This window comes from Astyanax mexicanus, chromosome 1 (genome assembly GCF_023375975.1).
Source record: "Astyanax mexicanus isolate ESR-SI-001 chromosome 1, AstMex3_surface, whole genome shotgun sequence".
NCBI classification, from domain to species: domain Eukaryota; kingdom Metazoa; phylum Chordata; class Actinopteri; order Characiformes; family Acestrorhamphidae; genus Astyanax; species Astyanax mexicanus.
Window position 1 is genome coordinate 69,607,684 of NC_064408.1, and position 132,317 is coordinate 69,740,000.

General features: G+C 38.9%; 3 protein-coding genes across 8 annotated transcripts; 1 reads left to right on the top strand and 2 right to left on the bottom strand.

Moving 5' to 3' along the window:
* Positions 1-46,478: 46,478 nt before the first annotated feature.
* Positions 46,479-51,276, top strand: ckbb (creatine kinase, brain b). The gene is made up of 8 exons (XM_007230924.4): positions 46,479-46,586; positions 48,613-48,818; positions 49,184-49,338; positions 49,457-49,589; positions 49,708-49,879; positions 50,010-50,133; positions 50,221-50,410; positions 50,885-51,276. The coding sequence occupies exons 2-8, from the start codon at positions 48,626-48,628 to the stop codon at positions 51,061-51,063; spliced, it is 1,146 nt and encodes a 381-aa protein (XP_007230986.2). The 5' UTR covers positions 46,479-46,586; positions 48,613-48,625; the 3' UTR covers positions 51,064-51,276.
* A 2,978-nt stretch (positions 51,277-54,254) lies between these two features.
* On the bottom strand, positions 54,255-118,249 carry ppp1r13bb (protein phosphatase 1, regulatory subunit 13Bb). Of its 6 annotated transcripts, none has more exons than XM_049482200.1 (19): positions 117,884-118,249; positions 117,018-117,129; positions 98,917-99,064; positions 94,757-94,876; positions 90,851-90,921; positions 73,101-73,202; positions 68,839-69,013; positions 67,184-67,380; positions 66,745-66,885; positions 64,928-65,120; positions 64,153-64,299; positions 61,539-61,663; positions 60,503-61,007; positions 59,412-60,160; positions 58,010-58,147; positions 57,424-57,557; positions 57,147-57,313; positions 56,474-56,673; positions 54,255-55,782 (listed from the first exon to the last, which is right to left on the bottom strand). In XM_049482200.1, the coding sequence occupies exons 2-19, from the start codon at positions 117,024-117,026 to the stop codon at positions 55,741-55,743; spliced, it is 3,363 nt and encodes a 1,120-aa protein (XP_049338157.1). In that variant the 5' UTR covers positions 117,027-117,129; positions 117,884-118,249; the 3' UTR covers positions 54,255-55,740. The 6 variants fall into 6 exon arrangements, with proteins under 6 accessions (XP_049338157.1, XP_007230982.3, XP_049338159.1 ...); XM_007230920.4 differs by having other exon boundaries at positions 66,721-66,885; positions 117,884-118,248; XM_049482202.1 differs by lacking the exon at positions 64,153-64,299 and having other exon boundaries at positions 66,721-66,885; positions 117,884-118,246.
* A 4,622-nt stretch (positions 118,250-122,871) lies between these two features.
* atp5mj (ATP synthase membrane subunit j) lies at positions 122,872-127,536 on the bottom strand. Its single transcript, XM_022663952.2, has 4 exons — positions 127,389-127,536; positions 125,645-125,768; positions 125,473-125,493; positions 122,872-123,014 (listed from the first exon to the last, which is right to left on the bottom strand). Exons 2-4 carry the CDS (start codon positions 125,766-125,768, stop codon positions 123,001-123,003), a joined length of 159 nt encoding a protein of 52 aa, XP_022519673.2. The 5' UTR covers positions 127,389-127,536; the 3' UTR covers positions 122,872-123,000.
* Positions 127,537-132,317: the final 4,781 nt, after the last annotated feature.

Consider the following 132,317-nt stretch of genomic DNA (forward strand, 5'->3'; position numbering starts at 1 on the left):
TGAAGGGAAAATTTAATGCCACAGCATATAACACCATTGTAGAAACATAAAGCTTTAGAAAAAGTTCTACCAGGAGACTCTCATGCTGTACTACAATTCTTGACCAAACACCAGCTTCCATCAGTCATTAAAATAATGTGACTTACATACTACCTTTGCAGCTTGCAGGTGCTTTTAATTTCTATCCTCTTCATTGCATTGTACGTTGTAGTCTCGCCTAGTTGACCAGGAAGTTGGCTCCCCCCTTCCATTTACAGCAGTATCTGTAAGATGGTAGAATCACTGTTCTAACTTCACACATTAAGTGTGGAAGAACGTGATCTCTACTCCCTCCAACGTGTCTGGGATGAACTGGAATGCCGACTCCAAGCCAGGCCTTATGGAAGTGAATCATTTCAGAATGGTTTCCAAAATCTCATGAAAATCCTTCTCGGAGGAGTGGAGGGTGTAACAGGAACAAAAAAAAGAAAAACAGAAAATAATTTGTTTAAAATAAATGTATATGTAGTAAAGGTGGATCTACTCTAAAAGATGACCCAGTTGATTGTGATTTCTGAAAATCTCAACATAGAAGACCAATAAAGGTCACATCGTCATGAAAAAAAAAATAACAACATAATTTAATACATAATTTAAACAGAAAAACTGAAAACTGTGCCAAAATTTCTTGATGAACTGACCAATAGAAATACTTTAAAATTACCTGAAATATGCTCTTTTTACATTGACTTTGGATGGTTTTATCTCTCTCCTGTAAAGTTGCTGTTTTGGAGATACTTGTTTTTTATTGGACAGCGACGCTATCTGAGTTCATTCTGTCTTCAGTATCCTCTTGTGATTAGTTATAAGTAATAACATGGCAAAATAAGGCTCCCTCCCACCGACAGTCCATCTGCCCACAGTGAAAATCATGCCATCTCTAACATTAACACATTCACTGAGCACCAGCTCAACATGGCCTCCACACCTTCTGCCAGGGTGTGAGACCACCAGCTCAGCTCAGCCAGCCACTCTCGGAGTGCACAATCTGCTTGCATATGGAGATGTAGAAGTTTGGCTTGACTTTAGCAGTGGTGATAGAATTACTATCTCTATCTCAATCTAAGTGCTAACAGCCAACATTACAGTATCTTACAGTCTGTGTGGCTGATGGCTATTTAGGTCGGAAATCCTACAGCAGTATGGCTTTATAATGCAGCCTGTCTCTGAGCTGTTTCTAGGAATTGTGTTGAATACTTTTTAGTAAGAGACAGATAGGATAGAGATGTGTTTCCAACATCTCCATTTTCTAATAATGATCCTTTATCTATCACATAAAGTTATTTGAGCCATCACATAGATAGATTACATTATACAGACTTCCTCTTTGGTCTTTGTGTCTGTATCTATAGACTTGAAGTCTTGATTTTGGCCGTCATTAGATCTTATGATGATAGATCCAATATCTAACCAACCCTCCCAGACCTCATAGTCTCTCACTTATAGCTTTGAGCCAAAACATTGTGATCGATTACTAACTTGATTATGCAGAATACAATGTTGCAGAATCTAGGGCTGCACAATGTTTATTTCCTGTAAAATATAGTAGGTATATAGACGAATATTGGTGTAAAATGAATGATGTAAGTTGATACAATCTGCGTCTTGTAAATAAGTGTGCATTTGTCTTGTGCATCAAGCCTCAAAAAGGTTGTACCATTTAATTTAATTACTTGACATTATAGAGAGTGTGATAGAGTGCTATGACAGTGTCAGGAAAAGCAGCTCTTCATGAGACCTATAACTGTCAGTTAGACATTATGGCTCATCATTGAATTAGTCATCCTCTAGCTCTTCATTAGGCCACTGCTGGCTGGATATTTTTGGTTGGCAGACTATTCTTAACTCTGCGCTGACACTGAGGGGAAGAGAGTGGCTGAGAAATTGTGCTTAGAATTGTACTGCTCTAGTCCACACCGCTCTCACATATATATATTTTTTTTTATCATTCACACAGCTTACATTATATATACAGAAGTAACTAAATACTGCTTTTAATGAGTGAGTTTATCTACTTATTACATTATTATATGTGCATGTGCACATGTTACTGCAATATTACTTTGATTACCATTGAAAAGCACTGCCAATGTACTTGCCCAATCCCATCTAGTAGATGGAGGGGTATAAATCCTGAGCCCTGGGCTGGTCAATAACTTGGAATTGAGTCGATTGGATTTTTTCTTTTTTTACGACCAGTACCAATCAAAAGTTTGTACACTCCTTAAATTCAACGGTTTATCAATATTTGTAAATCTTGTAGATTAATACTAAAGCCATTCAAACTAGAAAGCAAAACATCTGGAATTGAATTATTTAGAAAACAAAGTAGCACCTCTTGTTTTGCACATCTTGGCTGGATTTTCTCAGTCAGCTTTATGAGGTAGAGTCACCTGGATTGATTTTGGGTTTACAGCTGTGCTGAACTCATCAAAAGAGTTGATATACAGTGATTAGAGCTATTTAAGTTATGTTCTAATCCATATTATGACAAGAACTTCTAAACTAAGTAATGAAAAAAACATAAATTTTTAAAAATAATTTAAAAAAAAGGATCCTCAAGTGCAGTTCAAGTGCAAAGATAATCAAAAATGTTATGATGAAACTGGCACTCATCAGGACTGTCCCAGGAAAGGAAATCCAAGAGTTACCAGCCTCAGAAACCACAAGTTAACAGCACCCCAAGTAAGACTATTTTGAATTGTTTAACAATTTTAAGGTACTAAATGATTTAAGTTGCTATATGTGTTATTCATATTCTGAAGGACAGTATTCGTTTACAATGTAGTGAAAAAAAAAACATTGAATGAGAAGCTGTGTCCAAACCTTTGACTGGTACTGTGTATATAAATAATTATTTACACACAAATGCTTTTACAAATTCTGTCACTGTCCAGTTACAGTATGTTCACTGTGTGCTTCGTGTTCTCTGTTTTGTCACATGGTGTTTGTGACTGGTAGTGAGGATTTAGCTCAGGGTGGGGCTGTTAGCATGTAAGTGTGAGCTCTTAAGCAGAAGGGTCAAAGTACTAACCCGGATCTTGTTAAATTCACAGCCAAGGAGAGAGAAAGACAGAGAGGAACATAGAGAGGAACAGAGAGTGAAAGAGAGACAGATAGGATGTGAAGAGCTACACTGTCAATGTCAGTGACGTCAGTGATTCTCTCAGAGACTTAGACAAATATTTTGAGTGCAGTGTCACCCGTGTTGCGTGCTCAATGGCACTGAGATTAGTGAGGCACCCTGGTCTCTCCTCCCCACCCTTCCCAAATCAGATTAGGGATTACAGTCTGTCATGTGACCAGCACCCTTATTTATAAGACAAAACAATAGGTGTCGCAAAAATCGCGAGCTGTACACACAGTGCTATCGTTCATCCAGTATCTTCAGCTAGATTTCATTCAGCACACACTTCACTGCACAACAAATAGCTCCTATCTATCATACCATTGCTCTGCAGTCCAGTGTGTGTGTAAGGTAGAGAGAGAGAGAGAGAGAGAGAGAGAGAGAGAGAGAGAGAGAGAGAGAGAGAGAGAGAGAGAGAGAGAGAGTTACTGCACTGCAGAGGTTAGAGCGGTGCTTTATATAAGCAGATAAGGCCTAGAGAGAGAGCAGTAAAATCGATTAAGCACCGTGTTTACTTGCTGGCTGTTAATTCACACACCTCTAGGCACTTTACACTTTGTTATGATCTTATGTATAAAAGTATGTGTATGTGTATAAGTATTTTATACCATTAACACTCATCATCATCAAAAAAATAATAACAATAACAACAGTTGCACCGCAAAGAATGTGTCATATTGCAATGCTACCTGGTGTGGAGTTGTAGAGGTTCCCAATGGTGTCCATCCAATATTCAAGCTGCATGGAATGGATTATCCCAATACACCATAAGGAACTTCCACAACTCCTTGCCTAGACATCTGGCATGTTGAGTTACAAATGCGATTACACATTACATCATTTATTGTTCCTGGTAACATTTATGCTCCTCCTGACACTTCCATCTGTGTGCAACTATTTTTATTTGATTATGAGTTTGTATGTACATATACTGCTCCTGAAAAAAAATAAGAGACCACTTTAAAATGATCAGTTTCTCTGATTTTACTATGTATAGCAATATGTTTATGTTTGAGTAAGGTTAACATTGCTGTTTTATTCTATAAACTACTGAAAATATTTCTTCCAAAATCCAATTATAAATATTGTTTTTAGAGTATTTATATCTATAGGAACAACAAAAGATGCAGTGCTTTCAGACCATAAATAATGCAAAGAAAACAAGTTCACTTAAATTAAGATATAACAGTACTAATGTGTGTAATACTCAGGAAGAGTCCAGGAAAAAAACACCAAACTGTGGATTTTACCAGTCTTTTACGCTGCTTTTGGGTGATCCCTTAATTGGATGGTCTCTTATTTCCAATATATTGGATACAGCTCCGGAAAAAATAAAAAATGGACTTAGTCAGGGTATGTATACAAACAGGTTACTGGTGTCACAGGTAAATTTAATCAGTACTCAGGGGAAGCTGAGTCTGAAAACAGTTCATAATTGGCAACTGTGTAGGGGGAATCATTGATAAAACTTAGGAAAACATTTACATGTTAAATTAATAAAATAAATAACTTAAATTAAAGAGCAAGCACCTGGAATTAAATAAAATGTGGTCATAATGTTGTATCACAAAGCATAAGAGATTAATGATTTAAAGTAGCATCTTAATAGTCTCTAAATGAATCCCAAAGCGAGACATTAGGTTAGCTTGGGTTAACTTGGTTTTACAAATAAACTTCATCCTGCAACCTCTACCTTACCTCAATGGAATCATGCAATTAGGATTTCTGCAACAGCAGTGATGTGGGAGTGCTTTAATTAGACAGACCGGCTTCCTGATGCTCACTTTGTGAAGGCCGTCGAGAGGATTGCCAGTAAGATCTGTGGAGGAGGCTGTTCATGTCATCAGCACAAGAAACCAGTATTTCCTAACAGCAGAAATCCACAGCTTTTAGGATGAACGCATTGATCACGCAACACCCAGTCTGGCAGCTTTAGCAGATCCTCTGAGACAGGAAGGGGATGTGCAGTAGAGAGGGAAGTGAGAGAGGGGAGAGGTCAGTCAGTGAGAGCTAACAGTGGGCCGAAGGGCTCGGCAGTTACAGAGACAGGGGAGACGTAACCCATTCACTCGCAATCTTATTACCACACTGACAGATCAACTGCCAGCTCCAGTGGGACAGTGATGAGATGACCTTGCTTTGTCTGTCTGCACTGGACTCAAGGGTAGTGCAGCAAACAGATCAGCTGTGAAATGCACACGTGGTCACTCTCGACATGTTCAAACTATTAAATCAAAAGTATTAAACAGAATCGGTTTCTCTCATTTGCAGCAACAACAGCCGGTTTTCTCAGGTTCTGGAACATTGCTGTTAGAACTTGATTGCATTTAGCCATAAGACTATTTGTGATAACATTTGTGAGGTCAGGTGGTGATGTTAGATGAATAGTTCTGCCAGTTTTACCTATCATAAAGGTGTTAAATAAATCAATATCATTCCAGAGAACAGTTCCACCACTCCACAGTTTAGTGAGAGTAGTTTTACAGTACCATATTTTACAGACTATAAGGCACACCATATTATAAGGTGCACTATTAATGAACGTCTATTTTCTGGTTTATTTTCATACATAAGGTGCACAGTATTATAATAAGGTGCACTCTTAATGAACATGTATTTTCTGGTCTTTTTTTCATACATAAGGCGCACCGGATTATAAGAAAAACATTTTCATTCAAAGTCAAAAGAATGCTGGATGTTAATCTACACAGATGATGTAGATTTAGGTGAGTAAAGCTATTTTGTTTATTTACAGTAAGCTAAGATTCCTAATATTTTTAACAGCGCGGTTAAAATGTGCTTCTTTTGTTGGTCTATCACTTCTATCTAAATATATCTAAATATAATACATTTAAGTTTATGGTTGTAAGGTGACAAAATGTTAAAAAGTTTAAGGGGTATGAAAACGTTTAGTGTAGTATTACAATCAAAATAATGTCATAGCATATATTATTATAATAATGGATACTGTGTATAAAAGGTAAACAATAGACGAATAGAGGTTAAACCTGTTTTTAATTCAAGTTCATTTCACTCTGTTTTTACAGTATACTAAACAGAAAAAGGACTTTCATTTTCTGCTTATTTCTTATCTGCCTTTGTCTGGATGATTCATAAATGAAAAAAAACGTGTTTCTGATGTAATCCATGGCTGACTGACTACAGAGACACTGGTTTAGACTGTTATCAAACTATTAAGATAAGCAAGTAGCAAAACATCAAAAATGCACTTGTTGTTATGATGTTCGTCGTACAAATCCTTCAAATGAATGAAGTGAAAGAAGTGGATCCAGGGCCGACAACACTCACATCCAAGGAAATCAGATCATGCATGGTAGTCAACATGCTCTTAAACAATCAATAAATCATCTACAGCTCTTTTCTTTCTTTACAGGAGCTCTGAAATATATTTATAAGCACATACTTGAATTAAACTGTCAGCCTTGAAGAGAGAACACATGACCTTCACCAGTTTAATGAGAACAGCATTGTTAAGGCTTTCCTCAGTAATGCTGCTGCACGACTGCTTTTGTTATAACGGTCCCATCTGTCCGTTTGAGCTTCAGTAGACGTTGGATTTCTGCTCAGCAGAAGGGCTGTTGCTGCAGCCGCAGTGAATGTGTTATGTGGCCTTTAATCAGCTCCCACAGTAAAGAGCAGGAGGGACAGGCTGGCCGGGTGAGTGATGCGGGGCAGGGGCAGTAAGGCGGTAGGGTCAGCAGCAGGAGGGAGGCCGGTGATATTTAATCTGTCCCCTGACTGCCTGTTACCTCATGTGCACCCCAGAACCTCACAAAGACTTTCCTATGTCTCACTACAACCGCTGTGAAATATTCATAACTCATGGAAAAAATCTAAATCATGAACAAACCACAATGAAAAAGGTGCTTCATATAAAGTTATCTGGACACAGGATTTTATGTACTATTTTCTGCTTTATTCAGTGTGAGTTTATATACTTCACAAGCTGTACATGTTTTCCTGTGAAAATCACCTTGAAATTACTATAATAAATGTGTTGATTATTCAAAAAATGTCTATGTAACACATGAATTATCTATTTTTCAATAGCTTTCAGCTTCCATCATTAAAGGGGCACTGAACCCCCTGATTTTTGCTGACTCCAAAAATTGGGAGGGGTAATTTGGGAGGGGCACTGGGTGATGTATGGGTTTAGAGGCAGGAAAAGGAAGGAGAGATGATTGGCTGAGCTGCAGCAGCAGTGTGACTCTGATATGTTCAGAGAGGCTGCCACCCACAACAACTCCACAGACATTCAGGAGTACACAGAAACTGTCTCTGCCTACATCACCAAGTGCACTGATGATGTAACCGACCTCAAGACCGTCACTGTTCGAGCGAATCAGAAACCATGGCTGACAGGAGAGGTCCACAAGCTCCTGAAGGCTAGAAATGCAGCCTTCAGAACAGGTGACCAGGCAGGCCTGAGGTCAGCCAGGGCCAACCTGTCCCGCGGGATCAGGAAAGCTAAGAGGCTGTACTCAAAGAAGATTTCCCAACACTTCAGTGACAGCAGAGACACACAGAACCTGTGGCAGGGTATCCAGTCTATCACAGGCTATAAACCACATCCACAGACCTGCGACAGTGACATATCTCTGCTGAATGACCTGAATGGGTTCTTCGCAAGGTTCGAGCCACTCAACAACACACCCGCCCAGAAATCCATCCTTCCTCCTGGTGACCAGGTGCTGACGCTGTCCCCAGACAGTGTGAGGAGAGCATTCAGCAGGATCAATGCTTGGAAAGCTCCTGGGCCTGACAACATTCCTGGCCGTGTGCTGAGAGACTGTGCCTGGGAACTCGCAGAGGTTTATACTGACATTTATAACACCTCTCTGAGTCAGGCGGTGGTTCCCACATGCTTCAAAGCCACCACCATCATCCCTGTCCCAAAGAAGGCATCGCCATCCTGTTTCAATGACTATCGTCCAGTTGCACTCACCCCCATCCTCATGAAGTGCTTCGAACGACTAGTCATGCATCACATCAAGTCTTTGCTCCCCCCCTCCCTGGACCCCTACCAGTTTGCTTATCGGTCAAATCGCTCGACCGATGATGCCATCTCCACTGTTCTCCACTCAGCCCTCACACACCTAGACAAGAAGAACACCTACGTCAGAATGCTGTTTGTTGACTTCAGCTCAGCATTCAACACAATCGTCCCCCAACAGCTCATACACAAACTGGACAGTCTGGGGCTGAGCACTTCACTGTGCAACTGGCTGTTAGACTTCCTGACTGGAAGACCACAGGCAGTGCGGGTTGGCAGCAGCACATCCAGCATCACCACACTGAACACAGGGGCTCCACAAGGATGTGTGCTGAGCCCCCTTCTGTTCACTCTGCTGACCCACGATTGCACACCAACACACACCTCCAACCTCTTTGTCAAGTTTGCGGATGACACGACGGTGGTGGGTCTCATCAGCAACAACGATGAGTCACACTACAGGAGTGAGGTGAGCCGCCTGGCCTCCTGGTGCAAACACAACAATCTCTCTCTGAACACAGAGAAGACCAAGGAGATTGTTGTGGACTTCAGGAGAACTCACACACTGCACACCCCTCTGTTCATCAACGGAACTGCTGTGGAGAGGGTGAGCAGCACCAAGTTCCTGGGTGTGCACGTCACAGAGGACCTCTCCTGGAGCACCAACTCAGCGTCACTGGCCAGGAAGGCAAATCAGCGTCTCTACTTTCTCCGCAAGCTGAGAAGAGCTGGAGCCCCCACCCCCATCATGACCACCTTCTACAGAGGGGCCATCGAGAGCATTCTGACCAGCTGTTTCACCGTGTGGTACGGGGCCTGCACAGCATCCTGCCGCAGGACCCTCCAGCGCATCGTGAGAGCAGCTGAGAAGATTGCTGGCACCTCTCTCCCCTCCCTTCAGGACTTGTACAGCTCCCGCCTCACACGGAAAGCCCTCCGTCTGGCAGGAGATCCCTCTCACCCACTACACAGCTTCTTCATCCTGCTGCCATCAGGGAGGAGACTGCGGAGTCTCGGGGCGAGGACCAGCAGACTGCGAGACAGCCCCATCCATCAGGCTGTGAGGATGCTGAACTCTCTTCCTGCTCTACCCCCCATCCCAATCCTGCCCCAAGCACACACTCACTCAGCATCCTGACCCCCCACTAATACAGTACTGAAACTCTGCACTACAATGCACAAAGTACTGGTCCCTTCCAAACGGACTTGCACTACACAACACCTGCACTACTGATATACTTGCACTGTCAATACGCACTTTGATTCCACTTAATTAAACTGTGAACTTTAAGGACTTACGCACCCATTCACTTTACCAGCCTTAAGCTATATACCATATACCGTATTTGCACTACTGTTATTTACTATTTTTACTGTCATTCCATCTCAATCACCATCAATATTGCACTATTGTCTTACGTATGTTTATTGTGTCTTGCTGTATTGAACATATAGTGTCTCCCACTCTTTTATATTATAATTATATATCTATTTTTACTTATTTACTTATATTTATATATCTATTCCTCCCCCACACCACTGCACCTTGTTTTTGTCTCATGTATGTCTATTTGTGTCCCTGCTGTATTGTACACATAGTGTCTCCCATTCTCCTTTATTATATCTATTATCTGTACTTGCTGTAAAATTGGGAAGGAGAGTAACGTAATTTCAATTCTCTGTATGTCCTGTACATATGCAGTATTGACAATAAAACTACTTGACTTGATAGCAGTGAGATACAGATAGTTGGATGTCTGCAGGGGGGGGCAGCATTATTGATTGACTGATTTGCATATGGTGATGTGTTTGCAAATGAAACGTCATCCTCACCTATAGCACAGGTGAACCTGAGAGGGCGCTGCATTTGACCGTACTACAAGTTTTTTTTTACAGTTATTAATTTTCACAGTGTATAATTGCATTTGTTTTGAAAAAAAATGCATTACTTACAAAAATATATTAAAAAGTTATAGTGCCCTATAATGCCTAATCAATCATTTAAAACTAACATGTTATGTGTTTAGTAATAAGAGTAAAAAATGTATGACACAAAAACTGCACTATAGAATCCAGTAAACAAGTTCACAACCCAAAGGTGCAGGAAGTACTTTTCTAGTCTCAGCACACTGGACTGTGGGTGTACGTGCAGTGGAACCGATGCGAGATGTGGTTCCGGTGTTTTCTGAAGCCACGGGGTCCTGAATGGCGGTGATGGAGGTGCAGGCCTTGTTTCCGCAGTAACAGAGAAAGCATTGAAAAAGGAGACTGACAGCTTGTTGAATGCGGGCATGGCCATAGGCGGCAGGTCGCCTGGCAACAAGGCTTTGGAAGAGAGAGGGGCCGCAGCAGGACCCCGGGCGCATAACCCGCTCAGCCAGCAGAGAGAAAATCTTCATCATCACAAAAGAGTGGAAAAAAAACTTCCTCGCCAGACACTGAACTAGGAGTACAGTGTCCTCTCACCAAGGCCATGAAGAAAATGAGAAACATTATGAGTAAATGAGAAATGTCCTGATAGTAATAGGGCTCTGGGTAGATAGATTAAGAAAAATGAAAGTTTTCCATGAGAGAAAAACAAAGACGCTTTAAGGTTAAGCCAGTAAGGAAAGTCAAATAGGGGCCCAAGCATAAACACTAAGCACTGGAAACCAAAAGTGGCAAAGTACACAAGTCCCATACTAAAGTAAAAGTACAATTATTCTGTTTTATATTATTATTACATATTACTTGACACATTGCTACAAAACTTGGCATGGAGCTTAGTCTAAGGCAGATGTGTAAATTATAATTATTGTGTGTTCTGATGTGGCACTGGGTTTTGCCACAAGGGGGCGTACAAGTGCTTCCTCCACTGACCTTTAAAAAAGCTCTTACAGGCTACACCCGGGTAGTGTACCTCCTGGTGAGAGATCAGGGAATGCTACACATGCCTATACAACTAACTAAAACCTTTTTTAAATTCACATATAAACAAGTGTGATGTCCTATAGAATGGTGAAATGATAACGTAACTTTATAGTCACAATGAGCACAGTGGGTTTACCTTGGCAACTGTTAGGACAGTGATGGATAAATCTGGCTTTGGGATTGTGCAGCAGCCAGCGGCATGGAAAACAAGGTCAAAGATTCTAAACCCATCTCAATCCAATGTAAAAGGTGCTAACTTGGGTCCTTGCCATGATCCTTTCATCCATGGAAATAAAAAAAGAATATAATATACTGTAAACAAAGATTTTCTTATACTTAATAGGACTTCCTAGTAAAACAAAGGATAGAAATAAAAGGTATTGCTTAAAATATGTCATTTTCAATGATATGACCATATGTAGTTATAAACTGTATATCCACACTGTCCAATGAAACAGCAACTTTAAAGGAGAGAGAAACTTTCAATGGAAGTCAGTGTAAAAAGAGTTTATTTCAGGTCATTTTGAAGTATTTCTATTGGTCTGTTCAATAATATCAATACATTTTAGCACAGTATAAGGAAAATTGTCTGTATAAAAAAATATATTGTATAAAAAAAATTGTCTGTTCAAATTATGTATCAATTGATTTTCTTATCTTTTACATTTTGCCTGATGGTTTAAAACTAAATAAATAAAAAATAGATTACTTAATTTCATAAACTCTATTAAGGAGGCTTATAATTGTTTAATGATACTCAAATAAAGTACATTAAAAATTCTCTTAAGTGCTCTAAAGAGTCCCTTTAATTCAGCTATTTTCTATTGAAATTACTTCTCTCCTACTTTATCTCTCTGCCAATAAGCTGTCATCTCTCCGCATTGGGATTCTGCAGTTAGTACAGCTTGCATGACAGCAAGGGCAAGACAGCACCCGCTGCATAACCGTACATCACGCAGACAGGAGCTGCACACGGAGAAACCTCTTGTCATCCCTGTATATTATGCAGGAGATTCTGACATTAAATAACCAATCAACAACAGATAAGAATCAGTGTAGCTCTCTCAGGACTGTGTAAATATATATTTTCCTATCTGGCTGTAGCTAAATGTATTTAGTAACAGGGAGCTGAAGAAGACTGCAGTATAGGCTGATCTGTCAGTCTCTTTTATTCATGAAGCCCAGTAGAGCTCAGCAGCAGACTGGATGAGGATGGACAGAACAGTGGAGGAGGGGAAAGCCTCTCAGAAATCTCACAGCCTCACAGATGAATAAAACTAAATGAAAGTGTTTTTTTCCGCACTATAAGGTGCACTATCAATAAACATCTTTTTCTGCAGCAGCATTAGCATTAGCGGCTAACTGCTGGCGCTAGCTGCAGTTAGCGCTATTAAATGTTGCCCCACAGCACTACACTGAGGAACCCTGAGTGTTCCTGGAAGCCAGGGTGATATTAGCTAGCGGTTCATCCCATGTAGCTTGTTTTAACACAGTAAATGTGCAGTCTACACGAAAGAACTAGCACTTGCTCATACTGCTCCAGCAGTGCTACAGCTATCGCAGTTAGCGACTTATGCTAATACTGCTCCAGCCTTGGTGCTGGAGAACTAAACTGAAACTCCTATATAACACTGTACTGCAGCGGAGTGGCTTTACTGCTCCTTACAACCTGACTGATAGAATTTATACATAAGGCACAGCGGATTATAAGGCGCACTGCCAAACTTTGGAAAAAATTAAGTATATATTAAGTATATAGTATAAGTTAAATGTATATATTTGATTGTATTTTATGCTGTACATATTTGTGTTCTTTATGCATACTAAGTGGGCTCAGGCACCCAAGATGTAAACCTAGACTTGTGATCTGACAATAAACCTGATTCAATTTGATTTGATTAGATCTAGTGTGAAATGAATTAATCAATGTGAGGATCCAGAGCACAACTGTGATGGAGAGCTACTGTAGGCTGTAGGTCAGGCAACAGAAGGTCAGTAGGAACAGGGCATCTTAACACGTTGGAAAGAAAGAAAGGAAAAGGTGTTTGGACAAATTTGGCAAATATTGGTGCGTATACAGATTGAGAGTGCCCAAGGCCGAGGATATAAGAATGGGAGCAGCAGCTTTTAAACAGACAGCCAAGGGCAACTGAGGACGTGGAGGAGTAAAAGAAGCTAAAGGGAGATGGGGGTGAGGAATATAGCAAGCCTGGTGTAATGACCAAAACATGTACCAGATAAGCACAGAACAGTGGTAACATGAAAACAGGCTACAAAAGCAAAGAACAGTGAAGGGTTAATTGAAAGTTTGTCGGAAGAGAAATGTTTTCAGTGTAGATTTGATAACTAAGAGTGCTCTGAACAGTAACAGGAAGGTTGTTGTTCCAGAGTTGTTGAGCTTTATGAGATAAAGCTCTTCCCACTGCATTGTTTCTTTAAAATATGAGGAACTGACAGCAGGGCAGCCTCTTCCCCAAGATACTGCAGAACAAAACCATTAAGAAAGTTGTATGTCAGAGGGAGAATGTTATAATCAAAGTAGAATTTAACTGGTAAACTCTGTAGGTGAACTACTGAGATAAAAATGTCTAGCTTAGATCAAACCGTATCGGCTACATTCTGAACTAGTTGAGACCTATTTAGCAAATTACAGTCCGAAGAGCAAAACTAAATATTTAGATGTAGTATTTTAATACAATTAAAGCAGTTGGTTAGAAAAGGCAGCAGTTGGTAAGAGTGACCACAGCAGCTGTCAATTTAACACCCAGTAATGGCAGCACTTGTATTTACCGTACTTTTCACACCATAAAGCACACTGGATTATAAAACCCACTATCAATAAATGCTTATTTTCTGGTATATTTTAATAGACAAGGTGCACTGGATAATAAGGCACACTACACAACACTAGTAAGGAACAGGTGTGTTGCCATGTTTTCCCCCTAATTCAGTAGACCTTGCAGCTGGGTGGTGGTGGGGGAGGTAAACAAATTAAGTAAACCTAGATTAAGTAAACAAAACTGTTATTCTTTAAAAAAAAGTCATATGAGCATTGAAGGTTAATCTACACAGAAACTGCATAAAGTAAAGCGCTTCTGTTTATTTACAGTAATCATAGATTTCCATATTTTTTTACTAAAGCTAACCACGATTAGCGACTAATATCGCTCGCCAGCTCTACACTGAGGAACCCTGAGTGTTCTGGTAGCCAGGGCGATATTAGCTAGCAGTTTGTCCCAGCTTGTTTTAACATGGTAAACACATAAGCTACAGTCCGATAATACTCACCTCTGAGCGGCTAAAGAGTTAGCGGTTAGCGCAGTTAGCATGTAATGCTAATACTGCTCCGGCAGTGCTAGCCAGGGTTAGCAGCAGGCTACAGGCCAATACTACTCACCTTTGAACTGTAAAAAAGGTAGCCATTAGCGCGGTTAGCGGCTAATACTAATACTGCTCCGGTCTTGGTGCTGGAGAAACTTCACTAAAACTCCTGTATAAGGCTGCACTGATAAAATTCACATATAAAGCACACCGGATTATAAGGTGCACTGGTGATTTTTGGGAAAATTATAGGATTTTAAGTGCACCTTAGAGTGCGAAAAATCCAGTATGTTAATTTTCGACTGTATTGGCAGCAGTTTTTCTGCACAAATGAACAGGCTGTGTGGAAGAGATGACCACAGCCAGTGGGTGCAGAGGTTGTGGGCAGAGGTGAGTAGGTGGCTGTGCCACTTTCTTTCTCTTTCACAGCTCCATTAAACTTTAATGTAATTAGAGAAGTGAAGGTGGAGCAGATTGTGCAGAGGCCAGGGTGTGCACCACAGGGGTCAGAGGAGGCTGAATGAAGGGGAGAGGGGAGGAGCAGGAATAAAACTTGCCCTTTCGCTCTTATTGCATCTCTGATTAATATTCTGCTCCATTTTCAAAAGTCACAGTGCACATTTACTTTCTGTCTGTACTGTCTTCTGTTTGTGTATATCATAACAATCGTCTGCCTCGGATCTTTGTAGGGGTCACCGTCAAAACACTGTGTTTTTACTCATCAGCATAAGATTTAAACTGCACAGAAATAATTTTTTTCCCACTGTAAACACTGTATATTTTTACTATATATTTCCTGTCTCATATGCTTTCACAATGTTATGGAAAGCCACACAACAGGGTTGTGGATTTTCAGAATTATATTATCGTGATCTGTTCTGTTTAAAACACACATTTTGATTTACTAAAAATATTTAAATTAGCTTGACAGACTTTAAGTTTTACCTCAGATAAGTGTGAAACCAATATAACAAATATCAAGTGAAAATTATATTATTTGGTTCTTTAAAAATAAAACAGTATTGATGTTGTAAGGGAATTTGTTTAAATGAAAAATAAGTAAATGAATAATTGAAATGCCTGAATTATTTACAAAAATATTTTAACAACTAAAGACATTTGACCTTTGTCAAATCATTTAACTTAACAAGGCCACACCATGTACATGGCACAAAAACTCACATCATAAAACATAAAAAATACAAATATTTGCATGATTAGCATTCTTCCATATTAATGGGCTCTGCGGAGTCGTCTTAATGTGAAAGCTGCGCTTTTGCAAACATTTCTGCCTGTGTACTGGGTGGTGTTGGTTAGCTAGCTGGCAGGCTAGCTGTGCCTGCAGGACTGTGGTTAGGTTAGCATAGCTTGCTTTAGCTTAGCCTAGCTTAGCCTAACCGCCTGGCCGGTTACCATTCCGGCTATCAGACTGTGGCTGAGGTAACTGATGGATTTTCTTTTTCTTTTTTTCCAGAAAAGACATGCTAGTGCTGTGGGCTGCGGGCGAGCGTGCCTTGGCAGGGCGCTAGCCTGTGCTAAGCTAATGCTGCTGCTAGAGGTGATGATACAAAATGTCTTGTGTGTACGTGCCATTACTCTGCAATGCAGCTGGGGAGTGATACAGATTTTTTGTGAGAATGCCGTGCTGTTATCACAAATATCAGCACGGTTAGCACACTTCTTAACCAATCAGATTATGAGATCGGAACTAACTGTTTAATAATCAAGATTAAACAACTATGCTGTGGACACAGAAGGCGCATTATATTGATTTTGACTCATAGTTAGTAACAGAGCCGGTAATGTAGCTGCCACAGCATATGTGCGGTGGACAGGACAGCTGGGCAGAGGAAAGTGGAGGAGGACAGAGGACAGAGAGGGGGAGGAGATGTCAGAGAGAGAAAGAACTAAGCATGCTCCCTCATAGACCTGCAAAGGTGCACCATTGGAGACTGCAGCACTGCAGCAGTGACTGCAGTAGCTCCTCCTTTTTCATTGCCCAGTGCACACAAACACACACACACACTCACATACGCACTTCCATTTTGAATAGCTTTCTATATTTCTGTATTTATGATGGAGATTGTATGGTGACGGACCTGTGTATGTAAATGGAGTGGGCCGGTGACGCGCTGTTGAAGCCAGCCGCCCCTCTCCTGCAGCAGGCAGTCTGTAAAAGCTAAATCATTCATGACTCAGGGCAGACAGCATGAGGCTGCACTGTGCTGCAGCCCTTAATCTGCTCACATAGGATGAAAAGCCATCTGTGTCCTCTAGCTCACTCGCACAACACAACCTAGCCCAGGCAGCAGTGCAGAATAAGCACTTACAACATAAAGAGCTTAAAATCAGCCCGAGCAATGGCTCATAATGAGGAGATGGCAGAAAGGGCATAAACAAAGGTGTAAACAGGGGCTTCAGTATTGATCATACCAAGAATGAGTAATCTTTTTACCTATTAAACAAGAAAAGAACATAATGGTGCAAACCAATGCATAAAAATTTGTCTCACACTCTGAGAGAGACCAGTGGGACACTTTAAAATATGCATTATCATCATGCAAATTGCTCGCAAGTAGCAGATTCATCACTAAAGCACATTTAAAATTGATTCCTCTTACAAACAACTTTAATCATTAAAGTAAACACAGGATATCGATTGGAACTGGAGAGGAACAGGAGGGGTGTTCTGCAAGAGAGCACACAACTATTTCTCTAGCCTTTAAGCAGCTGTAGTAAGGACAGCTTGGAAACACCCAAACCTGTATAAGTTGTGAGGTTTTATCTTGTGAGTGAGGCTGAACACCGGCTAGCTTGTTCATGGCAAGGTGACATGAATTATCAGTGTTTAAAGGAGGCTAGTGTTGTTTAGTGCTGTCCATTTGTGGTAAAGGTGCTTAAAGATAAGGAAGAAGATGCTGCAGTCACTGCCTTAGGTGTAATACAATTGTTTATTAGAAAAACTATTCCAATTTCTTTAAGGCAGTCCTAGTCCAGTCCTGATGAGAGATGTTGCCCAATTGGATGTTCCTGCTCACACTGTCATAAGCTGATCATTACAGCTGAGTTTGTTTAATATATTAGCTGATCATAAAAGTTTGTTTAATACATTATTCAGTTTATGCATGTGATGTGTCACTAGTATAAAACAATGTTTGGTATCCTGCATCTGAACTGCAGAGGTTTCAAGTAATAAAGTACAAATAATTTGTCATGGTACTTAAGTAGAAATGTTGGTTATCTATACATTACTGAAGTAATTCTTTTTTCAGAAGACTTTTTACTTCTACTCTTTACATTTCCACAGAATTATCTGAACTTTCTACTCCTTACATCATAAAAATAGCTCATTACTCTGTTCATTTCAGCTTGTTTTTATTCCGGCTTCTCATCATTCAATAAAATGCCTATTTAGGTAAATCTCTTCATCCAGATGGGATATATGCAGCTGAAACATGCCAAATTTATCAACATTAACATTTTAATATAACATTATAGTCATTATGGCTTTTAGAAAAATGTGTTTTGGGGAGCACATTTTTCTTCCTTAATGGTATTGTATCCCCTTACATTAGTTTAACTTTTGTACCTTAAGTAGTTTTGAAACCAGAACTTTTAAACTTTTATTCAACACTTTTTTTTGACACTACAGAAGTATCTTAAACCGTATTATTCAATACTTCTACCTAAGTTATAAATATCTGATGTGTAACCAAAGATTCTATGTGTGCTTCTGCCCTGGTCTGGAGCAATAAGTTGGGATATTTCATTGCAGTGTTTCAACAGCTCAAATGTCCACACATTGGCTAGGAAAGAGCTCTAGTTCTACACAACTGAACCTGTTGTTCTCTCCTCTCCTGCAGGATCCCGAGGCAGCAGAAGACTGAAGCCCTGCTGTACCACACAAACCAGCATTTTTCAACAGCAAACCAATGGCAATCGGCAACAAGCCAGTGGCTGAATGCCACCCAGTTCAGCTGAGAAGTGCTACACATCTTCATGAGGCTACAGGAAGATATTATAATATCAGCCTTTGTGTCACTACCCATCGGCAGCTCTTTGAAGTCCTCAACACTTCCCATTGCTTTGTGGCAGACACAGGTGGCAGATGAGAGAGAGACTGACCGGCTTCTTGCTTTGAAGGACAAACTGAATGCCATTGAAAGGGGTGCTGACACACTTGCTTGGCATAGAGACGTGAATGCCAGGGCAGCATGATTCTGTGTGAAGCTATCTTGCCACTAGAGCCCGAGGAGGTCCAGCAGGAGGAGTGCAACGGAAGACTGCTGTGACTGGACAAAAATGAATACAAGGTAAACACTGAACAACTGAAAAAGTAGCCTTCTCATTCAATATTTTCATTTATCTAATTTACATATGGACACATATGGAATTAAAAAAGTGTTTTTCCTCCACAATCCCCTGACATAAACCCAACTGAGATGGTTGATTTGAGATGATTTGGGTTGAGTTGGAGCACAGCATGAAGTAAAACAGCAGCAAATATTGTTCAACAAGGATTCCAGATGACTCCAGTAATCTCATGAAGACACTGAAAAAATACAGTGGGCCCTATTATTCACCCTGTGCAAAGTGCGTCACAATGCTCATTGCTATTTTACACCCTATTTTCACACCTTGCACCTGCATTGTTGATATAGCAAAGATTCTTACGCAAATATTTATGCTGATGGGCGAAGTGAACTGGAAGTTAGGTGTGTTCAGGTAAATTTCTAAGTAAATATCTTGGCAACGGAAAACACAGGTGCACCACTGACTGAACAAAGCCTAGACAACAAAGTCATCAGTTTGATGTTCACTGCTATCTTGACAACACAAGCTCGCCAAGCACTCAACACATGTATACCCCTGCTCATTACACACACACAAGAACACAAAGCAGAACACAGACCCAACTTTTACATCAACATTAAACAGAATACTAAATGACATTGCTGTTCCTGTAAATGAGCTGCTCACACATCTTCACAGCGTAAACGTGCAGGTCAGTTTTTTTTTTATGTTTTTTTAATTCACATTATATAAGTGTGTTTCATTAATAATACTACCAGTGATTAGTTGGCAAAAGCATTGTCTGGAGCTGAAGATTAGGAGACTGAGCTCTTAGCTTGAGAGCCTGGCAATGCTCCACACTGGCCAGTACTTACCCACAAGGAATCAGTCCAGGGGCTTTCCAAGCATTTCTTGTAGTTTTACTAGGTGACATTCACTGCTCCTCTTTTTTGTGTGTTATCTTGGCACAATGTCCCTTTTCCTTTTATCTCCCCTGAATGTGATTCCCTATTTATCATTTTCATTTTACCAATCCAGCTTTAAAGGCCTTAAATGCTAAGCTGATAAGGACAGAGGATCCGCTGGATCAGTGGTACAGATGGAAATATACTTATATGCTGTATGTGTGGCTTTCACTATATATTTCTGTCTTCCTGATGTATCACACCTGACCTAGCTCAAAAAGGGCTTAATAATGAGCTAATGAACCATAATGAGCTTATACCTTCTCCTCTCTGTCCCTTGTGTCTGCGGCATTCAAACATAAATTATGGTATTATTATTATTACTTAATTATCCAGCATACTTTGGGCATGCTTTTCAGATCCAGGGACACTTTGAAACCCTTTCTTACTCTTTGTTTTACTACTTGTTTGTACATTTCTGTCACAACTCCTTCCTGGAAGCTTTGCTAGAAACTAAATAAAATAAATACTTAAAAACATGGGAAGATACAATTTTGTCGCTTGTGCAGAAAAAAACAGTTGAAACACTACACACATGCTATCCACATCATCTGCTACACTGCAACTGTAATCATCCTTCACTACTGGGTAACTCTGTGTGGTATACAGTATGTGTGCATGTTTTATTTTGTGCCGTATCATGGTATGTGATGTCTGCCTGTGATAGACGATTGTGATGTGAATGGGAAGCAGGTGTGTTCGACAGTGCTTTATCACAGCAGCTGTCATCACACTCCCCACCATCTCCCACTAATCCTCACTGCGTTCCCCATAGCAACCGCACCCGCCTCTGGCAATCCAGCAGTGATGGGTCATTCGCTAATGCTCTGCTCTTTCTGAATGGTGCTTTACAGTCAATGGAGGGATCTGGTTTATCTCATTACAAGGAGCTTCTTCCATTCACTTATTATGCCTTATTATGATGACAATAATGTTTTCAGAAGGCACAGTTTTATTGGAACTGTATTGTGCTTTAAATGCGTAGTAAAATTAGCTTAGTTCACAGGATAGCATTACTCCTAAAGCATGAGGCTGACTAAATACATACCATATTTTCTGCACCATAAAGCCCTATCTGAACGAGATTTGGCATTCTGTGAAAAATATTTCACACTTCTACTCAGTGATAAAACTTCTGCATCCGGACTGCAATTGAAAAAACAGGAGGACCAGTGAGTTTTTAGGCTTTCTCGGTCACATGACATCGCGTTCAGTAGCTCCTCCATTTTCACGCGCTGTTGTGTTTACCTGGATCTCCGTGGAATCTCATGGCCAAAGTGTAATTACGGTGCGTGTCAGTGGACAAATAGCTAATATATTAAACATGAGGAGATGGAACTTAGAGATGTGCGTCCAGACGGGATAAAAATTACTGGAGGACCACAGAGTTCAGTAAAAAGCATTAAGTTGGGTAATTCAGACTGTAATTTTCTCTGAGGATGTCTGAGAAAAACACGTGCATGAATAGGGCTTATGGCACATTTAAAATCCTTTCATTTTTACAAAAATCATCAGTGAGTGAACTTATAAAAACAGAGTTTATTTTGTTGAGACAATATATTTGCAATTTGGGCATGTTCTTCAGTTTTTGACACTCACCATCAGTGTCATTCCCCTTAGGTAAATTTGTAGATCATATATTATGCTTAACTGTCTGACCGCTAAATTCACCTTTTTCAGGCTTACAGTGTGAATATTTATAAAATAAATAGTTCAGTAAAATGGAATTCAGAAGAGAAGTAAGAAGAATTCAACATATTTAACATATTTATTTATTTAAATACAGGATACTAAGTAGAATTCCTGGGCAAATTAATTGATATAAAAAAAGTACAAAAGTTAAATCAATTTCCACTTTAGCCTGACAGCACTGAGGTGCTAAATAGCACAACTACTTTCTCTGGAATGATGGACCTCTGTTTTTGTCACTGAATACAATGATTTGCAATGCAAATCTCTAATTAAAAGTCTAATAGAAGGCATTCCCTGAACAGTAGGTACAGTTACGTCAACAAAAGCATGATAGACTCTTTAATACAATCATTTGGGAATGAAAAAATAAATTTGTCCTAATACTTTTGCAGTATATGCTTTAACAGTATATTCATCACTGCCTCCTGTAGGGAACATCAAACTAAAGCTCTTTCTCTGCTTAGTGGTTTTCTCATATTTCTAGCTGACGAGGCTTTTGCCGGATGGATTAAAGTATTTATTGTGATTCACCTGCCTCAGGACATCCCTGATTTGATGACTATGATGATTTAACCAATCACACTGTTCGTGCAGATTTTGGGCCAATGTGGGAGGGGCATTGTCTCAAATAGACAGAAAGGATGCTGCTGTGATCTTGCCTTTGCGGCATTGTAGCAGCTGGTTCAGCACCGGGCTGGAGGACAGAATTGCACCAGAATCTGTCACAGTGTGGGTATTTTAATTAGAAGCAGTCAAGGAGAAGAGAAAGACGGTATCAGAGGATGGAGGAGCTCTCTTAGCCTCAAGAGTGCTTTTGTCGAGCTGTGTGGGATAATGTTGTGCAACCAAAGGGAAGAAAAAAACACTAAACAGCGAAGATCAAGTAGTGCACAGCACAATGTAGCTCTTGAGGGGTAGTGTGAAAACTGTATAACTCTGGAAGAATGCCAGAACACACGAAACAGAACGCCACTGCTGGTGCACTCCACGGCCCAACAAACCGACTTCATCCTGTTCTTGGCTGGTTCGACCTGGTGCTGGCTGGTTGCTTTGCCTCCATTCTAGGTGCACTGCCGAACAGGAAACAGTAGACGGCCTTTAATATTTAACCAGTCGAATTAATTCGGGTCAGCGTCGCCTTTTATAAGGACCCAATTATCTTGAATAGTAAATCCTGCCTCTTGTCCTCCCCTGGCAAGAAAGAGGGACCTTTAGTGAGAACACTGGACAACAGTGTGTTGGGGCTCAGCGTTATTTGCTCTGTTTTTTCAGTGGTGTAGACCTGCTAGATATGTATTTAGTCATGCTTCTTGTTATTAAATACTGTATATATTACATATTATCTTACATCACCCTATACTGTGTTCATCTCTCTACTGAGAATCTAAAGCTAAAAGTTTTGCAGGTAAAACTAGCATATGATGAAAGCAGCTCACTGTTTCTGATTGCCGTAGTCACCAAGCAGCTTACAATTCCAGCAGTGTAAGATCAGCAATAAGGTTTTCAAGGGTTTTAGCAATTTCACAATCAAAGATTTTAGTGTAAAGTGCTTGGATTGCACATGTGTTTAGATTTCAGGAGGGGCTTTACACCCTTTTGCTCAGTTTTGCCCATGTATCCTGTTTTTTCTACTGTAAAACAAAGGAGATCAAATTAAAATCATGCAAAGAAGCCCAGGCCATTATTATACCTGCACTAAACTGTCACTGTACATCTGACTGGCAGCATTCATATGGTATTTAATAAACCAAGAGTGTTAATTTAGTATACATTAACATTACAAGCATCAATTAATTTGATCTGCCTGTTCACATTCATGTCACATATCCACAAATCCAATCTATATCTAATCTAGATTGACATATACATGTGATCACATTTTACATGTCCACAAATGGAATTGGACAGTTCGTAAGGTGTGATTCATAAGGTTTCAAAGTTTAGTGATACTTTGCCACACTTTAGCTATTTCACAGTGCAATCTTGAGCACAGGCTGCTCTGCAATGGAAATTTAAACCATGAAACTCCTGATGCACAGTTCTTGAGCTGGTACCAAGGACAGACTATTTTTATGCACTTCAGCACCCAGTGGTCCTGAGCTGCTCTGATGCTGAGATGTTTCACAGTAGCAGCAATTGACAGCTCTAGCAGCAATTGACCATTTTAATGGAGCAGAAGTTTAAAAGCTTGAGATGTTGGAAAAGTGGCTTCCTATCACTGTGATTTTTTAATATTTATTTCTAAATCTCTTTTTTTTTCCCCCAATTTACAAGGCCAATTGCCCATCCCACTCATTAGGACTCCCCCTATCATTAGTGATGCCCCAACACCAGGAGGGTGAAAAGTAGCACATGCCTCCTCTGATACATGTGAAGTCAGACTCCGCCTCTTTCAAACAGGTGCTGATACAGCATTACTGAGTAGCATCACAGTGCGCTGGGAGAAAAGCACAGCGACTCGGTTCCGTTACATCTGCTCACAGACCCATTGTGCTGAGTGACATCACCCTTAAGAGGGATGTGGTGAGAGAGCAACCTCTATCCACCCAGAAAGAGCAAGGCCAGTTGTGCTCTCTCTGGACTCCAGCAGCTGATGGCAAGCTGCATGAATAAGATTCGATATAGTACCAGCGTTTTGTCCACTGGACCACTCAGAGCCCCCACTGTGACTTTTTTAAAAGCCACTAAGCTCTTCTCTATGACTCATGTATGTTTGATTAAAGGTTAGCATTTTAGTGCCCTGGGGGGTGGTACGTTTACCTTTCGACACTGGGGTCTTGGGTTTAAACCAATAGCTGGGTTTAGTTTCCAAGCTCTCCCTGTGTCAGCATGGATTTCCTCAGAGGTCTTCAAATTCCTTCCTAAATGCAAAAACAGGAAGATCATGTGAACTCGTTTCTCTAAATTGCCCTGATGTGTATGTGTGTAAATGTGTGTGTGCCTAGATACAAACACTCTTAGAGTTTAAAGCAGTCATACTAGTGGACAGTTGTTTCTGGTTGAGAGTATGCTGTGCCTGATTGGCTGCTGCATTTTATTGGTGTGAGTTGTTAAGTGTAAAGGATTGTGTTGATATTGTTGAATGTAAAATGTTCTTGGGTTTCCTGAAAGACATTATGTGAGAGGTACTTTATTCATTCATTTATTCATGTCAAGAGTTTTTTTTCCCGTGGTATCATTTTGGTAGCACTGTTTCTTTGTCTTTTTTCCACCAACAAAGTGCTGCGAACCGTTTAAGGACCGGCCCGTGTTTCCACTGCTTTAAGGAGTCAATCACTACGTATGTGAATGTGGGCGTCAACAGAGGGGGGTGGGGGGTGGTGGGGGCGATTTGAAAACAACACGGCCGAACCCGAGCTCCTTTTAAAACTTGTGCTGTTATCCTCAGTGGACCACTGTTGATTCATTTTCATTCATTTAGCTTCTTCTGCTGCTCTTAGCTGTGAATGGAGGTGAGGTTTGTAAACAACTTTGCCCCGGAGACGTTTCAGCGCCCCGCCCTTTGGCCGCTCGCGTCACAGGTTCGCTGGTTCCAGACCAGCAAGATTGTGGGGCCAGAACAAAACAAAACAAACAAAACAAAACCGGCTTTTCTGGCCGAGAACCTGTGATTTTGCGGTGGAAATGCCGGTGGAAAAGCGCCTTGTGATACTAGGCTTAGTATTGATATCAGTCCTAATTTTCAAAAGAATTTCTCTAGATGTTACAGAGAGAAAGAGAGTAATGTTGGGAAAAATACAGAGGGATATATATTTGTGTTTTTCCATATGTACTGCACATTGAATGAATAGGTCTTAAGCAGCATAAGCCTTTGTTGGTGTGCTGCTAGTCAGTACGATGTGGGTGGGAATCCACTTTTCATTGCAGTGCCCTTAGCAGGTGATCTCAGTGTGGCACTAATGACAGCCTTGCATTATGCACTGTATCATACCTCTCCCACCCACAGCAGCCATGTCACGGATCCTCCTTAAGAAGTCTTCAGACAGGCTGAAGAGCTTTTCAGCTGGCCTGAAGCACATTCAAGTAGCTCTATGACTAAACCTCTTTCCTTATTCTGCTAGAGATGGCTTATAGCTCAGTTATATACCCTTAATCCTCTCAGTGCAGCTTTAGGACAGTATGAGTACAACTGCAAGATTCAGAAGTCATTTGTTATGGAGAAGAAGAGTAATTTGGTGCTTTTAATTTGGTCACACTTACATTTAATATCTGGTAGTCCCATATTGATTACCCACGTATGCTCCATTATAAGAAGGGTCATCTTTAGGTTTTGAGGTGAAACTAAGGTTAGGAATAGGTTTCAGTTTAGATTGGCCAAATCCTAACTGCCACTAATGATACTGCAATTATCTGCTACCAGAGATTACAGGAAAGGGGGCTAAGCCTTTACTTTGGTCTGGGACAGGCTTTCTTCAGGATAATAACAAAACCCTTAAGTGTCTGCTCATCAAGATTGCTTAAAGAAATAGACACATTTTAGCCAATGGTGCTAAAGTTAAGCAATTCTCGATATTTTTTTTAATATAACAAAAAATCCTTTATTGAGCACTTTGTTTTAATTCAACAGAATTCGAGGCACAGAGTGGACCAGCAGTCTAAAGCATTGCCACTATGATCAGGAGATCACTGGTTCGAATCCTGGTCATGCAGCTTGCCATTAACCTGCTGGAGCCCTAAGAGAGCACAACTGACCTTGCTTTCTGGGTGGGTAGATAGTACTCTTTCTCCTCATCATTCCTAGTGTTCCTTGTGTTGATCAGCACAAGACATCTGCTAAAGCTAAATTGGGAGAAAATGGAAACATTCTCTAATCAAATTGCTCTAAATCAGTTTCATTTAACTGATGAACTCTTCTTTCCTGTCTGGACTGTATCCTTCTCTCTTAAATTAATGCTGTGACCACATCTACAGAGGTTACTACTAACATTGTTTCTTACATTAATTTAATAAACAACTAGTGAAAATACAAACATTTTGGAAGAGTTTATGTTCCACCTTCTTAATAAAATCTGCAGTAGTTAAACAGTTCATGCTACACTTAAACTATATGTTAAACTTCTTCTGGTTTGGGGCCACTAATGCTTTAATCACATGACCAAGCTAAAGTGTTTTTTTTTACCTTAAGGTGGAAAAAGAAGTGTTCCTATATCAATTTCTTAGGCATGCAACATAAATGTGAACAGTCAGTAAGGTTTTAAAATGCAGAAGTGACAAATAAACAAATGTAACAATATGTGAAATTTTGCTGTTTCAAGGGCAGATTTGGTAACACTATAGATAGATACAGATACATGACACATATATGAATGTGAACCATCAACAACATAGCTAAACCAGATTAATAAGGCTTGTAATGTGAACAAAGCCTTAAGCACAAATGAGTTAAAATCATTTAAAGCTAGTTCTGTATCTACCTTAAAACGAGTACACATTATATATGAAATATTATTATTTTTAGGAAATTATAGCCATCCATAGCCAGGACTTAATGAGAACAGAACAATAATTATCCTGAATTGCTGTGCAGGATGTAGGACGGCTCTCAGTCTCTCTCCATCACACGTGAAGCGTGATGCTAACTAATACAGCTGCCGTGTGTTGTCTGATGTAACAGAATTGACGTTTAGCGTCATTGCATGTATAATATATGAGATGTCAGGGTATTTCAGACACTGGGATGTCCTGAAGGTGTTAACCTAAAAGTGCATCTTTATTAGGACTGCCTTAAAATACTGAAGTGTGTACATCGCTGACTCACAGCAAAACACAGCTCTCTCTCTCAGCTGCAAGCATGAAAGAGCACGTGGCGCTCTTGCGGTGTTACATAACACTCTCACTTATGCTCTCTTCTTTGCGCTCTCTCTCTCTGTCTCTCTCTCTCACACACACACACACACACTGCTCTGTGATGGAGCTGCAGTGGGGATGGGCAGTGCAGTGGTGAGGATGTTTAATAGTGCTGTATCCTCTTTTTGGATACATGTGCATCTGATTAAGCTACATTAAAAGGAATACAACCTCCTTTTAATGTGCCACATAGGTAGCAAACATTCATTTGCTGCATGTTGTACAGTACAAATGTCTTGTACAGTACTGTACAGTATTAAAGGAAGGTCAGAAGCTCTGTCAACTTTAAATGCACTTAGAATTGAAGCATATAGGGCAATTGTTGAAGCAGTTTTTCTTCAATAAAGGCTTTTATAATGTACAATACACTGTATTATACTGCACATTCTGTAAGGTCTCATAGTAATGTCAAATATGAAACTCAGATTTAAACTGAATTGATCAATTTGAAACAAAGTGTTTCGATATACTGCTTTGAAGTCCGTATCAAAATGTAAAAGCCACATGACTTTCCCAAAACAGGTTTCATTACATCCCATAGTTTTGAAACGTTTCAAATCTTCTAGCGCATTTTGGTGCAAGCAGCTGATCTGAGATCAGAATCTTTTGTCCCAAAATGTTTCTAAAAGAGAATGCAACATTGCCACATTAAAAAAAATATGTGCAGCATTGTAACTGTTTCTTATACAATAATTTGTAGCAAAGATTATTTTGTATTGCTTACAATTTTTTTATTTATGCATTACTCAAAATCCGTCAACCATCAGCATCTATGAAATGGATATAAATCAAAAAAGACCTAAGTCTGCTGATTGGGACAAACAGGTTTAGTGCCTGATTCTAATTCCCTACCAGATGTCCCTTTAGTGGCCGATGATTTAAATGTCTCAGGATCAGATCTTTTTCCGAATCAATTGGTTCATCTGATTCGATCTCCCAAAAACCCCAATTTTGCCATCACTACTAGAAAACAAAAACAAAAGACTAGCAAGACATAGAACATACTTTAGAGAGAAAACAATAAACAGAATAACAATAACAAACTGTACCAGCTACACAGAGGGTCAAACAAAGCAGGAAAAGCTGAGGAAACGAGAAACACCTGGGGAAGATAACGAAAGGGATGGGTAACAAACTAGACACAGGTGTGAACACCAATAACAGGGTGGGGCTTGGACAGAGACAAGACAAAAAGAAAAACAAAGCCATGTGCTAAAGAGCACATGGGAGGAAAAACAACCAGGCTAGGGAGGACATAGAAAGACAAGCACAAACAAAATAAGACAAAAACAGAAATAAACAAGTAAAGGAAAGAAAACAGACGATGGCTAAAGTGGTACATATTCTGCCTTTTTACAGTATAGGGAAATATAGTGTCACATGTTATTGTATACAGTAATCAGTTATTGTATACAGTAATCAGACATACACACAGGAATTCATAAAGGAATATTCTACAATTCTAATGTATCCCAGTCTCTATTCATACACCACACACATTAAGTGCATTCACATCATCAGTAGAAGATTTGGAGGCTATTCTTCGGCTGGAAGGAATAGAAGAAATAAGGAATCTGACCTGTAATAATACTCACTTCTATCTGTACAATCTTCATCTCTCTCTCTTTCTCTCTATTGGCGTCAGTTCTGATCACGTGTTCAGACACACGCATAGTGCTCTATTATGGAAAGCCAAGTCACTGCTGTGACTGGAAGTGCTGCCTTTTAAACTGCTTCATAAAATCCAGTGTCCCCGAGGTCATTCTCACCCGCTCTACACACACACATACTTCTGTCACAGTCCTATTTTTACTTTTACTGTTTACTCCCGCGTCACACATTTTACTTCTTTCCCTGTTCTAACCTCGTGCTCCCACTACGCAATAAATTGCCATAGTCCATGATCTGCCCACAAATGCTGGGATTTCCGTTGCCCACAGTGTCCTAATATGGATCAGTTCAGTTGTTAACCACACTTATAATATGATTAAAGCCCAAAACGAACTTTAACAAAACTGTAGACTGTCCTTTATATGAAGCAACATTCTACACAGATTGGCCGACCAATCACTGTGATTCAGTGTGATTCTGAACACAGCAGAGAGAATTATAGCTGCTGTTTTTGCTCTTTCCTGTTTTATATGAGGAATTTTTGCACAAATACAGAAGCGATTCAGAAAAAAAAGTAGTGAAAAAAAGTAGTGAATAGCTCAATAGGTAGCTTGCTAGCAAGCTAACTGGCCACGCCTATATCTACCCACTCGCAACAGCCCAAACATCCTTTAACACATCTACAAAAGACAAGCATGGGGCGACACAAGAGACTTGTTGCCTGCCAGTTCGAACGCAGGGTTAAGCTGCATCTGGAATTGCCCTCTGTTACAGTGTTCTCTTTGTTAATGTCTATTAGGTTTTAGATTTTTTTTTTTTTAGATTTTTATCTTGAAGTTATCAATGATTTATTGGAGTCCAGTACCAGAAATGTGTTATAGAAGGCATTACCACCCACACTGGACAGCACAATGGGTGCAAATGATCAGAAATCACATCCAAATTCAATGCATACATATCCCACAGGTCAGTTTAGCATTTTTAGCACATATTTTCCAAAATAAGTAATATTAGGGTAATATATTATTCAACTATTCATATGACAGTCATTTTTTGGTTGCCCATAGTCAGTTCACTATGTAGCCAGTGCTATATAACAAATAAGATAAAATGAGATTAGATAAGATAAAATATCCCTTTTTTAGTCCTACAATATTGCAGCAGCAAAGAGACAGCAAGACACATAAAAGTAAAAAGAGGTAACAAACTAAGTATAGGAGTATAAACATTATAAAGGAATGATACAGTATTAAAACATCTCAATATTTATGTAAAATTGGACATGTAAAAAAACATATTGCACTCTGTTATGGTACATTTAAATATTAAATTTAGCATCTTTAGCAAGTTTATAGTGTATGTGTGTCCTGTGTGGACCTACCGAGAGCAATGCTCGCTGGTTACTGATGGCAGTTATTGGGAGTTAGTTAGTTAGAATGCTGAGATACCAGGTACCAGGTACCACTGCACTGGAGTGACTAGATAGACCCTGATAAATACTTGGGCTTCAAACCTCCACCACAGTAGCTGAGTCATATAACTGTATTTTTGTCAGCCGTTGCTGTTCTTCTTTTCTCTGGCACATCTTCAGACTATGTCTCCTCCTGCAGAGAGGACGTCCTGATGAATCTCAGTCCAGTTCCAGCTTCCATCTCAGCACAGGAGGGTGTGTGTATTTTTGCAGACCTGCTGACTCCAGACCCTCATTCACTCCTCCTCTCTGTAGCTCCACCTCCAGCTGCTGGGGTTTGTCTGTAGGCAGTTTTCCTCTCATCTCATCTCTTGTCATCAACTCAGTGCTATCTTCGCTGTTCGGCTGGGGAAGTGTAGCCTGATTATAGTGCACTTTTGGCATGTAAGCAGCATGGCAGCACTTGAGTTAGTCCTCACTGCTTATGTGTTTTGTTTCCAGTGTTTGTAAGTCTGAGATATGAGATATGTAAAAAATAAAACTGGCAAAATCCATATAGTTTATTTGAAAATGACCTAATTAAAATCCTAGCCGGAAACATTCATGCAATGGCATGATGTAACACACATAAATGTGTTGTACAAATCCTGAGCTCTGTAAATATATACAAGCAGACTTACAGCTCTGCTTGTAAGAATGGAGAATATTGAGAAACCATTACATCGACATGCCACATGTCATAGAACAGGGCCAAATATCATGGACCCTATTGTATTGATCTATAGGCGAGCCGTCAACCAGGCTCTGTGCAGCTTGATTTTGGGAACCAGTGTGTCTTTGCTATCGTAACAATGAGAAAAGTATGCCTTAAAATACTATGTACTAATTCTCTTAATTAGTCATGGGTTTGTTTTGCACATAACGTTTGAGATGTAACCCTTTAAAAGCCAGGTGTACTCTGACTGGTGGATTGCTATTTCAGGGGTGCAGCTATCTGAACATATTCAAAGCCTCCCAGCAGAGGAAACTGACCTGCTCTTTCATGCCTGTTCATTCTGTTTATTGTTAAACTAAAACTTTGCATAGCTGCCAACGGGCATGCACTTTCAGTTTGTGCACTACTGTGAAAAATGCAATGAACATTTTACTGTTGACTGTTGTCTAGGATCAGTTCAGTCAGTGGTGTGCCAGTGTTTACCGTTGCCAAGATAGCAATATACCAGAAATTTACCTGAACACGTTAGTTCCAGACCACCACCCATCAGAGTAGATATATTCACAAATGCCTTAGCTTTTTAAGCGACACAAGTGCAAGGCGTCAAAATATACATTTGGCAAGGTGTAAGACAGCAATGAGCATTTCGACAGGGTATAAGATAAGGCCCGATGTCCCATGGAAGCTATAAAACACTGTACTGATCTGCTGTATATGCGTTTGGAGCCTCCTGCACTAAATGCTGATGTGATTTCTGCCAGAGTCACTTGTCTGTTTGCATGGACAATTTCAGTCAGAAGCTGCCGGTCACAATTATTACATGAGCATGCTGGCCAGTGGTCAACCTCACTCACAAGAAAACACCTTACAACCTGTACGTGTTGACATTCACAATCAATTTACGTAATGATATTTCATGACTTGAGGGGTCTAGCGTGTGTATAGACATCCATTGTCCAGCTAATGGGACTGACCTCTGCCTGTCTCTTTCTCTCTTTCTCTCTCTCTCTCTCTCTCTGAGTCACTTTTAACTTTCTGCCACCTACTTCCATTTATCTTGCTGCTGTATGGGCCTGTGGAGACTCTAGAGCTATTTCACACTCTGCATCTCTCTCTCTCTCTCTCTCTCTCTCTCTCTGTCCTGCAGTTTAATTGAGTTCTGTTCTGAGAGCTGAAAATGGAGCTGCTGCCTACAGTCTGCATATTAGCACGGTCTCCTGTGGAGTGAATGAGCTCAGAGACTCGCTCCCATCCTCTTTTCTCTGGCCTCTCCCCGCCCGCTCTGCTCCATTCATGGACGCCCTGTTTTGCATATGAACGGCAGAGCGTCCATATTAATGTAACATTGGTCCCATTGTTGCAGGCTGTACAAAGGAGCCTATGATGTCATACGTTTCCTCCGTAGCCCTCTGCCTCTCACGTCTCCTAGCTGAGTAGAAGCAGCAGGTCTAAGTGGATCATTAGGAGGAGAAGCACAGCCTGAATGCCCTTACACGCTCAGCATCACATGTATAATACATAGGTTCCCTAAAAGTGGAAACTATTGTTGTTTAATGTAGAGCTACTGATGAAGCTTGCTCTATATAATTGTCATTATGGCTTTTATACAATGCCCCCGTCTTTGCTTTCTTTTGGGTTTTGTTTGTATTTGAGAATGCCAGCTGTCCTTTATATTGGAAGAGAGCTTTATTACAAATTGAAAGACAAATGTGGCCTAAAATGACCTGGAATAAAATTGTCTAATATAATCTGGCCATCTTCGATCAGTAATACAATAAGGTATGAATGTGGGACAAAATAATAAGCTTAAAAATGAACAAAAGGGAAGATGCAGATGCAGATGAACTACATAATATAGTGACTGTCACTATTCAGTATCTCATCATGGTCTATGGCATAAATAAAACTGCTGAGCAAGCCTGAGTTGACCTTAAATTTGGATCAAGAGGAAAAGATCTATGTGACTAATATTGCTAATAGTATTTGATTTTCACGTTATGATAACCACATTATCACAGAAATACCACAGTACCACACTATTCCACAATTACCCTAAAGCAATAACAGACTAATTATAACAAAGAGAAATATAAATATGATGGATTTTAGCTGTTTATATAACTGAATTATTATCCAACAGGCAGAGGTTCGGCTAGATATAGTAAGTCTTCTTTTTTGCTATAATATGTATATCATGTCTTTAGGTGATCATGGGTAAAGCATGATGCTAACAGCCGGGTTCAGAGGGGTTTAAGCCGAAATGCTAACGAACATCAGTCAGTCTCTGCAGTGTTTTTTTTTTAAATCACAGTTTTCATGCATCTTGGCATGTTCTCCTCCACCAGTCTTACACACTGCTTTTGGATAACTTTATGCCACTCCTGGTGCAAAAATTCCAGCAGTTCAGCTTTGTTTGATGGCTTGTGATCATCCAACTTGCTCTTGACCAGAGGTCTTCAATTATGGTAAGATCAAAGAAACTCATAATTTTTCCAAAGCAGTATATAGACAGTGAAACATTTTTGTTTCTGACTACACCCTCATTAGATTCGAAATGAATAAATCAATTAAATGTAGACTTTCAGCTTTAATTCAAGGAGACTTTTGAAACTGGCTTCGTAATAAGATTCCTGTTTCAGAGATGTTCTTACTCCAGTGATGTTATGCATACAGAGCAGTGCTTCTGCATGATGACTGGTAATCAGCTTTGACAGCAGGGTTGTGAGCTACTTGCTGGGTGTGTAGCCCTGTAGTGCATGCTTGCCTTGCTGAGATGTGCAGGGAGGAGGTGCAAAGGAGCTGAACCAACTGATTAGCCTGAAGAACACACACACACACACACACACACACATTCACACACACCATACACAGCAGCTGACGGTCATGTGGTAATAAGTGGTGCTCTTTGCTGCACAGACAAAAGCACTAGGTGTTTCTTGCTGTTGCCCATAGCAGACATCTCATCCAATATGAAGCAAAATAAGTTGGTTTTAATAGACTTATTTTGTATCTCTGTGCTGTGTATGTTGGAGGATTAGGATCGACCATCTAGGTATAGCATTTTAAGGCAACATCAAATATATTATCGAATATAATTTGAACATACATTTAACAATTTACAGTGTAATCTCATAAGCTGCTAGTACACATATCAGAGTGTCCATGCTAGCCAGCTTACAATGGGGTGGGCATTAGAATATGAGCATTAGAACCAGACCTTAATTGGAGAATGTTGCCTGGTCTGATACAGTATTTACTATTTACATTTACATGGAATGTATTGCCAGATTTGTATGAGCTAGGGAAATGATTGCACAAGGATGCTCTCTGTAAAGAAGACGATTGACAACCCTTGCATCCCTGAGATGATTAATGAGGATGTGAAATTGATGTGTGATCTACCTAAGCATTGTTGAGGATCAGTGGAATCCCTTGGTATTGGCAATCATATTCCCTAATGGCAGCGGCTTCTTTCAGCAGGATTATGCACCTTGCTGTACTGCACATCCATAGATCTGAAAACAATTTAGCATCTATGGAATGTGCTGGAACAATACGTTTGTTTAGTTTAGCTGTTCACCTTGCATCTTAAGCCCTATTTGGAAGGAATTCATTTCTCAGGGGGACATCTGTGAAAAATATTTTACACTTCCACTCAGTGATAAAACTCTTGCATCCAGAATGCAATTGAAAAAAGGAGGACCACTGAGTTTTTTTTGGCTTTCTCAGTCACATGACATCACATTGTCACATGATATCAAGTTTTTCACACAGAGCATGATGTTGTGTTTACGCAGATCTCTGTGAAAATGCACGCCCAAAGTCTAATCAACTATTTTATTAAACGCAAGGTGATGACCAGGGAGTTCAGCGAAAAACAGTAAGTAATTTAGCCTGTAATTTTCTTAAAAGATGAAAAACACGTACATGGTCGTTTCAGACGAGAATAAAATCACAGAGGACCCCCATAAAAGAGAAAATTACCCCAGGACCCCCTGAGAAACTAATCCCGTCCATATAGGGCTTTAATATAGGGCTGTATCCATTTCAGGGTCAGTGATGGGACCAGGAGGGGTTAAACACAGGCCCCATCTGAGTTACACTCAAGACATGGGGACCTTGACTTGATCCCCAATGTAGTGTGTGGTTTTATTGTGTTCTATAATGATGGTGCACATTAGGAATCCCCATTGAGTCTAAATAAAAATCACATTTAAACGCACTTAGAGCCCATGTTCCATCAATGTGAGTCCCACAGGCGCAGGCTAGCTGGGTGGAGGGGTTGTTGAGTTCATTCATCAGCAGGTCATAGCTGTTTCGGCTGCATGCAAATATCTAGCTCCATGTTAGTCAAGTTACTGAAAAAAAAAACATAAGGATTTAAGAAACAAATGGTTTTAATGCCATTACATAATCTTGCTTTAAGCAAACCTCTCCTGTTTTGTGCTCTTAGGGCTCAGACTCTCGTGTTTCTTGCCGAGCCAGAGTAATATTAGAGCAAAGAAACAGCTGATTCTGTTTCAGCTGATCAGGTGAATAGTGTTCATACACTGCAGCAGACAGGATGTTCTCTGAGTGTCTCCGTCGGGAAGAGCAGCAGCATTTCACTGCAAAGCACGTCTCATTCTAGCACAGGCTGTTTAAAGCTCACCTCACTCTCTATCCACTGCCCTTGTGTTGCATTCCTCTCCTCTAGTCAGTCTAGTTGCTGTCTCCTTTACCACTACCGCTGCAAGGTTTTATTATCCGTTATTCATCACTGTCAGATAGCCCCTCCCCCACCCCGACACCTTCATATAAGGATGCACAAGAGGAGAACTGCTCTGGTTTTGCTTTTCTCAACCGGTATACAGTTAATGCTGCCTTTAATGTGTTCTACTGAGAACAGCTGTTACTATAATAATATATATAATACTTATAACCCTGGGTGTAACATCTGTATGTAATTATAGCTTGGCAGTATGATGATATTGTTGCTAACTGTTGTTGTCATACATTACATCACAATACATGTGATGCTGCTATTTCTGAGCATATTGTGAGTAATGCTAACGAACCACATGCTTTATTACACAAAGAGCATAAATATTCCTGGTAAATGTATTCAGTGGTGTGTGTGTGATATACTGATTTAAACAGTTTGTACTTAAAGCGTTTAAGTGTAAATCTTTTAAATGTGTCATCACTGGATCTTTACCATTTACCATTAACACAGATGCTAAGGTGCTTTGGTGAAACCAAGCCCAGAGTCATTTTTACCTTGATTTAGGGCGTGTCAGTGTGGCTTTTCTATCACGACAACGGGAAAGGTATGCCATGTGCGACTCAAAACGCACAAACGGCTTGTACTAATTTTCATAATTAGTCATAGGTGTGTTTTAGGTGTAATGTGAGATTAACCAATCGGTGTGTCACTTGCCATTCCCTTTAAGAGCCAGGTGCACTCTGACTTTGACGAATTGTTATTTTAACAGTGCAGCGCTTCTGCACAGCTCAGCAAAGGAAACTGACCATCTCGTTCACGCTGTGAAGGTGGGCAAGCAGGTGACTGCAGCTGCATTTACACTGCTCCGTCATGTCAACACACATGAACACACTACTCCCCTCCCACTGGTCGCATGTTGGCATTACAAAGGCGTTCCTTGCGACATCCAATTAAATAGTTTTAATAAATGGGAATTGGTTTTATACAAGCTTTATTTCCTGCAAACTAATACATATAAATGTATATTTATAAATATACTTGTTTAATTGAGCTTCATTACACTGTCTACTGAGCAGCATTGAGGCTACTTTTCCAATTTAATTATATATTAATATTTTCAAAAGCCACCAGAGACCCCAACAGTTTCTGCAACCTTTCTTCACTGTGTATTACATTGATCAGAGTCAAATCAGCAGGAATTGATCATAAAGGACAGGAAAGCCTTCATGATTCTCTGGAAATTCATTAATTTTCATACACTGTGCTGAGGACACGTATTAGGCAAAAACCTGCTTTCTGATTAGATAGACGCACCTGTTGGACAGATACATTTGCATAACGTTCACCTCGGCTCAACTTTTCATCGCATCACATCCCCAGATTCTGATGAAGCCGACGCTTCCCATTGAAAATGAATGGGATACACCGCTCTGCGCTGACGTGACAGAGCACTGTAAATGCAGCATTACTGGAAAAGCAATGTTATTTCATTATGTATGTTGTTTATGTAAAGGTTGGTTCTGTGCTCTGCTTCATGTCCATGTGTGTATACAAGCTGGGGTGTATGCAAGTTGAATGTGTGCAAGGTGAACCTGCGTTGTCAAGATAGCTATGAACATCTGACGGGTGACTGTTGTCATGGGTCATTTCAGACAGTGGTGCATCTGTGTTTTCTGCCACTATGATAGCAATACGCCAGATATTTACTTAAACACACACCTCACACCGCTACGCCCCCAAGAGGGAAGATATATTCATAAGCTCTGACACTATTTAAACAATGCGGGGTGTAAGATAGCAAAGAGTATCGCAATGCACTTTGTGCAGGGTGTAAGATAGAGCAACACACCTTAATGTCCTTAAAATCCTTTTGATTTGCATTATTTAGGAAACTGTATGGGAATTAATAGTGCTAGACACCATACACAATACAGTAGGCAGTGTGTTGTACAAGCTTATTGATTACCCTCCAAAATGTCCTTCAGTGCTCCCTCTGTCCATCCACATACAAGCAGTACAGCTCATCATATGTCTTTTAGCGCAGTCCCATATATGCTGAAAACAATAAATGTTGTATCAATTTAGAAAATCAAATCACTCAAAATATTTAACAGTGCAGTTATAATCATGTGTGGGAATATGAGCTTCTTGCTAAACTAAATAAAACACTTTTTTAAATCAAGTTGCAGTTTATTGTAAACATCCTACTTTAAGGCTCTGTATACCTAATTCTGTGTGTGTGAGATTTATTCCTATGAGAGGAATGTGTGTGAAAACTTGAGGTTGCCATGATGCCGCACTGCTCATCACGCAGGCTTGACTGCAGGAGGATCATGTGTTCGGTTCAGTCCATTTCAGAGGTGGAGAACTGCAGAGCGAGGGGAATCAGGAACATCAGCTGACTCAGTTAATCTAATGGACAACAGTAAAATGACTGAAATGACTAGACACCTTCAGTGATCCTTAGAAGTGACGGCATGTAGCTTTTTAAAATTCCATAAAAACGATATTTTTAATGTGTCTGTTTTCAAAACTCCAGAACCTACAATGCTGGTATTTTTATAAAAACATTTTTAATAAAAACATACTTTAACAAATATTCACAATACACAATGTATGCTATTCTCACTCTTTTTATGGCAATTAAAATAGATAAAAAGGAGCCACATTTGTATGATGTGACAGCGCTTATATTTCCCAGGTATTTAAAGCATCAGTCTGTAAGTTTTGGAGATTTGGGGATTTAGAGACCTCTCTGGTGAGAATGTGTAATTGCACAATGCATGTGGAAAACTACTTTTAATGCAGGTTAAGGTAAATAAATCCTTTATGAAATAGCGTCAAAATGTGGAGAGCAATTACACCTGAAAAAAAACTACCAGACCACTTCGTTTTTAGAATTAACGTATTAGATATAGCAGGGATGGTCGTGCCAGGACACTGATACCATTAATTAGAATATGTTGTTTCCTCCCACACCAGGAATTCTACTGCTTTTAATTTTAACAAAAAATCTTAGGAACTGCTGCTTTAAGCTTTGGATTTCATATCAATATAAATAAGCGCTTTTAACAACAGTTTAAAAAAGAAAACTGAAACAAAACCTGCACGTCATACATAACAAGGCATTAAATATAAATTAAACTAAATATAACCATATAATATTTATAAGCTACTCTACAACTACAGAATGACATAAAAACAAGGAAGCTCTGCCCAGATATCTCAGAGCAGACTTTCCTACAAGACAACATAAAACTCATAGGAAGCCTCAGTTCCAATCAAAAACAACTCCACCATCTGCTGAGATGCCGCTGATTGATCTTAAATGACAGCATGGTTGCAAGCAGTGTGTGCTATATTCCAAACATAGCCTACATTTGCCAGAACAGAGTGAAACAGTCTACGCTCTTATTTTCCAAGAAGCAGTTTAACAAGGGCCACGGTGTTTACAAGATGCAGTACCTGTTTATTTATGTGCTAGTCCAGCTAGAATCATTAGAGCTGGTTATGTTTTTACAAGAGAAAAGGATTACAACCATCCAAAAGCAATGCAAAAAAGAAAGCGGGGACAAAGACACCAATTTGCAATATGTCCTTTAGCTTCTGCTGACAAGCATGATTTCTTTACTCTACTCATTAGATTATGATTGTAGATCAAAATACCTATCTTGGTTCTAGAACAAGTGTAAGACTGGGGTTCAATTCCCCACCTGGATGAGCTACACTAAACACCACCTATGAGAATACTTGAGAAAGACTCGTAAAACTGATTTTACCTACTTGTAATCAAGAATCTTTGATCAGGAATCTACCTGATAAGGACCAAAATGTAATGTGTGATAACACTGTTGGATGTCAAAGCAGATTACTTGATGTTTTTGCACTTATTTGCACTCCTTTTATTTCCTGGTTAAGAAGTAGTATGGTGTGAGTATTTACTGTGGACCTCTACCTCTACCTCTTTCAATAATGTAAAAAAAACTTAATTTATCTTACAGTCCTTATGTGCATGGTGGCTTTATACACTTCAGTCATTAACTTTTACTTTCCTGCCTGATATGTTTTAAATTCATTAAGAATGTTAAATGTTAACACTTTAGTACAGTGAAAAACATGCAGACAAAGAGTCAAGAGAACTCAAGGACACTAGGCTTAAACGTGTGTGTGTATGTGGGACTGGACGGTGTGATGTGCAGGCTCAGCATGTCCCATATTCTGCAAGATCATGTTATTGTGACTGCGCAAATTTTCAGCTACAGTCTATTAAAATCATAACTCCGCATAATGATAGAAAGTTAAATGAACAAATGTTTTTAAAGACATTTTTATTCACATTTGAATATTTTTACTTATTTTTATGTCAGTCAGACAATAAAACTAATCCTCAAATAATTCTGTCTAAAATGCTACTGTCTGTATCAGTCCATGCTGAAGGTTAAAATAAGGTCACTGCATGCCTATGAACACCAAAATGAGAAAGTGGACAACTTGCTCTGATCATAGGCATGCAAAATTCAGGACTGCAGGGCCACAGATGCATAAGCTAGGGCTATATCAGCATATACCAGCTTGTTGACAAGGAAGCTTGCTTTTGCTTTCATGGTCCTGCAGCCCAAATTTGTGCAAGTAGGGTGGAAGTGAGGGTGGACGGCTATAAAGTGTCCCATTTTACATTTTCCTGATCAAAGAGGTGTGCAGGAGTGTCTTTAATGCCCCCTAAATGCAGCCTTCATCAAGGGCACATTGATGTGGACTCTAAAGCAGCTTTTTTGCAAAACACATAAGGACAGAGTAAATCTGGTTGTTTAAAAGATATCTAGTGAACATGGAGGACAGGAAGGTATTCAAATAAGTAATACCTAACTCAACAATACACTAACTCAAATTTACACTGGTTTGAAATGCGTTTTAATTCACTAAAGAGTGGTACAGATGTTAAAGGTTGAGAGGGCGGCTGTATGTGCAAGTGTTCTCAAAATGAATCAAAAATTGAAAATTAATATAAAACAAGAAAAACAAACTTGCTAGCCTTAAACAACCTGACAAGAATCATGACCCACTGAGGACCAAACTGACACCAACCATTAATTGCCATGAACCAGACACAGCAAGACTGAAACAAAGGGAGTATATATACACTGAGACAGACAAGGAACACCTGGAGAAGATAACAAGGGGGCTAGGTCACAAATGAGACACAGGTGGAAACACTTATGGCAAGGCGAGGCTGGGGCAGAGACAAGACAGAAACAAAACAGATCCATGTGCTAAAGAACTCAAGGTGAAACAGAAAACACATTTAACCGGACAAAAGCGGGACACATAGTGGCTATTTTAAAGCAACATTACATACAGTCGCTGTTGTACAATAACAGCTTCAAATATTTGCCCCACTGACTTGTAATAGGGGGAGCAGTGGTTAATCTCACAACTTACTTTCCCCTCAATATAATATGACTTTATTCTTAAAACATTTTTAATCTCAAACTCACAAACAGTGAATACATAATGGCCTTAAAATGGCATCATACGCTAAACAAACTTCCTAAATAACAAACTTACACATTGGTTTTATTTCAGTTCTGTATCCTTCAGATTGTCAACAAATGCACATGTACAGCTTAGTGTTGAAATATCCATTCTCGCATACTACTGCTTTAAAATTAATAAAAGGGGAACATACTACTACTATTTGAAAAAATCACATTCACTAGTGAATACCTACACTATCATGGAAACAAATAGACTGCTGTCAATGAAACATCAGAGAACAGCTGTCCTTTCTTTCTGTCATCATTCTTATTTTTGTGCTGACAGGTAAAAGCCTGAGAGACATTTTGCAGAATGTAATTTCATTTCCTTTCGGTGTTTTTTTTCTGTAGATGTGTGAAACGAAGCATATTATCCTCTGTGGCCAGCTACAATGTTCATGTCATTAAATATTCCTCCAGTGTGCATCTTCCATAGAAAATCTGAAAGCACAGTGCAGAGTACCCTCATATACTCACTGAAGCTGAGCTCAGAATAGCTCCCTATTACAGAAATAGTGCACTATATACCGTGTCAGCCATGTTGTAGTGCTGTTTGAAATCACAACAGTACATTTTATAGCTTATATTACGGTGGCCGAGAAAGCCCAGCGCAGTGCAAATTGAAAAGCGCTGCAAAAGCACAAAACACATCCATCAAAATTACAACACAGGCGCAGCAAATAGAAAAACGCGCTGCAAATAGAAAAACGCGCTGCAAAAAGAAAAACGCGCTGCAAATACAACCACAACACAACGGAAGTGAGTCACAACACAACGGAATTTTCCCGGGGGACCTTAAAAGATGCTGTACCAGCTGTATACAAAGGACAATAAGTGGCAAACAAGCTTCTGAAAAGTAAGTTATGTTTATTACCTGTGATTACCACGGTTGTGTGCATATTATTAAAAGTTCTGCTTCACAAAACGCCTTGTTTGCCACTTATTGTCCTTTGTACACATAGTGAAGTCCAAGTTACTGAAGACGCAGCTTAGCTGGTACAGTATCTTTTAAGGTCCCCCGGGAAAATTCCGTTTTCCGTGTTGTGACTCACTTCCGTTGTGTTGTGGTTGTATTTGCAGCGCGTTTTTCTATTTGCAGCGCGTTTTTCAATTTGCAGCGCGTTTTTCTATTTGCTGCGCCTGTGTTGTAATTTTGATGGATGTGTTTTGTGCTTTTGCAGCGCTTTTCAATTTGCACTGCGTTGGGCTTTCTCGGCCACCGTATTATATAGTTCACTGTTAAACCACCATAATGCATCTCACAATGTGGTGTACAGATGATGTATGCTAGAATTTAGAATGTATGTCACAATGCAGTGCGGCGTTGTTCAACGTATAGCAAATGTTACATAGTAAACATGAGTTCATGAGTGAGCCATTCCGAACACAGCAAGAGTTTTGCTGCAGCCTCACAAAAATGGCATCAGCATTCATTGCACACACTTCCACACCCTTCATATCACCTTAGTCAAATCTGAGCGGCGGCTGTCTGTGCTGCCCTTTTAGTCCGATAGAGAAGCACATAGTCAGCAGGGTTACAATAACAAAAGGCGTAGCACAGCACAAGAGCACGGATCCTCTGAGGCTGCAGTATGCTTTTTCTGAAGCAATTATCTTAGTCCTGAATCTTAAAAACACAGTTATCATATAAGAACATCTAAGGCCTAGAGGCTCAGTGCTACTTGCAGTTGCTGATCAGTGGCTCTGCCAGTCCTGCATAAAGACGGCAAGAATTGGACACCATACTTAAGACTAAGGTGCTATCGTTTCACAAAAAAACATGAAATATGATAACAGTCCTGTGAATTTGCTAAGTTTACATTTCAATGTTATTGCAGAGATATAGTGTGTATACACCAACACAGCAAAAAAATGTGGAATATCCGTACCGTATTTTCTGCACTATAAGGCACTTTTAAAATCCTTTAATTTCCCCCAAAATCGTCAGTGTGCCTTATAGTCCGGAGCGCCTTATGTATGAATTTTATCATTCAGGTTGTAAGGAGCAGTAAAGCCACTCTGCTGAAACACAGCTTTATACAGTTCCAGTTTAGTTCTCCTGCACCAAGTATTGTCGGCCAGTAGTCTGCTGCTAACTCCGGTTGGCACTGCTGAAGCAGTTTTAGCATTAGCCGATAACCACGCTCTTTTACCATTAAGAGGTGAGTATTATCGCCCTGACTTACCAGAACGCTAATTTAGCCACTAATGCTTGCTGCTGCACCCAGTCTTAATGAACCTCTGGAAATCTAAGCTTACTGTACATAAACGGAAGCACTTTACTCACCCAAATAAACAGTTTTCAGGAGAGAAATCTTTGTAGATTAACATCCAGCACTCATTTGACTTTAAAAGAAAATGTTTTGTTTTACAATTTTGTTTACTTAGCTTAGATTTTTGCTGAATTGAAAGGAAAACATGGTGACACAGCTGTTCCTTACTAGTGTCGCATAGTGGGCCTTATAATCCAGTGCACCTTATGTATGAAAATAGACCAGAACATAGATGTTTATTGCGCCTTACAATCTGTTGCGCCTTATAGTTCCAAAAAAATGCTCCTGAAGCGTTCTCTCTGAAGTGTTATCTCAGGGGACGGCTTGGAAACACCCACATCTGCATAAGTTGTAAGGTGTTATCTTGTGAGTGAGGATGAAAACCAGGACCAGGGTGCTGATGGCACAGTGATGTGCAGTATGGATGAAACTCCAAAGTTGTGTGTTCTTGATCTATGTGTTGTACATTGTGTGTTGCGGGAAGACAACATAGGAGGCATAATCGTCCACTGTGAACAGTGCAGTAGGTAGGAAATCACATCCTCATTCAATGTGGGAGACCCCACACATATATCCCACAGATCAGTGAAGCAACTTCAAAAGGACCTGGCAAAAGCCATTGGACACTACATACTAGCTCCTGTCCCATGACCATGTGGCATCTTAGTGTACAGACATTAGAAGATACTAGTTTATCCAACATTCTTCTTTAAGGGTACTACTAGGAGTTTAGATTTTACCCAACAGATTATGATGTAAATATATATATGCTATCTATAAAAAAACAAATCCATCAATATCATTCTGTACAGTACACACCTACACTTGTCTCTGAAGCAGCATGCAGTTACTATTCTGGCAATCCATCAGAAGCTTCAAGGACATGACTCGTAAAAATAGATGTAGTTGGACAGAATTGTTCACTCTAGCCTCACATTCGGCACAGCTTCCTTCTTTTGCTTCTACTTACTAAAAGTAAATACTCTGCACCCACTGCTTCTTAAGAACAACGAGGACCGCCTTTTAATCGTAAAATATCTTTCCTTTTTTTTCCTTCAGACAGGGCCAGTGTGGGATTGAGGCCCAGGAACTTCAGTAAGAAGGCTTATTTAAAAAAGGTTTAAATCTTATCTACTGTCTAATCCTTCAGACTCATTAAATCACTCACTAAAGACTGAATTCAAGCAAGAAAGATTTAACCATGACAACCCAGCTAACAGAGAACGTTATAAGAACGTTTAGCAATGTTTTGAAAAGGTTCCAGAAAGGTTAGCCAAACATCCAGAAAACTTGACTGATTGAGCGTGCTAAGAACATTAAATGTAACGTTCAGAAAACATTCTACTAACCAAATTTGTTAGCTGTGAAAATGCTTAAAGTCAAGATATGCCCCTTTCACTTTGTATTCAGAAAACATGTCTCTTGCTGTGAACATGGCACTGTAATGGAGTGCCTGAAGCGATCAAGCTTGTTTACATGCACAAATGGCAGCTTTGCCACTGGAGTAAATGTTGCACAAAGACCCTGTGATAAATGTCCTGAAGTACCCAATCATATAAACCTACATTCACTGGAAGCCTTTAACTGTCTAACAGACAGGCAGAAAACTAAAGAACACGGCCCAAAGCAAAGACACAGAAAAACAACAGCACTGAGGGCAGCGATTTATCAGAGGAGCTAGAGTTTCAGAGCTAGGGGTTACACAAAGGAGACTAGTCTAAGGCCTTTGTTTTGAGACAAGCACTCTCTCTCTGACTGCTCATTAATTTATTTGCAGATAATGACTGATGCATTATTAAAATGATTAATGAAAAGACAGATGGGGATACATTTTCTATTAGCTAAACTGATAACGTGTTTGTTATAAATAGAAGAGTGGAAAACTATTGGCTTTCAAATGGTCAACATCATCAGGGGCAAAAAAAGAATCTGTCTGGGTTAAAAGACGTGCACAATTACACAAAAAGGTCACCTGTCAAATCAACCTTAGTCACACACAGGCCCTTTATGGTACCCTGACCATAATCACAGATGATTTGATAAGACAAAGCTTGCTTTTTAAGTTTTGAAGTGGAGCTACAATTATAAAATAGAAGCTTGTATCATTCAGTGATATTGCCTTTGTTCCACTGCACTGACTTTGGACTTGATATAACACAGTGGAGCAACACCAGCAGATGACATGTCTCTCCAAACCATCACTGATTGTGGAAACTTTACACTAGACCTCGAGCAGCTTGGACTGTGTGTCTCTCCACTCTTCCTCCAGACTCTGCTCCCTTGATTTCCAAATGAAATGATGGTCAGTGATTGTTTGGAGAGACATGTCATCTGCTGGTGTTAATTCACTGTGTCCAAAAGAAATGCAGCTTCTGACAGAAAATCTTACAGCACTTCATGCTTCCCTTTGCTGACAGCTTTTATGGAGATGCAGAATTCATTTTCCAACAGGACTTTTATTGGCTGTAAGCCATAATCATCAACAATAAAAGAAATAAACACTTGATCACAATAGATCACTCTGTGTGTAATACATCTATATAATATAGACGTTTTACATTTTAACTAAATTACTAAAATAAAGTAAATTTTCAATAATATTCTAATTTTTTGAGATGCACTGTTATTTACAGAATTCCTGTAGATAAACTAAAGACCAAAATAATCTGCCTATGTCTGAATGCACTAAATCAGAGAACAAACATGTTAACGGCCATAATCTCTAGTCTGAGTGGCAGACAGTGCTCAGTCTGTGAGACGCAGTGTAAGTTAAGTGGTCAGCTCGGTTGTTTCTTTGTTGTGAAGCGGGGAAGTCTATGCTTCCATCTATCCAGCCTCTCTCTCTCTCTCTCTCTCTCTCTCTCTCTCTCTCCCTCCATCACCGTGCTGTCAAGGAAACATTCACGTGACCCACGCGAGAACTCAACGGCTGCTGCTGGCCGCGAGGCGTCGCATTATCCAATAGAATGAATGGACTCAAATAGCAGCCAATCAGGGCGCGGCTCGGGTGGCGTATAAAAGCAGCGTAACGCGGCTTAGCGCCGGATACCATTAGCTGTAGCGGTGTGCTCAGTACAGGACTGCAGGAGGAGGCAGAGCTGTCACTCTCCCAAAGAAACTACACACAAGGTAGGGGAGAGCAGGGGTCTGTCTGTCTGCATTTATTCATTCATTTATTTGTTCGTTTTTTTAGAGGCGGATTGACACATTTTGTTAATATGGAAGTGAAGTTACGGACGGTTATTATTATAGTCTGTATGTTTTTATTATAAACGCCACTTTTTCGTTTGCGCGGCGTCGATACCTCGAGGTGCTCGAGCTGCGCAAACTGCGTAAAACTGTAAACAGCGCAAACACAGCGTTATCTGTTTGGAGCTGGCGCTCAGCGGTGTGGTTTTTAGTCTGGTGGAGGAGGAGGTTAAATATGCTCTTTTCTCCTCGTCTCCAGTAGCTGCTGTGGAGGAGAGGGCTCGGGAAGCGGCGCAGGGTGTCTGCTTTGTCCCAAAGCATCAGCAACGACCTTGCAGCGCCTTTCCGTTTATCTGCAAGGTCTTCGAGGCGTTTTTCCCCCGCAGGCGCTGCGCAGCATTACGTGCGCGCGTGCGCTCGCGAGAGATGTAGCCAGATTTTTTTGGCGGGGTTTGTTTGGGTTTATTATAATCCGTGGTTTGAAGGAATTTGATAGATGGTTGTTGAAGGGCACAGGCAGTGCTCGCTCCAGACATGCCTTATCGCATTTTAATTTTATTTTATTTCTTTATTTTTGCACCTGACGTCACTTAAACGTAGCTGGAGCTCAGACGTCCCGAAGGTGGATGCTGCAATAACGCGCGGTGACTGCGCTGAGAGAGGGTCGATAACCGGATAAATTAACGGCAGATTCCGCCCCCACGCCCCCCCCCCCCCCCCCCCCCTCTTTGACTCGTTGCGTAAAATGTACGCTTTAATTCCGTTACGTCACAACAAGCTAATGCGGCTGAAGGGGAGGCTTTGTCCGCCTGTGTTTGGTGTGTGTGTGTGTGTGTTGGGACGCGAGACCCGGTGTTGCGTCGATTTGTGCTAACCATCATAGTGTAGCTGTATTTGAGGTTGCCTAACCATATAGACGTGTAGATATAGTAACGCTTTATTGGTGATATTTTGATTGACTAAAAGCAACACATCAATGGTATATAAAGAAATACAGAAATAAATATTACACATTTCTGCTGCGAGGTAAACTTAAGGTAGTAGAAATGAGGAATTGTTTAATTTGGGTTCAATTTACTCTTTTATAGGTAAGCAAATATTTACACAATAATCCCAGGTTGTGTAATGCCCCGTCAAAATCTGACTCCGGGGAATAGGTAGCCGCGCATGCGCAATAAGTCTAACCCATCATTTGGCAGCGCAACTGGACGAAACACCTGAGCTGTGTTCCCAATGGGAGCTCCTTTACTGTTCACTATATAGTATTTTCTATATATAGTGACCTTTTATTAGGGAACACACAAACTACAAACAGTCTTTGTGCCACCACGTTTTATTGTGGAGTATACATGGGAAATTTAATTTAAATAAATTGAAAATTTAACCTTTATTTAAACTCAACTTTTATTTATAATCGGTGGACATTGAGGGTGGCCCTCATTTACAGTGTAGCTGAGCCAATACACAGGAAATGGAATGTCAAAGAAAAAGAATAAATGCATAAAAGACCCAGTATTGTAATAAGACATAAGATTTTTTTTAAAAATGGGATATAAAACGAAAAAAAAAAAAGAATTTAGTAGGAATTAATCATGGGTAAGAACGTCAAAGGTAATAAAAACAAATAGGAATACAACTACAGATTAATAAATAATTAAATAAATGTACTATAAAATGAATTTAAAAAAAACGTTACCACATTTTAAATAAGACCAGAAACAACTCAAACATACCAAAAATGATAAATAATTAATTAAATTCTAGTGTACATGCATCTGTTGTGAGGCATTTTGGGTGTTGAGTAACTATAGAAAATGTATTGTACTGTTGAGGTTTGGAACAGCACTACATAATGGCTGACAAACTATATAGTGTGCCATTTCTGCGATCCAGAACTCAGATCACAGGTCAGATCTGATCTCGATGGTTTAACAAAACGCTTGCTGTTTTTCTTTGTTTCCATCAGACTCGACGCAACCATGCCTTTCGGCAACACCCACAACAAGCTGAAGATGAACTACACTGCGGAGCAGGAGTACCCAGACCTCAGCCAGCACAATAACCACATGGCCAAGGTGCTCACTCCGGAGATGTACGCCAACCTGAGGGACAAAGAAACCCCCAGCGGCTTCACGGTGGACGATGTAATTCAGACTGGGGTGGACAACCCAGGTAAAAGCTCTCAGCCGCTCCTTGCTGGAGACTTTGGATTTCTAATGGCTGAACATGAATGCTGTGCCTCGGCCTCGGGCTTGAAATCAGATTGTTGAGCGTCCTGGTTATTTAGTTATTGGGACATAAGGTCCTAGTCCCTGCATTCCCTGCTAAAAATTCCAATTTAAGACCAGCTGGTCATCCAAAAAAAAACAATAGCTGACCAAGAGCTCCTTAATGAGCTAACCTACCAGCATAGGGTTTTTGTTTGTTTTTTTGGATGACAAGCTGGTCTTGTGCTTTCAGTAGTTTAAGAGCCTTCTCTGGTAAATGGTTCTCATGTTGGCATTCACATTATTTTCCCTCCCTATCCCAAATTCTAGGCCATCCTTTCATCATGACTGTGGGCTGTGTTGCTGGAGATGAAGAAACATATGAAGTGTTCAAAGAGCTGTTGGACCCAGTCATTGAGGACCGCCACGGAGGCTACAAGCCCTCAGACAAACACAAGACAGACCTGAATGCCGAAAACCTTCAGGTACATGCTGTCATCAGGGTCCTTTTGTGTTTTTTTTTTTTTTTTTTTTTTTTTTTTTTTTTTTTTTTAAATCTTAATATATTGGACTGTAAAGTAAATGCAAGTCAATATGCTCTAGGGTGGAGATGACCTTGACCCCAACTATGTCCTGAGCTCCAGAGTGCGTACTGGTAGGAGCATCCGTGGCTTCTGCCTGCCCCCCCACTGCAGCCGTGGAGAGAGACGTGCCATTGAGAACCTATCTATTGAGGGTAGGCAAAAAATATAAACACTTTAGATTTCAGTAAAGAGGTACAATTTAATTTGGTGATCTATAGAAAAAGTCTGCAGTGTTGACCCCCCTTTTATGGCAATGCTCTAATTGTACAGGTTTAAGTTCCCTGGATGGTGATCTCAAAGGAAAGTACTATGCCCTGAAGAACATGACAGAGGAGGAGCAGCAGCAGCTGATTGATGACCACTTCCTGTTTGACAAGCCTGTGTCTCCACTGCTGTTGGCCTCTGGGATGGCACGTGACTGGCCTGATGGCAGGGGGATCTGGTAAGTAGGCTTCAGAGTTGCCTTGGCATGGACTCTGCTATCTACAGCTTGGCTGACTGCTCAGTTTAAATGCATTATCCAGCTGGTTTTACTGGACATGTCTTGTACTCAAATGTATTATTTCTTCAAGGCACAATGACAACAAGACATTCCTGGTCTGGGTGAATGAGGAGGACCACCTCCGTGTCATTTCCATGCAGAAGGGTGGAAACATGAGGGAAGTGTTCAATCGCTTCTGCACAGGCCTCACAAAGGTTGGTGGTACTACTACTACTTCTGCTGTATGAACTTGATGGTGTGAAGGGTAGAAACTTGTTTAAGTTTGATTATTTTCTTTGCAGATTGAGGGCCTCTTTAAAGAGAAGGGTCATGAGTTCATGTGGAATGAGCACCTGGGCTACGTTCTCACTTGCCCCTCTAACCTTGGCACGGGACTGCGTGCTGGTGTCCACGTCAAACTGCCCAACGTCAGCAAAAATGAGAAGTTTGGAGAAATTCTCAAGAAACTTAGGCTTCAGAAGCGTGGAACAGGTATGCTATAGTCACACAACTGTTTGTCTAACTGTTAAAATTGATCTATAAAACTTAAATGTTGAGTTGAAGGGGGGGGGGGGGGGGTGCTCTTAATACCTTGAGGTTTTTATCAATTTTATAGCTAGTAAGAGTACCATTTTTATGTAACATTTGGCAGACGCTTTTGTCCTGACTTACAAACTATTTAACTTGCCATTCAATTTGGTGCATTTTTAGTGAAACAAATGCTTGAATATCATACTGCTCTAGCCACAAACTAACATGCTGGTTACTGTTTGTAGTAGCAACAAATTATGTAATGCTCTTCATTGTTAGTGACCTTACCTGACACCTGACAACCTTTTCTTTGTAGTAAAGTTGCATTGCAGAAACATTTTTTTTAGGATAATCAAAATGTCCTAATTATTTGGAAAAAAAAATAATCAATGCTAAATAGTTTTTGTCTAACAATGTTCAAATTTCTCTGTTCAGGTGGAGTAGACACTGCTGCAGTGGGTGGCGTCTTTGACATCTCCAACGCAGACCGACTGGGCTTTTCTGAGGTGGAACTGGTGCAGATGGTGGTTGATGGAGTCAACTTGCTTATAGAAATGGAGAAGCGCCTGGAGGGTGGCCAGTCAATTGACGACCTCATGCCTGAGCAGAAGTGAACACTGTTTCATGACTAAATCCCAACTCTACTCCTCCCCTGCCTCCACCAGTTCTCCTTCTGAAACCAATAACCACATCAAGGAGCACACTCCGCCCAAACGTTAGTGGCACTAAAGTTAGATGAGTCTTCCATCAGTCTGAGGGATTTTTGTATCTGCAATGTCTTGAGGATGGCTCTAACACCTGAAATAAAGTTTTTTTTGGCCCATGGATTGGTTGTGATCTCTTACTTTTGGCACTATAAAACTACATGACCTTGTGCAAATTAATATCCACATTACCAGGCTTGTGAAGGGAGTTTATTGCAGTTTGGCAAGACTTCTGATACTTGTGACTGCAAAGGATTCCCCTCAACCTTCATCCTTTTGTAAAATGGCTAGATGCAGTTGTTTCCATGGCCTGCAACTGGATTTAGGCTGTTCAAGAGTTAATTACTGCTGTTGGAAATGAGGAAAACCATGTGATGAAGGATGAAAGTGGTCACCAACATGACGAGTAACAAGTAAAATGGAGAAGAGAATGGATTAGAATCTCAGGATTAATGTTGAATTGCTGTCTGCTAGAATGGTACTATGTAGGATAACCTTGCCTACCCACCTCTTGGGCAAGGCCACTTAACTCTTAATAACCCAGGTGGGCTGGTTCTATAACCTCATGAGTTTGGGATTCTTTCATTTTCATTTATTTTTATTTACAGCACTTTTAGCTGACACTTATCCAGAACGATTTACCAGGTTATTTCTGTTATAAAAGTGGGTCAATATAGTGTTGGGAGTCTTGCAGTATAGTAACCCAGACTGGGAATTGAACCCATTCTCTCACATGATGTAGTAACTCACTGGTAGAGAGGGGTGTTATCCACTGTGACACACCAACCATTTTTTACTTAAACTTCCATTGTTAAATAACCTTGAGCTCCATGATGGTTCCACTCCTGTGTTGGACTACTAAGCAGTTGAGAAACAGCTCAGCTTGCACCCAGCTTCCTTTGTCAACAAATTGGCTCCTTTTCATATTACTATATGCTAAATCAGAATTAATTGGTTAGCACCTGGCTAACTCATTTTCAACCCCAGATGTAGCGCCCCCTAAACATTGCTCTGAAATGTCCACATCACTGAACTAGAACATGTGATCTTGCTAAGCTTCCCTCTGCCAGTGTTAGACGTTTTAGTGCTCTACAGCTCTCTAGTGGCCAAAGTTGGAAACAGTGAATGGCAGCAGATTGACCTTGTAAGTTTTTGTCCTTTTATTAAGTTTTGTTTTCACCTCAGAGAAGCTACTGTAAAAACTTAAAACAATACACTTACTAAATCATATTTACAGTATCTGGTCTTATCTCCCTCTACCATACAATACAATATGGAAATAAAGAAAATAAATGAGCCTAGATGTTTTTTAATGAAAAACCCAATTCAAAATGATCTGTAGTCTAAGACTTGGTTAAATGCCTGCCTAGGGGAAACTACCCCACAATTACTAAAATATCTTTGCTGACTTACTAGCTAATTGGGTAGCTACTTCATGAGTGGATATAGGAAGCAGAGAAAATTAGCGCTTTGAAAAATGGATTGTAGCAACTGGATTAGGTAACCAATAACCCTTTAAAATGTATTTTAAAACATTTCAGAGGGGATAACTACATTTATTGAACATAAATACAATTTATGAGAAGATGGATGCCTTTTTCGTTTTCCTCTGGAGCTACAATGCTAAGGTACCTAGCTAACTAGTAACAGCTATAAATAGAGGCAGTTCTTACTGATTTTGTATTTACTTTGTGGTTTATGACATTGGTTAACTGAACCCTAAACCCTATTTATTTATAGTTTTAAGACCTATTTTGTAGTACTTATTATTTCAGCTACTATAAATGGGTAATGGTGGCTCAGTGATTACAGTACCAGGTTATTGAGGACATGTTTTGTGGGTATGATATCTGGTTTCTGCACACTGCAGTTGTTGTGCCCCAGAACAAGATTATTAACCCTCACTGCTACCTGAATTTCCACAGCAGGGTCTGTGTACTTTTCCAAACACGTTTTCTTTTTATACATTATATGTGCGTATTTCATGTGTGTCCAACACATATATGGTTAATATGGCCTTGTCTTGGTTTAGCAAGTGACTGCTATAAAACGGCATATGCTAACAAAATCAGTGTTCTCTATTAAATAGAAAGAAAAAAAATCAGACCTGCTAAATGTTCTGTTTCCAATATGGACTAAAACAGGATTCCATTTACCCTGAAAGTCAGATATTACTGGGGTTGACAGCACGCATGCCACAGTTTACAATGTTCCAGATTAGCATTCCAATAAGTGTATACTGTTTCAAAAGATACATTATTTCCCAATTTTTATGTCCCTAGTTAATTATGTTTGATATTCCACATATCACTAGAAATTAGACATTAAAGGGTGTACAACTGATTTTTTGATGCAACAATTATAGACATGCTTAAAAACAGTATATTGCTGCTGCTTTTACTGTTGATGTGCAGTGGCCATCTTGAATTCTGAACTCCGGGTTGGTAAGTTCTCCCGATTTTTCAAGTAGATAATTCCAGTTGAACCTTTTTACAAGAAACTGGAATAAAATCAGGATAAATTCACAAGAGTCTTGCTAGAGTCAAATTGCCATTGCATCATCTTAATGGTTCAGTGTAAGGTGGTTAGGATTGAAGACTTAAGTCAGTCTTTTTCTCATCCTAGCTTTTCAATAAAATCAACTGTGTTTAATATTGTCGTAAGTCTTGAGTTATAGCTCACGCAAATAGTGACAATGCCAACAACCAATAGAAGAGCTATGGAAAGCCAGGCAAGCATGGGAACGTTTGCGGAACTGGACATGGATGAGACTCTGGCATTGGCTCAGAAACCACAGTTCTCCTGAAGTACACAAAAGAAGAAGAAACTAGTGAAGCTGTGCTGTGAGCAAAAGTGTCTTCTTCTTCTAAAGTAAAAACACATGTTTAATTAAGCACATCCCTAAATGATGTTTGTTTTTTGCATAATTAAATGTAAGTCCTCCCATATTTACTCATATGTTTACTCAAGTAAAAATACACAATACTTGCGCATTTACTTATATAATATTTGACCAATAATACCCTTTTCAAGGAAACTGTTGCTTTTCACCAAACTAAAAGTCTATGTGTGTCAAAGAGAAAATAAGACCAGACTGCACATTGTCTTCCCAGAACTTGTTTATTTTTATTTGTGCACATGTTAAGAACAGGAGGCAGGGTTTTCGTATCTGAACGCCATACAGAGATCTGCACAAGCAGGTAAGTCCTTCAGCGCAGACTCCAACACTCTCTGAGCCTCCTCACAGTATTTACAGGTGTACTCCATGGTAAAGCTCATTACTGCCTCATAGGCAGGGCACAAAGACCAGCTCACAAGTTTCTTGAGCAAGACCGGGAGGGGAATGGAACAGGGAATGTAATGCGATGTTTAAAAAAAACAAAAGAAAAATATGTAGTGTAAAATAAAGTAAATATGCATTTAAACCATGCCTTCTGTTTTCGTAGTGTAGAAAAGCTTTCAAGCCATGTTTCCAAGGCTGCAAACCAACGTAGTGTGTTAAGCATGGCCTTGTTTTATCGTCACAGCATGTTTTGTTCACTTCGACCTCGCACTGCCAGTTTTATTACTATTAATGGTACTGAAACACAAGCTTGGCTTCTTGCACTCTTCACTCTCACACGGTCATTCTCACATTACCCACACGCACACACAGTCCTTAAAATTTCTTATACTGCATATCATAAAAATCTCTCATTCATGCACGCTTTTCACACTCCACTCTCTATAAAGAGTACAGGCCAGTCACACAGATAACACTGTGCATTTTAATCTCCTTGCTTAAATGAACATAATATGAACCCCTTTCTTAGTTATAATAACTTGTTCCAATTACTATATACATATACTCATATATTTGTTTTCACCTAATATAACGCTCTTTCTTCGTGCACACATTAGATCACCTCATATTTCACATTCATTCCTCAACTTTTCATACACCAAGAAAATGCCTTCTAAATGTTAATCCAGTTTTCCCCTCTTAGCTTTTAAAGTAATAAGCATGACTTTTAGTACAAATGCTTACTTAACCACAGCATTAAAATTCCCTCTCTGAACCAAGGTTCAGAAAAAGGAAGCGAAAGCAGCTGCGCTTGGGCTGATCCAGCCTGCATGTTTCCAGCATCACCCTAATAAACTATAATGAGCTAAAAATCTCCAGATAAAAATGCAAGCGGAAACAACAATATAAAACAAAAGCTATAAAACCAAGTAGGTAGTGCTTTGATCTCCATAAAGGAATGTGCAGTGGCTATGATACATGTTGAATGACGCTCGGTCGAATCCGAGTCTTAAGGAGAGGAGAGGAGGGAATGAGGCCAGGTGATGAGGGTAGTGGGCAGATTTTAGGACCTGAGGCTTCTTGTTTGGCCTTTATTATGGTGTATGTATGTATTTATGTATCTATGAGAGTGAGTGAGTGTGTATGTATGTATGTGTGTGTAGTGTTGTTGATTTTGCCCCCATCAGGGAACATGGTTTAGCAGCTTCGCCCCAGCAGCAGGAGAGGAAAGAAGGGGGCGAATGGTGGAGGTCCAACTCCTCCAGACAGCAGTCCAGTCAGTCACACTGGAGAGAAGCAGCTGGTTATGCCAGGGACCTCTGACGTGGCTTTATTCTGGGGTACAGCTGTAGACACACACAAAAACAGAACATTTAACATGGAAACAACTTTTTTGCAAAAAAAAAAAAGCAATGGCTAATGCAGCTAATATAGTATAATGCAGCTAATATAGTATAATATACTGCCTTGTCAAAAAAACAAAAAACAAAAAAAAAACACACACTAGTATTTGGTTGAACCAACAATATTTGGTTTGATTATGGCAAACATTCTCTATGGCACAGTTTCCACAAGCTTCTGCATTGTCAAAACATATCCTGGCTGATGAACTATATTTGGGGTAAGGAAAGATTAAATATTATTTTTTTCCAGAATTCTCATTTTAAGAGAGAATCAGTATTTTGTTACAGATAAGCTGACATTTTCCATTTACACCATGTTCCAAATTATTACAGGTTCAGTACAGCTTTTTCTTGTCCATTGTGCTTGTAACCTATGGCCTGCTTAATAATGTGGAACAGTGCATTATGAGTTTTTTTATATATATAAAAAAAAAGATCATTATAAGGTTTGTTCAGTAAAATTGGATGTATTCTTAACAGACTTATCATGTCAAGTGAAATATCATTTGCATAATAATTTGGAACAAAGTGTAAATATATTACATTTGTTGTTAATAAACCTAAGGAGTTATGCAGCATAAACATGACAAATTATACCAATTAAAATTGGTCACCGAAAATTGTAAGCTCTCACCCCAAGCAGGTTGCGAGGCACATAGCCCTCATTGTCATTAAGTCTTGCCCACCACCACTCTGTCTCATTGTCATCTTTCCTGCGGAGGATGGTAATGGTGTCTCCCTCCTGGAAGGAAAGTTCGTCGGCACTCTGCCCCTCATACTCCCACAGAGCGTACACAACTCCCTTATTCATCACACCCAGCTTCTCCTGCACGCCTGCAAACACACATAAAATCACATCAGCTTGTATTAAAACTGTGTGCAGAAAAACCCTGATCTTATGTTCCTTATACAACTAGTCCAACTGAAGCTGAAGCCACTTAGGGTGTGTTTATACTTGTAGTTCTGTTGTCTTGGTCCAGACCAAGAAATTTAAATGATCAATTATTATATTCAGTCTTTTTTCATACAATATTTCCAATAAATTTGCAACAAAATCAAATTAGGTGGACATGGTGACCTATGCCACGTGTATGGAAAGGCTGTGAGTAAAAAATCTGCACAAGAAGGTTCCAGTATCATTTATCCAGTAATTGTATCGTCATCAGTATTGAACCACTTGTTGAACCACCGATTTTTAATAAACTACTGCATCAGAAGTTAAAGTACAGAAACATATTCCACAACAAAGCCAGTTCAAATAATTGAGCAGTAGGGTAAGACAGAAGTAGAGAGACAGAAACTGGTACCATAGAGGAACTGTGAACACTGGATGTATCCCTCCTCCATCTCCTCGCACTTGTCCGCTGCTGTCTCCACATCACTGATAGTGGTGGCAAAGATGGCAGCTCCAGATTCTACCAACATCTTGCAAAGATGGACACTGTTGCAGGAGGCAGCGCAGTGCAAGGGGGTCCTGGAAACAAACAAAAACACGCTCACAATGAAGTGCTCGTTAAATGAATACAGAAATTACAGGATTGTGGTGGTCAAAAGGTCTGTAATGCATTTAATGCGTTTACTCACCAGCCATCACTATCTGCTGCATTAACATTAACTCCAAAATCAAGCAGGAACTTGACAATGTGGTGGTGTCCAGCACACACGGCATTGTGTAGGGGTGTGATGCCCTCATCATTGGGGGTGCTCGGGTTGTCCACCTGCAAACAATCAATTTTTAGATTAATACTCAACACTTACCAAAATGGGCTTCTTATTCACGATAAGACAGATTTCATTGCATTTCAATGTAAAGTAGGTGTACTAAATATGACAGTAGACTCTGGATATATTGTGGATATGATCAGTGCTTAAAAACACAGACCAATTGCTAATTTTATTAAAAACTGTAGTCATGTTTTAATTGAATGAAGAACAGCACGTTTTGAATTAAAATCACTGTACGTAAGTATGTGACAATACCAGTCTTTAACAATCTGCTGCTACAATACTGTGATAAGTATTAATCATCATTAAAATGTCTTTAAATATTGTGCTATAATATTTTACACATTTCACCGCACTCTGCGACTGTGAATAGATGGCAACAGAATCCCTTGGCTTGGTTTTCATGTGAAAGAGAGTATGTTCCATCCTGCTCTCATATTTGTACCTCGTAAATGATCCTCTGCACCAGGTCAAACTCTCCCTCCAGTGAGGCGTCCAGGAGCAGAGCCAGGGGGTTGAACTTTACTCTGTAGCCGTGGCCCGTCCTCTCAGAGTCAGGCTTCTTAAGGTTAGTGCGCTTTTCCTGGAGACAAGACACACAACATTTTAATCATGTATTCACCAATACTAGCAATGACATACTCAGTGGCAAATAACATTGTATGACAAATTAGCATCTGTTTTCATCCACCAGTCTTTGTGTAATTGTGTTTTAAATATATATTTTATTATTATCATCATCATTATCTATCATGATCATCAACTGAAAATCATAGCAGCTTCATGTTTTTTAATAAGCTTTAATACAAGTGTAAGTGAAATGTGCTTTCTATGATAAGCTTCTGACAGGCAAGTGTATCTCTCAAAAAATGACAGCAAAGGGAAACCCAACTATCATTCCACTGTGTTATAGAACCAACAACAATACTCCAAACTGTATCAGGACAATTTTGATGATTTTGGGAATTAGTATGTTCTTTAAACATGAAACAATAACATCATGGTCCTCATTTATAAAGTTAATCTAAAAATAAAATGCTTTCGCAACATATCCTGCAGAAACTGGCATTTATAAACTTATATTTGCTCTGAAAATTATTGTACATTTAGGCAAAACACTGCAGACAGAGCAGGAATTAGTGGCATCATGTGGTAAAACAGTGAATTGCAAGTAAATGCGCAAACAATCCTCACACAGCTGATAACGCTTAAACAAAAAATGTAAGAATTTCAAAGAAAGAAGATGAAGACAGATAAATTTTTGTTTGTGTAAATGAATTTACAATTATTATTTTTTGTACGGTTCAATGCTATTATATATATATATATATATATATATATATATATATATATATATATATATATATATATATATATATATTCAATTTATTTGTAGTATTATTTGTACACTATTTTATTTATATTATCTATTTTGTTTTATCTCACACTTTTAAAGTCTTTTGAAAAGGTGCTATATAAATAAAGCTTATTGTTATTTTTTTCTTTTTTTTATTATTACAACAAACAGTCAAGCTCAATAATTAAGATAGCAAAGCTTTAGGGGCTTCTCATTCTCCAAATTCCTCTTTTCTGCCTTCTTTTATCCATTATTTCACTTGAAAATAAATAGAGAAGCCGGCACCTACATATTTATAAGGTAATTTGTATGCACCATTCATGGAAAATGTCAGATTTATAAAGGATAATATCAGGTGTAAACAGGCCCCTAGAGTAATCCCACCATGCTTAGTGAACAACCACTGACGTAACCACTGTCTTTTAAATGACACATTCATAAGGGAATGACAGTGTATATATGCATGCATGTGTGTACTGCAGATGCTCACTGTAGGCTGAGATGATGGTGAGGTTGCTGCCTCTTGTGGTGAGCTGGCCTCAGGCACAGGGCTGGGCAGGGTAGCAGAGGACTCTGCAGGGTTGTTGTTGTTGTCATCGTCCTCTGATGGCTCCAGTGCTGGTGGGAGTAGTGTTTCAGGTTCTGGCTGGATGGGTTGGTTATCGTTTGCATCAATCTGAGGTAGGGCGTCGGGGGGCGTCCCCTCAGTCCCGGTGAGAGGTGTGACTGGTGATTCTGAGGGTGGGTTTCCATTGTCTGCGTCAGACGGCGCCTCACCTGCAGCTCCTGCTGGCTGGTAGAACGGAGTCGCTCCTCCACTTCCTGCGACTCCTACAACTCCTCCCTCAATTCCACCAGCCAGGGTGTTGAAGCGCTGATAGAGGAGCTTCTGGATGTTGGGCCCGCTCGGACCCTCAGGCTCTGTGATGGAGCTGCGCTTTTTGAGTGGTCTTGGAGCGTTGGCCAGCTTCTTGCGTAGTGCCTCCAGCTCTGCATCGCTTTGGTAGCGCATGGGCGAGTGGACCATGGGGGTGAGTTTGGTCGGGCTGAGCGGCCGGGGGATGTGGTCCACCATGGGAGGAGGCACCTCTGGGAGACCTACCATCTGGCCCTCAAGATCCAGGTCACCGTCTGCCATGTCCCCTACAGCACCAATCAGCCCCGGGAAAGCCCCAGAGCCTGAGAAGGGCAAGGGAGAGGGAGGAGTGGAGCTGGAGTGGAGGACTGGTTTTCCATACACTGCAAACCAGAAGAAATCACAAATTACTGGTTAAGAAACCACAACATTTACCAAAACATCAAAATAAAAAGCTAATATATTTTTACATTTTATTCATTTATTTTTACAAATACAAACATTATAAAACAATGGTTAGAATTATTTCAGAAAATTACTGAACTATTTATCTCTATGTGTACATAAACTATCTGAGAAGAATATTAGCATTTTTGCGTTATGACCAGTTACTGACTCAAGAGGGTGCACAAAACTCTGGAACAGGAATGAAATAGGCAGTTCTGAGTTTATAATCCTGGTTTTCACTGACATTGTTTCTAAACAAACAAAAAAATCATACTCACTCATTTTACCAGCTTTTACAGCAGGCTTGTTTCCAAATGGATAGTTCTTGGGCACCCCCTGCAGGTACATGTGATAAATGGAGCTGGAGTTCATGGTGGCTGGGCCTTTCCTGGGCGACTGTGGTCTAGAGCCCTTGTCTGGGATAAATGGACGCACAGCCACAGCCAGAGGAGGGTCAGGTCTTTCTCCTGGTGGAAAAAGGGGCGAGCTGGGCTGGAAGGTAGGGCTGGGTGGGACTGAGATTCTCTGCTGGATCTGCTGTGAGGAAGAACCGGTGGAGGAACCTACGCGGGGCCAGGCTGGAGGAGGCGGTGGGTTGGTACCTGGGGGGTTGGTCGGATGGCCTGGCACAGGGCGTAAGGGGACATCCTTGCGGCGGTCCAATGAGCTGGTAGAGCCAGAGTTAGCGGAGGAGAGGGGATGAGAACTGGTGTGGGCTCCATATGGAGGAGGCTGGGGCTTACAAGGAGGAGGAGCAGAGCCCAGTTTGTTTAGGTCTGGAATCTAAAAAAAAACGAAACAGCAAATAGGTCATACTTTTATCTTGTAAAAAGAAAAAGCAACTACAGAAAGATACACAAATTTCAAAATAATGTGAACTCTTAAAACTTTATCAGTATAAACTTGTTTTCTTTGCGTGTTTTGAGGTCTGAATGTTCTGCATCTTTTTGGACCATTTCTCCCTTTTTTGGAATTTGGGAGAAAGTATCATAGTTTATAGAACAAAACAACAATGTTCATTTTACTTACATATGCCTTTAAATAGCAAAATCAGAGAAACTGATTCAGAAACTGAAGTGTTCTCTTGATTTATGAAGTGTTCTCAACGATTAATCACAAGCATCCATTCCAACTTTAATGACACACACAGATGAAGCTCCTGTCTACTTCAACTGCTAGTATCAATTTTAAATCAAAAGTTCCAGGGTTGAGAAAACGTGCAGAACAAAAACCTTGTCGTAGGTGGAAAGTTTCCTCTTTAATAGTGTGAGAAAGTAAGGAACAATAAAGGTACAAAATAGATGCTTGTCCAACCTTATCAGCTGGGGTGCCAGCCGGAGAAACGGTTTTGCTTGAGGGGTCTCCCACTGACTCCTTCCAGTCTGGCGGCTTGAGTGATGCATTGCCTTTGCTGAGGGTGGGCCACCCAGATTCATTAGCTGAACAAGAAAAAAGGAGACATATAAGAAAAAAGGAACAAAACACTCTTTACTCACTGGGGTAGTATTTTATTCTATGTATCTGCTGGAATATTAGTTGAACAGCACAGATGCAGGATATTATATGCTTCACACAATTCCTAAAAGGGACATTAACTGGCATAGAGCTTATGGCCATTCAGAAGCAGGGTAATGTTTTTGGCAGGAGATGCATTGTGGCTAAACTGTAACAGTATTTAGATCAATAAACAGATAAAACTGATTTAACTGTTCTGGCACAATGAAAACAGCAATTTTCAGACAGGTAGAAGCATTTAATATATTGTTTAAAAAATGTGCTTTATGAAGATGCTGACTTCAAAATGAATGCATGTTTTTGAATGAATCTTAAATATCTTCTCACTCTCTATATGGTGAAATTTACAAAGGCATAGAACTACAATGTCCACATGCATATAGACAATTCCAACATTTTTTCTGCATTTAAATTAATAATAAAGTCTTCCAAACTATGAAGAAAAACATGTTTTATTTCTAGATTCTTCCAAGTAGGTACCGCTTGCTTAGATGACAGTTTTACACATTTTGGCTTTTTCTCAGTCAGCTTTATGAGGTAGAGTCACCTGGAATGGCTTCTGATAAACAGCTTTACTGAACTGAAGACTGAAAAGCCCTATCTGAGTATCGGTAATGTTCTAATCAATATTATGGTAAGAACTACTTAACTACTCAACAAAAAATATTACTTTAAGGACTTAAGGTCAGTTAATATAAAAAATTCAAGACCTTTGGAATTATTCCCAAGTTAAGTCACAAGGACCATCAAAAACATTATGATGAAACTAGCTCTCCTCAGGATAATCAGATAAGAGCCATATAAATGCTTCACAGAGTATTCTGGCTTGTTTAACACTTCATGATCATGATTCATTGTGTGTTCCTTCATAGTCTAGATGACTTCAGTATTAATTTTATTTTTTAATCAAAGCCGGTATTTTTCAGTATATTTTAGTTGATTTATTTTAAGAATCTAATTTCTTTTCTAAAAGCTGAGGAAGGAAAATCTCCAGACAAAGCCTTTGTACAGTTAATAGGGGGAGGTTCTGAGGCTGATTCTGTACGTTATGGAATGAGGTTGTTAAATTGGTCGCTCTATGTTATGAGATGTCAGTAAGAGAAACCAAAGGTCAAAGTCATAGAGGAAGCACTGCTGATTGCTTTATTGATCAGGAGGCTGAGAGGACCTTGTGAACCTTATCAGGGTAGAGTTTCACAAAGAAAAGGAAGAGCATACAGTTAGGAAACCAGTCAGGAATAGGATCTTCTCATTCATACTGATTAAAAAAAAAATCCACGCACACAAACACAGGATCAGCAGAGAGCTGCTATGATTAAACCTGACAACTCACTGAAGTCTGTCTGCTATATTTTCACATTCCATGACTTAAAATCACTCTCTTATGTTTGCACTGGTATATGACAGCTCAGTGTTGCTCATGGAATGGACATGAAAACACTGCACAGACCAACATTCAAGCCGAAAACACAAAAGCTTGAAGTGCAAAGTAATGGATCGGTTTGATTTGTAACATCACTATTACTACTATCCTCTATTTTGGTGCCAGTTATCTAATCAGGTTTATCTTCTATAGGCTTATAAGATCCTCAGAGGGTCATTGTTTGGGATAGATACAGTATTTTCTGCACTATAAGGCGCACCTAAAATACTTAAATTTTCCCAAAAATTGTCAGTGCGCTTTTTAATCCAGTGTGTCCTATGTATGAATTTTACCAGCAAAGTAAAGCCACTCCACTGAAGTACAGCTTTATACAGGAGTTTCAATTTAGTTCTCCAGCACAGAGACTGGAGTAGCATAAGCTGCTAGCATTAGCCATTTCCCCGTTCAGAGGTGAGTATTATCAGCCAATACCCTGCTGCTAACTCTGGCTATCACTCCTGGAACAGCATTAGCCTTACCAGCTAACTGCACTAAGAACTAGCTCTTTAGCCATACAGAGGTGAGTTTTATCAGCCTGTAGCCTGCTGCTAACCCCGGCTGGCACTGCTGGAGCAGCATTAGCATTAGCTGCTAACCGTGCTAACTCTTTCATTGTTCAGAGGTGAGTATATCATGATTATATATATAGCCTTAGTGCTGGAGAAATTCGGGAAGCTAAACTTACTTTAAATAAACAGAAGTGCTTTACTCAAATTAACTGCTTTCAGGAGACAAATCTGTGTAGATTTACATCCAGCACTTGTTTGACTTTAAAAGGAGTTTTTTTTTTTACTACAGTTTTGATTACTTAACTTAAAAACTCCTTATAATGTCTCGTAAAATGCGCCTTATAATCCGGGTGCGCCTTATAGTTAAAAAAAATACATTAAGTAATGCAGCTATTATACTACTGCTTTGATCCTGTCCAATACTCTAGATAAGGTTCAGAGGCCATCCCTCCAGCCCTCCATCAGCGACCTTCCCACTCACGAGAGGCTCCGTCCGGCCCCGCTGTGGAGGAGGTGGTGGCAGGGGCCCCGGGGCCCGGGCCAGACTCTGAAGGGGACGACGGGAGTGGATCCACTATGATGTCTAAATCAGAGACCTTCCAGGGTCCGGGAGGTTTTCTCACTCCATCTGAACATCACCCCCACCCCATCACCCACACAGAAAGCACAACAGCACAATATAGACAGGTACAGCCAAGAAAGGAGAAAGAGAGAGAGAGAGACTCAGACACACACACACAGCACACCGTAGAGATCACACAAGAGGTTAGAACAGAATAGAAAGAAAAAAAAAATTTAAATCATAAAACAGTAAAAAAGAAGTATGGAGGCTGAGGTGGGAGGAGTGGGACACATGCTTAGGTGTAAAAATAAAACTCTCCTCTGCATTCCCACTGGAAAAGATTACGGTACTAAAGAAACAAATACTATGGTTTAAAAATTAACTACGGTATGTGACTCAATCTCTTATCAGCACAAGGTCTCCCTCTGCTGGACACACAAGCTCATGGCATGTTTGCTTATCTATAATGACTTCAATGTTCAAAGCGTGTGCTAAATAGGAGTACCCTCATATTGCAACCCATTTTTAAAAGGTTTTACATTAACCAATGACAGAACAATCACATGCATATGCAGACAGGCCCAAACTGAAGGGCTACAATACAGACACAGTACACTGCTATTTATCCCTGAATAAATAGTCTGGGTTTGACATGCTAGAAAAGCATGAAACAAGAAACAACACAGTGACTGACCTGATTTGGATTGAGCATTGTTAGCTGGTGTGTTCACGCCCAGTGTCTGAGGTTTGAGGGGGTCTGGGGGAACCATGTAGCCACTTTCTGGGCGTGTTGGCACAGGCACCTGGATGTAGGGTCCGACTGCTGCCACTCGGCCTGTACTGCCTGGAGCGGGTTGAGGGGAAGGAGGGCCATTTGCTCGATTTAACTGTAGAAATGCAAAAAAGAGAGTGAGTAAAAATATGGGAATAAACGGTTGAAAGAACACTTTGCACTAGATGGAATTTAGTTGGAATTTAACTACAAAGATTTGACTGCATTCAGACTACAAGAAGAATAGTGAGGTCTGATAATCAGTTCTAAATCACAAATTGCACTAAAATATCTCATCCCAAATGTACCCAGTCATTCCAGAGAATACAGTTAATTTCCACAGTTTAATGCAGGCTTATGTTATTCTTTCTGATGCTTTAAGCTTAATGTACAGCTGATCCTGCTCCTGAAATATACAGCTCTGGAAAAAATTAAGAGACTACTTCAGTTTTTGAATCAGTTTCTCTGATTTTGCTATGTATAGGTATATGGGTGTTTGAGTAAAATGAACATTGTTGTTTTATTCTATAAACTACATTTCCACATAAACATTTCTCCCAAATTCCAAATAAAAATATTGTCATTTAGACCATTTATTTGCAAAAAATGAGAAATGGCTGAAATAATAAAAAAGGATGCAGAGCTTTCAGACCACAAATATTGCAAAGAAAACAAGTTCATATTCATAAAGTTTTAAGAGTTCAGAAATCAATTTGCTGGAATAACCAAATGGCATGTTCTCCTTCACCAGTCTTACACACTGCTTTTGCATAACTTTGTTACAGAGGTTTTCAGTTTGGCAAAATCAAAGGAACTCTTTTTCAAGTATTTTTTTTTTTCAGAGCTATTTTTTTTTTTTTTTTATGATGTTTAATTTTGATGTTGGCATTTACTGTTTTATTTGGGCAACTGTACTCAAACAAAAAGGAGAATAGAGAAAGAGAAAAAAAATGACAGAAATGACCAAAATCATATTTTAAAGGTCACCTTCCGCGAAAATCCGATTTTTCTTGTTTTTTGTGGAATACAGTAGGTCTCTCCGAGTTGAATGTGTACACCTGCACATTAAACTGTTTTGCAGCCCCCATTGTCTGCAGGAGCTAAGCAAAGAAATCCCCCCTCCCCCCCTCCGAAAAACGGGTGAATTTTGAATTATCTTTCTGCCTACGTAGGCAGAAACTCACAGACCAGCCCACCTTGGCTCGAGAAACTCCCAGAGGCGGAGCTGAAGCGACGCAACATCACCGCTCATCAGTTAGGAGGTGGGAGGCAGTGAGCGGCAGAGCGGTGGAGGGGCGTCGCAGTGCTCCTAGCCATTCAGAGGAGAGATATTTGCATGCTGTTTGCATGTATGAATATTCATGAGCAAAGCTGGAATCCGGTCATTTTGGACACACCCCTAAAACAGTCCATTAAAAAAGAGCTATACAGAGACACCTGAGCACTTTTTTTTTTACAAAAACGGCTCACATGTCATTCATTCATACTAGAGACCACAACTAGACATTTTAAAATGAAAGAAAAAACGACGGAAGGTGAGCTTTAAGTATATTCAATAGAACAGTTGCTTCTTACATTGTTTTTTTTTTTTTTTTTCATTCACAATGTCAGCTCTGTACTAACTCTGCACACGTCATGGTGGATTATTTTTAAGCTCACAAAAACACTGAGTGTGCGTGTGTGCGTGCATGCATGTGGTGCATTCCTGGCCTTACAGGCAGGTTCTCTTTTTGACGTGCCTCAGCTTTTTTCTTATAGAGGCGTTCCCGGAGCTCACTGATGCGTTTGTCCATCAGCGTCACCTCCATGTTGCGCTTGTTCAGCAGCTCCTTCTGCTGCTGCAGCTTACTGTTCTGCTCCTGGTTCAGCTTGTTACGGATCTGACACACACATACACAAACAAACAACACCATCAACACGTACCCATTAACAAAGTAATAGCTCTAAACACATCTGCTGCACAGCTGACTCAGGCACTGAAGTCGTAATCATTGAGGGAAACCTGGAGCAACTACCAGGGGCACTAGGTTTGTTACATAAGAGCAGTGCGAATTAGGAAGAGTGTACATTTCTGGACTGATCATCTCTTTAAGCAGTGTCTTTAAGAAACAACACACTTTATGTCTGTGTATTTAACTGCAGTGTGCATGCAGGGGTATGTGGGTGTGTCCTGCAGACCTGCAGTTCCTGGTAGAGTTTGCGAAGCTCCAGGGCAGCAGTGCCGGTGACATGGCCCCCCAGGGTCTGCAGGCCATTGAGCTTGCCCCTTCTTAGGTCGTCCAGCTGCTGGCTGAGCTGATCCACCCTCAGCACGGCCGCCTGCAGCTCAGCCTGCTTCTCCTGGAACAGCCCGCTGATGTGCTCGATCTCTGCAGCTGGTACCAAAACATACAAAAGCATATAAACACACTTACACAGAGAATATAGCCTGCAGCTACTCTAAACTCACTCACAGCAGTTCAAATTCTATGGCAGGGCCATAAAAATAAAAATCTCATGCAGAGCTTACACAAGGCAGAAAGGATGATATTGTGTTCTGCACTCTACTTGTTGCTAGGCTACAGGTCCAAAATTATGCAAGGAAAACAACGCTAACAACATGCCCTTCAGAGCATTTCTTCAAGTCTGCCACCTCAGATGGTTAACATGGGACTGGTGTAATTAAAAGAATGATTTATCGAGCTTGTAGCTCCATTGCAAAGCTAATGAAGTAAACTTCAGACACAACAAGTCCTGGATCATCAACTGCATTACATTACAGGGGAGATCATAAGAATGAGAAACTCCATGGTAATTCTAGCCTCTTAAAACAAAAACAAAAACAAAAACAGCAGGAATAAAGATTTATAGCTTTGCAGATCTGAGGAATCTCAGGACTTCAGCTCAGCAAGCTTGACTAACCATAAACTATTCAAATGGATGGTAACTGAAGACCAGGAGTGACCTATATTCCCATACTTTAAAGATGACTGTCATTTAGAGCTCACGTCTTATGCCCACACACTTCACAACTGAGCTTTGGCCTGAGTGTGATCCCATATGGAGCAGAGCGTGTGGGTGAGTTCGCCCATCTGGGACTGCATGCTGTTATTATTATTCACTGCAATAATCCAGACTTAGTCTAACAAGAATTCATTCAGTTTTCACTTAAAGACTGTGTGGGGAGGGGGTGTGTGTGCAATGCATATATACATATTCATATACATATAAGTATGTATACATAAGTATTTTATACATTGTAAAGTAATTTTAAAAGACAAAAAGTGTTTGTCCTCCACAATCCCCTGACCTTAACCCAACTGAGATGGTGATTTGAGGTGATTTGGGATGAGCTGGAGCTTCACAGACTAAAGGAAAACAACAAGTATTGTTCAGCACCTCCAGAAACTCCTTCAAGATGCTGAGAAAACTATTGCAGTTCAGGAAGACACTGAGATTAAAATACCAAGAGTGTGCAGATCTGTCCTCAAAGCTACATGTGGTATAAAACATGAAAGGAAAGAAAACGTAGTAAATAAGAAAAGATGATATATATATATATATATATATATATATATATATATATATATATATATATATATATATATATATATATATATATATATACACTATTGTTTACAGTTGTCTAGTTAATGACTTTTTATAATCTTATATTGAATAATAGAGTTTTCAATGTAGATTGATGTTATAGTTAAATTATGCAGATGTTTTCGGACATACAAAAAAACTCCTAAACAGTGAAAATAGTAAGGTAACAGTACCCTGTAGCAGTTTCCAATGGCTATAGTGTGCCTTCCACAGTTACCTGTGTAGAGAATCTGAAAGCTACATACACAGGTTGCCGTTGATAACTTTGCTGTAGTCCACTTGGCCCCTCATGGCTCGGATCTTTTTGAGTTTTGCTTCCTGGCTCTCCACTCTGTCCTTTAGCCTCTGCAGTTTCTCAGTCTCAGACACAGCCTGCTGCTGCCGCCGTTCCTGCTGCTTAAGGTATCGCAAACGCTGTTCCTATAAAAAACACATAGAAAAAAAGAGTTAGCATTAAAGGGCCTGTATCCTACATTTCAGTGTACATTACATACAATTCAAAAAAGAGACCACTTCAGTTTCTCTGATTTAGATTTTTATAGGTTTATGTTTGAGTAAAAAGAACATTGTTGTTTTATTCTATAGACAACATTTCTTCCAAATTCCAAATAAAAATATTGTCATTTAGAGCATTTATTTGCAGAAAAGGAGAAATGGTTGAAATAAAAAAAGATGCAAATTTTTCAGACCTCTAATAATGCAAAGAAAACAAGTTCATGTTTAGGAAGTTTTAAAAGTTCAGAAATCAATATTCGGTGGAATAAACCTGGTTTTTATGCATTTTGCATGTTTTAAGTGGTTATTTTTTCCAGAGCTATATATGAAACGTTAGCAGTGTTAACTAAATTATATGCAACTTTTCTTTAAAGCAACATTATGCAGCAACTTCAAAAACATGCCGATCCTCCACTTACTTTAATAGAGAGAGTATTGTGCTCAACATTTGTACCAACTACATTAACTTTACCCTTCTTTCACCTTCTGAGACGGGTCTATGTCTTTCAGCTTGTCCAGGAATGCATGTGCAAAATGTGCCTTTTACTGGTGGATCAAAGCATAAATTATACTTTGTGTGTAAGGGGAAACTAAGAGATAACAATAACAATTATTGATGATAATTGTTGTGATTATTATTTTTATAGCAATAAGCATACGCAGTTGCACGTAAAAAATCTATCGTTGCAGCTTAACAATCCCACCACACTACCAATCCACCCACCCACACACACACACACCCACGATAAATTCTCTCATCTCTCATCCGGGCTGATGTTAAGAGAGTATAAAGCTCTCACTGAGCTCTAAGTGCATGATAAGCGAGTGGAGCACAGGCTCTTTAAGCCTGGGGCAGCTGTAACGCCATCACGGAACAGGGTACACTGAGGACATCGCATCATCATCCTCCTCCTCAACATCATCATCATCATCTCACACTGCATACGCCTCAGTCACTATTAAAGGCAATGCACAGACTTCTTTCTTCTACAGATCTTCTTCAGAAGACAGTGGGACACCCAAGTGATTCTGCTTAGAGATGAGGGGGGGGGGGGGGGGTGTCACAGACATGCAAGAAAAGATAATGAATGAAACCCTGAGGCTTTTTTCTTTCTTTCTTTTTTTTTTCTCTCTCTAACAAAACACAGACACACGTGATCTAAAACAGTGTGCTTGAAGTAAGTGAGTGTGAGTGGCAGAGCTAAATATAGCTCCGCAGCGGTGGCCTCTCAGTGACTGGAAGCTCAGTGCCATCATAGCACTTCTAACCACTGGCTATACTCAGCTCTCCATTATCCCTTTCTGGAAAACAGCCACTCTCCATCTGCAGCTGCTCTGACAACAGATCGCAAAACAGATCCGTTAATCATTCTCAGAGAGCTCCGGCTAAGACCGGACTGATCCTCGAAAAGAATTTGTGAGCAAATCAACACATATTTAGCAGCTCCAGATTCCTCACTCCGCTCTTTGTTCTTGTGATTAGGAGCTATTTGGCTTGAGCTGGTGCGAAATGCCTGCCGCAGCATACTGGACATACTAAGGCAGCGGTGCTACATTAATGGCATTGTGTGGGCTCTGGCTGAGACTCCTGCACTACACTGCAGTTCTCGCCACTAATATCACTACAGCAGTAAACAGATGAGCTCATCACCTCAGCACACACTGCTGTAAACACCCACTCAGAAGTACTATTAAAAGCCCACAGCTGACCTCACACACTTAACCCTCTATGTGGCATGGTGTTGCCCCGAGGCAACAAAACACTTTTTCGGTTTTTATTATTACACTGTCCGTTTCATTTTTTAAATATTTGTTTTTAAATATAATGCCACAAAATAAATGGCTCTGTCCATCGAATATCTAAAAAAGCATAATTACCTATTTTATTGTTTTAAATGTTTTGAAAGCAATGTGATTATTTTGGTGCCTCAGGGTAACATTATGCAGTTAAACCACTCTTGTTAGGGGAATTCTGCCAACATATATATTTTTTAATGGTTTAATTTAAAATTATTTTACTAATAAATTATGTATATGCACTTGAATATGTAAACAAGTATAATTAGCTATTTGAAGATAAGTTTTGTAAAGCAATGTTTTTATTTTGTTGCCTCAAGGCAACCTTATGCAAATGGCAGTATTTTTTCTCCAAAAAACAAACAAACAAAAAGCATGCTCAGTTCATATAGACCCATGTTATGCCTTCATAACTTCACTGACATTAAAAATGTTTAGGCATCCTCAGTGAAAATTATGTTACTTTAAATATCTAAGCGAGTAAATGGATGGCTTGATTTCTAAAACGTTATACGTGTTAAAGATAAATAATTTCCTTAATAATTTAAGCAAGATTATATTTTATTTCCATCTTTTACAGTTCCAACATAACAAAAAAAAGGAAAGGACCACAGCAAAAATTTCATCTTGCAAGTTTACTATCTAATAATACCCTATTTGGATTTGCTGAGTAATACAAACTAAGCACATTTTACCTTTGTCATCAACATTAAACAGTATTTAGACATTTTGACTCAATTCTCTTTACACTCCTCATTAAAGTGCACCCCCAGTGTGAACAGACTAGATGAGATTTTACTATCCCATATAAAAAAGCTCCAGGAGACTGTGATCAGTTTAAAAGAACTGCAAAGGTTTTACAACACGGCAAAATCAATATTTTATACTTTCCTATAACATCCCTATCAGAAAATACAAATACAATACATTACTGTACAAATCACCCCTGGAAATAATTGCATACAGATGCCAACTTGTGTAGCAGGTGCATAACTGGAATCACATTTTTTGTATATCTTGTATAAAAACACTGAAGTTACATCAGAGTCAGCAAAATGTTCTGAAAGGTCTTTTCTGCATTCAGACATTAGATGTGTACAAACAGTTATCTCAAAGCTTTCATGGTCTTTAGAAATAACTGACAGAATGTTGACACATTTGTCAATGTGCAGGGCTCAGACAACACATGCTGATTCAGACACAGTAAACGTGTCATGCATTTGTACAAGCAGTTTATGCTAATAGTCACACAGATGTTGTTCTCGTACAAGAAGTGCTGATGCGGTGTAATTGGGCAAATAAGCAAAAATCTGGATTACAGTAGAGTGCTACTTCATGCAGAATTGCCAGTCTTACTCAACCCCTATCTCATCGAGAGTAATGGACCAACAGAAACAGCCCAATATTTTTAGGATAAAATGTTACTGCTACATTTTTTTGCATTCATTGTTTAGTTACTTTTTCTCACTAAAGGTTTTGTTTTGTTTTGTTCACTAGGGCAGTGTTTTGGCAAGAATGCGGTGAAACAGTACGTATCACGATACAGGGATTATGATTCAATATAACATAATATATCCCAATACACTGCAATACTGTCAGCAAGGGATGGACCATTTTTGTATTTGGAAAATCTGTGTAAAAACAAATTTTACTTTTAATCCAATCAGAGCAGTAGGATCTAATGACACTGCAACCTAGTGGGTGGGATTCAAACACAACACAAAATGAACCACTGTTTGCCACCAATGTTTACATCTAAATTAACATTAAAATAATCAAGGCTTTCTATTTGCAAATAATAATGCCACAACACTTTATCAATATTTTCTTACATCTCAAAAATTATGTAAGAAAGTATATGCAACTAGAAAATGTTAACAGATTATTAAATACAGAAACAAAAAACAAAGTTAACAGTGTAAATGGACACTATAGCATGTAATATTTATATTTATTTTATAGGGATTGTTCTTTAATTTTATGCTAAAATCTTAAAATTTATTTAACGCAAAATAATGATTGTCAGCCTCCTCCCAGAACAAGAACACAAACAGCATTCTCAACAGGGCAAAACCTGTGGATCTTTTCCCTATCAATTCTGAAAGCCTCTACCAGTGCTACATTTCTGCCTGATCTCGCAGTGGATAAAAGCACACTGCTCAACACAAAAAGACACAGCAGGACCACCCACAGCACGCACATCTGAGAGGGTTACCTTAGCGACGAGCATCTGTTGCTGGGCCTCGATCTGCTGCTGTTGTCGCGTGGCCATCTCCTGCAACTCTGAGAGAGTGAGCTCCACGCGAGGGTTCCCCACCTGCCGAGAGAGCGGGAGAAAGGGCGGGGCCAAAGGGAGGAGGACCAGGTAATCAGGGTTTGGAGGAGAGAAAGAAGAAGAAAGTGAATATTTTTTTTTTAGAAACCAAAACAAAATCAAAACCAAAACACCCTTATTAACATAATGATGTTGGTGATGATGATGATGATGAGCACTATGTTCTATTTACAGCAGCCCAGACAGCTCCAGCTCTACGACCAGACCAGCAGCAGTAACAGCATCCTCTCTGAGCCGAGACGCCTCCATTAAACATACCACAGGGTCAAAGACAAAGAATACGAGAGAGAGAGAGAGAGAGAGAGAGAGAGAGAGAGAGAGAGAGAGAGAGAGAGAGAGAGAGATGGAGAGAGAAAGAGAGAGAGAGGAGGGGGTGGAAGAGAGTGGACGGGGAAGAGAGGTTGTAAAAGATAAAAGGAACAAAATAATAAATATGGAGGGGAGGAGTAAAAGATGGAAAGAAAGAGAAAGGGTGAAAAACTGCGAGAATAAGAACATGAAAGAAAAGTGGAGGAAAGGAAAATAAAAACAAATAGACGGAAATATAAGGAGTAAGAGAAAAAGAGAAAGAGAATGTATAAATAAACAGAAAAGGTGGAAAAGAGGGAGGAAAAATGAGATAACTAGAAATAAGTAGAAGGAGAAAGTTTGGAAAAGAAAGAAGAAATTGCCAGAAGAGAAGGAGAAGTAAAGGAAAGGAGTGAGATGGAGAAAGAGAAAGAAAAGGGATGAGTGTAGAGTGAAGTAAAGTAAAAATACAGAACAGTTTCAGGGAGACAAAAGTAGGGAAAAGGGAAAGGAAAAAAGTGACCAGGTAAGAGGAAAGAGAGAGAGTGAGAGATACAGAGAGAGACAGGGAGACAGAGAGGGAAAGAGAGAGAGAGAGAGGGAGAGGGAGAGAGAGAGCGAGAGAGAAAGAGAGGGAGAGAGAGAGCGAGAGAGAAAGAGAGGGAGAGAGAGGGAGAGAGAGGGAGAGAGGGAAAGAGAGAGAGAGAGATGGAGAGAAAGACAAAGAGAGAGAGAGAGAGAGGGCGAGTGAGCTGTGCTCTGCAGGGTTCAGTGTGGTGAGAGCAGGGTGTGAAGTGACCTGTGGCTGCATAAACACTCACAGCTTAATTATAGGCGGAGTGTTAATGCTAGCGTCGGCCTGCGCTGTGAGCTGAGCTGAGCTCATCAGGGAGAGCAATGGCTGCGTTTTTCAGCTGAGAGCGGTAAACAGGTCCACCACGCCAGAGAGACGGAGAGCAGGCCCACACACTCTGTCACTCTGCATTCTGCCCCATAAGAGCGAGCTGTCCGTCACGTCGCCCATCGCCGCGCTGTCGTCATGGCAGCGGAGCAGAACTGCCATGCAGCGAAGATTCAGAGGAAAAAACACGCTAACTCGCTACTTCACAGAGCACACAATCGCTTCAATAGACTGTAATTTAGACTGAAGAAGCTGAAGCAGCAGTTAAAGCTCACCACTCACTTGCAGCAGTGCAAATCAGGGCTGGGAGAGTGCCATATTGTATTGTACACAACAATCAGTTGGAATGATTTTAACCTATAGAAAATCTATACTGTGATAATAGATAATTGTATTCTCTATTGAACGTAGTCTGTTTTGTACTTGTTTTGCTATTTACTGTGAAGCTTTATAAGCAGCAGTTAAAGCTCACCACTTACGATCAGCAGTGCAAATTTTTAATATATTAAATTATAATATAATCTAATAATGTATTATATTATATTAGATTATATTATAATTATTTATTACAAACTATGTTTTACTGGATATTTAAAATTGTTACAAAATTAAAATGTAACATTTATTTTGTTGCAATACTATATTCTTAAAACGTATGAAACATCTTTCAGTATCAATCATATCACCAAGAATATTGATACTGAAAAAAATACCCGGAAATATAGTGATTTTATATTTGGGCCATGGTATAGCTGCCAAAAAAAATGCATATCTTAAAATTTAGTATCAAACACAGTGTATTTGTAAATTCTGTGTTTATGTTTTCTATTTTAAGTTCTTATACTGGAGTGAGGCACTGCCAGGTTACATTATGTAAGCGCAGTCACTGTTCGACAGCAGTCTGAAGCTATTTACTTTGCTAAAGGCTTGTCTAGCTAAACAAAGCTACAAAAAATCATGCACATTTTTTTTGCATCTTGCTTTTATTATTTTATTTTATTTGTTGTTAATTTAATATCATTTTCTTTAAATACCACTTTGCTTTTTTGTTTGTTTGTCTGTATTTAAAGAAAAAAAATATATATATATATATTCACACAATAAATATATGACAGCCATATGGCCCACACGTAGTCAGGGTCCACCACCCGCTGACTAAACATGCAGAAAGCATCAAACAATCAGAAAAATGATCAGGAGCTTCTTTGGATGGAGTCCACCTCTCTTCAGCAGCTCGGGTACTCCTGGCACAGAAAGTAATTGATGAGGTGCGGAGCGTCTGGGGGCTGACTAGCTGAAGTTATGCATTGGCTGAGATGATAGCCGATCAATTCTAGCCTGTCTTTTGGAAATCCGTATACCGCAAAGTCAGGGTCAAAAGAGTTAGAGTCAGACTTAAAAAGTACATCCTGCCTCTCTAGATCAGCGAGTCTCCCCCTCTCAGCAGGTTTGAAAAATTTGCGAAAAAGGGTCTTGAACCGGTGTATGGAGGGTGGGCTTAGTGAGGAGATAGCAGTGTACAAAGCACCCAATCAGAGGCTTCTCTGCAACAACAGGGATTGTCATTATTAGCATAGTTGCTGCCCACCACTATGTAACAGAAGGAAAATCTCTTATATTAAATTAAATTAATGATCTACAGACACATAGAATGTTAATTTACAATCACTAGGGGAGCAAAAGTCAGTGTTAGAACAGTATAATTGTTAACGTATTTTTTGCACTATAAGGTGTACCGGATTGTAAAGCGCACTATCAATGAACGTACATTTTCTGGTCTATTTTCATACATGGATTGTAAGGCACAGACACTATAAGGAACTTCTAATTCAGCTGGTCTTGCTGCTCTGTGGTGGTGGTGGTGGTGGTGGGTGTAGCTAACTAAGTTAATAATGCCTCACAGTTACACTGAGTAAACCTGGTGAGCCAGGGAGATATTAGCTAGCGATTAATCTCACCTTGCCTGTTTTAACACAAAAACACGCAGAATACAATACAATATACTCACCTCTGAATGACGAAAGAGCTAGTGAGGTTAGCGACTAATGCTAATGCTACTTCAGCCCTGGTGCTGGAGAACTGAACTGAAACTCCTGTATAATGCTGCACTTCAGCAGAGTGCCTTTATTGCTCCTTACAACCTGACGGAGAACATTTCATACATAAGGCGCACCAGATTAAAACGCCAACTGAAGATTTTAGGAAAATTAAATGATTTTAAGTGCGACTAGTAGCACAAAAATATTTAAAAAAAATTTAATATATAAATTACTTGTTTTACAGACTCACTACAAGGAGTGTAAAGTGAAAATGTTTGTTTTAAACATTTAACGTGAAACAACTTTAGAACACCTGAAAAACTGTAATTTTAAGCTAAATCAACTTGTACCAACAATACAGAAATACACAACTGTCTAAAATTCTGTAAACTGAAGTATTCAGAGCCCACAGAGAAAGGTTCCGAGTAAGTAAGAATCAATACACTTTAGGGATGAGAAGTGATCAAGGAATGACCAACACCAAAAGGGCTCAAGAGAGGACTGTTTGTTTGCTGGCAGGGATTATAACGTAAGAACTCCAACAACCTGCAGAGAGCCATGGTGAAGAGTATGCAGCAATACAATACTATATTATATTTCAGAACTACATTTGCAAAGTATGAGCAGCAAGGATACAAACTACAAAAACTGAAAGGCTTTTTAGGTGCTACAAAAAGCATAACCAATCAGTTTTTCTGCTACTATTGTCTTAACTAATTGATCAGATATATGCATAAGCCAAAAATCATATATTGGTGTATCTCTAAGAATAATATAAATCAGTCTTTACCTTAAGACAAGCCAAGGAATTACACCTTATTATACTTAAAATATCTTCCAAACTAATAAATTATTAATGGAAGACCCTGAATTCCCTGGTAGTCACCACAAATCTACTACTAAGAGACACTTAAGACAGTTTTGCACTCTAAAACACAATAACAAAAAAGGTAAATACATCTCGCTTACCCTTGTCCTTTCATCCCCTGGTTGGTATAGCCATAAACTCATCTTAATTATGCATTAAACAGCTGAACTTACATCAAGCTTTGTCAGCTTTAATGTAAAAAGCTCTAAGTTTACAGAAAGTCTTGCTGCAGTTGTTTTACCACTGGGTTAACTAACAGAGCAAGCATTCAAAATCCTAAAAATCCACCAATCGACTGCTCCCCTGGGCTGACCTCACTGAACCCTGCATTCAGAGCAAAAGAGGAAGTCGGGTAAAGAGGGAAGTTAGCAGAGATTATATAAGAGTGAGAACTGGGGTCATTACAGGGGTCAAATCAGTTCAGCCAGGGTGCTACAATTTTAACTATGCAGAACTGTGGAGTGACTGCTATTGTAATTGATTGTTTGTTAGACATGTTGAGAGACGGAACAATTGTAAAGACAGCATGTAAAACTAGAGTTACTCAGACGGGAAATCAAGCTTTAATTACACACAAGACAAAAGGGGGATCTTCTCTTTTGAAGTGCACTGACACTTTACTGCTCACACTGAAGTCATTACGGATATGATCAAAGGCGCCAGGTTACATAAACTCACAGGATCAGATCATAAAATCACGCCACTGTGTTTGTGCTTAAGAAATATAACCCAGTGTATGATTTTACTATTCAATCATATACAAATCTCAAGCAGATGCTGGCAGAGTAGCGTTGCTGGGTCACCCACAGCTTGTAGCTAAATCTATTCTTGGCCAAAGTAATAACCTAACCATCTATGCAAATAATTAATCACTGTTACTGTTCTGTCATGCCATAATGAAAAGCATCAAAATGCCACTGGCTACTGACAGTTGGGTACATTACATGTAAATATAATACATAGGGCTCAGACTGGCAGGAGTGCCATGTGTGTTACTGCTTGATTTAAAGAGAGTTTTGATTAAATCTAGCTGTAAAAAAATCAGTTTCTGAATCAGTTTCTCTGATTTTGCTATTTATAGGTGTATGTTGAGTAAAATGAACATTGTTTTTTTTTTTATATATATAAACTACGGATAACATTTACGGATATAGTCATTTAGAGAAAATGAGAAACTGAAATAACAGAAAAGATGCAGAGCTTTCAGACCTTAAATAATGCAAAGAAATCAAGTTCATATTCATAAAGTTTTAAGAGTTCAGAAATCAATATTTGGTGGAATAAGCCTGGTTTTTAATCACAGTTTTCATGCATCTTGGCATGTTCTCCTCCACCAGTCTTTCATCCTGCTTTTGGATAATTTTATGCCACTCCCGGTGCAATTATTCAAGCAGTTCAGCTTGGTTTGATGGATTGTGATCATCCATCTTCCTCCTGATTATATTCCAGAGGTTTTCAATTTGGTAAAATCGAATAAACTTATAATTTTTAATTGGTCTCTTATTTTTTCCCAAAGCTATATATTTAATCACAATATTTATTTAAAAAGAAAGTATGGTGCAATGTAGTTTTTTCATCATCCAAACAAGGTTTTATTAGTTTTGATCAACAATGCAGAGTACCATTTAACCATTTAAATAGTTTGTACAGTATTTACAGTTCTGTACTGAACCACTGATTTTACTTTTTAGAGCTATGTTTAAATAAGCTTCAAGCAGTTCAAATAACTGGGTGGTAGGTTAAACCTTCAGTGGCGTTCCTCAAAGTAATCACAGTTCAATGCAGTTCTGAAACACTGACATTTGCAAGGACTGGACACTTCTGGACACTTCCCAATCTGTCTTATAAATTAGTGTTTGTTTTTTCCAGAAATTAAAGAAACTTACAACAATAACATTTGCACATTATGAGTGATCTGTCTAAAAAACAAACACTGGGCTGATGGAAATGTAACAGCTATTAATTACAGAATTAAATAACATTCATTAGAATTAGCAATCTGTGCAGCGCACACCCACAGTGCAATAAAAGACTGTACCTGCTGAGCATTTCCCCACGTTATTCTGCAAGAGCGCACTTTTATTTTGCTGCATTGTCCCGCGGCTGTTAATTCCTGCACTGCCTCCACATGCTTCAGTTCCATCTCTCCGCCGTATATTCTCCAGTGTAAAATCTCCCAAACGCGTTTTCAAACACACCATAAATTAAAAGCAGTAAAGCATGAGCTCGGCTCTGTGCGCTAAAGCAGTGCCTCTCCCTCTTCCACTGACTCGTACAGAATCTGCGACTCCCCCCACCTCCCCTCACTCCTCTCCTCTCCTCTCTCCTCTTTTACTCTCACCAACACTAAAACAGCACTCACTAACGATTAGCAATCAGTGAAAAAATAGCCAGCGGTTTTAGCCAAGGGGGGCAGGAGGGACACGGGTCCAGATCAAACAAGTGTCATGTTAAATCAGCATGACGGATTGAACTCTTCATTTTTACAGTAATGCTACCTACAGCCAGTGCTTTTATTTTATATTTTGTTTTCTTGGATCACTGCAGTACATTCAAGTACAGCAGTCTCCACTACACAAACGCACTCCATCAGCTTGCCGTTTCAAACCACCCATCATTCATCATTCGCTCTCTTTTATACAAGGTACGAAACAAAATAAAAATGAGAACGAAAATGTAGCACTTATTACATATACACAGTTCTGAAATAAAATTAGAGACCACCTTAAAATGATGAGTTTCTTCTGATTTTACCACATTGAAAACCTCTGGAATAAAATCAAGAGAAAGACAGATGATCACAGGCCATCAAAACAAGCTGAACTGCTTAATTTTTTACACCAGGAGTAGCATAAAGTTATCCAAAAGCAGTGTGTAAGACTGGTGGAGGAAAATATGCCAAGATGCATGAAAACTGTGATTAAAAACCAGGATTATTCCACCAAATATTGATTTCTGAACTCTTAAAACTTTATGAATATGAACTTGTTTTCTTTGCATTATTTGAGGTCTGAAAGCTCTGAATCTTTTTTCTTATTTCAACCATTTCTCAATTTCTACAAATAAATGCTCTAAATGACAATATTTTTATTTGAAATTTGGGAGAAATGTTGTCTGTAGTTTATAGAATAAAACAACAAACGCTAATTTTACTCAAAGATATTCCTATAAATAGGAAAATCAGAAAAACTGATTCATAAACAGTGTATGTCTATGCAAAAGATTAGGCACCCTGGAAATCACATTGTTGGTTCTCTAATAAAGATTATACTTTGTTCACAGTACCAGACAGGATGGCACTTTGTCTTAATGGGACAGATCTTTTTTTTTTTCCTAAGGCAGTATAACACTTCAAATCCAATTTGTACCACTATTATATGTGGACCAGGATCAGATGTGTATCCAATTCGTGGGCACACACGAATGTGAATATAAGAATGATCAGACTGGATTTCATGAGTCTTTTTGCTTGTGATTATGTGCTTAGTACTTCTGTTGACTCCAATAGTGGCCTACAATTCTACATTTCCAGTCACACAAAGCCAGACTCCAATCTCTATGCACTCTCTATGATCTTACTAACCTGTCGACTCTTTTCCACTTGCAGAATAACCAGTAAGCTAACTGGTGGTTGTGTTTAATGATGGGACTTTATTCGTAAACTGACGCCATGTTATGAATATTCCCAGTCATATTTTTTTTTTACCAATCTTATCTGTTATTGTTTTAACACATTAAAAGGTTTACAACACTGTTTAATATCACATCCAAACACAAACCCTCACAAACCTTAAATAAAAAGGAGAGGGATAAAGAAAAGAAAGGAAAAAAAATATTTGTTTTGCTTTGATTCTCATTAGGGTGTTATGGTTATCATCGTTTCTTTGCCCTACTTCTGTGCGTCTAGAGGGGCAAACTAATATCTTACAAGAGGTCATTGCTTCTTGTAACACGTTATATCTGTTTTCTCTATAAAAAAAACAAACCAAAAAATATCATAAAAAGAATAGTATTTTCCTTTAATTCCATATGTAATTTTGTAATAAAAGTGCAAATTTATAGCCATTTATCTATAACAGCTGCATTTACTCTTTTCCAAGACAGAGCAATAACCATTTTAATTACTAATAATATTCCCATATCTAAAAACTGTTGTTGACCCAGTCATATTTAAACCAGTAATTCGTCTTTTCTCTTATAATGCCTCTGTGGTGGCCACATGCATCATATTAATGTACATACGTATGCTTTTTTACAGACAGATGCAGGTCACTTACATTTATGAAAAGTGGACCAACAAGATGGCCAAATCTGATCTGAGCACAAAATCTAAAGAGCTTAATGGGTCTTCTAATGTGAACACTGAACACAGCTTAAGTAATGCAGACCACAACAAAGATATTTTCCCAGTCAAATAAAAATACATTCAATCCTTATGCACTGATGTATAGTAAACTAAATATGCCTGGCAACTCTAAATGAGAGACTGAATGAAGAATCACTCAGCTGCAACATGATAAATTTAGCTTTCAGTAATTGCTGCGCAAAACAGTGAAAACTACTGATGACTCAATAATGATCTATTTTGCTGCATACAGTATGCTATTTAAAGTGCAACAGTTCAGCAGCGCCCGCAGTTAGTTTACTCATACACGTAAAAAAACAGGAAAAATTAAGCCACCGATTGGGAATACATAATTAAAAACAAAACTAGACACACCTACACACACACACATATTCATGAGGCAGAATAACAGTCATATAACAACTAAACAACCAAAGGCAAAGCTATGAGTGACACTACAACACCATGACTTCATCCAGCCAGATACAGTATCTGACCCCAACATTTCACAGCACATATAATCAATCACTACATTCACTAACCACTGTAGAAGTAAAGAAAGTAGGGGCTTCTGGGTTAACTACATACCTTTTCGTACGGTTCATGGCCAGCTCAGCACAGTTTAGCGCAGCTCATGATCAATAATGACACTCTCCGCTCTCTCTAAGCGCTTCTCAACAGGGTGAGCTGCATGGCAAGCCTCCAAATTTCATTACCGCAGAAATGACTTTACTCAATTTGCGTGGGGGGTGATTCATGGCTTAAAGGGCGACTGTGTCAGTCTGTGTTTGCACACACGGCGAGCTCTGGAGATGTCAGCATCACGCGCATGCGGGGTCTCTGAAACCAGTGCCTTTATGGTGATGCTGCAAAAGACCTGGCATACATAACTGGCTGATTGAATTTTCTGTATGTCCTGAGGGTGGTGCTGAAGAAAAAAGGAAAAAAAAAACCACATGTTTGGTTTTTCAATAGTCTCTGTGGAGCTAAGTCTTGCTCTGGCCTGACCCCGCTCACTCACTCACCCTCCTCTCTTCTTCTATTCTACTTTATCAAAAGCAGATGTGTAAATACTGCTGGGCATCTCTGAGGACCTGAAAAGCTGCTCAGGTCTAAGGTGTCAGAACAGAAATGAAACCCAATGCTTGTTTAAACTTGGAAACCAAAAACAGGCAGAGCTAAGATTCATTAAACAGAGCATATACAATCCACACCTGTAGCAGCAGCAGTAACAGTAACAGAAGATATTGGGAGGTTCAGTTTAAAGTGCAGCTTGGGTGGGGGGCTTTTCATGAGCTTTTCATATCGAAGAAGTCAAGCAAATAAGCCTGCGGGACTTGGTACACTTTTCCTTGATCACAGATGCGAGCAGTAATCCAATGCCGTGTGGCTCATTCAATAAATGACAAAAGAAGCAGGTCAGTGGGTAGAGCCTGTTAGAGGAAGCACGTTCTGTCTCTCCAGCCCAGGGCCATGAACTGTAGAGCATGTGACACAGTAGTATTCAGTTCATCAAAAGGATCTGTGGCATTTATTTATACACAGGTGCCCTACAGCCCTTCACCTGCAGCATCAGTGTAGATGCAGGAAGCTCGGAACCTCTGCTTTTAACGCTATTGTTTAAGAAACAAAAAGACAGTCTCTCCAAACTTAATGAAAAATAGTGAGATAAATGGGTGTAACTCTGGATCAGCAGATCTAAACTGAGCACCCAGTTATAAAAAGCACACCATCTATACATCTTAAAACAACAGCTTCATTTGAATCCTTCTCCTGTGAAAGATGCAATGTTATTTGTGTATTAACAAAGTTAGCGCAGTAAGCATGAAATCCCTATCAGTGACAGTATAAAAAATACATTATCAGGCATTTATAATATCTGAATAAAAGAAAAGTTTACTTTTATGTATACAATCAGAACAGTAGGATCTAATGACAGTACAGCACTGCAGTCTGGGTTTAAACATAGCACAAAAAGAGCAAATTTATCTATGCACAAAATTATCTATGCAGACCTGTCAAAGAGTAATAAGTACAAATCCCACACAACACCCACAATGAACTCCTCCGTCCCTGATATTATAGCAATATCTCTGCATTAGTCAAAAATGTGTTTGTTAAAGTCTTATATTGTACTAGCCTGTGCTTCTCAAAGGATAATATTTGCCTATTTAATATATTAATGAAAACTATATATTTAAGGCAGCGCATCAAAGAGTGCATGTATGTGTAAAAAATGAGACCTATCAGATTTTCTTGAACTTTTAATAATGGGTATTTAAACATAAATAAAATAATCGGTCCTAAGATTGAAAAAGATTTATAATATTTATTTTAGTGGTTTCAATCAATGTTATACATCACCACAATATTCTATGATTAACCACTTACATGTATGTTATAAGCTTGGTTTAGGCCTGGCAGACTAGAGCTTTTTTAATGTATTTTAAGAGAGAGACAGAGAAATTGAGAGAGAGACTGACAGCCTTCAGCACAGCAACTGTGCTGTGCTGTCTGTTGACGATTTGGAGGAAAATAAAGCATGGATGACAGTAGTTTGATAAGTAGCTTGCTGGATTAGCTCACCGTCCATAAATCAGTGTGGATAAACAGTGTGACAGTGTGAGCGGCCACACTCACAACAGACAAACTTGGGACATGTGAGAACAAACTATATGCGTACTTTAAATATGAAATTGTACAAGTGTAAGAGGAGATAAAAAATGCATAACTTATGTAAAATGTCTACATGCTGGCAAGTCTGTATCTGCAGTCTTCTACATGGACACTAATAATTAAAAATCTATATAGTGTTTAAAAAATACACTATTTCAAAACAAAAAACATGATTTAATACAGCCATTTTCTTACAGTCCTCGTTCTAACCATGTTAATTCAGGGTAAACTGACTTATGTCACCTTCATGTCGAGACATGCTCCCTCGGTCTTTGATGGTTGTTGATAACTGCTAAGGTGTTGGTAAATCCTCAGGTATAAACCAACATAAACACAGCACTAGACTTCTACCATCGCCAATTTAACAAGACCACAAACACAAACACACAGCGATGTGAAATAAGCAGATCTAAAAAGGCTGCTTTCATACAGATCTAGCAAATGTTTACACTGATTACATCCAGATTAAAATAGAAATGAAACAGAGTGAGAAATTGCAAACAGGGCTATTTATCTGCAGGCCTGACTGAGCAGGGGCTGCTGACCAGCTCACTAAATCTGCTGCATTCTGTAAAAATTATACCCTGCACACCACTTTTGTGCATAACCAAAATCTGAGCAAAACAAAATCTGGCTGTGAATAGTGCAGGATGTCACTTTGGGGTCAGCACAGAGCATCTGCACACATTAAGATGCCTCTAAAGCAGATGCAGGTAGACCACAACAGCAGCAAAAAACAGCAAAAAAAAAAAAAAAAAACGGCAGTTACACCTGGTCACTTCATGTGATCAGTATCTGGATTGTTTCCTGATGAGATTTTAGCCGCATACATTTACTTCACTTGGTAATCAAACTATCTATGCTTAGTCAGACCGGGATCCCATTACTTTGGTTGTCAATTGTGTCAAAGACACTGAGGTGTTTACACTGTATTAACATGAGGCTCCAATGCATCTCAAACCATCATTTGAAGAGGAATGAGCACCTGGATCTAAATAGATTTAGAATGTGTCTTGACACCATTAGGAACCTCTACAACTGCATGTCAAGACATCTGGCATGCTGTGTTACACATGCATTACATTTTACTTCAGTTTGTGTACCTTAGGGTGTACTCTATACCCCGCTGGCCTGCACTCACACTGCGTTTAAACAATCCGTGCCCGAGCACGCTTACGTCATTACTCACTGCTCAAAGGGCTTGCCAATGATGTTGTACCAAATTTAACACCCCCGCCATGAAAAGCACCCTCTCTCGAGAACGCATCTTCTTGATAAAGGTGGAGATAATCCATTTGAGCTTACTTAGAAATGTGCACCAAAAGTCACGGTTATCTCAGTCACAGTTACATACATAGCGACACAGTTTTCCTGACGGTGGTGCTGAATTCGGCACAACACTGCCATGTTTGTTTACAGGAATGTCGCATCACTGACATCATCTCGTTTCGGGCTTGGGCAAGGATCATGCTCACACTGCATACGTACCATGCCAGGTAAACCCCATCGAAGCAATCACACTAGACAAACAAGCCATGTTTTAAGGGGTATCTTAGTTCTTAAACTAATCTTTAAAAACATTTATAAATAAATAAAATCACTTAGGTTCTAAACATGATCAAGCTCTGTGTATCTCTTGATCCTAGTCTACAAACTAGCTATGGATATTTTAAAGTAACTATGAAGCACTGTTGTAAGTCGCTCTGGATAAGGGCATCTGCTAAATACCTTAAATGGGTAACTGTGCCCAGCACAGATTACCTAGTGTGAGTACACCCTTAATAAATATTGTCGAAATCAGTCTAAACTTTCAATCACTCATTGTCTGTGCTAACCTTTATCTTGCTTCTGACTAGCAATGTAATCTGACACTTCCTTGTAGACTCATTTATGTTTAAGGATGTGTGTATATCACACAACACGAAAACAGAACAAGCAATGCAATGTCTGCTTTTATTAATATTTTGTTTAATATTGTGCAGCACAGTTAAGGGATCTTAGTTACTGCCCTGTTCTTGTCCTATTAAAGCATCAAAAGACATGAGGGCTTTCCGTGTTGAGATAATCTGTGTTTGGCCAGAAGTGCACGAGGGTGGGTGAGTTCAGACAAGGCTATCCAAACCCACACCCATAAATAGAACTTAATTAACACCAGAACTGTGTCCCTTGTTAACATATTTTAAAGAATTCTAGGGAAATAATGATCCTGACTGGCAATATTGATCAAAATATCAATGTAAAAACATAAAATCTACCATTATTAAAGAATCCATTTGTTTTTGCATTTTCTGCTTTGCTAGTTTTAGCATGGTATGAAAGATTGAGGCAGATCATAGGAAAAATAAAAGAAAGCAAAGCCTGGAACATGTAATCCCTGCAGAGAGAAGCTGCCCACACAGACAGAACTACAGCTTCAACTCGCTGTCAAAGTTACACTGCCCACACAGTGCAGAGTTCTGCAGCTCAGAAGCTTTGCTCATGGTGGACGGCATGTTCTACACAAACAATCATCCATCCAGGCTCAAAACTGGAACTCTAAAGTCAGCTCAAAGTGCATCCTCACTTCTTTTCACAATTTTACGCAGTTTTAACCACGAAACCAATCTCAAACCCCTCTAAACAAAGTATTCCACAAGACTGAATGATGATTTCAACAACAATATTGTCAGCTAGGGAACATTCAACAGTGCATCAGTCTTCTGTAATCCAAAGAAGCCTTACCTCACGCCCGCAAAAACACACAGTAAATCCTGCCTGTGCGGGTGTCAGGTCTGCTGAGCTGAGCGCGCAGAGACGGAGAGATGGATGAAGACGGCGAGGCGAGGAGTGATGGGAGGAAAACGGGAAATGAAGGGAGAATGGAAGGGAGGGTAAAATGCGATCCACTCACAGAGAGCCCCCTGGCAACACACAACTACGCTCCAATGCATTCAGGCCACACTGCCCCTCTTACAAGGCCCTGGGGGGGTGGGGTGAGTAAGAGATGAAGAGGAGGAGAAAAGAGTGCAGGGAAGGAGACCACCAAGCAGCACACGAAAGGGGACAGGTGACTCCTCTTTACTCTGAGCATGTGTTCAGGGATTACCCCGCTCGTAAGGATCAGGCACGGCTGCAGGAGGCTAAGCGATTGGGGAATCAATGAACTACGTTTTATAATAAAAATGTTGGCAAATGGTTCTAGAACTTTTACTTTTAACTTTAGTATTTGGGTTACAAACAGGCTTGTTACAATCATTATTTTTGTTTGGATGATAAATTGTCCTAGAAAAAATTGCAATAAACAAAAAGACAATTTGATGAGACTGATACACTCATGATTTAACAGAATGCAGAAAGCATTTTTTCTCTTTAAGAATACTGTCTTTCAGTTCCAATCTTTATATTAGCAACATTAAATTTGATGTAAACAAAAATGCAGGTAAAGATCAGCAAAACAAAGAGCTCATGTCTATATACATCTCTGGAAAAAAAGAAGTAAGAGACCACTTAAAAAAAAACGAGTTTCTTTGATTTTACTAAATTAAAAATCTCTGGAATATAACCCAGAGAAAGATGGATAATCATACACAAGCCATCAAACCAAGCTGAACTGCTTGAATTTTTGCACCCGGAGAGGCAGTTATCTAAAAGCATTGTGTAAGACTAGTGGAGGAGAAAATGCCAAAATTAAACAACAGGGTTATTTCACCAAATATTGATTTCTTACTCTTAAAACTTTATGAATATGAACTTGTTTCCTTTACATTATTTGAGGTCTGAGAGCTCTGCATCTTTTTTGTTATTTCAGCTTTTTTCAGTTTCTGCAAAATAATGCTCTAAATCACAATATTTTTATTTGGAATTTGGGAGAAATGTTGTCCGTAGTTTATAGAATAAAACAACAATCTTTATTTTACTTAAACATAAACCTATAAATAGCAAAATCACATAAACTGATTCAGAATCTTTTACAGAATTTCTTTCCAGAGCTGTATTGTATGATACATCAACAATGTAATTATCGTGGCCGGTCTAGCACCAAATGCAGTCAATCCACATACAAAGTAAAACAAACAAGACTGCAGCACATACTCAACTCCCTGATAAGTGCCAGAGAACAAGTTTGTTTGTCTGCCGTCTTCTCAGATGCTTGTAAGAGCAGAAAACAGCCCCACTAAAGCAAAGCTGGGTGGATAAGAAGGACACTGATCCTCTTAAAAGCTGTTTTGTCATGAAACTGGTGTAATCCCTCAAATTATAAAGGAGCAACAGAACAACAAAACTCAGAACAAAAAACAAGGTCTGTCTCTTATGCGGTCAGCATGTACAGAACAGTCAGTCACACAGAACAACTGTGGAACCCAAGCCGAGACAAGAGTGCCGTTTGTGTGCCAGCTGAGGTAAGCTGAGGTATTAAATTTGCAGTAGTGAGGTGATCTTTAAGTATGGGGTATGCTAAAATGTGCTGGATGGTGTTTACTGGAGGGGACAGTCAGAATAAAGCAAGCTTCTGAGAGTTGCCCAACAAGTGAGGTGATATCCAATTAAAAAGTCCAAAAAAACACAAATACAGCAGCCTTGAAGGACAGACCACTGGCTCAATCTGTGGGTGAAAGTCATTCGCCGGCTCTGATCTTCCCACATATTCAGACTCCCTGTGAAACACAAAGCACTGACTAACAGAGCTCTAAAGGACAATGACACATTCACAAGCAGACAAATATCTAAACAGCAGAGGCCAACGACTACATATTAAAACCCTGCCTCTCAATGTGCTACTTCTCTACAGATTAGGTTGGCTAAGTAAGTCTAATAGCCTAAAGAACCACCTCCTTAAAGAGACTTCAACTATACTGCAACACTAAATGTTAATGGGCATGAAAAACCCTTAACCCCATCCACAGTGTTGTACTTCTTCTTCTAATGAAGAATACAAAGATGACCAGTCGACAGTAAGAGAACAGTGTTTAAAAACTCCAGCAGCACAGCTGTGTCTGATCTACTTGTACTAACACAGCTGCACTGTGAAGGTCATGTGAGGTCCCAACCATTAAAAAACAGGGTCAAAGAAGTTTAATAAAGTATGCAAAGAAACAAAAGACTACAATGAAGCAGTAATACACGAGAGGGAGTGCTATAACATGTAATACCGAGTGTCGTAGATCAGCACAGCAGTGCCAATATTACATGTTATAGCACAGACCTTTAGTGTATTATTGCAAATTATACCACAGTTCCATTACATCTGTTCATTGAAAGATTTTAAATTAAAAAGGACGAAAAAAATATATATATATGATATGTTTTGTTATAGAAACTCCGCGCGTTAAAATAGTTCCATTGCGGCTCTGCTTGTAGCTGCGCTGTTTGGCTAGTAAGCACTGCATCGTTGCTTGCTTACCTGTATGTGGTGGAGTAATACATAAAGAGCTTCAGTTACAGTGCGTTACCGGCTGATAATGTCACTCATAAAACGCCTCTCAGCCAATCACATTGCAGGGTCGGAACTAACTGTGGTATAATCTGTAATTGTAGAACTACAAAGTGCTCCTGCATGTGGATAATGCATATAGAAACAAAAAGGAGGTTATTACTTTATGCTTTTATCAGTACACTACAATAGACTGAATCATAAAGCTTGTATTATAATATACATCACACTGTCAGATTTTTGCCAATACACAACCCTAATTTACAGCAGTCATATTCCCAATAATCCTGTCATTCACAGACACACTGCGCACTTAACAACAGCCTGGTGGGTGTCCATGCATGAATAACTGCAGTGAAAGAATCCTGGCTAATCAGTCCCCTAGCTAACTACCACCACAAGTAGAGGTAGTGGAGTGTGTCTTTTGTGGTCTGTCATTCCTTCCCTCGAGACACAGCGAGAACGAGGTGCGGGGAGTGGGCAGAAGAACATTAATGTATGCGATATAAAATGTTCAGAGGCTTATGAGGAGGAGCTATTATCTCCTGCTTTGCTGGTCCGCAGCTCTGAACGTCCATCCCTTAAGGTGAAATTAGTTCCGCTTCCTGGAGCATGGCTTTTCCCCTGCCAGAATCTGGGCCAGATGGTTGGAGGGAGAGTGATGCTGAAGGATGCTCTTATCATCAAGTGGATCTCAAAAAAGAGACATACAGCAGAGCTTCCATGAAAGAGTGCATGTGGAGCACTTCTGTGAAAGCAGTATATAGAAGTGCGGTGCAGAGAGGAAATGAATCTCGTTGTAGCTCTCCTCTTGTGAGGAGAGATCAGCACAGGCAGCTGGAAATGACTTAGACAAGGAAGGGGGTCTTTTCAGCCATCAGTTATACAGTAGCTCTGAACTAGATTAAAGAACAAGCACATGGCGAGACGAGTTTTAGATACAGTATGTCTACAAACTTGTCTTCAATACGAGTAACCTAGAAACAGGACCTGGACATTCATCATGTAAACATATAAACACACCCTTACGCACAAATATAGAATATAGAATATATATATATATATATTCAAATATATACAAATATAGAAATAACTAAGCATACCCCATTCTCCACGTGTTTATCTGAGATGCTTCCAGTTCTTCTGTTAGCTTGCTCCTGAGACTGTTGGCTCCCTGTAAGCAACATAAAGAAACATTAATTCTATGACAGATTAAAGATTACAGACATTTGAAATCATGATATTTGCCTGATGCAAAGCCACCAGAATTGCAAACTTATTCATATCTGGTTCAGACCTAAAAGCAAGAGAGACATTAGTTATTTAGCTTTGTAGATTCAAATCATTATGCTTACATAGACAGAGATATTATGTTGGCAAAAAAGAAAACTTTGGGTGCAACAGCTGGAACAAAAGTGATTAATTGTATACCATGTGGTACACTGTAAGCTAAAGATAAAGAACCCATGCACTGAGCAAAGACTGATAAACATTTTGCAGAACCCAGAAACTTGTAGCTAAGTGCCATTAGAAAGCATTTTGATTTGATTTGAATGGAATTGTAGTGGATTTTTGTAGCATCGCTATGATAATAGTGGTTGTGCTGTCCCTCCTCCTATCCCTGGCATGTGCACAGAGAATGATTTATATATATGATTTTTATGTATCACCATAGCGTAGCATAGCTTTAAATCTCTGTTAGCTAACAGCTGGGAGGGGATCTGCTGCTTTTTTTCCTGACCCTGGTGCACTTTCTACACAAGTACAGTACATTTAGTGAAGTGTAAAAGCTTGGCAATATGACAAACACTGAATTATTATAAAATATTATTATTATAAAAAAATATTTCAATAATACACTACTGCAACATAATGACAATTACACAATTACATTAAAATGTAATTATTATTTTATCATTGCATATGATTTGATATGGCACACCCCTAACTGAGATATTACAAAATACAAGAATTTTGTCAGAGATGTCATGATACTAATATTGCACTCCAAATATCTCCATATATCCAGAAGTAAAGTAAAATAAATAATACTGGACTGATATAATCGGTCTCTAGTAGATATCTCATGGGAAATGAGAACAGTGTGAACTTTTCTTTTACTAAAAAGAGCAAAAATAAAAAAATAAATACTCGTTTATGATATTCAAAAATGTTGCCGATATTGTTGTGTGCACACCCCTAATGACAAGCACTTTTTTGAAGGCACTTCTACATGGTGAAATACCATGCAAAACTGCTGTTCCTCACCGTGTAAGTGTTCTTATCTAAGAAAAATAGAACGTAAAAACAGCAAACAGACAGATTTTGCAATAATTCACTAAGAAAAGTGACTAATGGAATTCAGAATTGGTCCTGGGCAGGGTCAAGTTTATTAGAATGTCATTTTTTAAAATATCGCTTAGCCCTAGTCAATATTAAGACGTAAACAGAATCAGGACTTCCATGTGCCGTACCAAAGACAGGCTAAAGGGAAGAGGGAAAGGAAAAGAGAGACAGCGTAGCAAACCGCTCAATTGAGAGATGGAAGAGTGGAAGACAGAATTGGAGCTCGGCTTGGGTCGTGATCGGACAGACAGGGTTTATGCCTTCTAAGGGAGTGTGACAGCCGGCCGAGCAGTGGAGGGTGATGCTTGTTTTACACCCTTGACTGGAGACAAAGCCTTCCAGCTCAATGGACCCAAACTCCATAACTTTGTTTCAGTGTGCCCGGCACAACCAGACACACACATGCACAATGCAGTTAAGATATGTAGCAGGATCTAATGCCATGCTAGGTTCTGATCCTGAATATAACAAATTAATCATTCACTGCTTTCATATACAGTCACAGAACAGCATATACTGTACATGCGTGTCTGAAAGATGGCTTCAGTGGCTCGAGTGAGTCACACAAGTATGTGAGCTAGTGCAGGTGAACCTGTGCAGAAAGGACACGGGGTGACAGACAACCAGTCCAATTACACAGCAAGCTGCTTAGTTATGTAACAATCACTTAACCGCTTTTCTGTCCCCCGCAGTAGCAGAGCTGCCAGGGACCCGTATTACACGGAATCAGTCTGACCACTCTGTACGTTCAGACTGGGGGAAGCTGTCCTTCCTGCAATCACATAACAGCTGGACCTGACCTCAGCAACACCGGGCATAACTCCACACTCTTAAATATACACTCACTTTAAATTATCCTCTCAGTGATTCCACAGAAGAAGCGCATTTGATAATGTTTGACAAAGAATCACTTTTGTGATATGGGAATTCTTGAAAAATATGAGGTCTGTATATCAAAATATATAATTCCATAGATCTATATACACAGCACAATAAAAAAAATTAGCATCATCATTGCAATGTGGCCATGTGCTATAATACGTCAATATAAGGCACATTTAATTAAATGCTGCATCATTTTTTTTAAATATATTGTAATCACACTGTTCTCATTTTTTATCTCATACTTTTCATGACATAGATATTAAAAGCAGAAGATGATATTTAAATATAATTAAGGTTTTGCTTTGAGGTAAACGTAGTACTGACAATAGGTGAGATGAGAAACAAGCAAACAAACAAACAAACAATAATACTAATCCTGTGATATGCCATGAAGGTCAGTATAAAAAATAAAAACCAAGTATCAAACATACAGCAACATGTGGGGCTAAAGGAGTTTACTTTCACCCCAACCTGTTCAAAATCAATAAAAGGGAACTGTTTTTAGTTTGCTTTTTGTACCCCACTGTTGCACCAAAAACAATGACCTCTGAAGTCCACATATATCTCCAGTGAAATAAAGCATTATTAGCATTTAAATTATCATGACATTCTGGACCCACTATTGCAATGTCAGTTTTTTATCACACTGTTTTCATTTTCCATGACATATGTATGTATTGAAGGTTGATATTAAAGCAGAAGATGATACTCGAATATAAAAGAGATGGAAGACTGAAAAACCTTTACATCAAGTTCTATAGCATCATTAATAGAAATTGTTGAAGCATTGTCATAGTTTAAAAAGCATATTTATTTGATAAAACATGTCTGAAAAACACTGAAAAACCCACTAATGCATTCTGACAGGCTGCCACTGCCACTAGTAAACCAGTAACAAGGAAAGGAACAATCAGAAAGCAGCAGATATCAGGTAGAGGCACTTTGCTCTAGCTTTTTTACTTTGTGGGATGGAAAGTTTAATAGCTTTTCAATGCAAGGTAAAAAACAATGGTGTAGATTCTTCTCAAAGGCAGTGGATTATCTATTGTTAGAGACTCATTTCTTCTGTAAAAGATAACTCCCTAATGCAGCAAAGAAGGAGACATTATTGACTTCTCCTGCCAGCTGAGTACACCAATTACAGTGCTTGAGCAACACTTCTTGCAAGGGTAACTTTAGAGGTATTTCTTTGGATCATATGCCTTGTCGACAATAATTGAAGCACCTTACTTTACCTTAGTAAGACTCTGCTTTAAAGCAACTAGTAAATCTGCATGTTAAGTTGATTAAGATATACCAATTACTGTACACCATTAAATTCTATAGAAATTAAGCCAAAATATTGTCATACTGTCAAATTTACAACAGTCCATGCTGTATTAAGGGAAGGTGAGGCCAGGCATGCACACTCATACGGTAGACACAACCCTTCAACCTGACCAAGCATCTCAAACCACCTTCATTGAGTTTACGATAGCTCAAAGGACCAGAAGCAAAAGCTATTTTTTCACTGGATGCTCGTCAACATGAAGTACCAGTCATGAACTTGTTAGCAATTTACATACAGAAAAATATACCGTAGAGACTTTTAAGAGTACCACAGTGGAAAAGTTAAAATCTAAATCCTTTAACGAAATTATTTTAAACTACATTTCAACTACATTTACTACTATAAAATGTTCATAACTATGCAATTGCACCATACATGAACTGGTCACATCTAACGTGTTCCAAATCCAAATAGTTAGAAATAGACGTTAGAGTGCAGGATGGCTCACCTTGGTCACTGCTCTCCGTTGGCGAGTCTTCATGACGCAAGAAGAACTTGACCTCTTGCTTCCTGGAGCCCCATTTCTGCAGGTGTTCAAACATCATGTGGTCAAAGGGGATTGCTCTTTCTGTGAAGAAGAATGATCAGACTGTTAGAAGCAGCAGTCATAGACTTTATCAAGTCAAAATCCCACAAGGAAATATCTTAAGTATCACTAGCAAACAGATATGAAAGCGAGGACAAAAGATGGGGATTGAAAGACAGGGCTGACGTCTTTATATCAAAGACATGGATCCTTCTCTGACCCTCTGCACAAAGAGATCCTGAGAGGAGTTACGGAGGGAACAGGACCACACCCAAGAAGAGAACATAAACACACGAAACACTGAAGACCAACCCAAATGTAGCTGGCTTTCTGCCAAAGGAATACAGAGAGCCTGAATGGGGGAGGGGTAGTTTTGTTAAATTAAATCACTGTTTAAAAGTGATTTTCATAAAGGAATTGTATATCTTTACATGTAGAAGCTTCCAGAGAAAGTGGAAGTGATTTTAATACTTTACACTTTTCCTGTAATGTAAAGGAAACAGTAGCTTGCACTTCACTTAAAATGATGCTGTCTGTTTATGTAAGAACTAAAAATTTGATTTGTAATCAAAAATCGTTCATGTACTTGAAGAAAAGAAAAAATCTATAATTTTTAAAATATTGCCCAACCCTAGATGGAGAGCATTTAAAACATATTCCAGCCTCTGGGAGCAGGTGGAGAGACATCTGGAGTTAGAGCAGCAACCCAAACAGACAGAGGGAGGACAGACTGAGAGAAAAACAGAACAGAATTAATGGAAGGGGAGGGGAGTATCAAATAACACACAATCAGATAAAGGTAACAAATAGGTCAGAGTGCACATATTGAAGAATGTGTGAGTGATCTGGCACTCTAGTCAAACAAGAGGCATGCTACTCTAATATTTAGGTGTAGAAATAAATCTGTGCAACTTTGCCCAGATTTGGAGGAAGAAACATTATTAATATTGAAATATTAAAATCCAGTGTAATAGTGTTTAGTAGAGAATTCACACAATTGTTAACCAGTCCGTTTGAATCTAAAACTAAAATGCATTTGACGATACAACTAAAATCATACATAGCTCCTTTATGTTTAGGTATTCATGGGTATTTTTATAAACTATAATTCTGAATAAGAAACAAAGAAGAGAAAATCACTGTTGATTTTGGGATTACATAATTATTACTTTATTTTATGTATATTGTTTTCTTTTGCTATCTTTTTTTCTTCATGTTTGTTTTTTAATATCCTGTTTTAAACAGACGTAAAAAAGCCTCTAAATCTCGATTTAGATGGTTAGTTTTACATGGAGAGGTGAGGCTCCATGTCATTCATTTTTTATGGACTGCACACTTTTGCATAAGATTGTATCACCGTTTACCTTTTGTAAAACAATTTATCAACATGACATTACCGTATTTTTCACACTATAAGGTGCACCATCAATAAAAGTCTATTTTCTGGCATATTTTCATACATAAGGCGCACCAGATTATAAGGCACATTTTATACGACTCTAGTAAGGAACAAGAGTGTTAAAATGTTTCCCTTCAAATTCAGCAGGTCTCACAGCTAAGCTAAGCTAAGATGAGTTAGACAAGACAAACAAGCAGTGGATATTAATCTACACAGATTTCTCTCCTGAAAAAAGTTAAGCATCTCTGTTTATGTAGAGTAAGCTTAAATTATATAAGCTTACCTATATAGAGCATTAGCATTAGCAGCTAACTGGTGCTCCAGCAGTGCTAGCTGGTAACAGGTCGATATTACTCACCTCTAAACGGTCAAAGAGCTAGTGCTTAGCACGGTTAGCGGGTAATGCTAATGCTGCCCCAGCAGGGCAGTTATCAGCTAATGCTTATGCTGCAGGAGAACTAAACTGAACCTCCTGTATAATGCTGCAGTTTAGCAGAGAGGCTTTACTGCTCCTTCATACCTGATTGGTAGAATTCATATAAAGGTGCACCAGATTACATGATGCACTGACGATTTTTGGAAAAATGAAAGAATTTTAAGTGCGCCTTACAGTGCGAAAAATACGCTGTATATATTATATTATATTATATGAATCCTGTGCAAATGTGTGTAAATTGTCTATCATATTCAGTTTTTAAGTTCAGAGGCGCCTAAGTCAGCATTCAGTTTTGTTGTGCTTATAAAGGTTTTAGAGTACAATTATGGCTTCTTTACAAGTAATGATAGTATTAGCTGAGTCTGCTACCAGTCAACATCTTTTGAACACTTTAGAGGGTGGATGGCAGGCAGATTCCATAAAGATGGGAACATAGAGTAAAAAAAAAAAAAAAACACATAAAACCGACTATTCATCACCATCAGGCCACTGGATGGATAACATTGGTGGGGCAGATGGAGTGGCTGAATGCAAGACGAGACAAGCACTCATCCACACAAGGAGCTTAGTGCTAACATGTAATGAAGCAGGGATGGACTGTGCACAGATGGACTGCACAAACAGAGCAGAAATCTGACAGAACCAAAAGGAAATAAACTGGAAGAGTGATCAAGACCAGATGGAACCAATGGACAGCTGACAGACTAAAACACAAAACAGGTGCATCATAATATCAGTTGCATCTCAACATTACACTTTTGGTGGATGTTCATCTGAAGCTATAATCTTTATTATTATATTACAATTATCAGAACTGGTGATACACACAAATCTAAAAAGCAACAACTAACAAACACCGAAAGGCACTGTGAGGTGAGCTGTTCATTTACGTAACCCCAAATGTGGCCATATATTGTGACAGGAGGACATTAAATGGAGAGCAATGGTGTGCCGCAAGCAATCACCATCACTTACTTTCCACTAATGGAGTTAGGGGCAGTAGGCTGCTTAGGACTAAAAGCTGTGGTGATGGACATTTTGTTAGACAAGAAATTACATTTTGTTGAAGAGGGTGATGAGCACACCAAAAGAAAGACACTTTCTGAAAAACTGTTTTGGCCCATGGCTTTTTTTGTGAAAAACGACTAAACAGAAAAAAAAAAAAAATACTGGGACAAGAAAGGGGGAAAAAGAGCACAACAAATGTGGCAGGGAGAACTTTGGGTTACATTTCTAAGGGCTTTTTAGTTCACTGTTCATTCATTTATTCATTCATTCATTCAATGTCTGAGACTACACTATATATGGCTGCAGTACTATTGATGACAGGGTTAATAAACTTACTGACATACTGATAGAGGGATATAAAGCCTCCAGCACTGAAATGTGGAGCAGTGGAACTGTGTTCTCTAGAAAGTGTGCTGTATCCAATACCAGTACTTTCAGGATGAGCACTGGAGAAGGTGGAGGTGACCTTGATGGTGGTCTTAATGCAGAACGCAATCAAATCTGCAGAGAACGGCTTCAAAATCTAGTAAATAAGCCTTTTAGAGTAAAGTTACTTTAAGAAAAGCAGGGTATTTCAGGGTATAATATCGCTCACGATATCCAAAAATGTTGCCGGTATTATCATGTACGATACGATATGGCACACCTCTTGACATTTTGGGGAACAACCTCCTTCCCTCAGTTAGAGCATTGAAGATGGGTCGTGGCTGATTCAGAAACTGAAGTGGCCTCTTAATTTTTTCTAGAGCTATATGAGATGTGGAAACATCAATGTTTAAAATCATGATTACTTTTGTGGTTAAATGCAATTTCTGAAAATCAAACTGTCTACATTCCAACATCTAGCATAAAATCGTCCCAAAAAATTAAAAAAAAAAAAACATAAAAAGCTTACAAAAGGGGGTGGGGGGGCAAAATCCTTGATGCCACTGATTTTGTAGAAAATATTGGATTAACAGGTATACAAACATTTAGACATACAATGTCTGTTTGCAGACTTAAACTTAAAAGCTCAAATAAATCTTCAAATGCATTTTGGCAACAACAGAGTAAACTGTCTTTAATGAGTAGCTCTAACTATACACTACAAAAATATTTCCTCGTGTAAAATTCTGCAGAGACTGACCAAAACATCCACATCCTGTCCTCAACAACAGTAAAAGCTAGCAATTTAATGCAAACTTCATGAAATTAAACAGATGTTTATAATAATCTCTCCAGAGAAGTCTAAAAGCGTACCATTGCCACGCCACACTTCAGCCAGATGGCAGCCGCTCTCCCCTGGTTCCTTGCAGAACTCCACCACATCACGACACGTCGTCTCTGGAGTGATGGGCACCTCTGTCAGAGCTTGCTCACCATCACTCAGATACACCGTCAGAATCATCTGGAAGACAGATAAAGAGAAATATCATATTAACACAATGGTTAGTCTATAACGTGGATGCCCAAGTCCAGCCATGGTGGTCTAGTAAGAGTTTGGCTCCAGTAGGCACATGCTTGCATAACCCCTGGTTAACGGATTCATGACTATGAGATTAGACTCATAACTGCTTCACTTATTCCAGACTTAGACACTACAAGTCCAGCAAAGTCCACGATCAAGAAAGCGCAGTGAAAATGTATGAAAATGAGTTTAGTAACTGATATTTGACCATATTGTGATGAAAAGTTTACTTGATGATAATGTTCTTTGTTGTTCCTGGTATATATGTAAAAGTAATGTAGCGGATAGTGGCTGAGGAAAAACAAACTGTTGATCCTTACTGCATTTCTAATCTGAATGAATTCCTGTTTATTCTTGGTCACATTCTAGAATCCTGAAATTTGGTTTACTCCAAATGATTAAATATGATAATGACTTATTTTACAAAACACACTTTAACATCTGAGCACCCTTAATGAGGCTCTTACCATCTTTCTTTCTGACATTTATGTTACAAAACTGCTAGCATGCATCTACACACACTATAAACACTGTAAATATGTAGGTTATACTGGATGTTAACAACTAGCTGCTCTTTTCTTTTTTGCAAGTTCTATGACTAGTTCTATCAGCAGTAAAGATGACCATAGACAGAAAAAACAATCTTTATCTTTAAGCACAAATACAGCAAAAAATAGCAATTTTACTTTTCTTTCAAATTCAGAAAAAAGTGATAATTTTTCTATAAATGAATTATCAGTGCAAACTTGATACTATACTGTCATTAATGCAATTAATGCAAACTACTCTTAAATCATATAAAACACTAGGGGCAAGAAAATTTTGCAGTGATCATTTCTGCCAAGTGTCCAGAAATGACACAAAAGAGAAAGTCTACCACATAACCTCACAATGTCCGAGTTCCTTCAGTTTGGAATGATTACAGAAAGAACATTAGGACTTCTGGCAGCAGCTCATTCTACTCTGTGCCCTGCAGATGATCCCAGTGAAGGCAGCAGTTCAAATTTGCTGCATATAACTCAAACATTCCATATCACTGCTGAAAGATAAAGTAGCTCCAGGGAAGAAGTCACTTACGTCTAGTCTATCCCAGGCCATTAGACATTCTGATTGAGGAGGAGGAGCAGCCAGAGTGTGTCAGGTTGACTGACAGGTGGTTAGTGAAGTTCCAGGGGTAACAGTGACACAGAGGAGACTGATGGGTAGCTATGCAGGTGCAGAAGAGCTGGCAAAGCTCATTCCTCTCCTCAAACTCCCTGAGGCCTAAAGGACTGGATGGTGGCAAACGAGGGCTCTTGTACTGATGGAAAGCCAGGCACCATCAGAGAAGCTGAAGTTATTTCACTTGTCTGTGTCAGGTCACGACAAAGCTGCCCATCTATTTTCTCTCTCTCCCTATCTTTAACACTCACACACTAGGCTAAGGTAGTAAGTAGGCTGTCAGGACACAACACAAGACAAATGGACTCCAGGGAGTTCCATAAATGGGCTGTTTTGCTTTGTTTAACACCAGTTCTGGTGCAATAACCCACAAAGTCAGGCCCACAGCCCAACCCAAGGTACATTGTCTAGAATTGGTCCAGTTTGTTTTGGTTTCACACTGCAGTATAGAGAGAGCACATAAGGGCATTTTCACACCTACACTTTCTGGTTGTTCAGTCTTGGTCCAAATCAGTTAACAAGTTTGCAAACTTAGAGCATTTTGCCCTTGGTTTGGTTTGTTTTCACACAGAAAAACTTTAAGTGCTCATGTGTGTGTTACAAAACCATGGGAAAACATCCTTGCAGCTTATTGGTCAAATCCTCTGGGGTGGGAGCATGAAAGTAAATACAGGAAGAAGGTGTGTCCAGTGTTCCGGACTAGAGCAAGTATTTCCGTGCAAATTAGCACCGGGTAATTAATTACCTTGGCAGTGTACTAGGTTAAACTGAACCTGCAAAGCTGTTTAGATCAAGTATTCTGAATACACTTGAGAGTTGAGTCAGCCACATTCTTCCCACAAACAAACCAGTGAGGTTTTTTTTCTGGCATTTCAAACCTGCAAAAACAAAATCACAACATGGACGAACCAGAGTACAGAACAAATTACCCTAAGATTCCTTTCATTTGTTTGTGAATAGGGGTTAACACAGCTACAGTACCAGCAAGAATCACACGCTTTTGTGCCCATACTGCCGCTTAATGTGTGTGAGAAGTAGAGTCACATTTCAGCACCGGGTCGTTTTCTTGTTTGATTGCTTAAATGGGTGACAACAGCCTGCCTCAAATTCTTGAAATTGGTCTGAAAATTTGAAAAGTGCTGCTTTCATACTTAAAACTAACCAAACCTTGGTAATATTGCTGGTTTTATTTCATGAATTTTATTATTTATTTATTCATTTATTTAATTTCAATTTATTTAATATACAACGAAGTGGCTGCCAAATCAAGGTCTCTCGCTCTTACACACACACACAGACACACACAGGACAAAAGGGAAAAGAACATATTTAATCAGAGATGAAGGGAAAGTACACCTTGAGGGATGACAGCACAGGGGGCCTTAGTCATCTGCTGAAAAGCTGGATAATCTGAGAAAAGCCCCTGTGAGAAGATTTGACAAGACCTTGCAGGGGCTCAAAGGCTAGTACACACACACACACACAAACATACAGACACAAACACACAAACACAAGGCATCAGAACCAAAAAAGACCTATTTGAAGACTAACTGACCAATGAATGAAGAAAACTACAAATGTTATTTATATGAAGTGTGTTCTCCTGTTAAATTTAGACATATGAGCTTCATTTAATGAACATTTTGCTACAAAGAATGAGTGACAACACTGGTAATTTGTAATTTGTTTTAAGTTCTCAAAATGTGCTCCACTGTAAACAACTGCCAAAGTACACTCCAGTTCATACATACATTTTGCAGCATGAAATTGCAGCACAACCAAGAAATGAAAACAAAATATCCTTCATAAAATTAAAAATGTTCCTGATGTTCTTCAATGTACCAGACCTCTGGTCTTATTTACCACAGGGATCCCCAAATGGCCTGGCCCTGTTTAACACAAACTCAGTACTCCTGACTAGAGATCACAGATTTGTAACTCTACGCTCATGCTCTATGCATGAGCTCTACACTATGCTTTTCACAGGGTGAGCACACAGAGCTTTCAGACCTTGCTCACGATCAAACCTTCATGGTAAGCTAGGCCTTGATCAGCAAAGCATCGTCCCACATGCATCACAAAAGTAGTTACGCTTGTGACGCTACAGTTGCTGTTAGACATTTACATACACTTACCACAGAAAGAATGTGACGTCAATGTTGAGCTTTCTTTGGGAGCTATGGTTTTTCTTTTTGCTGGAGCAGAATGAGTGATAACATAGCTAGGCCTGTTACAGTTATGCCAATGAGTTACATCATTATAATTTTTGCTGACCTTGATATTACCCCTTGTGTTCACTCAGTGAGGAAAACCTATTAACATAAATGAGTAGGTATACTGATTTACTGATTATATCAGGTATACTGATTATACAAATAAGATACTGATCTTATTTGTGTTATGTGCAAATGCATTATTATTTTATAGTATCATTATTATATCTGTGACATTAAAAGTACTTAGAAGAAAAAAAAACATTGTTTTAAATTATTTTTGGGACAATATATCCACCAACAGAAAAAAAACTGCTGGAGGGGTAAAATATACATACATCTAATTAGATATTAATTTAGTGGTGCTGAATGTTTCAAAATGAAAAACAGAAAACAAACACACACAAACAAATTAAATCACAACATACTGCCATGCACAGAGTATCACAAAATACCAAATAATATATTTTACATAAATCCTTGTTTCATGTAACATTTTGTTAGGGTTAGGTATTAGAGTCTTTACTTTTAAGGTTACTGACCGAACTACGTTGATAACTAAACGCTGATTCATGCCAAATCACTTTGTGGCAGATTTTGATTTAAGCATACATTTAGGGCAACGGAGAGCTGAAAGTGATCTCAAGTGTGGCAATTTTTTTTACTTAATACAATCAATGCTCTCTGCAATATGACAATACAAATGTGAAATACAAAGCTGGCCATGGAAACATTTCCAACCTGAGCAAAAACTTGGCCAAACAACACATGTAATATCTGAGAAGTGTTTACATGCCAAAAAGCCTAATGTAATAGCAGCTACTAATATAAAACACGCATGTCTGCAGCCATTGCCAAAGACCATTAACTGAGAAACAACTAACTTCAGAAACATTTTCAGGCAAGTGTCTCCAATACAGTGTGGAAATTAGGGGTGTGCAATATCATATTGTACACAATAATATCGCCAACATTTTTGAATATCGTGAATGATATTATACCCTGAAATATCGTCATATTACCTACCCCTAATTATCACACTGTTCTCAGTTCCCATTATATATCTATATCTACAGATTATATCTGTTCAGAACAACTGAGTAATAGTACCGGTTCAAATGTGAACAGTACCTAACTCTCATATCACATTGCTGGCTACTGCTGCCTTCAAGTCGTGTTGGAAAAATCGTACTTACGAGATGAGAGCACATCTACGACACCACAAACTCGTATTTACCAGCGGGAAACTCTCTAAATTTCCCAGTTGGGGGCGTGTCAGTAACAAGAGGTCAAAGCAGCTTACAGTATGGATCCCGCTCCTACAGTAAACGGTAAAAACGTTGTGCTTTTTAGCAATAGTTTTAAGCTGTTCAGGTTGTTGTTGATATTAGTTTAGAGGAATAGGAACAAGGAATAGTCTAAAGCGTTAACTCATGCACATATATTGACTTTATACATATATATATATATATATACGTATATATATATATATATATATATATATATATATATATATATATATATATATATATATATATATATATATATATATATATATTTTTTTTTTTTTTTTTTTTTTTTTTTTTTTCCTTGGAGTAGGGCAAAATAAACCTCCTGTTTTTTTTTTTATAATAGTAAACCAAAAGTATAAACAAAAGGATTTTCCTTATGTTGTCCATTTACACCCGACCAAAAAACCCTTGAATGCAGAGTTGTACAAACAACCTCCAACCTAGGAATTTCTGAAGAGATCTTAAAGGCAGCATTCTTCCCAATAAACATTCCTAACACTGACCTTGTGTTCATTTTGGAAAGAAAAGGATTTTTTTTTATATGTATGCTGCCACTTATTCTGGTCGTTTTAAGAAATTATTCAAAATTACTGCTGAAGACAATGACACTGTGAAGTTAAACTTAATGATGAGCAGTTCAGATTCAAGGCTTTACTTTTAGAAAACCTTTTCAATTGTTATTCTAAACAAGTATTAAAACCCATCAGTGCAAATCCAACCAGAACACTTTCAATGACACAACAAGCTAGTTGTCAGTACTGCAGCAGCGTAGCACCATCCTAAAACCTGAATACATCCTTTCTTTCAAAAACTCTCTTTTCTGTGAAAAGGACAAAATGAATGTGATGACAAAAAGGTGCACCACTGTGATTTTTCTCTGCAGTAGGAAGAGGACGGGGAGCAGAAAAAAAGGACAGCCACTATTCAGATTCAGATGTCCAAGAGTTTAGGAAGCAGTTGCAGCCTTCTTTGATGAGATTAATCGGAACAATGGGGATGAAAAGATTACGACTGCCAGCAAGGATGAGAGAGCACACAGCCCCTACTGAGTATTTCCATTACCACCCTCCTCCCAACATCAATACTTCAGACCTAATCCATTATCATAATAACAAGCAATTCTATTAAGTGCAATAAAAGCAGGACTATTGGACAGTGCTGAAGAAGGGCGACTGATGATAATCTTGGTGATTAGAGCGATTTCCTTATGGTGTTTGGGTATAAATTACACATTGATCACATTAAAAAAAGGAAACACTCATTTTTAAGCACTTTTGAACACTGTGGATCAATGCTAATAACTGACTGTTTCTGGATTTATGCAATGCCAATAAAACAAGGCCTGGAGATTTATTATGATGTTATTTGTGAAACTTCTTTCAATTTAATTCTATACTCACTGAATATTGTTTAAAGGCTAATATTAAGCCAACGTAACTATAGTAAAGCATGCCGGGGTACTGTTTGCTTATACTAATAGGCTAGCAAAATTATTCTCATTATGATATATATATGTACTGTAAGAATACAATCACTTACTAAAAGTGTGGTCTCAGGGTAGAAGCCCATCAAGACATATCTAACATCAAGACACTTTAAATTAGACGATCACTATAAAAATAAAACTTACGCAGTAAAAAGTTATGTAGTTTACTTATAGATGAGAATCTGTTTGTTTAGAAGCACCCTAATGTTGACACCCCTTCTCCAAATATTAATTATGAAGCATTTAGTTGAGAATACTATAAAATACATGTTTCTGTTGTAAGAATAAACATTTTTTTTAATTACCACACTCCCCAAACCTGCAACAACTAATCTTACACCTAATTTAGCTTAGCTACATTTTAGCTACATGTTACTGTGGTAAGAGATGGGCCCTCCCACCTTGCAGGCCAAGTAAGATCATCACCTTACTCCACTTGGATGCAGTCCGTCCTCTCCTGCCCTCTCTCCTCAGATGTTGAACATGCTCTTTCCCCCAGGGCTTTTCCTTAGACAGGCTGACCAGGCCACGAAGGACAATGGTTACAAACTTCTTCATCCCGCGGGCATCAAACAAGACGACACACTGCTACAAACAGCCCTATGTCCACAGGACCCTTTGTGCCTCTCTATCCCATCACAAAAAACACACACACTCAGAGAATTAAGCAAACAGCCCTGCGCAAGAAGGAATCCCTGCAGAGAGGAGCCTTAAAGAGTCATGCTCGCTGTGCGACTGCTGAGAGAGAGAGAGAGAGAGAGAGAGAGAGAGAGAGAGAGAGAGAGACTGAGGAGGGTGCACTTCTCATCAAGATTGTAAAGGGTGCAGCATTACCAATCCCCATCCAGAAGGATGTTCAAACCTAAAGGTGCTGCAGGGAGTGGGACAGGCACTTGTATGTATGCTCATCTATATGCATCCTGCTCCTATATACACATAGTCCAAGCTCATTACACTAATGGCCCTTTTTAGCAACAGCAATGTAAATTTCTGCCCTGGCACAGTGCAAACATCAAGGATCATCACACATGAATGATCACATTCCATTATATAGCCCTCGTATGTTAATCCTATAAACACAGGCTTTAAACAAAAAGCATTTAGGCCCTGATGTGTGACTGTCTATCACACCATCTTGTGGGGAGCAAGCACACATTTGCTTGAGTCCACACATTTTGGCTGGAAAACTACATATAGCAGATATCTAGACAGACAGCCCATTAACAATCAAACTCATCCAATAGCTGGACAGATCCTTAATGAAGCTGAAGAGCACACAGAAAAAGGAGTAGGCGATCACTGAGCTCCTTTTCCTATAATTAATGAATGATGGATGGTCCCATATTCAGATGTCATGATGGAATAGGAAGCAGAGACCTATTCTGAACAGACAGCTTTTAATTATGAATGCCAAAGTAGATCCAGCTGATAAAAGCTTTTTTTTTTTAAATAAGGGGAAAAGAAAAGCAGCTGAGTGACCACTATTGCTGTTAATGTCACTATAAGCAATAATCTCAAACTTAATTCAAGTTAGCTTGGCGATATTACTTGTCCAACAGGTAAAAGGAAATTTAAATTGGATGACATTTTGGAACAAAACATGTCAAAATCCCAAAAGCTTAAAAGCTGAAAACAGGTTAAACATTGGCTTTTCTAATACTCCCAACTCTTATTTGAGGCTAACCAGCTCCGTAAATAAGTCAACATTTGTGGCTAGATATGTTATCCCTTTTTAAGTATTATAAAAAAAGAAAAATATTAACATGACAAATTTTGTGTTGTTTTTTTTTTCTCCACTCAACCTAGAAAATTGACTTGCAGTAACAAGCAAATCGGTGTTTAGTACTTAAATAACGAACAACATTTTTAATCAAATTATGTGCTCACAATGCAAGTGTTCATCTGAGCTTAATAAATCAATAGTTCAATTGCTTGTTGCCATAAGAAGTCATTTTTAAGTTAAGGAAAAATGACTTTTAAAAATTTAATGTTTTGGACACTGCAGTGCAGGGAACAGGAATAGCAGACATGACATTTTACTATGCATTACACTTTGATTTATAATTTACACATTTTTAATGATAATGCAGTGTTCTTAATGCATTGTTTTAAGGAAGTATATAAATCTGTTTATTCATCTGTTTATTTATGCATAGTTGAATAATGATAGTTTGGTCTCTTCATTAAAAAAAACATTCTGCAGTAGCCATTGCATTAGCTGTAAACAGACTAATTCCAAAACCATAAAACAGTTGTATAGTAGTCTTTACTCACTGTATTTACACCCCAAACATTTAATCACACACAGATGACTAAGTAAAGCCGTTTGTGGTCAAACGCAACAGCTACTTTGCTGTAAAAAGCCTTAATCAGGCTGTATGGCCAACCACATGAAGCTGTGAAAGACAACCAGGTACAATATTTTTGTTTGCTAAATGTACAGCAACAATTTTCAATAAGAATCAGAGAAATTACAAAAAAACGGAATTGAATTGTTTTTGGTACAGTGTATGAGCTTTATAGTAAGTAGGCTATTCTCCTGTGGGCAATCACACAAGAAATTAACTTGCACATTGAGGTCCACAGTTAGTGAGCATTATCTGTTGCTTTTATATCTTTGTTCATTGTCTTTGCTGTAGATATTTCGTTAACTAGAGTAAAACAATAAAGTCCTCCAGTATTTTTTTGTACTAAAATGTACATGTGGGTCTACAAAATGTTCAGGCTTACTACTGCCCCCCCCCCCCCCCTCAAGTGTTTCATTACAGTTGTCGACTCATAAGCTTTTTTAATTCCTTTATATCAGTAAGAGCTCCCACAAAGAGAATTTGGCCAGCTTTGATTGAGAGCAGAAACTGAAACAACAGGAGTTCTGGAAACCTGAGCCGTGTTAAACATTTGCAGGCACCACTTGCCCAAAACATTTTCTTCCTGGCTAAGAGCTCAGCACCCTGAAAAGAGCAGAAAATTACAATAGTGTGAAAGACTAGAACAGTTTGGCCAAACTAATGCTCTAAACTGGCACCGAGTTCCCATTACATCCTGCCAAGAGTTACACCACAAACTGCTAGACGGTCAGCTGCTGAGTGTGTTACAGAGGACCATAAACTACCTTTTTTCTTGTATTTTAAACTTTTCTCTCAGCTCTAATTATGACGTTTTGGAAGTTTTTATTTATTTACACTTTAGCAACCATTGTACATTTTAAGAGTTAAACAGATGACTAAAGCTCTATTTGGGTGAGTTGACATTTGCATGGTGTCCTGGGATAATTTCATAACTGTTCCTCTGTGATTTTACTTCTGTCTACATCAACTACGTCTATGTTGCACTCTGTCCTCCTCTGAGAAAATTACAGGCTGAACTACCTGCTGTTTTTCACAGAGCTCAATGGTGGTCTCATAATTTTAGTATCGCCCACAAGATTTTCCCCTACCCCAGAAAATTTCATCTCGCCTTTTTTGGCTGCTAGTACACATCAAATATTGTGTTTCCAAGCATACATATCCAAGACCCTTCGGTAACACTTTATAAACTAAAAAAAAAATAATAATAATTTGAAATTTACTTTGTCTTGAAATATTAGCTTAGATGCAACAGATGTGAATGTGACTATGTAATAGACAGGGTTCATAAACTTTTTAACAATTAAATTTCCATGACTTTTTAATGCCTTCCAGGGAAATTTTCATCACCATACTATTTTAAAACATCAGTGCAAACATGGACAATTAAACCAAAAATCAACTAAAACTATAATCGAAATTGATTATAGTATAAGTCTAAAATGAATCTGACACACAATCTTTAATAATAAAATGTGTATCAGATCCTGAGAGCTCCATTGCGTAGGGCTAAATTACTGAAATAACTCTGAGCTGACGTATTTATTAGCTCAAAATAGATTTTCTCAGTCGATAAACGGAAAGACAAAGATTTGCAGACCAAGATGGAAAAGATTTCCATTAGTTTTCCAAAACTTTGAATATTTTTATTTTTCCAAAACTTCCCTGGATTATTTTTTCGATTCTATGTCTTTTCCAGGTTTTTCATGACCGTATGAAACCTGATAGAAAAACTTAGATACTTTCAATCATCTTGTCATAATTATTGCTGCATGGATGCAAGACATCCCCCTGAGAAATTTATCTAATCAAAATATGACTTTAGACTAGATTTTTGTAAGTAACCCTTTTTTATTAGTTGCCTGGCAATGTCTCTCATTAACAGTGTTTTTCTCTCATAAATTAACCACAAATAGATTTGACTCAATTTTTCTGCAAGAACAAACAGATACAGGACAATGAATGGAAGATTTTTTTTTTTAAACCAAAAGTGTACAAAATTCATACCATACGGCCCCATACACCAAAATATCTCTGAAAAGCACAAAAGTGATATATGAGAGGGTTCCTACCCTCATCCTTCATTTCTTATTAAAGTTTTTTTCTTCTCAAGAGAGCTGACATTCATATTTGAGAAGCTCCTGGATTTCAAGGATTGCAATTCAAAGAGATGCATAAAAGAAAGTGAATTAATCTGTAATGAGGCCAGCAAAGGATGATGGAGGAGTAACAAGAAGTTTTGAGTAACTGTAAAAACTAATGGCTGAACTTGCTGGTCTAGAATCAGCTCAAAAAAAGGTTGGAAAATAGTAAAGACTTCAGTAAAGCAGTAACACTAGACAGTCAGTCTATGTTCATGTGACTGAGCCTAAAACCAGCACCAGGTTACAACAGCTCTGTTTACAAGTGTCACTGGATGGTCATGTGAAGACACTGAAAAAGGGTGCTAGGCTAAAAGCTACCCCTTGTAGTCCACACTGCAATCTCTATTTATCTAGCCAGGAGCACATTAACATGTCTAGACACTGAAAGGACACATCACTAAAAATAATTACAGGTTTAAAATTAAACCGAGCCATGACTATGCTATGCTTTGCTATATTATGCTGTTGTGGGCCAGACCATTCCTGTTAAAACAGCTGGTGAAAGGCCTGGCATGCCTGTCAGAAAAGGAAAATCAGTGCACTATTTAAAATGATGGTAAAACTTCATCTAAGCATTTGGTACCCCAACCAAGGTCAAATCACTGTTTATATACGAAAAACAACTTAAATTCAAATACTCAATATAGAGTATATGCTTGTTTTACAGCATGTTTCATGATAAAAAATGAACGCTGCATAACTACATAAAATAGCCTTTACCATCATTACTGCTTTGGATAAATTACAGAAACTACAGTAGAAAATAACTATTAGCTTTTCAAACAGCTTTATGCATATACACAAATTGTCCCATCTGAGTCCTCAACAGTTACCATTGAAACGGTCAGCATTCTTTCTCTGAAGTCCCCCAACAACAGCGCGTTAGTCAGCGCACTTCATCCTCAGCTCTCCATTGGTTGGCTGAGTCACACGCAAGCAGAGGAGACGAAGGGACAGGGGCATGCTCTTCAGCTGACTGGCTGTGTGACACTGATGGCACTGTAGTGCTGCAGGGCACACACCACAGCACCGTGCCATGTACACTGAACGTCCAGACAGCCTGCTCATGTGTCCCTATCTCAAGCTCATTGGTTGCTTGACGCATTTCTGCCAACTCCATTGGCTACTCCCAGGTCAAGACCAGAGATGACGGGATCAGAGCGGCTACCGAGGACGGACAAAGCGTTCCAGACAGATCTGTGCATCTGAATTCAAAAACCAGTCCAGACAGCACAGAAACCCAAATACGGTACTGGACAGCACTACGCATTCTGTTTCAAAACGTTCAATTTCAGTGCCTGCAGACTGAAAAAGAACCTTAGCCTGAATATCTTAACTAAGTCTGCTTGCAGACCACCAACTACTAATACCAACATCACAAGAGAATATATCTCTAAAAAAACTATATGGTAACACATACACTTAACAATAACAGTGATGGTGAGTCAATTCTCCAGGAGTACTAGTACTACTTCTTAGTTAGATACGCCACTGTGATCCTCCCAGAACTACAGCCGTTATCGCTGATCCTGTTGTAGTAACTAATAATTAAATTCAATAATGAGGCTGGACCTTACTCTGCATCACGTATAGGCTATTGTAACTCGTCTGCATTTCTCTGGGTTGTTCAGTGACAGAGCTGTGATTCGTCAGATCTCCCTGCAGCATCGGGATCCACACACACATCCTCAATCACAATCAATATTAATTAAAGCAGACACCCCCTGCATGACAGTGCCATATCAGATGTCTTATCAATATGCCCTATGCCTAGGAATATACGCAATAAGAACATACACATGTAGACAGAGGCACATAAAACACATAGTAGTATCTGGATTTTAACCAAATGCATTTATACTTGGTAGTAAAATGCATATCCAGTTAGTCTGCTGTGTGGGCAAATTAGCTCATACTTTACCATTTATTACTGGCGATATTCATTTGTACTGGGTGTTTTGGTTGTCGAATGGGTCTTAAAGAGGTTAAAGACGTTTTAAAGGTGATTTTACACTTGTATTTGTATGTGGCTTGGCCTTACCCATATACAATTTATTTGCATGAAGTTACCAGGTGTAAATGGCATCAGATAACAACAAGACGCTCATTAAAAACTACTGTTTACATCCTGTAGCTTAGCTATCACTGTGCTGATCATGACTTTACTTTAAGATGGCAGCGCCCTGAGTTTAGACTACCCTACGGGTGTTTTTTTTAATAAGCTTCTTGTGTAATTTTTAAGTTATTAGTGCCTCATTTAAAATGACAGGGCTCTCTGGAGTCTACCAATGAGGTGAGAAGCTGTGAGCCTGGATAACTTTGTAAAAGGCAATTTATCTGCCCTGAAGTGCCTGTTGTAAAAAGTGCTGGGCAAAAAGCACAAAATTACAGGATCTGTTTATCATCATTTACTACACCGAAAGTCAATTTCACACCAGAGTTCTCCTTATAACATATGTACTTTTCTCCATATGACTGACAAACAACAAATTGAAATTCCCATTGCAATACACTTCATATTGTAAAGAAACATCTATTTTAATAAGGTCTTCTATGCCTTAAGGATAAAAACAACAGCAGTTAAACCTCAAAGGAGGAAGGTGGCTTTTGTGGACTATTATATAAGTATGTTTACATTTGCTTGCATTATCATGCATTTCAATGACCAGCACTGGACTGTGAGGAGTAAAATTATCTGCTGGTCTTATTTTTTATGGTCAAAAATGGACCAATATAAATATTTTATATTGCATATGAATATGGTTCTTGCAAACTGGTTTACACAAGTGTTTTTACATATTTTTTCACAGGAGCATTTTGTAACAGTGCACTGGGTACAAGTCAAAAGCCTGGCGTCCTGACAACCCCAGTTAAGCCGTGCTTCTATTTAATTGCCACCACTGGGCCTATTTATCTGATCTGCTGAATTTACCCCCTGTGGTTATTAACCGTCACTGCAGGTCTGTGGAGAAAACATCAATTATCGGCCAGTCCTTTGTCAACTCCCTGTTAAGGCATTCTGCAGTATCCACACTTACACACACAGATTACAACAAAGGTCTCTGGAATGTAGCAAGACTCTCCTCTTTCTGACTTTCTGACTCTGAACACAGGGAGTTTCTACCTGTGGTTTGAACTAAAATAAACACCACACTCCAGCCTGTGAGCATGCACTGAAACTCCTTTCTTTCTCAAGACAGATAGCTGGTAGGCATTCATACAGTATGTAGGTATTTCCCATCATGCACTTGTGCCATCCCAGCACGAGACGGCAATCTAGGTCATGCTGAATGTCTGCTGTGATGAAGCTTCCATGGAGGTCTTTAACTAGAACAGTCCTTTGCCATGTGGGGCAGCTGATTGTGGGAACGCAGCCACTGGGTCAATCACACTTTGATCAGCCGGGCTCCGGGTCACAACAATTAATCTATTATTAAATGGCATGAAACTACAACACCAGTGACTGACAACTGCCCTGCTTTGTTAAGAAACATCCCAATTATGCAATTAATGCTGCAGCTTTTTAATCCATGTGGGTCTATGTAGAAAATGTGCAGCAAACAAAAGCACTGTTTACATTTACTGATATTAAAAAGTAGTAAAATTAAATTCAACCAGCGGTGACAGTAAACACTAGCGAGTTACATGTTTCCCTTAAGGACACCTCATCCTTGGAAAAGCAACGTAATCTAAACATCTAATAATAAGCCAGTTTCTTTAACCTTTGGGCCACAAAATGAGAGCGTATAATCATCAAGTTTTGTGTTGTTCTATGATTTCCGCAATGCGGAAAACACATACGGAATCACGGAATTTAGGAATAAAAGCAGAATTCAGACATAAAGACAAAATTACACAGAATAAGAAAATGTACTCAAGTCTGGAGCCAGTGTTCTAACATTCATAACTAAAGATGAGAGTAATGTACAGACATCATAGACAAATCAAACAGCAAAACATTTGATATTTAACAGTAGAGTAACATAATTCTGCTATTAAACATCATTGAGTAATTAATCTCAGAACTCAGTCAGCATCCAGGCAAACACCTTTCAATCCTTACTGCTGAGATCAGCTGTTCGCTGACTAATTGCTTACTAATCTAAAGAGCACATCACAAATCATCTGTTATCAAACATCAGCCATTAATTCAGCTCAGAAAACATTTAGCATCTCCAGTTAGCTGGAGACCATGGCCAGCACCTGCCACTTAGTTATAATAAAAGCCCCAGGGCAGAAATTATACATAAAAAAATATTTTTTTAAATTACAGAACAAGTAATTATTATTTTTTTTTATCGTCTGACAGCACTATTTAAAACATAAAAATCCAAAATGTGAAGAAAAACTAAAAACTAAAAGGTTGAATGAAAAAAAATGGATTTCATAGGGCCCGATTTTCAAATGATATTTCACTAATTAAACCACCTGAGAGCCAATCAGATTATGTTTCCAAGTTAAGAATTACAGCAGCTCTGAGTGAGGCTCATTGTGCACAGGAAAACATTACACTATGATACATTAACAGGTTTGTCTAAAAAACAAAAAAACGAGCCATATAGTATGCAACACTGACCTCAACCCATACCTGCGAAAGAACGACCGTACTGAAAAACAATCTGTGATAAATATCGGCCACTGATAAATACTGATCAGTCCATCTCGACCCAAAATCACTTTAGTGCACAGATGTGCAATGTGCAAAGACATTATAATGAATCATTTCATCAGAAATTCTCAGTGATTCTGAGTGGTTTCATAGACTTTAACTAAGCAACAGTTTTACAAAGCAATATCCTTATAGTGCAATGGGTCACAACAGCATCATAACGGTCTATGACACAGTTAAGATTAAAGAAGGTTTCCTTAGGCTATCTGGAATGAGGGGTGTGTGCGCGCATCTTGCAAGTATGTCAGTCAGGGGACTTGCCCTCACAGCAGGAGGCTGTAAAACAATGTTCAGAACTGACCTCGAGTTGAACCCAAGCACACCCCTACCTTCTCCTTCTTGCATGTGCTTACTGTGGCTTGACTTTAATGACAACCCAACCAAAGGAGAGGAAGTTGCTGTAATTATACTAAAACAGAAAGAAGCATTCATCTTCCTTGCAGAAAGGAAACAACTCAATCAGACTCAAGTTAAACTGATGTTCTAGCATCATAAGACTCAAGTATGTATGACTCTGAAGCTACACTGCATGTCAAAATGTCTGTTAACTGCTAGGTTATTGGTCAACCAAATGCTGATATATATTGATCAAAAGATGCTGCTTTATTTCAACCAGGATATTTAATCAAAGAACAATGCTAGGTGAGGTTTACCATGAACATAATTTTCCTACCCATATATAATTAAGAAAAAACTATATTCTAATTAGAATTAGTATTAGAAGACAATAGAAGAACAACAAGAGTTTTAAACATTATTAACATCCGAGCAACAACATTGTTTGTGCCTATTGCATTACTCTATTTTTGTTTCCCATTTTTCTTTTACCCCAATCTACAGAAAGTGCTTTTCTATGGAGATTACACCAACTAGGTCACTTTTCACTAGTTGCTCCAAATCTGCAAGAACACAAGGGCAGTCCAACAATCTGTTCGAAACAGTGAGACTTTCCAGTTAACCAAAGCAAAGACTGAAAAGTCAGCTCTCTATTGGTAGAAAGTGATAGAATCTAGATTAAAAAAAAAAACAGAAGATTAGACATACGCGTGAGGTGCATCTGAGCACAACATTAGTGAGATTAGATTAGATAAGTATTCTAAGACTAGACAGGGATTATGCCTTACTGGTCAGTCAAGGCTAATTAAGCCTACTCTACAGTCCTAGCGGCAAACCATCCACCATTGACGTATACAATCTAATCAGGTTAAAGGCACAAATTTAAAATCAAGAGTATGGTCATATAATCCTCTGAGAATTTAAAAGCTCTGGGTGCATTTACCAAAGTAATGTTTAATGTGATCAGATTCCTTCAGAGTTAATGTACGATTGATGTCTGTGAAACTTGCACACATTAATTCACCTGTCTGCACTTACAAACACTGCTAAAGAAAATAAACCCCCATACTCTCCTTTCATGTCCTCTCCATAATATATATTGAAATACGATTATTGGAACATTTTCTATCGCAATATGTTTGTTAGTGTATTTATTAATGACATTCTGTGATTGTGAAACACAATTCATCACAATTTTTCTAATATAATTTTTTTTATATCAATATAACAACAAAATAGAACAACAACAACAAGAGAATTAAACAACATTATGAACAGCTCTGTTTGTCCCAATTGCATTATTCTTCTTTTTGTCCAACTGTTATTTCCAATTATTTCAAGAAATCAGCATGGGTCCAAATCCCGAACATTTAGTCTAATGGCAAACAGAGCTTTGTACAAAGATTGTTGTTTTGGCGTACATTTCCGTATGGCTAGACTTCTTATTTTATATTTTTAAAAAACTACCTAGTAAACAGTCTAGCAACCACCTAGCACACCAAAGAAACTACCTAGCAACACCATAACATCACCCTAGCAACGACATGGAGCAGGACTTTGCAAACACCTAGAATCCAATAGTAACTTGGACTGCAATAGTAACTTACCAACTGCAAATAAACTGCCTAGAGAAATCAAAAGCACATCAGTACAGTATAAATATATAGGAATAATCATCCTATCAACCACTTAAAAAAGCAATACAACAATCTAAGTGTTTGAACTACAAATATTTTAAGACTGTTTTTTTAATAATAGATATTAAGATGGCACATTAGAATGAGATGAGAAGGAAGACTGAGTTTGGTAAGCTAGATATGAGATTAAATCCCTATTTTATTTCAACAGTAGTGACGCTGTAATTACATCGCTAAATAAAACAACACACATTAAGATCTGTAAAGAATAAATTATTATTCATTTGCAAGCTTCCGGATCCATTACATGCATTAACACATTGACACTGAAAGCACTCATTTAGAAACAACAACAGTGAAAACAAACAAAAAGTCTTCTTTTTTTTTAGGAGAAGACATGTTAAGTAACTTAAGAACCTGCCAAAGTGAAGGATCACACAAAAGTGTATGTGGATCACTGTGGGTGTTCTATTTATTACACAATTTGACAAGATGTAAAGGACAGCTGCTGATTTCAAACTGTAAAATGCAGTTTGATAGATAGATAGATAGATAGATAGATAGATAGATAGATAGATAGATAGATAGATAGATAGATAGATATACTTACTGGCATCATTTTTGTAACATCAGGACTTGAGATGAGATCTAAAAACGCGCTGCTATTCCTTATTATCCTCCTCTGCCCCTTTAACTCGGTCTCTCACACCAGTGGGGATCCTCTGTAAACAGAAAGAAACTAATGCAATTCAAAACACATATTCTAGCACCACGCTGCTATATTATATTAATGTAGCTAGCCCCATTAAAAGTGAGAAATCAGTGCTTTAGCGAGAGTTAGGTGAGCTAAGATACTATTAATAAAAGTAGGACACTGGGCATGAGGCATTCTAAGGTTAGCCAGCTGCAGTTAAGCGCTTAAAGCTAAACCACAGATATACCTACACAACTTTAACCAGCTATAAAAAACATGACACTGACTGAGGAAAAACAAAACCAAGGGAGCTAGTTAATATGGGTCAGCTAGTTTAAAACTGCGGAGGTCGTATAACCGAATTTATCAAGCGAAAGTGGTCAAAACATCTGGGTTAATACTGTCAGCAGCTGCTGAGCTACAGCTAGCGCTGTGGCCCTGCTTCCTTAGCGAGCTAAGCTAACGCTCATTTAGCTAGCTGGTTCAAACTGAACTTGTAAGCTAGTTAGCTAGCTGTTATCACCGTCCAATGCTTATACCACAGAGGATTGACTAAACACCTAAACTAGACAACGACCTGCAGCATAAGACACAAACATCCTGGAATAATCACCTCTAAAACTCGTTATGGTCGACACGAGCGAGCTAGCACAACACACTGCTGTTGGTTTGCTGGCTGAAGAAACGGGTTTGCAGACTGTAGTCATAACAAAACACTGACGAAGCCAAAGTATCTAACGTTAACCTAACGTTAAGTTAAATATAGCTATCTTTCTACTTACCTGAATCACATGGATGAAGCTGAGACAGTCCCCTCCACAGCAGACCGTGTAATCCTTGATTTGTGAAGGCAGGGCAGAAATCCTCAGCCCGATAACTGAACAGCAGGGCTGAGATCCTCCTGGTGTCTATTAGCAGCGGTGAGCTAACCCACAGCGATCCAGCGACTCCTGCTGCCGAGCTGCCTGCCCACACTCCCACTGCCCCTGCTCTCCTGCTCCACTACCCACTACCCAGATATGAACCACGAAACGAGAGAATTCTGCTCTTTCCTGCGAAATAACGAGAGAACCGCAGAAACAAACACACACCGTGCACCGCACGGAGATAACTGATGTCATGACACGTCTGAGAGGAATGCCAGGAATGTGTGGAGCCGGGATTAAAACCCTGCCAAGTATCTCAATTTGTCACACAGCCCGTGTCCCCTGCCATTTATACAATTTTAAACAGTAAACAATAAACAGTAATGCCACAACAGTATCAGCTCAAAATAATTATTTTACACTCTGATAATTTTAACTTGCTGGTATCTAAAGTGGACACGCTGAATATTGTTGCTTAAGATAAAACTGAATATAAGAAAAGAGATTTTACATTCAGTAGAGTAAAGAAGTAATGGGTTTTAATACATTTATTTGTATTAGTTTTTTTACTTCAGCCTTTTGCAAACATAATTTCAAGAAAAAAAAGGTGAATCTTCTCTTGATTTTCAGATTCGTCCATTTTTGAGTACTGTAACACAAACCTAATGATATAATCCAACTTGCAAAATGCAAAAATCAGAAAATGAAAAAAGATGAAAATCCAGAGATGAAAAAATTAAAAAAATTGAAAAATAGATGAAAACTTATTTCTTATACACGGCACTACATAAAAAAAAACAAATAATGAGTTTTTATATCCAATTTTTTATTTTTGCATTTAGACTTAAACACTCTAAACACTCTAAATGTTACACTGACCATGAGAGAACTCATAATTTCAAAATGTGAAAAAAATATTACCATGAGTCAAAGTTTAATTTTAAAGGTTTTAGACTATTTTAGAATATTTGTTACAGCGTTACAGTTTATTTTCCAGTCGCTAAGGCACATTTTTATAAACTAGGCTGGTTTTATCAAAATACTTAAAGGTCTCACTCCATTGTTTTTTCATTCATCTTGAAATGCTTGTTAACGTCTCTAGTATAAATAAATGCCATGATTTTTTTGCAAAAATAAGTGCTCCGGTGATCCGGTATAATGGTATTTAGTCCTATTGCGGAGTGGGGAGAAACATTAGATTTTGGCTCTTTCTTATTAATATTCATATATTCATTCATGCAAACATATCGCCTTTGATTGGCTAACAGCACTACGAGGCAGTGAGATGAACAACAGTTAAACGTTTTAAAATAAAGACATTTTTACACTAATAACAGCCTTTGCAATGTCATACGTTACTTTACAATATGTGTAATGCCCTGCTAAGTGCAGTTCAGCCACTGACCTAGTCTTAGAGTCGCTGTAAAACGCAAAATCCACCGGAGATCCTATGTAAACATAGTTACACAGAGCGGTGTGTAGTCCAGGTCCAGAATCCCTGGGTGGATTTTTACTTTTAACTAGTGTAAACAGAACTTTCCTAAACATACACCTACCAATTATACTTCGCTGGTGGTGTTCCATAGACAAATTCTAACCATTTGTTCCGTAGCTCTGTATTACTGGGCAAGGCATACAACACTGATGTGTTATTTGCACAAATAACACAGGAACAGACTGCCATGCTGTTACTAGCGCTGTTACCTCCTGTTTGACGAGACGTGCCTGGCTGACTGACTTCAGCTCTGTGGACTGTTTGCGAGACAAGGTGGGGGAGTCCATGAATACTAATTCACGAGTTGACATAGACAAGATGATCGACTTGTTTTTCTGAATATTTTCTTTTACTAGCTACTGCAGACAATAGAAGCTGAGGAACAGTTTCATGTGCAGCAACCATATACAACACAGAGAGGCCTATTGTATTTCACAAACAACAAGAAAAGGTGAATTTTAGTGGGACACCTATAACACAATTTACAAAACCACACACCCAAACTGCAAAATACCTCATATATCCTGCAAAATAAAGCACTGCAACCAAAACTACATATAGCATAATATTATGTAACTTTTGCACCAAATAGCACACTTTAATCATTTTACTAGATTTGTGTCAAACCAACAGCACACTGTTTGGCATAATAAAACACACCTTCATTTTTAGTCATAATATCGAAAACAGTTAAAATTTTATTACAGAAAACTCTTCAGATTGTTCACATGCACAGACATATTTGCAGATATACACACATGCTCCTGTATTATTTTTTCATCTTTTACCAAACAAGTCAGTGCAACATATTTAAATGCAGCGCTCTACAAAAGTATTGGTACCGTGAGCTCAATCCCATTAATTCTGCTGTAGACTAAAAACATTTCAATTTGACATTATAAATGAATAATATACAGGTATTTACATCTGGATTTGATATACAGTTCAGAAGGTAAAACCTCCTGTCCTGTCCCACCAATTTTCTTGTGAGCAAAAGTATTGAAACATGAGACCGTCAGGTGTATTTTGTTCCTGTCACATGTTCAGTTTCCGATTTGGGTTTTATCTGTGCAGACTATGCATTTATAGTTAGAGGAGCAACCAACATGAGAACCAGAGAGCTATCTATTAGTAAAGAACATATTTTATTTTAAAGCTGAAAGAAGACAATTACTAGTACTAAGTACTAGATGCCTGGCCGGCCTAGATGTGTCCGTCTGTGGTTCCAGCTTTCAGGAATCAGCCCTGTCCTTCTACTCATCTGAATTATTACACAGCCCTTCTAACTCCTGCTTTTTGTTTCTCTTCCTTTCCTTTCTGTTTTCTCTATCTATCTCTTTTACATGTATGGAGATGCCCTGTTCCTGATGTTCCCAGCCTGGCTCTTCACTGCCCGCTGTGTTGTTCTCCGGCTCTGCAACCCTGCACTGATTTACATTAACACACTCAGTATCTGTTTTTGTATTAGCCATAGCTCATAGTTTGTGCCCATCACATTCTTATATTCATAAATTAGTACCTGTTATATTAGCCATAGTGGATTTTTTTTTCGCCACCTGTTTTTTCTTAATCTTTGAAGTGTCTATTTTAAGGTTCTGACAGGTAACAGGATGAAATAATGTCCCATGATATTTATTTTTAACCCTTTAATGCATCTATGCTAATTCCGAACCGGAAAAAAATTATGAAGAAAATGCCATATCTCCTTGAGTTAACAACCTATACAGACAAATGAGCACACTTTTCCATACAATTCTGGGCCAAGGACTTTAATGGAATTGTTATTTTTAAGTTTTTTACATATTTTGACTTAATTCTGGGACAAAAATATAAAAGAAAATCGGAAAATGTTCATTTGACTGTATGTTTTCACATTACACTAAAATCCTGTGCATTAAATAAAAACATCTTGGGATTTTTCTTAATCATTGAAGTGTCTACTTTAAGACTATGACAAGTAACAGGACAAAAAATGTCATGTGGGGCTTATTTTTAACCTTTTACTACACCTATCCCAATTTCAAACCTGAAAAAAATATGAATTAATTGGCATAGCTCCTTAAGTTAACAATGTATACAGACAAATGAGCACACTTTTCCATACAATTCTGGGCCAAGGAATTTAATGGAATGGTTATCTTTAAGTTTTTTACACATTTTGACTTAATTCTAGGACAAAAATATCAAAAATGAGCAAAAAATGTTAATTTGCCTGTATGTTTTCCTATTTCTTAATCATTAAAGTGTCTACTTTGAGATTCTGACAGGTAACAGGACAAAAAATGTCCTGTGGGGCTTATTTTTAACTTTTTACTGCATCTATCCCAATGCCGAACCTGAAAAATAATTAAGAAATTGGCATAGCTCCTTCATTTAAAAACCTATACAGACAAACGAGCACACTTTTCCACATAATTCTGGGCCAATAAATTCAATGGAAACTTAAATATTTTTAAGTTCTAGAGAAGTGAGCGCAGTGGTATGGGTTGCCTAACTTCAACAAATGTCCAAGTAAGTTGAAAAAGGCTCAGTATTCTCTGTATTCTCATCTTTTCTCGCTTTATTCTCCGACTGCAGCTTCTCACCGCCTGCTTCGCCTGTGTGGCTCCGCGTTCTCGCATCTGCACTGATCTGATTGGCAAAGGAGAGCGTTTTTTTATAGCACACGTGATTGGTCAGTAAGTTTACTGCGCTGTAAAGCACATAAACCGTAAAGACAATAAACGTTCTGCCGCTTTAAATAAACGCTGTCAGAATTAAATCCTTCTCAGTAGTTTATCGGTTTGGGTCCGGATTGAACAATGTCTGGGTCTGGATCCGGACCGCCTATTAGTGACCCTTGCTCCAGAAGGTTCAGATCCCATGTCATGCAGCAGGTGACCTTTAAAATTGTTTTGCCCCTGCCTATCAAATAGCTTGAGTCTGCCACTGTAAAAAAAATAATAATAATAATTCGTTAATTCAGCTTTGCAAATTATTAGCGTGTGACCTTTCTTTGGCCAGGCAGTGTGTATGTGTATGTATGTAGACTGTCTTTACCAACATATACAGGCACTTGTAATACTCTTGCACATATCAATATGATTCAGGTTTATATTAATTTAATGGACATTGACATTTGCATAGTTTGTAGCCATGTTTACATTTAGTCGATTATGCAACTGGACTACATTATAACTGGTGTTTCGGTTGTCAAGTGCATCTCAGAAAAACAGCTGTGCTTACACAGCTATAAGTATATATTATATACAAGGCATTTACACAGCTTAATTAAACACATTATGTCAGACTTGTGTCAAAAGTTTGCAATCTGCCCTCATAATCAAGCAAAACTGGTACTCATACAAGTCGCAAGTGGTTTCACTGTATTCCATTAAACGCAATAAGACAAAACAGACAGAATTGTCAATTAGGTTATCCAAACAGATCATTGAATTTATTTAACATAAACAGAGACAAACATCCTGGTGCCAGTGAAGCGCTTCTGGCAGAGGTTTACACATGGAAGGGGCAACGGCGACATCATGTGGTCATCCAATTAGTGTGCAGGCTCTAAAGAAAAATAAAGAAGAGAGTTTAAGTACTCTGGTTTAATACTTTTGGTTTGTTCAACACTTTTAAATTTACTACATGCTTTCTTAGGTGTTCCTTCACAGTCTGGATTACTTTAGTATTTTAGAAGAAAAAAAAAACTAATTTCTTTGGACAATAATGACATATTGATGACATTTTTAATATTCCAGCCTTCACTGAGCCAGCAGCTACATACCATAATTCTGAGCTTCATAACTGAGGACCAGAATAAACTACAGATGCTACATGTAGAACTACATCATTACAAGTCAAACCGCTATATACACTGCTCAAAAAAATAAAGGGAACACTCAAATAACACAACCTAGATCTGAATGAATGAAATATTCTCATTGAATACTTTGTTCTGTACAAAGTTGAATGTGCTGACAACAAAATCACACAAAAATCATCAATGGAAATAAAATTTATTAACCAATGGAGGCCTGGATTTGGAGCCACACACAAAATTAAAGTGAAAAAACACACTACAGGCTGATCCAACTTTAATGTAATGTCCTTAAAACAAGTCAAAATCAGGCTCAGTATTGTGTGTGGCCTCCACGTGCCTGTATGACCTCCCTACAACGCCTGGGCATGCTCCTGATGAGGTGGCGGATGGTCTCCTGAGGGATCTCCTCCCAGACCTGGACTAAAGCATCCGCCAACTTCTGGACAGTCTGTGGTGCAACGTGACGTTGGTGGATGGAGCGAGACATGATGTCCCAGATGTGCTCAATCGGATTCATGTCTGGGGAACGGGCGGGCCAGTCCATAGCTTCAATGCCTTCATCTTGCAGGAACTGCTGACACACTCCAGCCACATGACGTCTAGCATTGTCCTGCATTAGGAGGAACCCAGGGCCAACCGCACCAGCATATGGTCTCACAAGGGGTCTGAGGATCTCATCTCGGTACCTAATGGCAGTCAGGCTACCTCTGGTGAGCACATGGAGGGCTGTGCGGCCCTCCAAAGAAATGCCACCCCACACCATTACTGACCCACTGCCAAACCGGTCATGCTGAAGGATGTTGCAGGCAGCAGACCGCTCTCCACGGCGTCTCCAGACTCTGTCACGTCTGTCATGTGCTCAGTGTGAACCTGCTTTCATCTGTGAAGAGCACAAGGCGCCAGTGGCGAATTTGCCAATCCTGGTGTTCTCTGGCAAATGCCAAGCGTCCTGCACGGTGTTGGGCTGTGAGCACAACCCCCATCTGTGGACGTCAGGCCCTCATACCATCCTCATGGAGTCTGTTTCTAACCGTTTGTGCAGACACATGCACATTTGTGGCCTGCTGGAGGTCATTTTGCAGGGCTCTGGCAGTGCTCCTCCTGTTCCTTCTTGCACAAAGGCGGAGGTAGCGGTCCTGCTGCTCGGTTGTTGCCCTCCTACGGCCTCCTCCACGTCTCCTGGTGTACTGGCCTGTCTCCTGGTAGCGCCTCCAGCCTCTGGACACTACGCTGACAGACACAGCAAACCTTCTTGCCACAGCTCGCATTGATGTGCCATCCTAGATGAGCTGCACTACCTGAGCCACTTGTGTGGGTTGTAGAGTCCGTCTCATGCTACCACGAGTGTGAAAGAACCACCAACATTCAAAACTGACCAAAACATCAGCCAGACAGCATAGGTTCTGAGACGTGGTCTGTTGTCCCCACCTGCAGAACCACTCCTTTATTGAGTGTGTCTTGCTAATTGCCAATAATTTCCACCTGTTGTCTATTCCATTTGCACAACAGCAGGTGAAATTGATTGTCAATCAGTGTTGCTTCCTAAGTGGACAGTTTAATTTCACAGAAGTTTGATTTACTTGGAGTTATATTGTGTTATTTGAGTGTTCCCTTTATTTTTTGAGCAGTGTATTATAGTGTTACATGCCCTATAACCAATACAGCATCCCCAACCCGTTGTAAAATCAGTGAATAATTCGGCTCAGAAAATCATCATCACTTGTCACAGTTAATCTGTTATACTAGACTTTATAAGCATTAAATGTCCACAGACCAGATAACATTAATAAAAGATATATTTAAAAAATAATAATAAAAAGGAGGGCACAAAGTTTTATTGACAATAATCTAAATATTGGCCAAATCACACTCTGAAAGACATATTTAAATCATTTTTATGATGTATTACAACAACAATAAATACCTTACTAATTTCCCAGATTGACAAAATGCAAACATGCTAGCTAGCAATAAGTATTTATACTAATTTTGCCCAGAGTGTCTTATTGCTAACTTCATCTCACCATTCTGATCTGAGCAATTTAGGTAATATGTGCTGTAAAAATAACTTTTAGAAAAAAGAACAGTTTATATGAATGACATTTTAATAGGCATTAGACTGTGCCCAGCTCTACCCTCTCTTTATCTCTATATAAATTAAAGATGACAAAGCATCAAATTGATAAAACAGAAAGTAATACTTACTAGACTTTACTGCTTTCTTGCCTAGAAGAAAACAAACAAACAAACAAACAAAAACAAAACAATTCAGAATTATAGGCAAAAACCAAACAAGAATCTGTTCATCTCTGTACACAAAAAAAAACACACACAAGGAAAAAAAAACTAAAATACATTTACATTGTAATTTACTTACCACCATAGGAGAGTTTGTAGTAAACGAAAGTCATGATTCCCAGACCAACCCACAGTTCTTGGTATGCCTTGGTATAGTAAGGGCCTACCCTTGACCACCAGTTAGCAAATGCAGCACCTGCCATCTGATAACCAGGACAGAAGTGGGGATTTTTTTTTTTAAATAATACCCATGATTGTTTCATGAACAGCAGATTGAAAGTTGGTAAAGCATTCAGCATTCACACAACATGTTGAACAAGACAAGGCTTTTAAATTCATGTTTCCCCTTCGCTACTAGTAAAATAAATAAATTGCTCCATATATAACAAAATCTACTATGGGAGAAATTATGGCTTTTGGTCACAACCTAAAGCCTTTCTTCTCTGTTTATTAGGGATGCAACGAATCAGTCATAATCAAGAATGTTGATTTAAAAACTGTGATTACATGCATTACTGGTACAAATACATTTGATTAATGGTATTAAACTTTGTTATTCATGTTTCATGGGTCATTATTAAGTTTGCCTTGGAAACTACTTATGTTATGTTAAGGCAGAGACTGGAAAACAATGACATTTACAGGCGTGCAGCATGTGAGGTAAAACATGCATTGAAAAAGCCTGAGTCCACAAGAAGCAGAGGTGAAGGGCATGACAGGAATAAACCTCATTAATATATCATAGAAGCACCAGCAAATAAACAGTTAGTGGGTTGCAGAGCTTATGAACCTAGGCATTGGACCGTTATCCGCTCGAAACTTAAGGAAATAAGGGGAAATTCTGTGTCGTACACCAAAAAGAGTTTTGACTAACTCAGTTAGGTAAAACAGACGATTAGCCCTCAAACAAGATTTAACTCAGGTGCTAAACTGAAACGTGTTTCTACAGAGTTTGGGGGAAAATATATAGTTAACTGTGCAAAGCAGCTGGACTTGTTTTACAACATCTAATTAGTGTTTGTAGCTAATATACATAATGCTAGCTAGGTAAGTTAGATTAGATAACCATAAGGACATTTTAATGAACACTATACTTTTCAATTACATATTCTATTGTCAATACCTTAAGACAGGTATTCTGTTTTTATAGTGTGTTTTATATTATATATATACTTGTTATGTAATATTTAGCAAGCGCAGGTGATAAACTCGGCTTCCAGCAAAGTAGTTAGCTTGACTATATAGTAGGGCTGCAACGATTAGTTAATATAATCTAGTTCATAAACTTGCCTTTCCGTAAAGCAGCTAGCGTTATCTATGTTAGCTAGCTAGTTAACCAGTTAGGTTAGCAAGTTAGGCTCGCTAGTCCGTCGCGGCTAAGGTGACAAGATAAGGACATTTTAATGCAGACAGCTAAAATTTAACCGTTAAAACAATAACTATCCTGTTATCAAAACCTTAGCGCTGTTATTAAAGTGTGTTTTAATTATTTCAGGGGACGAGAGCTATGTAATTAAATATTAGAAAAAAGGGAGAAACAGCTGGACACGACCATGGGACAAACACGAGTGTACCTGGAACATAATGCTAATTCTCTACGGGTGAAAATCTGTAATAAAACGCTGGTAAGATCTTCAGTGGACACTGAGCTAGCTGTAACGTTAGCTGTAGCCTGTAGTGTCAGGACCTTGTCTGTATCAGGCCGGTTTTAGCTGATAATTATACAGATAATACTCTCTCTGATCTTCTAAACTCGGCTGTATTTAAAGCACAGAGCAGTGTTTAGTTCATTCATATGGAGGAGGAATATCTCCGGTTCTCACCTTTAGAAGAGGATTAATCGCGCTGTTCGGCCCGAGAAGGTCACTGTTCACCGCTGTCTGCCAGGAGAGACACGAACAGGAAGAGCAACACCAACCTTCCGGTTAACGACTTCTTCTTCTTGTTTCGGGTTTAATGGCGGTTGGCAAACCAATTTAAGGTGCATTACCGCCATCTACTGAACTGGAGGGCGAATGTGATTTCGGGAAGTGACGAAACTAATCTATATAACCCATATAAAATAAATAGAGATAGAGAAAGAGGGAGGAAGAAGGAGGGGAAGAAAATAATAATAATAATAATAATAATAATAATAATAATAATAATAATAAATATATTATACACATATATAAATAATAATAATAATAATAATAATAATAATAATAATAATAATAATAATAACAACAGAAATAGACTATGTCAAATTATGTTGAATAAACCAACACTTTTAAGAAAATTAAAAATAAGTTTATGGACAATGCCCATTCCAGAACCATATGACAGCAACCCCTTTCAAGAGAAATCTGTGTGACCCTTTCCCCTTAACATATCGACAAATACAGAGACTGTAAAAAAAGATGGACGTCGTGTCTCCGTTCCCATTCATTCAATGTAAATGAAGCCAAAATCTTCCGCCATGTTGGCGATCCTGAAACCCGAGTCTGCGCAGTAGAGACCAGAGGAGGGAGAAAGACTGTGGATAGCAACCTACTCATTTGAATAACCCCGCCCCTGAGGGCTGCCTCGCGGTCACAGACTGCAGAGCGGGGCGGAGCGGAGCTGACGGTCTGTTATTGGTCCCGCCCATAAGCAGCCCTTTTACCATAACCACACCTTTTTTGAATAGAGCCGAATAACGTTTTAAAAACCGAATTCTGTGGGGATATAAAAATTTGACAATATAAGCAGAGGTTACACTAGCTGTTGCATTTAAATAATGGAGGTAGAATTACAGTATATTAGAAAAAAACGTGATTGAATGTTGTCTGTTTTGCCATTGAAACCTATGGGGATGGGTGGAGTTACACAGCTTTCTGCAGCCGAACAGCAGGGGGAGCCCGACCTGTGGTGGCTTCACTTTTGAGAGACGATGCTCTGTCCAGCTATATACAGTCTATGGACAAATATTCCCCTGTACTCATTATATTGTTCGCAATGAAAAAGAATATGTTCAACTGTTTCCCTTTTCTGACAATGACGACAAAGCCCGTTGTCATGTTTTTTAGGTGAAGATAAGAATTTAGCAAAGTGTGACCCACCCTGAGCCTAGTCAGGACAGTCTCCTGCCTCCGACCATACCCCCCACTGCCACCCAAACCAACCCTTGGCTGTATAGCAAATAAATGCCTTCCCGTGTCCTCCTGCTCCCATGACATCTGCCATAAGTTTCTTACATATAGATCACATGTGTCAAACACAAGGCCCGCGGGCCAAAAGTGGCCCGCCACGTCCTTTTATGTGGCCCGCGAGAGCTTGTAAAATCTTAGTGTCTATAATAAATAGGTCAGAAGCGTTCTTTGACCAAAAACTACATTTCCCACAATGCTTGTCGATTGTATTACCCGCAAAGTTACGGCTTACTGCCACTACACGGCAGTGTAGTCATTGATGTGGAAACCCTGCCGGAGGGAAGGTGTAACTTCGCGGGTGGAATTGAGACATGTTTATCCCATAATGTCCAGAAAAAAAGAAGCTGATGCAGACGGACGGCTGTGCTTCAAGGCGAAAGACCGGTATGCCTTTTGTGTTACGAAGAGTGTTACTGACCAAAATAAACGCTTTTTAGGAGAGATATAAGTTATGTGTAAATATTTATAAGACAATACCTGACAATCTGTTTTAATGATGTTAATAAACATCACTGTGACCCAGCAAAGGACGAGGAGGTGAATCACTTATCTAACCAGCCTGTACTGATTTCTGCCCCCAATACCCTTTCAATAACCTCCAATAGCCTTTAATAGTCTTCAGGAGCCTTCTATAGTCTAACCTTGCAGCCGTGGTGTGTTCTAAACTCCGTAGTTATAAACATCCTGAGGTTAGCAGCGCGCTAACTGACCTGTTTATAATGTAATCCGAGCAGTGACTCCGGGATGGCTGTTCTAACCTGCTGCTGTTAGCTGCTTGGGCTGAAAGATGAACTGTAGAGAGCTGTATTATCCGGTTAGTGCGGTTAAAACCTTTATTTCCTATACAGAAGAACTTTAAAAACTGTAAAAACGCTCCAGACTGGCTCAGCTGAGCCCTGTAGCCCGTGGCTGGGCTGTAGCTCTGACTCAGTAAAGACTGCAGGCTTGTGCTGCTGCAGCTCCCACTAGTGGTTGGATGAGGAACTGCTAAATCTGAGGAAATGCTAAATCTGTCACATGTTCTTAACAGCTCACAATTTTTGATTTTATATTTATTAAGCCTTATTTCAGTATTAAACGTTTTGATCAAAGTTAATATAACTTGTATTTTATGTCATTTCTATTCACTTGAATAGTTTGGTTCTTGATTGGTGGAGTTTTTGGATTTCATAACATGACAAATTAAAAGGATTTATGTTAATAGAGCAACAAGCAAACATTTTTTTCCATGCAACTGTAATATTTGATTGAATAAATAATATATTGAGAGTTATTTAACATTAAGGAGTAATTACATTAATTTTATATTACATCTGGTTACATTTTATTACATTTATAAGTTACATCTGGCCCTCAGAGGACAGCCAATATGCCAATGTGGCCCTCGGCCAAAATGAGTTTGACACCCCTGATATAGATTAATGACCACCAGTGCCTCTGCTTTACTAAGAGGGATGTCATAGTCACACCTAGTTCGTTTCAGGCATTGCCGGGCAGCAACATCCACCGTCTCATTGCCATCAACACCCACATGTGCAGGAACCCATAAAAAATGGACAGAAATAATCTGCATATGCAAACGAAATAAGGCTTGATGTACTTCAAGCACAAGATCTAGTCTACACTGAGACCAGACAGACTGATAAAGAATCTGAGCAGATCACTATTCTCAAGGGGCAGACTTCTTCAGCCCACTGCAATGCTAGCAGAATGGCGACCAATTCCGAGGTGAACACAGATAAGTTGTAAGTTATTAGTCTTCTAGCAATAAAGACCTGCGGTTAACGACTCTTAAACAGCGCCAAATAAAAGTTCCCACCGATAAAATGTACACATAAAATAACCCATTTATCTCACTACCCATTTAACGTCACCTTAATCACTAACGTATATTTGAATATATTTTATATTTCCAAAAATATATATATCCCAAAGACTCAATGCACCACGAGAACCAATAAACTATAATAACTACAACTTTACTATCCTAAAATACAGAGAGGTTTTTTTAACAAGACATCCGTATTTGTTTGAATTTGTAAATAACATTCTATTATAGCACTAAAATGCTTATTGACACTGAGCCACAAGATGGGGATGTTTATTCAGTGTTTCCAACCATCTGGTGGATGGAAGACGAAAGTGCTGGGTCCCCAAATTTACTCCAGAGATTTCCAATAAAAAACACAAAATGCATTTTAAAATAATGATTTGCTAGAACTAATTGTCTTTACATTATGATGTAAAACATCATGTCACATTAAAAAAAGATTCGCTGCCTAATAGTAATAATGAACTTAAAGTGTTTGTTGCATGCACTGTATCAGACAAATCAACTGCTTGACAGTCAAAATGGGAATATAAAAAAAAAATCATAGAGTAATAGATCATAAACAAGGCACATCTGATTAATGTTTCTTTACATTTTTATTTTATAGATATTGTTTTCATAATAAATATGGTCCAAAAGGCACCCGTTTCAGAGAATCATCCACTATAGGCCCTCAAAACTTTAAGGTTTTGAAAAAAGGTTGAGTTGAGACCCAACATCCATATCTGAAGGGGACGAATGTGCTCTGGTGCAAAAGGTTCAGTTTTACACTGGATTGTGTGATAATTATAACCAAACTGGAAATAATAATAATAATAATAATAATAATAATAATCACCTTTAAAAACATTTCCTATATCTTTCATCTTTCCAAGATGGCGGCTACTACCATGGACTAATCTCCACAATTCAGGGTAAGTGATGAGATGTTTACTATAATCTAAAGTTTATTTCTTGTTAATAAAGGCTATTGGCTATAAGTACTGCATAGATGTTTAGTGTTATTTAGCTTATTTAGCTCCATAAAGCACGTTAGAAATGTTTTAAGTGTAAGTCTTTTAACTTAATATTTTCAGTATTTTGAATTAGAATTGATTCTTGTTGGTCTACTGCTCGACTGTATTATAAACTATCCTCTCAAACCATTGCTAATATTTAAACAGACAAAATAAGTGTCATATATTTTTTATGTTTCCTGAAAACCGTAGGTAGGCCCTTCATAAACCTGCCCTGTCTCAACCACAGGCCACCTGCTCCACAATGGACCCAGCATTTAGATTAAAGTCAGACACACATGTACAGGTGACAGGTGTGTTACTTTCATTTTAAATATCTTCCTCAAACCTCAAATAAAGCAAAGAAAACAAGTTAATATTTATAAAGATTTTAGAGTTAAAAAAATGTTGATAAAACATGTAAACAGTGCTCGATAACATCTATGTATATAATTATAAATAAATATGTATATAATTTATGTATCTACCTGTATGTATATATATATATATATACATATACATAGCTCAAGTGGTAGAACGCTCGCCTTGCATGCGAGAGGTAGCGGGATCGACGCCCGCATCCTCCAATCACATGTAGTAAAGTTCAACACCCATATAAAGCTGCAGGATGGCAACTTGTTCTACTGCATGATATAGAACGTTGAGTATGACAGCACGCATGACGTTTCAGCCTGAGGTTTATAAATAGCTCCCCACAGACATGGTGCACGTCGGGGGATTAGATCAAATGGTAGA

What these genes read in the sequence shown, in the direction of transcription:
- atp5mj (XM_022663952.2), bottom strand. Translation starts at nt 125,768, where the DNA reads ATGGCAGGTGCTGCATTTGCTAACTGGTGGTCAAGGGTAGGCCCTTAC. An exon ending in CTACAAACTCTCCTATGGTG is followed by an intron (nt 125,494 to 125,644) that starts GTAAGTAAATTA and finishes GTTTTCTTCTAG; the next exon opens with GCAAGAAAGCAGTAAAGTCT.
- ckbb (XM_007230924.4), top strand. Translation starts at nt 48,626, where the DNA reads ATGCCTTTCGGCAACACCCACAACAAGCTGAAGATGAACTACACTGCG. An exon ending in TGAATGCCGAAAACCTTCAG is followed by an intron (nt 49,339 to 49,456) that starts GTACATGCTGTC and finishes AATATGCTCTAG; the next exon opens with GGTGGAGATGACCTTGACCC. An exon ending in TCTGCACAGGCCTCACAAAG is followed by an intron (nt 50,134 to 50,220) that starts GTTGGTGGTACT and finishes TTTTCTTTGCAG; the next exon opens with ATTGAGGGCCTCTTTAAAGA.
- ppp1r13bb (XM_007230918.4), bottom strand. Translation starts at nt 105,834, where the DNA reads ATGAAGAAGTTTGTAACCATTGTCCTTCGTGGCCTGGTCAGCCTGTCT. An exon ending in TGTAAAAGCTGGTAAAATGA is followed by an intron (nt 60,161 to 60,502) that starts GTGAGTATGATT and finishes TCTGGTTTGCAG; the next exon opens with TGTATGGAAAACCAGTCCTC. An exon ending in TGCCTCGCAACCTGCTTGGG is followed by an intron (nt 55,783 to 56,473) that starts GTGAGAGCTTAC and finishes GTGTGTCTACAG; the next exon opens with CTGTACCCCAGAATAAAGCC.